At 39.7% G+C, this 144,179-nt stretch overlaps 3 protein-coding genes across 5 annotated transcripts; 1 reads left to right on the top strand and 2 right to left on the bottom strand.

The window, feature by feature from the left end:
• The first annotated feature begins 28,595 nt into the window (after positions 1-28,595).
• LOC121526057 (single-stranded DNA-binding protein 3-like) lies at positions 28,596-92,909 on the top strand. 3 transcript variants are annotated; one of them, XM_041812344.1, is made up of 18 exons: positions 28,596-28,832; positions 47,370-47,442; positions 48,092-48,153; positions 53,880-53,964; positions 71,579-71,668; positions 75,956-76,039; positions 79,920-79,979; positions 81,783-81,849; positions 82,146-82,210; positions 82,404-82,465; positions 82,631-82,676; positions 84,093-84,128; positions 84,244-84,295; positions 84,502-84,572; positions 85,173-85,251; positions 85,363-85,391; positions 85,982-86,083; positions 88,778-92,909. In XM_041812344.1, exons 1-18 carry the CDS (start codon positions 28,777-28,779, stop codon positions 88,805-88,807), a joined length of 1,149 nt encoding a protein of 382 aa, XP_041668278.1. In that variant the 5' UTR covers positions 28,596-28,776; the 3' UTR covers positions 88,808-92,909. The 3 variants fall into 3 exon arrangements, with proteins under 3 accessions (XP_041668278.1, XP_041668277.1, XP_041668279.1); XM_041812343.1 differs by having other exon boundaries at positions 84,244-84,298; XM_041812345.1 differs by lacking the exon at positions 75,956-76,039 and having other exon boundaries at positions 84,244-84,298.
• Positions 92,910-97,078: 4,169 nt separating this feature from the next.
• On the bottom strand, positions 97,079-105,457 carry LOC121526564 (C-X-C chemokine receptor type 2-like). The gene is made up of 2 exons (XM_041813212.1): positions 104,499-105,457; positions 97,079-98,057 (listed from the first exon to the last, which is right to left on the bottom strand). The coding sequence occupies exons 1-2, from the start codon at positions 105,455-105,457 to the stop codon at positions 97,079-97,081; spliced, it is 1,938 nt and encodes a 645-aa protein (XP_041669146.1).
• Positions 105,458-118,928: 13,471 nt separating this feature from the next.
• LOC121526656 (B2 bradykinin receptor-like) lies at positions 118,929-131,899 on the bottom strand. Its single transcript, XM_041813325.1, has 2 exons — positions 131,796-131,899; positions 118,929-121,000 (listed from the first exon to the last, which is right to left on the bottom strand). The coding sequence occupies exons 1-2, from the start codon at positions 131,813-131,815 to the stop codon at positions 119,941-119,943; spliced, it is 1,080 nt and encodes a 359-aa protein (XP_041669259.1). The 5' UTR covers positions 131,816-131,899; the 3' UTR covers positions 118,929-119,940.
• Positions 131,900-144,179: the final 12,280 nt, after the last annotated feature.

The following is a 144,179-nucleotide window of genomic DNA, read 5'->3' as shown; positions in this document are numbered from 1 at the left end:
ATAGACATAGTTTTCAAATCAGTTCCACCATCTTGGGTTTTCAACCTCTTCTTAAGCTGTTGCTTCAAATGAGAAAGGCAGCATTTTTATGGCACTGCCTGCCACTAATCTTTTCATCAGAACCTACTGCTCATCTGATCTAAAACTGATGTTACCAGCTTGTCTTCATCCTTGAGGCCCTTTACCACCACTTTATCTGCAGATAAAGTCACAGATCACAGTTATAGCTGCTGTAGACCTATATATTTTAATGAGTTTCTTTGCTTTACATAGCAACACATGTAAAGTAATGATAGTTCCACTGACAGTCTAAGGTAACAGTAAAAGATGAGATCTTTTTCCTTGACTGATGCTGACAAAGAACCAGATGATTGACTTGAGATTTTACCTTCAGTGCTGTTACTTAAAGTCAATCATTTTGTGTGCTACAATAGAAGAACATTTACATAACGATGTAGTTCATGCAGACACCTAGAGCTGATTATTATCCAATCAGCTGGCAAACATCCCACCAATTGGTGGATCTATTAAAGCTGCAAGATTTCTTCTCTCTCCCTCTGCATCAGAACTGCACTCTTGTGTTCAACCAACCCAGCACCTACCTGTAAGCTCCAACAGGGGCGTTAAGATACTATCTCATCACTCCTGAAATTCTGCATGTAAAATAAATCTGTGAGCTTGGAGACATGCCAAGTAATTGTCTAACCAAACTTGGTTTTATTGCACCCCAAGGTTAAAGATTAAATATTTTAGATAGTAATATTATGCTTGTATAATGGCTTAAAGAATCTAATCTCATCTCTACATACATCTTGCATGCTTTTTTAGTTGCATGTAGCTAGAGGCAGATAACTACCAGCTGCAGCCAAAGAATGATAGCACCATCAGCATCAGTAATGACGTGAAATGTTTGATAAGTACTTTGTGGTATAAGGATGGCTAGATCTCTCTAGAGAAAGTGTAGAATTACAATCACTGCTAAGCAACCCTTAGTGCAAAACACAGCTGAAATGGTGACAATCATTCCGATCAATTTCCTCTCCCAGCATACATGCAGACTGATGAGGCATCATTTAATCTCTGTGGAGTAGCCATAGCATTGTGATGACCACAAAGACACTGATTGGACGGACCCTAAACCTGACCCTGACTCTCACCCCTGTCATGAGCCTTCATTTCTCTTTCATGTGAGGCATACAAATGAAATAAAAAGCAAGAAATGGCTGACCTGTGGGATTTTCCTGGTTGCAAGGGGACCTATATTGTGGGGGTGCTAGGACTGAAAGGACAACTGAAGAGAGACAGGAAACATCGAGGGAGAAAATGAAGGAAGACTTTCACAACACATGCAGACTAAGAGTCAATCCCATGACCAGTGCATTGAGGAGTATAGCCTCAGTTTATGAGTGCCTGCTCTACCAACTGAGCTAAACTGGCACCCACAAAGCCATTTCTAAGGCTTTGGGACTTCAGCCAACCATGATGAGCGCCATTGTCCACAAATGTAGAAAACTTGGAACAGAGGTGAACCTTCCCAAGAGCAGCCAGCCTACCAAAATATCTCCAGGAGCACATCGACGACTCATCCATGAGATCAAGAACCCAGAACAACATCTGAAGTCCTGCAGGCCTCACTTTACTCAGTGAAGGTCAGTGAGAGCCATTATCCACAAATGGAGAAATCTTGGAACAGTGGTGAGCCATCCCAGGAGTGCCTGGCCTACCAAAATTACTCCAAGAGCACACTGATGACTCTGATGAGGTCACAGAACAACTCAAAACAACATCTAAAGACCAGTAGGCTACACTTGACTCAGTTAAGGTGTGTGTTTGTAAAGAGCAGGTATCATACGATAACTACATATAATAACTGCAGCATCAGGTCCTTAAGAACTTTAACAGACTAACTTCCCTCTGTTCTCATTCAGTCCTAATGGCAGTTTTTCACTTCCACATTTCTTTTTTCTTGCATATTGGTCACACTTAAATGTTTCAGATCATCAAACATATTTAATATTTCATTAATTAAGGGAAATAAAGCCATCCAAACCCACCTGCCCCTATGGAAAAGTAATCCCTCCTCTTGTTCTATCATGAATTAACTGTGATTAACCAAATGTTTTGGAAAGCTGAGTTCAATTTCACTTCCTAACCCAGGCCTGATTACTGCCAGAACTGTTGAATCGAGAAATCCCTTAAATAGAACCTGTCTGACAGAGTGAAGTAGGCTAAAAGATCTTTCAACACGTCATGGCACCATCTAAAGAAACACAAAAACAGATGAAAAAAAGTAATTGACATCTGTTACTCTGGAAAGCCATTTCAAAAGATTAGGATTCCAGCGGACCACTGTGAGAGCCATTATCCACAAATGTAGAAAACTTGGAACAATGGTGAACCTTCCTAGGAGTTCCCGGCCTACGACAACTCATCCAGGAGGTCACAAAAGAACCAAGATCAACATCTAAAGACCTGTAGGCTCCACTTGACAGAGTTAAGGTCAGTGTTCATGATTCAACAATAAGAAAGAGCAAAAATGGCATCCGTGGGAGAGTTCCAAGGCCAAAACCACTGCTGAACAAAAAGAACACAAAGGCTCATCTCACATTTGCCAAAACATCTTGCTGATTTCCAAGACTTTTGGGAAAATTTTTTGTGGACTGATGAGAAAAGTGGAACGTCTAGGAAGATGTGTGTACTGTTAAATCTGGTGTAAAACCAACACATCATCTTCATAAAAAGAACATCATACCGACAGTCAAACATGGTGGTGGTAGTGTGATGTCTGGGGCTGCTTTGCTGCTTCAGGACCTGGACGACTTGCTGTAACTGTTAGAACCATGAACTCTGCTCTCTACCAGAAAATCCTGACGGAGGATCTCCATCCATCAGGTCATGACCTCAATCTCAATCACATTTCAGTCGGGCCAAATTTGTCAAGAAACACATGATTTGCAGTTATGAATATTTATTTTTTAGCAGTTATTAATCAGCAATGATGATGTTATTTATATCTGGCGATGTGGCTGTCCTGGGATCCCTATGCCCTTCCACAATCCTATGTGGAAAGCATTAAGCAGGAACAGCAGATGTTCCTGTTGTCATTAAGGCAGGCATCAATAGCTGCATTTCCATTACCCTTAGAAATACGCAAAATCTAAATAAAAAACTGGTAATGGAAACACCTGAATTTCAAAAAAACTCTTGAATATCGCTAAGAAGTTTATATGCTCACAGGAGGTCGTTTTTCAGAAGTTTCGATATAGTATGTCAGAAGCAAAACAAAAGAGGATGGTTTTGAAAGCAGCTTGCAGAGAGAGCGGCAGAGCATAGTCAGGCAAGAGATGTTTAAATAAGTGGCATGAGAGCCATTAGCAAATAACATGCTTAGAGAAGGGTAGTAGTGTGATCTTCTGGGCATGCTTGGACGACTTGCCGTAATTGCTGGAACCATGAATTCTGCTCTCTAGCACAAAATCCTTCAGGAGGATATTCGGCTATCAGTTCATGACCTCAAGCTCTAGCACACTTAGGTTGTAGAGCAAGACAATGATCCCAGACTCACCAGCAAGTCCACCTCTGAATGGCCTGAAGAAGAAAAAAACAAAATGAAGGTTTTGGGGTGGCCTAGTCAAAGTCGAGGCTTAAATCCCATTGAGATACTGTGGCATGACCTTAAAAAGGCTGTTCATTCTTGAAAACCCCCAATGTAGCTGAATTAAAACAATTCCGCAAAGAAGAGTGGGTCGAAATTCCACCACAGTGGATGATGCCAAGGATGGAACAACTAGTGTTTAAGTTTAGGGGCAATTACTTTTCCACACAGGGCCAGGTAGAATTGGATGGCTTTTCCCCTTAATAAATGAAATCATCATTTTAAGAACTAGATTTTGTATTCACTCAGGTTATCTTTGACTAATCTTAAAATATGTTTGATGAGCTGAAACATTTAACTGTGACAAATGTGCAAACAGAAAAAAAAATCTGATTATTTTTAGTCCAAATAAACAAAATGACTGTGACAGCCTAAAACTCTCCTTCTTGCTTATGACACATCTGGTTTCCTTGGACACTTGTGGTTGCCTAGGAATGATGTTTTACATGGTGATGACATCACTCTACCCCCTGATACTCAGGGTTAATGCAGCTCGAGAAAAGCAGGTTTAAGTGGCCGGAACACGATCAATTTCGATGTCTGACAAACAGCGTATTGCAATGAAAATGCTTGAAATTTGGTTCATAAACCAGGTCTTACACTGGTCCCTTGTCGGTGGAAAAGCCTCAGGGGTGAAATGAGATCAGGCCCCACAGAACCCCACTGTGTGCGTCTATACCTTCATGTGCACGTGTGTACCTATATATATGTGTTTATTAGCATGAAATTTTTGTGGTGTGGATGTAAGTGCATGTGCCGCGTGTTTTAGTGTGTCTCCTCCCGCCAGCCTTTAATGGGGATCATGTGTGGAGTCAGCAGCACCGACACACAAAAACATGCTTACCCCCACCCCCTATGCACGCTCCGCATTAACAGGCACGCACACACTAAAGCACACGCACATGCACGCAAAAACACACTCACAGTGTGCCTCAGTCAGCGAGTTAAGAACAACTCCTTGGGGAGATAAAGCACCAGTTTGTACGTGCATGTGGGTTTGTGCGTGGCGGAGCACACTCTCTGTTTCAGAAGGATGGGTGTTCAGAGGTTGTGGTGGTGATGGGGGAGGGGGAGGGGAGATAAAGAGAGGGGGGTTAAGAGAGAAAAGAGAGAGATATGGGCAGTGAGCACGGGCAAAAGGATGGAAGGGCTGTGTACATGTGCGTGTGCAAGCAGGGGAGTGAAAGGGAGCGAGCAGAGAAAGAGAGAGAAAGCAGGAGATCGACAGGGAGGATAGAGAGAATGGCTGAGAAAAGAGAAAGAGAGAGGTTGAGGGGCCCGGCGCAGGGAGGGAGAAGAGGCCCTGTAGTTTGAGCCGAGGGGCGAGACAGTCAACAACACATGTATCCAAACCTTCAGACAAACCTCTTCATCTAGGACAAGAGCACAGATCCAGAGTAGAGACTCTCCCCTGCATGCTTGTCATTTATTAACGTCTTTTTTTTTTTCAGTCACAATGCCCTGAGTATTTTGTGTTGACACCTGGAAGACTCTGGAAACACAGTGATTTGATTGAGGGTTTGATAAACGCAAACTATACAAATTAAAGTTGTACGGTATACCAACACTTGAAATTTTTTTGTGATTTTATTCAAAATGGTGTGGCACTGGCGTTCGGTCCCACTTATTCGTCAAATATAGCTGTGGTTCAAGTTAACGTTAGTGTATGAGGCAGACTGGGAGAATTAAAAAGGTTTACATGGATCTCCACAAGATGGCAGTGTGAGCAAAATGTCAACAGTGGAGTAGATCAGTGGTTCAACTTCAGGGTCATGAGACACAGAATAAACAAAATGCCTTAAAAAGAAATAAATAATGATTTTCAATTGTATACCTTACCAGTTTTTTTGAAATATTTTTATTAAACAAGTTAAATGTAAAATTAAAATGTGGGAGCTTCCTTTAAGCAGAGCCTTCTTGGCAAAGTAAAACTGTGTATCTATTTTGCAATAAAATAGTATGACGTATGGTGAAAGTGTTCCTCACTGAAAGAAAACAACCGTGTTGACACCACACAGCTGGGGATTGTTCAGACAGGATACGCTCATTGGGGGGACTGAAAATCCTGTAGTGTGTGGCTAGCCTTACTCACAGAGGCGATGCTTGACCAACAGACTTCTTGAACCTGCATGTTTAAGGTGCTACAAACAGTCATAACAGCACACATAAGATCACCAAGCACCTCAGCATCAGAGGAGTACAAAACATGACAGGTTAGCATAGAAGCTAGCTAGCTAGCCCACTAGTAGGAGAATATAGAACGTTGCTATCGACCCCACCCCGCAATATAAAAAGCCTGACAGGCAAACCGGGAAACGTGAACTCTAGAACAAAAAATTTATGACAGTAAAGTAATGTGGTGTCTTGTTTAGGTGATTTTAAAATGTCTAAATAGCTAAAATGCTTCCAATATTTACCTGAAAAGCATCAGTAATGTGGGGAGACCAGACATCCTAGATCATGCCATCCCTGGAAATGTCCTTGATTTTTACTATGAATTTTAAAAAAAGAGCTTCTTCTTGTTTCGCTACAGACTGACTAAAACTTGATCCACGAGGGGCAGTACTTTCAGGTGTGGTGGAGTCGTGACGTAAGCAAGCAGCCACAAGAGGCTGGTGCAATTGTGGCAGTTTTATCACAACTTGACAACATTTCTTGGTTAAAAGAAGAACAAAGAACAGCACTGAGTTGTTTTCTTTTCAAAAACAACAAAAGTCATGTACTGACATGTCTTCAGTCGCCATGGTTCACGTTATGCAGCTCTGGCGCACCTCGGTAGCGTCTATGTCACATGTTTTGTTGCTCTGATTGGCCCATAAAGATGTGACAGACAGAACGTTCTTCCAATCACCCTCCAAGTTTTTTTTCAAAGGCTCTGCCCTTTCTCAAACACTGTCTATGAGTGGTTTACCAAATGGAAGTGTGAAACAAATCCATCTGGTGTGTCAGGTTAGTCTAATGTTCCTTCAAGATGAAAGTCAACAGCTCTTCAAATCTGTTTAGTGGGAGGCTGCAACTGCAGGAAATGTTCAGTTTTCAGTAGCCAAAACTTGACACAGCGCCATGGCAACGCTTTGTTTGAACAAAATCCAATTAAAATAAAGTAAAAATTCCTGGATCCCAAATTCTGGGGAGGAAGAAAAATACAGAAGTTTAGTGACAAGAGGAAGACTAGAAGACTTATGTTGATAATTAATTATTGGCTCTTTGGCTCCACTATTTTTATTTTTGATGAAATGCTTACACAATACAGCCTCAAAATAAGGCCTCCCACAATTATTTTGTCAAAATACATGACTGTTTAAGTGTCCCCGTTTGGTATATCATCATGACAATAGTTAGTGATTTTCTCACGCCAAATTGAAAATTGTCCTGTTTTAACTTAAATCTGGCCACCTTACAGTAATGATCAATGCAATCTCTATTTAATAAACTTTTTTAATTTTATGGTTTCCTTTTTTTTTAAAGACTTATTTTTGGGCTTTTTCGTGCCTTTGTTAGAGAGAGGACAGTGGATAGAGTCGGAAACAGGGAAGAGAGCGGGGACGGGCCGGATTCGAACCCAGGTTGCCTGCGTACATGGTGCATGCCTTAACCACTCGACTGATGGTTTCTTTTTTAACAGACCTGCAACATGAAGCTGAAGAAACTTTATTTCTCTTAACTGCAAGTTAATAACAAGATTTTTTTTTTTGCAACTAGAGTTTGTTGGAGACAATTCTCTGAAAGGCTTCTTCAGTTCTGAATCCACTTGTGGTCCAGTTTCACCCACTTGGATAACCATGACCTGCATGAACGAGACCCTGTACAGACATTGTTTCTTTTGGGGGCTAATATTGCTGAAGTGAACCAATTTGCTGTTTGACTTATGTTCTACTATTGAACTGAGATTCAACAGATGAACAGGCACAAATCAGGGCTGACATGAAACAAGAGAGTTTACATTGCACGGTAAAAGCAGTTTTTCAGGAAGTTGTTCAGCACTTACCGCTACACTAGACTTAGTGAGAAATTCTCATCCATTCCAGAGGCATATATCGTCTAACAGGGTATAAAAGATGATGATTACTGATGGGTTCCAACATTAACGTGATTTAAGAATCTCTAGTTTGTGTTCAAAGAAAATATTTCTATAATTACAGCCAGTAGTAAGTACCTCTCCAGTTGCTGCAGCAGTGATTGCTGTTGTTCTGACCTTATCATTTCTATTTCATTTTTGTATTCTTTACTGAAGCGGCACATTCTTACTTGTACTTGTTCAGTGGCTTGTGCATCATAAATCATCACTCCACACAGTACCTGTTGAGTGTTCTCTGTTCTGTAAATTTCAGTTTCCCCCCTTAAACAGTATGACATTTAATGCTTTTTTGATTTTCAGGGTGGAGAAATGGGAGTGTGGCGCTTTGTGTTGCAAGTTTTTGACAGCAGTGAGCCAAATAGGTTTGCCTCCATGTAAGCACAAATTTAAACATGGATATGGATATCATTAATACATATCTATCTCCACTTTGTAAAACAAGGTCTGCTAAGTGAGAAAAAAAAGATAATCTAAAAACATTCCTTTTGGACATACTCAGAAATTAATCACTCTCCCTCATTCCTCTATCCTTGCATCTGTAGGACTACTGAAAACTGTTTGCCTCCTTCCTGATTTTGTATTGTTTTGCATAGTTGTGACAGCTGAATGTTTCAGATCATCCAACAAATTTTAATAATAGACAAATAATGGGAAGCCATCTTTCTAAAAGTTGAAATTTTGTTCCATCAGTCCACAGTTTTTTCCCCAAAAGTCTTGAGGATCATGAAGACACTTTTTTTTTTTTTTTTTTTTTTTTTTTTTGTAAATGTGAGACAAACCTTTGTGATGTTCTTGGTCAGCTGTGGTTTTGGTCTTGGAACCCACCCATGGATGCCATTTTCCCCCAGTCCCTTTCTCAAAGTTGAATCATGAACACTGACCTCGAGTAAGTCAAGTGAGTCCCGCAGGCCTTCAGATGTTGTTCTGGGTTCTTTTGTGGACTCCTGGATGAGTCATTGATGCACTCTTTGAATAATTCTGGTAGGCTGGCTACTCCTTGAAAGGATCGCCACTGTTCCAAGTTTTCTTCATTTGTGGATAATGGCTCTCACTGACCTTCACTGAGTCAAGTGAGTCCTGCAGGTCTTTAGATGTTCTGGGTTCTTTTGTGACCTCATGCATGAGACGGCGATGCACTGTTTGAATAATACTGGTAGGCCGGCCACTTTTGGGAAGTTTCACCAACTGATCTCCAAGTTTTATCCATTTGTGGATAATGGCTCTCACTGTGGAATCCCAAAGCCTTTAAAATCAACTAAATCAGGCCTTATTTTGAGACACCCCTAGGTCATACTGATTAAATTCTTCTGGCTTCCAAGTTCAAAATGCTTCAACAAGGAGTGGGATGGTTCTCCACCTCTATTTGTAACAGATTTCGGATTTTACTTGTTTGAAAAAATATGTATTTCTAACCTTTGACTAAAGAAATTGACAAAGCAGTTATAATCTAATAAACACCCACATTTGCTGTTTGGACAGTTATTAACAAGTCTGCAGGCCGTGGTCATGACAGAACACCCTGTACTCAATCTTAAAAGGTGACAGCAACACAGCATCTGAAATTACTCTAGGAGTTAAAAGAAAAATAACATCTGTAGCCTGTCTGTGCAGCACATTATACCACCACACACTCATGTTTGTGTCTCTGATAAAAGAAATAAAAGAAGGTCTTGTAACTGTTCAAACGTTTTCAAGAAAACTGGCAATCTGGATTCAATTTGACATCCCAGTCAACATATGTGTCTGTCGTGAGCTTGCAGGTCAAACGTAAATAAAAGGCTGTGAGCTCTTTATGTTGTGAATCTCTGACAAAAAAAAAAAGGAAAAGAGGAGAGGAAATTGCCACAAAACTGAATCCATACCAAATGTTGTACTTGTGCTTATGCGGTGTAAAGAATGAAGTGTAGCCATCACGATGGGGGGAAAGGCACATTTTACTTGCTCTGTTTTTACAATTGAAAACAGTTGTTGATACCTGTTTGCTTGGTGGACGGATCCAGGAGTTTGGTAGAACTCAGATACTCTCAGAGTAAACCCTTTAGCTTTAGTGAGTTCTTTAGAAATGCATGTGTCAAGTAAAAGTTAACAACATAGCACACTAGAAGTAAAAGAAAAAAAAAACACCATCAAGAATTGGAAGGAATATAATAATAACAATAATAACTTTATTTGTATAGCACCTTTAAAAACAGAGGTTTGCAAAGTGCTTTGACAATAAGCAGAAACACAAATAAAACAGAGCATCATCATAGCACAAGCAAAGAACATAACAAGACAAAACCACATCAACAGGGGAACCCATGAAAGATAAAGCCAGCAATGTAACACCATAATCATCCTAGTAGACCCATTACAGAGTCTGAAAACATGACAAGTTGGAAATACACTATGAATCCCCGATATACAAAACTCCAGAGTAAACTCAAAGACCAAGAACAAAAACAAAACTAAAAACTAAAAACCCAGAATAACCTAGATGAATCACACATCAGGCTGTCCTCACAGACTGAGTGACCATGCAGGAAGGAAACTAGTGAGAGAGGCCACCAAGACACCTATGACTACTCTGAAGGAGTTACAAGCTTCAGCTGCTGAGATGGGAGAGACTCTGCATATAATAGCTGTTGCCCAGGTTCTTCATCAGTCAAAGCTTTATGAGAGAGTGGCAAAGAGAAAGCCACTGTTCAAGAAAACTCATATATCTGGACTAGAGTTCACCTAAAGGCATGTGGGAGACTCCATGGTCAAGTGGAAGAAAGGTCTGTGGTCTGATGAGGCAAGACAAGACATTACATTTGGCACAACCACACCATCCCCACGGTGAAGCATGGTGGTGGTGGTGGCAGCAACATGCTGAGGGGATGCCTTTCGGCAGCCAACCCTGGTAGGCTTGTAAAGGAAGAGGGTAGAATGAATGTGTAAAATCCTGGAAGACAATCTTATTCAGTCTGTGAGAGCTACAGCTTGGGAGAAAATGTATTTTTCAGAATGACAATGACCCGAAGCATACAGCGAAAGCTGCACAGAAATGGTTTAAAGATAACAACGTGAATGTTCTTTAAAACACAGACCTCAATCTTATAGGGAATTTGTGTCTGGACTTGAAAAGGGCTGTTCACACCTCATTCCTGTGCAATCTGACAGAGCTTGAGCAGTTTTGCACAGAAGAATGGAGCAAAATTGAGACCTATCCACACACCAGAGGACTGTAGAGCTGTAGGAGCCTGTTCTGTGGAGTGATGAATCTGTTTGGTAGTCGCATGGTCAAGTCTGGGTATGGCAGATGCCAAAAGAATGTTACCTTAATGACTGCACGGTGCCAACTGTAAAGTTTGGTGTGGAAGGGATAATGGTATGGGGATGTTTTCAGGGTTAGGTCAATGCTTCAGCATACCAAGACTTTTTGGACAATGCTATGCTTCCAACTTTGTGGCAACAGTTTGGGGAAGGCCCTTTTCTATTCCAACGTGACTGTGCCCCACAGCACAAAGCAAGAACTATAAAGACGTGGTTTGATGTGGAAGAACTTTACTAGCCCACACAGAGTCCTGACCTCAACTCCATCGAGCACCTTTGGGATGAACTGGAATGGAAATTGCAAGCCAGGCCTTTTCGTCCGGCATCAGTGCCTGACCTCATTAATGCGCTACAGAATGAATGGGCACAAATTCCCTCAAAAACACTCAATAATTTGTAGAGAGCCTTCCAAGAAGAGTGGAGGCTGTCATAGCTGTAAAAGAGAGGCAACTCCGTATTAAAGTAGATGTATTTGAATGCAATGCCACGACAGTCCCTGTTGGTCAGATGGCCAAATCCTTCAAAATGTAGTCCACACATAGTCCACACACTTAAACTCTATAGGATGAGTAGTGAGTCTCTAAAAGGCTGAATAAGGTAACAGACAGGACCATGTCAGATGCTTCCATAGTGTGCGTGTGAATCTTTTTCGCCGTGTGTGTTTATACGTGTCACTCCCTGAAGGCATGTCGCTGTCAACCCCGGGAACTTGTGTGTCTGACTGTAAGTTCACAGTCCTGCCCTGTCAGAAATAGGCCGGGTTAGGTTAGAAAGTGTTTCATAAGCTTAGACTGACCTCTTTCCTCTCTGCTTCTCTCTCTCCCTCTTTCTCCACCTCCCCCACTCCCTCTTCTCCCCCTCTCTTTCTCTTGGTGTCGCTGTCTCGCTCTCACCCAAACATTTAAACAGTCGATACACAAATCCTATTCTTTCATGACAACACTCTTGCTGATACCTAGATCCTATACTTTTCCTGTTGTTTTCTTTTCACTGCGGCTAACTTTTACCCAATTTTTAGATTTTTTAATCTTAAGTCTCATTTCTCATAAATTTGTCCTGTTTTCTGATTGCTTTGGGCTCCAGGAGTACCTTCTAACTGGCTGAGGAGGCGACTGAAACACTTGAATGTAAATAACATGAAAATGTGTAAAAATACATACATTTGCATGAGGTATTCATGTGTGTAATTCCTTGTCTGCAAATGCAAGTGTGCATTTGTCTGAGCGTGAGTGTTTGAGCATTTAATTGCATGCATGTGTCTCCGTGTTTGTCTCTGTCTTCCATTTGACTGCCATCTGAATCAGTGGCACGTACAGCAGAGCTACTAAACAGCAGATAGACAGACAGGAGGTGGCAAAGAGAGAGAGAGAGGGAGAGAGAGGAGGGTCGAGAGAGAGAGTAAAGAAGTAGCGAAGAGAACAAGTTGAGGAGGAGGAAGAGGAGGAGGATGAGGGAAGAGGGGGAGAGATGAGGACAGAGAACAGAGGAGGAGAGACAGGCAGAGAGACGGTGAGCATGGGAGAGTTAGACAAATAGAGATACGGAAAGAGAGAGAGAGACGGGCTCGGGGAAGGAGGGGGGTGGGGGTGGAGGTGGAGGGGGGGATCAGCATACAGAGGGAGGCAGTCTGTGGTCTTCCAAGCAGCAGCAGCAACAGCAGCAGTAAAAATAGGGGAGAAGAAAAACAACGATGGCTTGAAAGATTAAATTCCTGTCGGAATAGGAAGTGCAGCGGGAGGGAAGGGCCGAATGAGAGGGAGGTGATGGGAGTACTGGGTGCTGCCCGGGCAAAGGTCCTGGGTCTGGTGCTTATTGTTTAAAGGAAAAATACACTGAAATGATCCAGTGAAGAGTGTAGAAATGATGAAGGATGCGTACCTGGCTGGATTGATGCGGTTGATTTACTTCAGATATGTTGAGATACACTGTGTGGACGAAAGTATTCAGATGCCTTACAATCACACCAGCAGGGACTGTCATGACATTGTAGTCAAATACTTTAATATAGGGTTGGTCCCCTTTATGCAGCTATAACAGCCTCCAATCTTCTTGGAAGGAATATTTTGGAGTTGTTTTGAGGGAATTTGTCCCCATTCATTCTGTAGTGCATTTATGAGGTCAGGCACTGATGTTGGATGAGAAGGCCTGGCTTCCAGTTCATCAAACCATGTCTCTATAGTCCTTGCTTTCTGCACTGGGGCACAGTCATGTTGGAGGAAAGGTCCTTCCCTTAACTGTTGCCACAAAGTTGGAAGCATAGCATTGTCCACAATGTCTTGGTATGCTGAAGCATTTGGATTGGCCTTCACTGGAGATAAGGGGCCCAGCCCTAACCCTGAAAAACAACCCCATACCATTATCCATCCTCCACTAAACTTTATAGTCAGGCAGGTAACATTCTCCTGGCATCCGCCATACCCAGACTTGGCAAAATGACTGCCAAACAGGCTTGATTTGGACTCCACAGAACACATTTCCACCGCTCCACAGTAGGGATGAATATTGAAACCTGGTATCAACATCTGATACCTACCGGACCGAATTACAACACAGATTTCAATGCTTCATTTTGGTCCCCTGCCACCCCAACACGACCACCGGCCACTCTTTGTTTAAGCCCTTACATAAAGAAGTTAGACCCCTTTCCTTTTCCTATCTCCACTGGCTCTTTTGAAGATATTTCTCAAAACCATTTACAATAACAAGACACCTTTTATTCTTTTGTCAACTTTTTTTAAGATTATTTTTTGGGCTTTTTGCCTTTAATTGGATGGAGAGACAGGAAACACAGGGAGCAAGTGTATGGGAAGACATGCATCAAACAGCACCAAGATGGGGAATCAATGGTGTGACCAGTCTTGCTGAGGACTTTAGCCTTTGCATTTGGGGCTTGTGCTCTACCCACTGAGCCAAACCGGCACCCTTTTCCCGCCAACTTTTAACACACTAAAAAATATTGATTCAGGCACTGTTTAAAAAGTATAGATTCAGAACTGGTATCAGAATAAAAACAGACTATACCCAACCCTACTCCACAGTCCAGTGTTGGTGTGCTTTACTGCACTTTAGCAGTCGATACACCCATTCAGCAATTTTACTCAGTTTTCTACTTCGTGGATGAGTTGCTGTTATTCCTGAACACTTCCGCTTTCTAAAAACTTCACTTACAGTTGACTGTGGGATAGCCAGCAGGGATGAAATTTCTCTCCCTCCTGAACATCTTTCCACTCTCCCTGATTACATCCTGCATTCACCTGTCATCTTCTGTCTACTGCTAGGCTTTTAAAACCCTGTTATTCTGACACATACCTTATAAAAAACTGATCTCACACCCTGTCGAAATGTGCCTTAAATATGCTGTCCCTCAGCACAATGGGCATGATGGATCCCTGTCAACCCAACATTTTAGGTTCTGGGGGATAGAACACTAAGGGTCACCCTTTACAGGAAGTTGACCTGACTGTCCTCCATACTCCATATGTCCCTCCAACTCACCTGCTCTTGTTCTTAATTTTCTATCACTGGAAAAAGAGGGGAAAGAAATATTTTCTTGGATGATGGATTTTTCAATGAAAACTGTGGCTTCATGTGAAGGATCAGACACTGCTTATGTAATCAGTGTTTAGAGATAATATTTGACACTTACGCAGATGACATTCTAATGATGAAATATGCAGATTCATTACTGACCCTGTCAGCCTCAGTAGTATGTCCTTATATAGTGGCAGAACATATGTAAGTTGTGTTTTAGTATAGGAGGCTCAACCTCAACTGGAAAAACTTGTTCTCTTGCTCCTACTATAAGACAGTGATGCCTTTAGATGCAGTGTTTTTGACAAGTTACAGCACATTACCTACAATTTGGCCAAGGAACTCTGGGAAACATAGGTATTCACTACATGGAGTACAAACTGGTTTCCAACTCATCACAGCTTGCAGATAGATATTAATATGGAACACATTACAAGGTTAGAATACATGTCAAATACAACCCCAACTCCAAAAAAGTTGGGACACGGTGTAAAATGTAATTAAAACAGAATGTAAAATTGAAAAATTTCAAATGTAAGCTCATTTTGAATTTAATGGCAGCAGCATCTCTCAAGTAGGGACAGGGCCATGTTTACCATTGTAAACCCCCTCTTCTTTTAAAAGCAGTCTATAAACATCTGGGAAGTGAGGGGACCTGGAGATTTTGGAGAGGAATGTTGTCCCATTCTTGTCTGATGTGGGATTCTAGCTGCTCAACAGTCCTGGGTCGTCTTTGCTGGATTTTTTTTTTTTATTTTATGATGCTCCAAATGTTTTCTATTGGTGAAAGGTCTGGACTTCAGGCAGCCCTACTTGGTTGGATGTGCGTGTAAGACCTTTCTCCCACTGGACTTCAAGCAGGCCAGTTCAGCACCCGGACTCTTCTACAGTGAAGCCATGCTGTCGTGATGGATGCGGTATGTGGTTTAATATAGTCTTGCTGAAATGTGCAAGGCCTTCCCTGAAAAAGACGTTGTCTGGATGGGAGCATATGTTGCTCCAAAATCTCCATCTACTTGTCAGCCTTTCCAGATGTGTAAGCTGCCCATGCCATAAGCACTAATATAACCCCATACCATCAGAGATGCAGGCTGAACTGTGCCCTGATGGTCCCTCTCCTCCTTTCTCCAAAAATAATTTCAAATTTGGATTCATGTGACCACAGAACAGTTTTCCATTTTGCCTCAGTCTTTGCATGATACAGCTTTAACTTGTATTTGTGGATGACCAAGGCCGCCCAAGGGCCTAAAAATCATAAGAATCCAATATTGACCTTCAGTCTTGTCCCTTGCACACAGAGAATCCTGCAGATTCTTTAAATCTTTTGATGATATTGTAGATAGTTGGACATTCAACGTCTTGAGAGATTTTACGTTCAGGAACATTTTTCTGAAATTGTTCGATGGTTTTTAGATACAGTTTTTCACAGATTGGTGAACATGCTCCTTTTATACCCAATCATGTTACTGCCCTGTTGCCAATCAACCCAATAAGTTGCAAAAATGCTCCTCCAGCCATTTGTTGCCCCGCTCCTACTTTTTTGAGATGCACTGCTGCCATCAAAATCAAAACGAGCTAATATTTTTCATGAAATAGAAAAATGTCTCAGTTTCAACATCTGATATGTCGTTTATGTTCTATTGTGAATAAAATATGGGTTTGTGAGATTTGCAAATCATTGCATTGTTTTTATCGACATTTTAATGGTGCCCCACACCTTTTTTGGTATTGAGGTTGTAAGTTTTTCTGGAACTACACATCAGTTATAGTAGTCTATATCATCTACCTCTCTGCTGACCGCTCTCGCTGTGACTCATTTTTCTGCAAAGAAAGCAACTCAGTGCTCCATGCAATTATTATGTCTTTAGCCATCAAACTTCATTAACAGCCCAGGCTTTTATTTATGTCACTCTATGAAAATACCCTGCCTCTACGTAGGGACAGGTGTCAACTTGAGATAGGCCTATTTTCCAACAAATGTAATTCACAACAAACATAGGAAGGGCTGTAAAACTGTATATTTCTACCAGAAAGTATATATTTAAGAGACTGGCTCACAACACCATGCTAAGGGAACAGACTTTTGGGTGATTTACACCAGGCGATCTGTACCCAACCCAAGCACATTTGATCCCAAAATCCAGTTCAGTTCATTCCAGGAGTGCTTCAGTTTGCTGCTTACACTGAGAGACAGGAAGACCCACCGTCACCAAACACATGAGAGTGGGCAGGTAGGATTCAGTATCTAAAGGCTTGTCTGCTCTGTTTGAAAAGCACTTTGAAAAAACAACTTAATTACTCAGTATTATATGAATGTAGAAGACCTGTACAGGGAGGTCAGTAGTAGTACCAGGACCCAGTGGCAATAACACACAAGGTGCCAGTGAGCTGTTGTCCCAATGTGTGAACATTTGCACATAATCAAGTTTCTAAAAGTGCCCTTTGATGCTTCTTGAATATCTCAATCATAGGAAATTTGTATGATGAATATACTTAATCCAATAATTCCAGTGAAAGGTTGTGGACTAAAGTGGGCTGGTCTTAGAAGGCTGCCCATAAGGGGGTAAAGGGGAGAGCTTACTGGGACCCAACCAAACAGGGGGCCCATGGAGGTCAGCAAAATCCTGGTCAACTGTAAAGTTCACCTTTGGTTACCATATCTTATCTTAACCTTAATAATATCCACTCTTATCTGAGCAACAAAACGTGTTTTTATTATCATTATTATTATTATTATTATTATTATTATTATTATTATTATTACTGTTGTACAGCATTGTCTTTTTCAAAATGTAAACCCCCATTATTAAAACAGAACTACCATTTTATTAGTAATGTTCACAATGTGGATGGATGCGCTGAACTGTTAGGAAAGTAATGTCAGACTTCATAGCTAGGCCATGATGTGCAAAAATGTCAGGATGCCAGAAAACAAAAAAGGAAGAAACTGAGACAACTGTATAGTGAATAATTAAATAATTGTGAAAAGAGCCAAAAATGGCTTAAAAGTTCAAAAATGGAAATGAGAAAATAAGTGGTAAAATAGCATAACAGAATAAAAGTGGGAGAAATTGGCCAAAAAACAGCAAAAATGGCAACAACGGGCAAAAAATGGCAAAATGCATCAAAAGTAGGCAAAAAGATGTTGCAGAAATGGGCAAAAAAATGACAAAAGGCAATGCAAGGAGGCAAAAAGATACAAAAGGATGTCACAGAAATGGGCAAAAAGTGGCAAAAAATGGGCAGAAAATGTGTAAATAAGGGTATAAACATAGTTAAAAAATGGCAGAAATTGGTGAAAAAGCTCAATAATATAAGTGGCAAATATGGGCAAAAAGCAGCAAAAATGGAAATGAGAAAATAAGTGGAAAATAGGGGGAAAAAATAGGCAAAAAACTGCAAAAATGGCAACAACAAACAAAAAAAAGGGCAAATGGCATCAAAAGGTGTATGTTGAAAACAGATGTTGTGGAAATGGGCAAAAAAGTTTAAAAACAAAAAGGTGGCAAAAAGGGCAAAAATAGACAAAAAGTGTCAAAAACTGACAAAAGGCAGCTCATGAAGGCAAAAGGTACCAAAAGATGTTGCAGAAATATGCAAAAATTGGCAAAAATAAATAGGCAAGAAATGTGCAAATATGGGCATAAAGTGGTAAATAAAGTAGCAGAAGTTGGTGAAAAAGCTCAAGAATGCAATGTAATGGCAAAATGGGAGAAAAGCAGCAAAAATGGCAATAACAGACAGTAAAATGACAAATGGCAGCAAGAGTAGGCAAAAAAGTGCAAAAACATGTTGCAGAAATGGGCAAAAAGGGTAAAAGCGGCAACAAAACAGGTGTTGCGTAAACATGGTATAGACATGGTTAAAAAAGTGGCAGAAATGGGTGAAAAAGCTCAACGATATAAGTAGCAAATATGGGCCAAAAGCAGCAAAAAGGGGCAAAAATGGAAATAAGAAAATAAGTGGCAAAAATGAGTAAAAAGCAGCAAAAAAAAAAAAAAAAAAAGAGGCAATAACTGGCAAAAATGGCAATTGGCAGCAAAAGCAGGCAAAAAGTTGCAAAAAGATGTCGCAAAAATGGGCAAAAGGGGCAAAAAAAGGGGCCAAAAATGGCAATTGGCAGTGCAAGGAGGCAAAAAGATACCAAAAGATGTTGCAAAAATGGTCAAAAAGAGGCAAAAATTGTGCAAATATGGGCATAAAGTGGTTAAATAAAGTGGCAGAAATTGATGAAAAAGCTTAATAATGGGATATAAGTGGCAAATTGGGCAAAAAGTAGCAAAATTGGTCAAGAATGGCAAGAATGCAAAAAGATGTGGCAATTATGCATTGGAAAAAAGTGATGAAAGTAGTTAAAAAGTACGACAAATACATCATTCCAACATCAGAATCCAGTAATAGCTTGACACACTTTTCAGCTCCAAACAAAGTAACTGTTAGCCAGGATGCTAGCACCAATGCTACTGATTCAACACACATGCATAAATATCATCAATAAATCAAAACCAGGGAGGCCCCGTTCTCTGGGATTTTTCAGGGGCCCAGACGACTCTGTGGGCGGGTCTGGGTCTGAGCTGTGACACTCCAGGGCTGAAAATGAGTCCCATTCCAGCCCTGGAGATGACACATATAAGAAAGGTAACCATGCTCAGGCCTGCTTGGTCTTAGATAAATGTGAGTGTAGGCCAAAGGGAGCAGGGAGGAAGCACAATTATGCTTGGCACAATATGGGGCAACTGGGCCGTATTAGTTTGAACTGACTTTTATTTGAAGATTTATGATTATTCACTTTGTGATGGATAATGAAATCCCCAAATGTCAGTGCTGTTTCTACATCTCATTTTCAGAAACAATGCTTTTGGAATCCAGATTTACGTGATAGGACATTGAGTAAATATTTTTTTAATTTCAATTTTATTACCTCTTACTCAGAGAGGGAAAGCCTGTTAGAATGCAGAGGGGGGCAGAAGGAAGGAAGTGATTGCCGAGTGCTGGAACGGGTCCCACATCTCTCTAAGAAGCCAACGAGCTCTGATAGAGAAACTCCAACAAACTGACTGATTGGCACTGCAAAGGATGCCATTCAATTAGAAATGAACATGTGAATGGAAAAGCTTCTGAGAGGGATCTGGAGTGATGAAAAATACAGGTTTGGCATGATTGAGCTCAAACCTGTTTGAGGGATTGCTCATGTGTGTATTTGTGAATGTGTATGCGTGTGCCTGCGCGCACGCTCTCCCTGATAGGATGGGGCTTCGTTAGGGTAATTACAGCTTTGCTATGTAAATAAGCCTGTCATGGAGGAGAGAGACACACCCACCTCTTTTTCAGACCCAATTAACCTAACTCCCCTGGAATTTTCATACCTAACAATCTCCAATGCACACAGACGCGCACAAAATCAATTCAAGCACTACTGCGTGCACTTTTAAACACTTTGTGCAAATATGCGTGCAGGCACCAAACTTTATCTTTCCCCCTGAGAGCGTGCATGTGTCCCTTTGTGTCCAAGTTAAGGTGCAAACTACAGCTAGCCAGGTGACATCTGAATGCATAAGGCATCACTGCAGGCTAACTGGCTGCTGGGGCTGTGGTAAGCAGCATCTATCATCTGAGCTGCTGATGAATGTCTGTCCTGAGTGGCTCTGTGGCGTAGTAAGGGGAGCACAGAGTGCACAGAATGACTCATGGTGATGGTGGAAGGAGAAATAAGGAAAAGGGAGGAGGAGGATTGAGAGAAGGGGGGCTGGAAAGAAAAGGGAGGGCACAAGGGAGAGAGAAAAGGGATGGAGGAAGCTGCAGAAGAGGATGATGAAGAACGAGAAGATAAAGATGGAGCTGGAGTTAGAATATTCAAGAAGGCTGCGTAGGTACGGAAGGATGGAGATCCATGGGGGAAGACAAGTGGAGGAAACGTGGGGGCACACAAGAAGAAGGTTTCAAGGAGGAGTGAGGTGTAGGAGAAGAAGGAGGAATATGAAGATGGAGGAGAGGGATCCGAAATGGAGGGGGGAGGAGGAAGAGGAGGAAGGGATACAGAGACAGAGATGAGGGATGTGGGAGCAGGGGGGAGAACAGAGGGAGATAGTAGCAGGAAAGTGGGTCAGAGGAGAGGATGAGGATGTTGGAAGAGGAGGAAGAAGAGAGTGATGAGGCAAGATGAGAAGGGGGTGAAAGTTTGGTAGGAGGGACCATCAGGTGAAGAAACAAACAAAAAAAAACTATCTTGAAGAAATCACACCTTTCAGGTCAGTTATTGTCATTTTCATGCAAGCTTCAACAAACTCATATTTGTTGATATAAATCATGAAAATCTGTGCGGACTCTATGTATAAAGGCAAATGTGTTACAGGTTTGGCATTAATGGATCAGAGACCATATCTAATCAACAGTTAGACACTCAAACAATATTTAACCAAGGTTTAGAGATACACTAATATGGACAAAAGTATTCGGCTGCCTGTCCATAATGCCAACAGCACCTTTGTTGGCCTTCTATTGCAGCTTTAACAGCCTCCACTCTTCTTGGAAGGGATTCCACAAGATTTTTTAATGTGTCTCTGTGGGAACTCCTCAGTCCATGTGTTTATAGTTGTTGTGCAGAGAGGCACAGATATTTTTGAATAGAAAAAGGCCTTCCCCAAACTGTTGCAAAGAAGTTGGAAGCATAGCATTGTCCAAAATGTCTTGGTATACTGAAGCAATCAGACTGGCCTTCAATGGAGATAAGGGGCCAAGCCCAAATCCTGAAAAACATCCCCGCACCATTATACCTCCTCGACCAGACTTAACAGCTGGCACAGTGCAGTCAGACAGGTAACGTTCTCCCAGCATCTGAAAAATCAAGACTCACCCATCGGACAACCAATCAGGAAAGAGTTATTTAGTCAACTCCATGACTACTGAGTAGTCATCAGGGAAATTCTGTTACTGTTAAGAGGTCATTAGGGAAACTCTGTGAATGCTGAGTGGTCATCAGGGAAACTCTGTGACTGTTAAGAGGTCATTAGGGAAACTCTGTGAATGCTGAGTGGTCATCAGGGAAACTCTGTGACTGTTAAGAGGTCATCAGGGAAACTGACTGCTGAGTGGTCATCAAGGAAACTCTGTTACTGTTAAGTGGTCATCAGGGAAACTCTGTGAATGCTGAATGGTCATCAGGGAAACTCTGTGACTGCTGAGTGGTCATCAGGGAAACTCTGTGACTGTTAAGTGGTCATCAGGGAAACTCTGTTACTGTTAAGAGGTCATCAGGGAAACTGTGACTGCTGAGTGGTCATCAGGGAAACTCTGTTACTGTTAAGAGGTCATCAGGGAAACTGTGACTGCTGAGTGGTCATCAGGGAAATTCTGTGACTGCTGAGTAGTCATCAGGGAAACTCTGTGACTGTTGAGTGGTCATCAGGGAAATTCTGTGACTGCTGAGTAGTCATCAGGGAAACTCTGTTACTGTTAAGTGGTCATCAGGGAAACTCTGTGACTGCTGAGTGGTCATTAGGGAAACTGTGACTGCTGAGTGGTCATCAGGGAAACTCTGTTACTGTTAAGAGGTCATCAGGGAAACTCTGTTACTGCTGAGTGGTCATTAGGGAAACTGTGACTGCTGAGTGGTCATTAGGGAAACTCTGTTACCGTTGAGAGGTCATCAGGGAAACTCAGTGACTGTTAAGTGATGATCACAGTAACTCCATGTTTGTATTGTGGTCATCAGGGCAACTTGGGCAGGCAAGCCTGAGCAGGCCCTCGCTACTGGTATCAAGTGCCTGGACCATCAGTGGCTAGAGGGGAGTTTGACCTTTGACATGCTGCCAGTGTTCTAGGGGCGGTACTTTAGGCCTGTCGTATGATGGTAGAGGTTGCTCCGGTGCCAGTGTGTTTTGGATTTAAGGGCTAAACTTTTACAGTATCTTTTTATTTGGATTAAAGCATTATCTGTAACAACAAGTTGAAGTTTATAGTGTCAGTCTAGTTTAAGTAGACAAATACTCAAAAACATCTTAAGTTTTAGTCTATAAAAAGTTCTAACATTTTGTCATTACTTTAAGTCAGAACATCTGTTCTCTTTATACTAACTCTATTTGCCAAACTGAAAAATAAATATAAATGTAAAAACAGTAAAAATAGGACCAAAGTGACCTAACAGTAGCAAACATGGGTAGTTGGGATAAAAGTGCAAAAAAGAAAAGTGGCAAAAATGGCTTCAAGTGGTAACACAGTGACAAAAATGGGCAAAAAAAGTGTTACAAATGTATACATAGTGGCAGAAAAGAGCAAAAAAGCAGCAAAAATGGTTAAAAGTGGCACAAAAAATTGTAAAAACAAACAAACAACAAAGAAAAAATTGTAAAAAAATAGGCCAAAATGGACATAATGTGGCAAACAATCATAAACATGGACAAAAAACTGCAATCATGGGATAAACTGCCAAAAAGGAATGGTAAAAATAAAGTTAGGTGGCAAGACATTGGGAAGAAAGGGCAAAAAGTAGTAAACATAGGTATGTAGTGCCAGAAAAAGGGCAAAAACAGTAACAATGGCAAAAAAAAATTAAAAAGCATTTAAAACAGCAAAAATTGGCCTAAAGTTACTGGAAAAATGGAAAAAAATTGCCAAAACATGGACAAAAGTGTTAACAAGAAGAGGGGGAAATATCACGGTAAGTGGCAAAACAGTGGCAAAAAACAACCTGGTGAAAAGCAGGAAAAATGGGCATTCGGAGGGCACAAAAATTGTTGAAACAAAAACAAAGGGTGAAAAAACAGCAAATATGGGTTATAAGTGGCAAACAGTTGCAATAAAAGTAAGGAAAAATACCTACATTTGCTTCAAAGTGGGAAAAAAAGGTACAAAGAGCAAAAAAGGATTAAAAGTGGCTCAAAAGTTGTCAGGAGAAAAAGGGTTAGAAACAGCAAAAACTGGCCCGGAGTGGCAAAAAAGTTGCAAGTAATTGTAAAAGATACCAAAATATGCTTCAAAGTGGCAAAACAGTGGTAAAAAAAGGTTGAAAACCATCAAAAATGGGGTAAAAGTGGCAAGGAAGGCTGACAAGAAGTGGCAAAAATTGTCTGAATATGTGTTAAATAGGGGTGTAAAAGTAGCACAAATAAATAATTCCAGCTTTAGAACCCAGTTATATTTTGACACACTTTTCAGGTCAAAAATGAGGTAACTATTAGCCAGAACAGCAGCACTGAAGCTACATTAATTGGGATGGGCCCATTCTCTGGGTTTACAGAGGCTCAGCCAATTCTGTGGGTAGCCCTGGTGGCAGATGCCAGTTTCCCACCCTGATTTTTACCAATTATTCATCAGTAGAAAAATATCATTAATTTTGAATGTATAAAAGTCCACTAACATTTTAGTCTAACTCGAGGTTCCCTGATGAAAACTATAATTTCTTTATGTCAGAGTTTTTGTCATCAAAGATCTATTTTTATCTATTTTCATCTTCCTCATGGAAAAAAGGAAAAAAGGAAAAACATTTTTAGTCACAGTTTCAGTCCATGTAATTAATACTGGATGTATGTCCTCTTAAGGCTTCCACACACACCGAATAATACCAAAAGAAAGAAGACTCAGTTTATCTGAATCCGTGTTTCCTTGGGTTTGCAAATTCAATGTCATGCATTATTTACATAAATAATAACGGTGACTTTACGTAACACACATGTGACCACCTAAATAAAATTCTTGCTGTTTGTAGAGATAATGCTTTCGTCTTACTCCATTATTCCTGGATTCTTTCATAAGTCTGCTCATCATGCGGTGTTTGTATTCTCATGTAAAAAAAAACACAAGCTCAACCACACTCATGCACAAATATATTCTCTCTCTCTCTCTCTCTCTCGCTCACACACACATGCGTGCGTTGCCTCCACACTTCCATCCACTGGCGTGCGCACAAACACACAGACAGTCAGCTGTGCCCTTCCCACAGCTAGTAGCACGAAAACAGAACACACTGCCTGTCCCTGCCTCACACACATGTGCACACACTCACACACTCTGCAACTGCTCCCTACATACTCTTAAAGGGACATGACGCACATTTCAACATCACCACGAAGAGCAAACAGCACATCTGTACACCCCATAAACATTAAGATTATCCTCAGTGTCATAAAGTCAGACAGTATGACTGAATGCTGTATAATCATGAACATTATACTGGATAATTATCAAAGGGTAAATATGAACATTGTGTCATTTGTTTGACTTGTTTGGGAGTGGCTGTTATGTCAGGAATTAAAAAACTATTAAAGTAAATTGATGTTTGTTTAACTGATGTTATAAAACAATAACCAACATCAGGCTTATGTAACACTCAGAACAATTTTTAGTACTAGTAGTGATGATTCATAGCAGTATGTCCTTATTATTATTTTCTTTGTAGTATCACATTAGATGTTAAGAGATCTAATTAAATGTCAACTAATGCATTTAAGGACAAAATTATATGGAGTGCTAAAATGTCCCTGACCGGTAACTAGGCTGTATGTAAAACGCCACATCTCAATTAAATTTCAGCACAGACATTATGAAAACTGCGAGATCACATTTGTATCTGGTATACATGCAAAGTATATCAAGATTGACTGAGTTTAACTGAACTACTGTCTGTGTCGAGTCCACATACTAAAAGGTACGATACCATACCATATGGTATGGTATGACACGGCACTACATGATAGAATATGATACGAGACAATACAATACAATACATAATGATGTGAAATGATATGATACGATTCAACATGGTGTAGTACATTATACTACAATATGGTAAGATTTTAACCTGACACGCCAGATGGATTTGTTTCACATATCCATCTGGAAAACCTCCCATAGACGGTGTCTGGGAAAGGGCAGTGCCTTTGAAAAAAAGCTTGGAGTGTGATTGGATGAATGTTCTGTCTGCCACATCTCTACGGGCCAATCAGAGCACCAAAACATGTGACGATTAGACCCTTGCTGAAACTCATGCTGGCAAACTCATCGCTACCACAAAGAAAAGAACTTAGTGTTGTTCTTTATTCTTCCTTTAATAAAGAAATGTTGTCAAGTTCTAATAAAACTGACGCTATAGCAGCATCCGTGCTAATCTCTTCCGCCATAATTGCACTGGCCTCTGGCCGATGCTTGCTTATGTCAGGACTCCTCTGCTCCAGGAAGTACTGACTCTTACTCTTGATTGGTCCTGTCACTTTCTTACACGCCCCAGTCTCGTTAGACGGGAAGTCCGCAAGACATGCGTGCATGCGTCTTTCAAATTCTATAAACTCCAAAAATTTGAATAGAAACACACCCAAAATGCTGCTGGGATTGAAGTTACTCATGTGCGCCATCTCTTGGTGTAAAGTGGTAACAGTGCAGACCTGCGCCATTAGCCCTATCTCCCAAAAGTACAGAATCCTTTAAAAATTCCTGGATCCAGACGGTGATCCGGATCACTCCGAAAATCTAATCAGTTCTTCCTTTTGCCATTTCTGACATTTCCTGAAAATGTCATCAAGATCTGTCCTCAACTTTTTGAGTTATGTTGCTAACAAACGAACAAACTAACAAACCCACCCGATCACAGAACCTCCTTGGCAGAGGTAAAAATGCAATAAAATGCAATACAATGCGATGCGATATTATACGATTATACGATATGATGCAATACAATGCGATACAATGCGATACACCAGGATTCAATGCGATATGATGCAATACAATGTTATACTGTACAATGCGATATGATGTGATGCGATACAACACAATAAGACACAATAAATGTGATATGGTATAATTTGATATGATATGATACAATACAATACTATGCAATACGATACGATATAATAAGATGCAATACAATACAGGCAGATAAGAAACAGTAGAAATTGATACGGTAAGATAAGATACCACACGGTATGCTATGGTACTGTACTCTACCATACTATACAATACAATATGATATGTTGCAATATAATAGGATATAATAACATAGTATACAACACAATACGATACAATACAATACAGTATGGTCAATATGATATGATATGATATGATATGACGTAATTCCATTTGATACAATACAGTGCAATACAACATTATAGATACAATACAGTTTGATACAATACAATGCAATGGGATACAACACAAAAAGATTTGATACAATATGATGAAATACTATACATTACAATAAGATAGGATACAATACAATGCAATATGATATGATATGATATGATACCATTCAATACGATATGGAACAGTAAGTATGATACAGTACAATACAATGAAAAATAATACAATACGAACAATATGATTTGATATGATACGGTATGATACAATACAACATGATGTGACAGAATATAATACGATAAGATACAATAAGATAGAGTATGGTAGTCTACTGTGAAAATGCCTTTGTCTCCAAGTGCAGCACAGTAATACATTAGAACAAGAAGTAACAACAATCCACATGAAAACGTAGCAACAATACATAGAGTAGCAGCACATACCAATAAAGAAACACATACCAACAAAAAACACAAATTACACATATTGTGCTCATATCTAACAAAAAATATGCCTAAAAAGTTGAAAATAATAATAATAAAACAATAATTATAAACCACTGATTCACTGATGGAGTATGCCTCCTTTCTGTCACTGTAGAGCTTATTGATGTTGATTTTGCTAACTGGTTAGCAAGCAGCTAATGCTTGTATGTTGAATTGTGAAAACATGGATAATCTTTACAGTTTGGTGTACTCTCCACTTTACTTCCTGAACAAATGCAATTCACATTGTCCATTTAGCTCAGTGGTATCCGACTTCTGATTTTCTTAGCATGTATGCTCATCGACTTCCTGTCTAGTACAGAAACTGTGGAGCAAAAACAGAATGCCTCATCTAGTTTAGGTCTGATAGAGGCATATACATGCACATGTAAACCAGTCTGCAGCTGCTTTATGTTGATGTGTTTGAAAAAATCATTTTGGCATGTTACAGTCACACTAAAATGTTAACATGGGTTTTAAAAGTCCAGTTTTGGTTGAACTTACTCAATAATTCACCTTTTTCTGATGGCATGTAAACACACAGAATGAATACTGCCCTAGGTCTGCTCTAAGATAGGGAGGAATTTTATAAACAATGGCAAACCTTAAACTTATATGGCAGCTTTAACATTATTTTAAAAGGACTTGAGTCGGTTTGATTATATTGTTTGCCTGCTGGGTTCTGCTCAAATCTCGTCATCCTCTTCTCCGAGATTAGTCAGGCTCAGACATGTGGTTAGATTGAATTATGTGCTTTAAACAGCTGACTTTTCAAATAAAACAGCTGGAAAAAAAACAAGGCAATTCCACAATATCAAAACAAAAGGTGTCCCTAAAAAATGGACCCTCTCCACCTTAGTGACGACCCTCAAGTTCTGAAGGCCTGTGTTTGGGCACCAATGGCCTATAATTGCATGAAAAACCAATAAAGCTACTTACAGCCTCCTATTTAGAATTATATAATCAGGTCACTAATTACCTCAAGCAGTTGTGTGCCCAGACTTTCCAAAGGTCAGGGGTGAAAGTTAATGTGAGGCGCTTCTTCTTTGTGTGGAGCAAGGGTCAACGTTTATAGTTGTCCCAAGGTCCCCTGCTGCAGGACAGGCACCTGCACTGAATACAGGGGCACTTCAGGGGGGCACACAGGCTGATTCTAGATGACATTTGCACCGCTGAGGACAAAAAAAAGTACATCAAGGTGCGCCATGAGGATATGGCTATATTTTTTGGTCATAAATTAGAGTTATGAGCAATTTTCAGTGTTTATTTGGCTCTGCACATGAACACAAATGCAATGTAAGGCCCAAACTTAGAGGCATCTACAAGAGAACTTGAACTTGAGCGAAGTCGACTCAAAACTTAGACACTGTACCTTTAAGAAGCCCCCACCGTCGCACAACAGGGGGGGCGTGAGCTGAATCCAGGAACAGCGATTGAAAAAAAAAAAGCTCCACCAGTGGACTGTTTCAAGTTCCCCCCGGCTGAAACCCTGCCTGATTTGTGGGCAATGTTGGGGATGTAGAAAAAAAGGAAACCGGAGCAAAGAGAGCGCAAGGGAGAAATAGGGAGACAACACTAACTGGGTAGCTATGGAGATAGTAGGTTTTCCTGGTAGCTTTCTTTGACAGATGTCGAGTGGGATAAAATAAAGTATCAGAACAGCCTCCAAGATGTACGGCAAGGGTAAAGGAGCTGTGGTGCCCTCCGATAGCCAAGCAAGAGAAAAGTAAGTAAATTATTGCACTGTCACAACACAGAGAGCGAGCCAAGAAGTGTGTGCTAGGTAGCTAAATTTGCTAACTGATGTGAGGCTTCAACTTCAACAGGAGCACGCAGCTTTCAGGGAGATGTTTCTGTGAACATGCAAGCTACAAAAGTGATGCTGTTAGAGTTTAAATGTTGTGTCTGACACTTCGTGTGCCTTGTTCTCTCTTTATCCTCCCAACTACACAGGCATGGTTAGCTAAGTTAGCCCAAGCTGCTAGCTCCACTGCCACTTCTGTTCCACTTCTTTCTCTTTTAATGCAAAACAGAGCGGCAGTTTAAAGTTGCAGCACTACTACAAGGAGGTAGCACGTGTTTCCTGTGATAATGCATTAAAAACGCGCACTCAGAGCGGGGTTGTCTGTGGTGAGCATACATGGGGATCCCACTTGAGTTCCATCTCTCTTCCCCTCTGTTGGGAACAATGCATTTGGAGTGACGCTGTGCATTGTAGCTAGCTGGCTTTGTGTCGCCCCGCTGAAGCAGCGTGTAAAAATAGGATACAGCTGTTTTGGGGCTTTGTCACAGAATAGCACAGGAACGTGTTGGAGAATTGCTCCACGTTCCAGAGTGATACTGTTTCGCCGCACGCGCTGGCTGCATTGTACCCGTGCGTGTGCGCTCGAGCAGCGGAGAGCAGCAGCTACCAGCTCCGCGCTGCGCTTCACAACTTTTGTGGCCCGTACAGATTTGACAAAGTCACCCCGAGTGGACTGAATGTGCTCCGGGTTTAAAGAACCTGCGTGTTACGCTAATGCGTGCAATAGTGGACGTTATACTGGGTTTCTAGCGCATTTATTCTATCAGAAGCTTAGATGGTGTTAGCTTGGGGAGCTGTAGCCCATCAATCCCTTTGTCTGCATGCCTCCGTCTCGCAGCCTGTTGTTCGCTTGGGAGATAACATACCGCACGTTTGCCACCACTTAAATTATCTACAGGGGATTTAAACTAAACTCGAATGGTAATTTAACAAACCACCATACATGAGTCATGAAATAGAAGCAGCTCTCTGCTGCCTTTGCTGCAACCAAAACCTGTGCAGTCTTCTTTAACCTTTTAGAGGTGCTTTGTTTGAAGCTTCTGCTAAACTTCAACTGAATACCCCTTTCCTCACACTGGATGGGCTTTAAACACAAGCATTGCTCCCTGCCTGCATGGGCCAGTCATCACATTGGGGTTGCTGAAGTGGGACAGAGTTGTCAGACACATGTGTATGTTTGCGTTAACATCAGCATGCGCCTCATTACCTCCAACCCTACATCTCCTTGTGCTCTTGTTGTGACGATCACATATTCCTCACCCCTTCTTTATGCATTGCTCCTCTAATGCCTTTCTTCATCTGCCTCCTAACTCTCACTTCCCATCCTCTCCCAGCCGCTCCTCCAAGTCCTCATCCCTCGCTTCGCTGTTGAATTATTGAGACAGACTGAAGCAGCTGCTCTCAGCTTTGCGTCAGAGTTGAGAGAGACAGAAGAGGAAAGAAAGAGACAAGAAGAGAGAGATGGTGGGCAGACTCATCCATGTTTAAAGACGGGGGGTTTTGTCGGGCAGCCTCGGGCGGAATGTCAGGTGTGCTGGTGGTATAGATGAGGGAGATATGGGAGCAAATGTATGCACGCACTGATGTCCCATCTCGGAATAAAAGAGGGTAAGAAGCAGAGGGAGGTCAGGAGGTTACCTCACATGGTGTTTTAGAAGAGAAATGTAGCTTCTGAGGAGTTAAAGAAGGGAAAGTTCATAAACATTAGTGCCACCAGGCTGTATAACCTTCCTTATGAGTTAGATTTCATATTCTAAACACAGCTGCCCTCTTCTCCTCCCTATCATGCCTTAATAGCTCCTGTAATTGGTACCGCCTACTTGTTGTGCTAAAAAATGGGACATGCACCCCCTTACATTCCCATCCAAACACATTTCCATCCCTTCATTTTTCTCCTCTGTCCTGTAGCTTTACTCACTCCTCCTTCTCTAAATTTTCCTTTTTTTCTGTGAGCAAGCTTCGGAGCTTTAATAATGCAATAGGCCAGGTGCACACACACGCAGCCCCTTTCGCAACCCACACAAAAAGACACACCACACATTAAAATTTCATTGGAAGCCTCTTGGGGGGGTGGAGGGGGTGTTCTGCAGTGTGATCCTCCTATCATCCCCAGACATAAGACCAAGTCCTTAACCATTCCCTCCCAGTAAAACTCCTATAAGGGCTGTATAAACAAGCAAGTGATGTCTTCAGTTTCTCCCTCTTAATCCTGTTTTGTAGGCTTTTACAACTCTTAATATCTGAAAACATGCAAAGAAAGTTAATGTTAAAGTGCAGACTTGTGTGTGCCGTGCAGGTGTGTGTGGCCCAATACTAGCGTGACCTGCGAGTGGCAGTGACTTACACTCTACACCAGCGGTCACAGAGAGCTTTGTGACCTACAAATTGGTAGGAGCCTCTGAAAGTGGTCAGATTCCTCTGGCTAAAGTGGTCAAGTGTGTCACAGCAGCCCTGCTGTCTTTAGTCTTTTAGGAGCATCGGCTACTCGTACAACAACTGAGCCGTCCCTGTGGTGAGGTTGCAGTAAGCATGTGGATGCAGTCAGGATGTTTTCTTGTTGTTAGCAGTGTAACTGTTGTGCAGTTTGGTAAATAAGGAGCTTGGCAGTGTTAGCAGGTGTAAATGACTCAAGGAAGTGTTGAATTCAGATGCATTCCTGCTTTGTTTACTTGTTCTTGAAGACGTCTGCCTGCTCACGTATGTTTTCTTATCTTGGTGGCTATCTGTAAGAGGGGAACACCCTTAGTTATTTATTGCCCTCTGAGCAGGATGGCCTGCTGTAGAGGGACACATGCACTGTTCACTAAAAAATAACCACTGTTATTCAGGTCCTGCACATATACTAAATGCATCTTCAAGCTGTGATTGGCCAGTTTATAGCATAAGACTTGTGTGATACCATAAGTTTGTGGTCAGACTCTACTTTGTCCTGCAAGACTGTCTGCAGCTGAGCTTCAGCGCCTGTTACAAATCAGCTAAAAACTGACAAGTAGTGCAGCAGGATTTGGTAATAATGTGTGATTGCAATTATACTGAACACTATTGCAATTTGCAACGGTGATATAATTCATGATGGGAGCATGTGATCTACTCGCTACTTGGTTATCAAGGAAAATGCAGATTATAATAATAATTTTGAAGTATTTCTCAATTCAAAACATGCACATATTAAGTAGTGCAAAAATGACCAAACCTGAAGTTTTTACACAAATAACTTAAAAAAATAAAAGTGTTTCCTTTTTTTGGAAGTTAAGATGCTTCTACAAAGTGCAATAGTGGCACTATTGTAAACTTAAAGGCCTTTCTGGGGGAAACTTTAAAAACCTTTGTGTACTATTTATTGCAAAAATTATTGCAGCCTTTTTATGTGATAATGTAATTTCACAGCCTGACATTGAAATTAGATTAATTGTGCAGCACTACTTGACAGTAGAGCTTTATGACATCGACAGAAACTGGCATTGCAATATGTTTAATTTCTGCAATGCACAGTAAATATTTTTTAGATATAGCAATTTGAAAAGTGCAGAAACTCAAGCTTATGCAGTGTGATTTAAAGGTTGCATAATATTAGAAAATTATGAACTATGTAAATACCATTAAATCCAGTGACTAAGACACAAATTTAGAACGCATTTTTGCCTTTACAAAGTTGTCTGCAATCTATATACCTACATAAAGTGCTGAGACATGCTGCAAGTGCAGCCACCGCCATCACACTTCGGCTAATGTTATTGAGAATTTGCTACATGTTAGGGGTAAACTGATTATCAGCATCGCCGATTATTGAGGCCAATATTTGTCTTTTTGCAAATCATTTGCACCAGGATTTTATTTTACCAATAATTTATAAATGTATGAATAAAAAGTTGTTCTCTTATGACTCCACTAAAAGGGGTCTCTTCCTCTCTGGCTCTGTTTTTCTTTACATTCTAAACTAATATCCCTCCCACAACACCATCTGATTGGCTAGATGTCACACCACAGCCAGCCAGTGGACCTTGAGGCCTGCGTGGCACCGACACTGATCTCTTTGATCACTTTTTAAAATCATGCATTTTTTCTTCTTCACACATCTGTTGAAGATAGTGTTATCGGCACTAATAATCATGAACTACTATTGATATCGGTTGACCTGTACTCCATACATTTTGTAGTCAAGCGTCTTTACGGCTCACAGCATGCTTTACATGCATATAGGTGCAGATCAGGCTGATGGTGTTTGGGGCCACTTTTTACCAACTTTTCTCACTCATTAGGTCATGATACTGCATGTGAAGGAAACCACGGTGATACGAATAAGTATGTAAGCTTTGTGGAGTGCCGGTTTGATTGATGACTCCTCAGTAACAGACAAGTGTCAGGCAGAGGTGGGATTGGTAACTTGTGGACTTTTAATCTCTCAACTCCATAACTGTCACCACAGTCTGAGAGCTCCAGTTAGCAGAGGTTCAAATTCTTGATGGCAACACGGATGGTGCAAAAAGAGCTGCACAGGAACTGCATGCTGCGGACTCGGCTGAACTCAGAAACCTTTTTTTTTCAGGGAGAGGCCAAAAAAACAGACTGCAGCTTACATACTGGTGTGACCCATGGCTGGGATTTTATGGTACTTTGTTCACTATTTTGATTACTCTTTGATAACTTTAATGGATGCCCATACCAATTTTTTCTTTTAGTTTTATTAAGTATTGTTAGTTGTTTTCCAATTAATATCAAGAAATTTGGACGTATGTGAAGTGTTGATGCTAATGAAGATAATGCGATGATGATGCTATTGTGATTTAATATGCAGCCCTAAAATAACTGTAAAAATGTACCCAATTATGGACCTGTTGATTTATCAGAATTTTAAACTTTGATATGAATTAAAAAAAAAAAAAACTAATGTGGCCAATTTCAGCACTTTGACAACAAAAAATAGACCCTACTAGTCATCAAAATGTCTTCTTTCAATCAGCAGTAATTGCAAGCAAACTCCTACACTTTATAAACTGCACAAATATGCCAGCCACATTTTGATACTAAATTAGATTGAATTAATTCCTGAGCATTTGTCTCATGAAGTAGACGGAGCTTTTTAATGTTTTTTTTTTTTTACTTTTCAGTGCCATAATTCATGAAAATAACAGTATTATGTTAAAAAAAAGACTTGGTATCAAACAAATCATTACTGATAATTGTGACAGCTTTATTTTCAACAAGTTGTGGAATCAAAGTGATCCTTCAGTGGAGTTGTCCTGATACAGATTTCAGTATCAACCCCCAAAAACTGACCTGTTTACACCCCGAAGTCCATTCTTCTTGCAGCTTCAAAACAGTAAAAAATAAAAACGAACACCCAGCATTGCTCTGCCACTGTGGGTGAATTATGGCTGCCACTGGTAACTACCTTTCTAAGCTGAGAAAAGCAACTCAACCTGGTAATTTTTCTCGGGGGCGATAGTAAACAACAACACTGGGGTGCTTGTGGATGAGTGGTGGTTTTAGCTCAATCAAGCCAACTTACTCCCTGAAACCTAAGCCATTTTTTAACCTTTTTATCTCATCTTCCTACCTTAGGAAGCCTATAAAACATAACCCCTCTGGTAGAGCTGGGTGATATGACATAAAATTGATATCCCGATATAGTTTTTCTATATCACAATACACTATATTTATCGCGATATTTTGAAATGTCCTCTTAGCGGCTGTATAATGTTTAATTCCGTCCTAATTGACACCAGTTTGGTGATAAAAATACATTTGGTGATACAAATACATTATTGGATTTTTAATAAAATTGTTTGCAGAAAGGGTAAAAATCAATATAAAGTCAAATTTAGCAGTTTTATTTTTAAAAGACTTCATTCAATCTTTTACTAATAAATTGAAAATACATAAATAGTGAAATACTCAGTATTTTACAGTGTATGGGAAGTCCTGAAGTCTTTTCTGTGTTATGTTTACTGTTGCTGATTATAAAATGATTATTTTCCTCATTAAGGGTGAAGCAAACCTACACAAAACTCAGCAATCCTGCATGCAGCCAGAGGCCAAAACCCTGCAGCCTAGTCCACCGTTCAGGCTCACAGCTGTGATTATATTAGTCCATTATCTGTGCTGATGAACGCTGGAGCAGTTTCTAACAGGTTCATAACATGAGAGCGTCTTTAGCTCTTTTTAAGAAACTGTCCTGTGTGATCATGGGGGAAAGGCTCGTTTGGAGGCAGAAACATTTTAACTCCACGTTGTCGGTGTTTTAACTGTTAGGCTGAGATAAGGCTGCTGGGCCAGCTTCTCTCTGACTCTGGCAGGGAGTTTTCAGCAAAATGTTCGCGCCCAGGCAAATCATGCATTCTGGATTAAGTGTCTTTATGAGTTTTTTAAATCCTGGCTTTTCAACAACACTGGGCTCATCTCTCGCAACCTGTTGTGTTACTGCCGCCATTGTCTCTGGGTCATGTGGCGTATTTTAACGAATACCGCGTGAGTTCGACCTCTTCCTTTTCAAAGTTGAACACAGTCTGTACACAGCTAACTCTCCGTTAACTCACCGCTCTGCTCTGTTTACTTCCTCTCCCTTGCTTCTCTCGCCGCTGATACAAAAACGCGCATGTGTGGAGGAGTTTTCTGGATGGGCGGGGGAGAAAGAGCTCTCTGCTGTGAGAGATGCGTTCAGGGACAATGGGAGAAGCGAAACTCCAGCGAGAAGTTCATGCTGATGGCTCAAAACTTCCACATAATTTATACTCGATGTTCGCAATATAGTAATTTTAAACATCGTGGGTGGCAAAAGCCGCTACATCGAGTATACTCGATATATCACCCAGCCCTACCCTGTGGTGCACAGTCAAGCTCTTAACGTCCTTTTTCATAGGAAACCCAGGGCTTTGAGAATATGTGTTTGCAGTAATGCCACTTGAATTCCAAAGGAAAACCTAAACCAAAAGTAAAACGCAAAGATTTTGATGTGTGACAAACAGTAAACAATAATGACTAATACATCATTTTGCAAGAACTTCTCCAAACACGTTGGGACCAAAAAGTGACCAAATAATAATTCTGACAAAAAGAAAATCTTCACAAATTTCCAAAAAAAGTCCTTGCACTTCTTAAATTGGCTGGCTTATGTGCCATTAATCAAAGCAGTTCTTGTCTGCAGAGACACAGAGGGACACATCACAGGCTCTCTGTGTCTTTTTCTCTTTTCTTTTTTTAATAAGCTATCCAGGCTGTCTCCTCCAGGTTCTGAATGTACAGAAATGTTTGGCAAAGCATGACATGATGACAGCACAGCCTGCTATTGGTTGTCACAGCCCATGTGACAAGACAATATGGCGGCTAATGCTAAACTAGTGACAGAAACGATCGAAAATTGATTAAAGAGTGGATCAAAAGATGTTCAATATCGGAGTTACTAGTGTGGATTTGTTCTTTAAAGATCCTGGAAAGTCACCAAAGTTCCAGGCTTGCTGGAAAAGCCTCCATAGGGGCTGCAAAGGCATGGACGTCATTAGAATGCCTCAATGGAGGGTTTCCAGAGAGAAGAAAAAGGAAGTAACTACGATTTGTGGTACTACAATCCTTGTACGCTTTTACAAGCACAGGGGTTTGGGGGAAATATGACTGACTCTGTCATGCTCTATGTGCCCTTTATCAGCCAGTGACTATTGGACTTTTTCCCAGTTGTATATTGAATGACAACTTTACAACATTAAACACACACTCTGTGGTTTGTATATTGAATGCAGTATACAAAGCTATGCATTTATGCTGTTAGACTTCCGGATCAAACCCCGACATGGAAACTGGAGCATGTGCAGAACATCTAGACCAGTTTGGGTTGCACTGAGGTGTGTACATACATGCAACATTCATTGATACAACACCGATGTCACATCAGGGCTAGGCTGAGCATATAGCTGCTTTTTAAGACTATTGCACCATTATCCAATCAGTATTTGGGATCAGCTTGTTTAAAAAGACAGGTGTCAGGGCTGATATTTAGGGAGCAAAAAATAACTAAGCATTTTTATATTCAAAGATCAATTACTGCATTGATCGTGCTGCCTGTGTCAGACTATAAGGGGTAAAAAGTGTAGGCCCACAATGATGAGTCTAGGACGCCCCTTTTATAGCTTGATTTGTTTGGGATTTGCCAATGTGGTGAACAGCCTTGAAAGTTTATCTGAAGTTGTGTCTGAATATCAGCATACATTATCTTAGGCACAAAAAACATCCAGCATCAGTGACAACATGTGAAGAACTTTGACATCGGAGCAGATCCGTTCACATCTCACTGCACAGAAACTTTAGCTTCAAATCTTATGCCGTGTTGAAAACAAGTTGCATCATAAATGTCTGAAGGCACATGTATTAAAATTTGCCAGCTGTCACCCCTTCTGCTGTGAAGATGTTAAAAACTAACTCATGACTGTGTTGTGTCTACGTGAAGAACAAGGTGTTATCATGTAGTGACCATCGTCTCCAACCTTCTGTTATCATCCATTTGCCTAATCATTCCTCTTACAGACTACATTTGCATACTAACAATGCATATTTTAGGCCTTTGCACTGCATTAGTAGTAAGAAGAGGTCAGGCACGGATAGTATCTGCATCATAGCACTACACAGCCTTTTCTGATGCTCCTATATGCAGCCGGATTCAAAGCAGTCAGCAGAAATAGAAACTAAATGAGTGAATTACAGTATTGACCCTCACACTAGAGTGAGCAATGCCTTATTATCTCACGTGTGAACATTTATTTACACACTTTGGTTCACAGTAGTAGCTTAATAGACCTGTGCTAAGTATTGTAGCAAATTAAAAGTGTAAGTGCTTTGCAACAGTTAATGTAAGTCTGTGTTTATAAAAAAATAACAGGACAATAAAGATTAAAAACAGTCATCTTTATTTCTAGCTGAATGGTGATGCAAAATATATCTAGCAGGGTGCAAAGTATTATTAGCAGATATAAGCTATAAAGGTAAACTATCAGTATCAGCAGATTTGAACATTTCTACCAATATTTGCAAACAAAATTTTGGCTTTGAAAACTGCCTTTATCAGCTGTACGAACAAATAAGCCACAGGCCGGACTTAAACCGGACCCCCTGCATGCTTGGGGCGGGCTTTGACCAATAGGCCATATGCACCCCTACACCAACACTTGTAATAACGGCCCACTGCATGATGGCAACACGCACATGAAAAACTCATAAAATAGATATTCCTAACTTAGTCTAAACACTTCAAATATCATGTACTCATTAAGTATGTTACAGTTTGTGGTTCTTACTATGTATGTTTTCAGTTAGCTGGTTAAATGGTTTCATTTGGATATCTAAACAGTTGGCACTCGTGTTCCCAGTTCATAGGGCTACCATTCGATTCGTAATCGATTATTGATGCATTTTGCTGCTCTTGGTTTTTTTTTAATGTTTCTGTTGCTGTCACTGTGTCAAACATAATAAAAACATTACATTTGTATTAGAAAAATAGAGATAAATTAAATGTCCACTATTCTCTAATGGAAGACGTGTGTAAACTGGAAATTTACAATTGCACTGAACCAAAGGTAGCAGCACCCTTTCCTTGTAACATTTCTGAAATTACAGACATAAAAATGTCCTTTTTCACAGGTGAGCAACTAGTATTCTAAATCTTTCTTTTATGCACTGCGTGTCATAGTTCCACCCTTTTGTTCCTGCTATTCCACAGTATTAAATATTTACATTACAATTGATTATTGATTATTGGACATTTTTAAATCGATTCAGAATTTCACCTCCACATCTTGATGCATGTAAGAATCGATTATTTCTCCCACCTCTACTAATATCATAGCTAACCATGGAAAGTTGATGAAACTTAGACATTACACAGGAGGATAGTTGAGCTTAATGTGATGATAGGTTTTTTTGTGTAGGATTTCTTAGCAATTACTGTAATTTACGTTAAAAATGGAGGAACAATATTTGGAAGAAAGCTATTTAGGGGTTTAAAATGTTGTTTATGTTAAGACTTATGCCCATTTCATCTAGTGAGCCCTATATGTAGGAAAAAAGTCTTGTGATTTCCACCCGTTCTATTCCAGGGATTAAAGTTAGAATTTCCAAGTATTTTAATGAGTGCCCTTAAAAGGGTTAAACTACATGGGGCCTGAGCACCAACCTAGGGTCGGCAAGGAACTTATTGTATCTATTCATAATTTTTCAGTCAGAGAAATGGTTAATTTATGGGCCTTTAACATGCGCTGGGGTGCGAGGGCCTTCAGTGCTGCGTGCAGCCCTAGCTCTTCTTTGTTTTTACCAGTTCAGGCACACAACCCTGAAAAAACGCTCTACCTAAGCTTCATTGCAGCTCTTCGTCACTAGAAGCCTCCGCAGGTGTCCTCAATGACTACTGCCTTGCTGCTGCAATTCAATGTAAACTACAGCTAACTGATAGCATTGATAGGGTCTTGTGCTAACTGCACAATTAAGCACTTTTCTGATTTAGAAAAAGGGGGTCCAGGGGCCATGCCAAGTTATTCCCACATATAACCAGAGCAATGAGTGACGATATTCAGCACAGGAATGGGGACGTCAGCCCTCAAAGAAGAGGGAGGCTGGTGGGCGTTAGCGCTGCTAATGTTAGCCACATTCTTCAAACCAACTCCACACCGTGGCAGAATGTGTTTACTTGACTTCCAACTAGTCGGCTTAAAGAAATTATAGTTTGCATTTGATGCGTTGGGAATTTTTTCCAAGGAACATCTTTAGTTCTCAGTCTTGTTACCTAGGCCTAGCATCTGTTTCTTCATATCTCTTCTCTGCATTTTATTACACTGAAATTCAAGAAAGGCTGATGGTTAAAAAACACTAAAATATACAGAAGGGAAAATCCTCCAAATAGACACCTAATTATAGGTTTTTGTGTAGTAGAACAGTCTTAGTAGTGTTTGGTATTAGCCTGCTAAATGGCTGTATTTGTATTATAAACTAAATGCCACTGGAATCCCAGTCAAATGCTCTCTGAAAACTGTAATGAAATCTCCCAACACTTGTAGCTGCTGTAGCTTCAGTTAATGCCGCTGCCTTCCTGTCAGAGCTTCCTGCACTTCTCCGGATGTAAACATGGGAAGCTTAGCGGTTAGCATGTCGTACAACACGGTATGGCGTTCTGAACTAGAAAATGTAAATAAAGTTGTATGTAGGCTGTTGAGGGTTATACTGTAACAACTCAACCAAAGTGACAGATAACCACATTAAGCATGATACTAATCTGCCAGCAGGAACAAAGGCTGTCAGAGCCAGCTGCTAACTTTAGCCACACTCTGATCGACACAGTAGCCTCACATCATATATCCACTGACACAACGACCCTGTGATGAATCTGTTTTCTGAGCATTTTCTCTTTTCTAGACTAGAAAAGATTACGATACGCCTTTGGCTGGATAGAGAAATAACAGACTGGGAACATCCTTTTTTGGTATCATTTACATATCAGCTTTTTAAAGAAATAAGTCACTCTTTTTCTCAAGGATTAGAAATCAGTGGTGGAAAAACAAGACTACAGCGTCCTTCTTGAGCAGACAGTTGCCTTCATTAAAAAAGTTATTTTTTATTTAGTTTGTGAAAAGGAGTAAATTGTACATGACATTAACTATGAATGTGTTTAGTTGACTAAACGGTCAAACATTTCTAGTGGCACCAGAAATTCAGTTTAAATGAATTGCGTACATTTTCATTTTATGGCACTCGATTCTGGTTATGCTCAAACTCCGCTGAGTCACCTAACACCTGTTGGGGCTGCAGGCATAGACTGGCTTCACCTCTGGCCAGTGGGCTCTACTCCCCAGATGTAAACAAACACAGTGAACACAGTATAGCACGCCATATGAATGGTGCTGTTTGGAATTATTATAACCTAGAAGACTGAAATAAAAATGCATGAAGATGCCACCTGCAAAGAGGACTGAGGCTGGTGATGCTAACCACATTTGCCACACTGTGAAAACCAGTTTGACATCTCTCACCAGTTTTATTTGAAGTTAGATCATAAGTAGTTGTCTGATAGTTGGAATTAGAGTTGAGTTCTGCCATGTTTATTGCTCATCTTTGAATTCACATGCAGTTTTTCCAAAGAAGTTCTGTTGCTCTACCCTAGCCTGAGGCTTCAGTAGGTGGCTATAAATGAAAGCAGCATGACAAGACAGAAATGTTTTTTAAGAAGAATTCTTACTGGTAAATTCAGAGAAGCTTTTAGAACTGACTTCTCTGGAAACAGTGATGTTTTCAGTTATTAGACTTCCCATACATATTTTTATAATCAAGGCGTAATTTTCCTCCTTAGAGTGTGAAACAGACACCACAGTCATCCCAACAGACAGCATTGGAACAGCCAGTGAGCTGTTTGTGGTTTAAAAAAACAAACTGCACATCAGCCTTATTATCCAAAAACCATGTTTCATTGATCAGTTCATTGACTAATGATGGGGATGATGACACTGAGCTACTGTCCCTCTCATTAGGACCTTATTGGCCTGTCAGAGGACTGTCTGCTCTGGGCACACGGGCCACTGTCATATCCAGCCGGTCGATTGATGGTCCATTAACAGCCTATTAAACACGACTAAGTGAAGGCGTTAGAGTACAATGTTAGGCTAGTGGGGGTTTCCCGCTCCACAGCATGGATCTTGTGTGTGGTAATAGACCCTAGTGGATTGCTGTTATCAAGTATAATAGTAGTGATTTGATAAAAGCCTGATTAGAGCTTTTAAAATACCGTAGGAATAAATGGAGAACCCATCTGTATGAAGACCTGTTTCAGTCTGTATCAGATTTTTTATTGAGGTAGTTTGTAGATGGTTTTTTAACCTTCTGGTAGGGTAAAGGACTTTGAATGCATGGCCAAGTGGAAGAACTGCACAGGTCACCTACATGAGCTCAAACTACACTTTTCAATCACAGGAATCCAAAAACCCTTAAAGCTTTGATTGCATTTCACAGACAGACAGAAACCATAACAAACATGGGCCCTGATTTCCATAAAGTCCCAGATGTGAGGTTGAATTTCAGTACCTATGAGTTCGTAACAATGTGAAGGTAGCAACACATTAAAACCAACATTTTCCTCTATTTACTACTTGATTTAATCAAACTTGTATACTTTTTAATGTCACTTTTGTCCCCTCTGCTTGTCTCTTTCCAATAATCCATTCAAACATCTTCGTAACTCTAACTTAAAATGCTTTGGCTGTTTTATTTGGAGTGACACCTTCATGATTTCTTTCTTTGACACCTCGTCTTCACCTTTGTTTTGTTTTAAATTTGGTAAAAACTCAAAGAAGAGGAGTTGTAGTCCTTGGAGTAGTTCTTCACAACAACCTCTAAGCTCATATTGAGTCACAGTATTTCATGGTACCATTTTTAGCCATGTAAAATTAGCCAAGATTTTATTTACCTTAAAGCAAAACAGGGCATTCAAAAATCAAGAAATACTGGGCCCACATCGACTAGTGATGCTGATGGTTAGAAGGTCTCATTTCTGCCACTGCTAGAAATAAGAATAGGCACGTTTTAAACACCAGAAGTGTCACTACCCGTATATTCACATGCATCTATACTTAGGGTCGATGTTTGAATATTTATTCACTAAAGCAGTAGCTTCCAAATTTTTTCAGCCTGGCCTCCTTTTGGCAGGTGGAAGTATTTTCAACCCCCCTACCCCCTCACCATACACATCAACTTCACCAAGAGGTCCACTTTAATTATATTTTCCCCATCAAAGGGTAAAAGTTTAAGAAATTGTACAACACTCTTAATAAAAAGGTTGAAATTGCTCATAATAAAAATATGGATTCAAGCTTCCTCTTCAGTGCAATGGGCAGAATATTTACACATTTTTAAGGTATACTTACATTTTTAGTTTTTCTAATGCATTTAATATTTTGATACAGAAACAATTCACTTACTCATTTCTTGCAAAAAAAGAGACAAACACTGATGATTTCAAAGTTATTATTATGAAAAAAATTCCAATTTTCATTTTTTATGGAAGATTTTTGTCAGGTTTTCTTCATGTTTACAATTTCTTTAAAATCTTAAAATGTCTTGAGGGCCGCTTTGAGTAAGGTAGGGTCCAGATGTGGCCCTCGGGCTGCTAATTGCCCGTCTCTGACACAAGGGATGCAAAATACTGGATTTTTACTGAAATCTGATATGTTGATCATTACAAATTTTTTTGCAGATATTAATACCAATATTTTAATGTGGTTCAGACCTTAAACTTCAGTTCTTAAAACACATGATTCAAAGTCTTAGGATGAACAAATTAATACATTTTAGTCCATGAAACACTTTTGTAAGGAATGAAGATAATAAAAGAAAAAGGCATAAGCTGCCAAAGCAGCTCTGTTGGTCCAACATAAAACTCCACAGCTGTATTTGTTCATACAGCCAATATTTACAGCTGATAAAGGTAGATATATAACTGAAATATTAGCAGTATGTATTGTCAGATATTAAAATGTTTGATATTTCACTTTTAAGCTAATATCTGCCAGTTACGAGTGGTTTTTTACACTTTTATTGCCCGAGGCACACCTAAGATCAAGCTGAAATCTCAGGGCACACCATATTCATCATATCCATGCATAGATGGCTTCTTTAACACCTGTCAGAGTCCCTTTAGTTGACATATGGTTGTACAAATTCCCATTGCACACCTAAACTTGCCCCAAGCTTGCCACATCAGTTGAGAAACACTGATATAGTGCATCTCAACCTGATGCACATGAACATTAATACAAACAGTATATTCGTGTAAGAAAACCTCATCTCAGGCAGGTAGGTTGTCGCAGTCAGGAAGGAAGAATTCTGGCTCTGTCTTTGATACCCATCATTGTCCAGGGGAAGCTGAGGTGGAGACATGACCTCATTGTTGTGTTTTGCTAGTCTGGCTTCTACTACTCAATACTTCCCCCATGATTACTAGTGGTATTTATTTGGTGTGTCTGCATGAGCTTTCAGAAAATGCACAGATAAAGACACAAAATGAACACTGTATGGAAAGAAAGCTCTGTTCATGTCGGTATGAGATGTTGTGCATTAAGAGCAACAAAGTTTGCAACCACAGGTTTGCAACAGCTGAGAACTCCTGATGGGGGGCAAGTAGGGATTTCTGCATAGTGAAATGCATTAAAAAAAGCATTCATAGTGCAAAAATAAAAATATTCTAAATTCTTGAGCTAATTTTTAGTCCTAAAAGTAGTGAAATATTCAGGCAAATCGGTTTTTAAAAAAATGGCATGAATGTAAAAGAAAAGGCTCCATTTAGTGGTGTTACACAACGCCTGTGTGTGGTCCACATAGTGGTCCGGTTTAGTCCACTACAGTTTGTCATGGTTTAGCTCATTAAACTCTGATCTCGTCCGTATTTCCTGAGCTGATGTCTGCCCAGTCTCACTCTTTCTGGCGGGAAATTCTCTCTTTTAGGAGATCCAGATAATTTGGCTCAACTCAGTAGAGCTTGTAGTTTGGCCCCCTAAAGAGCTCTTCATTTTGTCACAGCTTGGCTTTTTAAATGTGGGTTAAATAATGATAAAGGATGGAGGAAAGGAAACTGGCACTCAAACGGGAGCTGGCTACAGTGGCTCAAGTTAGTAACCAATGTTTATCAGTTGTGTTGGATCACGAATTGCCTCTTGTTCACCTTAATTACTTAATTATTATTTCAATAAAGAGATTTTCTCATTGGGAAGAGGAAGTCACCTGCAGGACAAACTCTGATCTGTTTTAAGTGTAGAGAAAGTATTAGTGTGGGAGTATTACTCCAAAACAGACTGAGGGAACAATTTATGTATTACAGTATTGCAGTTTTTTATGATGCATGCCTGGTTTTCTCAAGCCTTGAGTCTTTCAGGTTATAAATATAGCTACACCTTGAGTCATCCCCTATTGGTCTCTCTGACTGAACTGGTGAATTAGTGAATAAACTGTCCCATCCTAACAGAAAGAGAAAAACCTGTGGCAGCTTCTTGTTAAGCAAAGACATGAAAACATCAGTGATCTCAGTGTTTAGATCCACTGAAGCACAGGTATTTGTTTCAGGTTAGTGAAGTAATAAAGGTGCTGAGATGATCATTGATTAATGTCATCTCACCATGCAGTAAGCTTGTTGTTCTGTTTATCTTGAGTGAAATCAATAGCATGTTGGTACTTGAAAGACAACTACTTTGTCTCTTTCAGTGTTAGGTGTGTTTTTTTTCTGCAGTTAAGCCTCTGTGTGTGAAACATCTCAGCCTATATGCACTCGATGGGGTGGGGGTGACAGAGAAAGTTAATTTGTGGCAACACCTAGATGTGTTTGATGGATAGTAAGAAAAACACATGAAAGCGCAAAGTCTGGCATGATGCAAAATATTTGAGGAATTATCAATGCATGATACTCTGTCTTCTATTGTGTAATCTGAAGTTTGTTTCAGTTTAAAAAGGAAAAGAAAGTCCCTACAATCAGTAGTATTGCATCATTATAGAATGACTATTCTTCATGATTACAGTACACAGGTGCATCTTGAAAAATCAGAATATCATGGAAAACATTTTTTTTCTTGTGATTTTGTTTAATAAGTGAAATTTTTATATGTTCTAGGTTGAATTCATATAAATAGAAATAGCTTTTTTTGTTTTAATCTTGATGATAATGACACAATGCACCATCCCAAAATATTGGAACATCACAAAATATCAGTCCAAAACAGGATTTATAAAACACAGATGCTGACCTTCTGGAAAGTAATGCTCAGATATGCTCTCAGTGATTGGTTGGAGCTTCTTTTGCACACTTTACTGCATCTACGCAACGTGCCATGGAGCTAACCAGTCTGTAGCACTGCTGGGGTGTTATGAAGCCCAGGTAGCTCAGATAGCAGCCTTTAGCTTGACTATATTGTGAGTCTCTCATCTCTCTCTTGACAATAGCCCAGAGATTCTCTATGGGGTTCAGGTCAGACCAGTTGGCTGGCCAATCAAACACAGTAACACCATAGTCAGCAAACCAGTTTCTGGTCGTTTTGGCTTCACTGTGGGCAGGTGCAAAGTCAATATCTCCATGAAGCTCCTCAGCAGATGGGAGCATGAGGTGCTCTAAAGTAGTGCTCTAAGTTTGTCAGGAACTATTCAAAATAAAAGCATTCTGTACAAGTAAAGGAAGTTTCTCCATAGAAATGCTAAACCGGGCTTTTACTTTGAAAAGCACAAACCAGAAAAGCATTCATATGGTGTTTATCTTTCCTGTGACATATTCTACCAGTGTGGAGACAGAAAGTTTCACTAATAGTAGATCTTTAGAGAACAACTTTATAAAATAGGCACATTTAAGCTTGTGGCCTTTGTCAGGGTTATCAAGAAACACACTGTAAACATATTCTATGTGCATATTTGCCACAGCAATGTAAATATGGCTCTCCATTTATCATTTTCCTGTCTAATATGGTCCACAGACACAATAAAAGACTATTAAACAGTGTTTTAACGTCATCTAAGTTGCACATGTCCACATTTGTGTTCATGTACAGTATATATCCTGTGTATATCAATGTTCTTATTTCATTTATCGGCCAATATATCAGTTATCGGCTGATATATCGGATATCAGCTTTTTTTAGCCCCCAGTATCGGTATCTGCATCAGCCCGAAAAATCCCATATCAGTCAGGCTCTACTCTAAAATCTCCTGGTAGATCACTGACAGCGTTGACCCTGGACTTGATAAAGACTGGTAGATCAACTGCAGCAGATGACATGGCACCCCAAACTCTGGGAGCGTGATTTCCAAGTGAAATTCAAAATTTACTTCGGACTGAGACCAGGACTTTGGACCACTGAGTAGCAGTCCAGTTCTTTTTCTCCTTAGCCCAGGTGAGACGCTTATGATGTTGTCTGCTGTTCTGGATTGGCTTGACACAAGGAATGCGACACTTTTAGCGCATTTTCTAGACCTGTCTGTGTGTGGTGGCTCAATCCACTGACTCCAGTCACAGTCCACTCCTTGTGAAGCTCTCTTAAGTTCTTGAATCTGCTTTGTTTGACAGTCCTCTGAAGGCTGAGCTCATCCCTGTTGCTTGTACTTCTTTTCTTACCACACTTTTCCCTTCATGTCAGCTTTCCATGAATATGCTTTGATACAACCTCTGAGAACAGCCTGCCCTTTCAGCAGTGACCTTCTGTGTCAGCAGTTTTCCCCATGATTGTGTTTGTGTGTACTGAACCATGGTGAAAATGAAGGCTTAGGAAACCTTTGCAAATTGGACTTTTCCACAATATTCTAACATTTTGAGATGGTGGATTTTTTATTTTCATGAGCTGTAAGCTGTAATCATCAGAATTAAAACAAAAAGAGTCAGGAAAAAGGCAAAACATCCATTTATAAGTAAATAGATTCACAAGCGGTAGGAGATTTGATCACTAAAAATTGTTTTCCTCTTTGTTTCAGGTTAGCGTTATATGTGTATGAGTACCTGCTACATGTGGGAGCACAGAAGTCCGCACAGACCTTCCTGTCTGAGGTAAGAAGTTCAAATGTGACTCCAACCAGTTTGCTGTTTTTTAGATCAGAAAAGAGGTAAATAATTCCTGAATATCTCGAGCAGTAATCCAGACATACTTTGTATAGGCTTGAGTGTATGACAATAAAACTGTCTACTATAACCTGGGTATACAGCGGTGGGTGTCCACAACAACTTGTATCGTCAGTGCAAACATGCTGAACATGATGACACAGTGTAAGGTGCTGCATCAATTTTTCAAAAGGAAATCCGGTAGAGTTACAGCTGATCGTGCTCACTGTCTGCCATGGAGAATCTGTAGAGTAAAAACAACTGATGCAGCATGTAAACACAACATTGTTACACCAATACGTCTAAAATTCTCTTTACAGCTTGTTTGGTTTCAGACAGGCTAATAATAGAGTAAGAACGAGCTATACCCGAGGTTCAAACACACACATAAAAAAGAAAAAGTGACAGGAATATTACACAAGGATGCGAGTCAGGAAGATGGAGATTGACAGAGCCGGAAAGATGCCTATCTTCACATCCGGGGCCATTGACAGTTTGAGACAGACTGATTATATGTTCTTAACCTCTGGACCTGCAGACATAATCCTCTCTCTCGAGTGGCTACAAGTGACTTTCCTTCCTCTCTGGTCTCCTTCAGATTCGATGGGAGAAGAATATTACATTAGGGGAGCCTCCCGGATTCCTGCATTCGTGGTGGTGGTGAGTGTCCCTTTCACTTTTCTCCTCCATGAAAAAATCCTGTTTTGGCTCGTTTGTTTTTGTTTTACAAGTCTTAAGGTCTTTTATTTGCCTTGGTGTTAAAAACTTTTTTACAGTGCTTGTTCTCATTACAGTCATTCAGAAATTACCTTATGACAGCTTGGTCTAAAAAGCTTAAATTTAAAAATAGACTCTTTGTAGAGTAACAGGGCTGTAATTAGATTATTTAGTTATATATGTTTAACAATTGTTTTCAGTAATCAGATGTACTCTGTCCTCTTTCATTAATGTTTAAAATGACCTCTGTAGATGGGACGGTGAGTCCCAGCATTGGGTTTGACCAGACTCAGAGGGCGTGACCCCTCCCCTCCCCATCTTCTCCCCTCTCCCCTCCTCCATCCTTCACCCCTATGTTCCTGAAACAATAGATCCAGATGGTTAGGGAATGGACTCCCACCCTTCCCTCTGTGCCCCCCTCCCCCTCCTCACCCTCTCGTCACCCTTTGTGTGCCCCCCACCTCCCGCTTTTCTCCTTTGTTCATGTGGAAGAGGGATTCTTAGCAGATTAACCCTTTGCATTCCATCTTCCTTTGTGCCACCTCTCCATCCGCCGTCTTCCTCCTCCCCCTCCTGCTCCTGTCATTTTTGCCCCTGGCTAAGATTTGACCTCTAGGGTCATCACCCTAAACCCAGATCAGAGGTTTCACTTGTTTTAATTGGAGTGACTGTTGTGTTTTACTGTAATGTCCAACATTAGTGGACACTGATCAGTTCTTTGCCCGGATGACTTTATAGTCTAAGAAAGAATATACTGGGACACCTGTGTAGTAAGAACTTGAATCTCCCATTAAAATGTGTTAAAATAGAAGTGAAATAAAGAGAAAACACTTAACTTACCTCCTTCCTTATTCACTGAGCTGCCTGTATTGTCACTGTAACTCATCTTTTGCTCACCAGGAGGTTTTCTTGACTGCAGGACTTATTTTTTTCTGTCTGACAATCAAAAAGACCAAAAATGCAGCAAACCTCTTCTTAAACCTTCAACCTCCCTCTACAGTCTGAACTTTGCCCCTAAAGCTTATAGTCCTCATACTGAAGATGCAAGTTATCATTATTTTTAAGGGTAATGTAATATTGCTAAACATTAAGGCCTTGTTGTATCCCAAAATCAGAAGTTCTAAAATGGATTATTAACTAATGACCATTTACAGCTGCAGGAATCTGTTTGAATGATCATTTATTGATCAACTTTAACTATAAGGTATAAATCCCATATTGTTCCCATGAACCATAGGTCAGACCAGTGGATGGACAGGGTGGCTTTAAAACAAAACAAAACCCAATTTTAATCATTTTAAATGATGTATTTTACCTGTAATTACTAAATGTATATTTATGCTAAGAAAAGTTATGTGTAAAAACGCCATCACATAGAAACAGAATTTACCCTTTATTTTGTTATTTTGATAGTTATATTTAGTTAGTTATTCTTTAGAATTTATTTTTATTTCAGATTTTTTAAACAGAATATTTTAAACTGCAGTGTACTGTAAAAATAACAGCATTAATTTAAACAACCAACAGCAGCACAGGGCTAAAACAGCAAACTGAATATCTAAAATAAAAGTATATTACTACGCAAAAGCAAGTATGTAGAAATCCACATCTACACAAATAAAAGAAAAAACTCTTCAAATAAGTAAAAAAAATGATTCAACTAAACAGGATAAATCTAGGATCTATTGCAGCAGGTGGCATTAAACGTGAAACACTTGAAGAAAACTGCAGACTTTTATTGTGAAGGATTTGTCAGAAGAACCAGGTTTATCATTGATACAGCCTAGATTTAGCACCGTGTTTACAGTCAGCCTTGCTGTCACTTTATAAAGTGGCTATGTTAAACACCACAGCCTGCTTCTTTGACTCTTGACGGACTTAAAACAAGTGAGTCAGGAGTTAAAATCACCTTATAAACCATTCTTTAAGCTATTGTGATACAACTCGCTGCAGCGCATCTTAAAGCCACAGACAGGCTGAAAGAGACCATCGCTTCACGTTGCTGTTAATACAGAAGTTGAACACAGAGGAAAGAACACATCTTTTACCTTCTTACTGTGCTTCACGTTCATGATAAGGACACAAATACGTGATGTTTGAGTTGTTATCTGATTGCTCTTTTTAATTGGACACTCTGCTGCATGAGCGGCCCAGCGAAAATGGTGGATTTTGTTCCATTGACATGGTCCAGCACCATCAGTTCAACCTCTGATATAAAACAATGTAAATATCAGTCCTGATAACAATTTTGGATCAGATCTCTATCCCCAGATTGGAGCTTGATGACCAGGAGACATTGTTTTTTTTCTCTCCTCTGCTCTGTATCTGTCTGTAACAAACACTAATGTGTATACTTTAATCTGATGATAAAGGGACTTAATACAACATTCTCTGACTGGTGAGTGAAAAAGGTCACAGGAGTTGATTCTCTGACGTAGGGCAGCAGAGACACTCACAGCGTTACTTCAGTTCAAACATCCTACATCTTTGTGCCAAGTTTAAGATATGGTTAAAATAATTTACAGCGTAACTGCTGTGAAACAGTCAGAATAACACATCTCTCTACTTGGACTGTCCAGCGCAGCATTGCTCCTCTACGTCTCCTGATGCTCATCTCTCATTCACTCAGCTGCACACTCCTGCCATTTCTACTTTGGTGCTGTTCTTGTGTTAGTGTTGTGTTGTGCTGGGAAAGGCCTCTATTAGTGAATGTGCACAGTGTGAAAATCTTTAACCACCTCAAGGAACGGAGGGGCTCCCCAGTCACTGGTTAAGTTATTTTGGGGAATGTGGGCTGACAGTTGTGGGATCTCCGGTTTGGACAACAATGAATGATCATGGGACAGAGGAATATAACATCAGGCTGTTTAATCTATGGATGATTTGTTTTGGTCTTTCTTGGGGAATGTTAATAAGAAGATAACAAGCCTTATTATTCTGGTCTTTGTAATTAAAAAGTCTTTCAGAACTTTGTGAAATTACATTTAGTTGCACCTAGAATACTTACAGTAACTGTAATGACAGTTCCCTTGAAGCCTTTTAACTTGCTCCCTCTTCAGCACTGCTACAAAAGCGTGCCACTGGATTCATAACAGATTCACTGAGTTGCTGAAGGACACTGTACTGAATTTAGTTCTGTACATATTCCAAAGGAACACACATTTAAAATGTGTGTAAAATTACAGACTTGTAAATATACCCTTAAATGCTCTTAAAAAGTACAATATCTAGTGTAACTTTTCACCTCAGGGGCTGGTTCTGCTGAGTCAGAGGAACGAGCGTCAGGCCGGGAAAGCGGCATCAGCAATATTGGACCAAGGGCATGTTTTAATAAAATGAAAATGAATGAACAGAATAGTAATTTTGGAAGCCAGGGTAAAACTAGAGAGTAAGTTTGATGGGTTGTTCAGTTTTAGCTTAAAACCTAGAGGATTTTCTCTGTACATTTCTGAGATAAAATAAACCTGATGGTTTACTTTAGACTCATTCTAATAGAAGTCTTTTACAACAAAGATATTTTGTTCTCTTATTGAAACAGACTTTTGAGTAGGTTGGCAGACGAGACAGATTTCTAAAGGAGGGAATTAGATCTCCTTATTTTGTTTCTTCTTTTCATTAGCCTTAAAGTGAAATGAAGATTTTTGAGGTTCTTGTTGATCTTTCTTTAACAAAACCATACAAGCATTGTCATGGGAGTGAGGTTGGGAATAGTTGATAATTTTGTCTTGAGAGATTAGCTTATAGTAACATTTGAAGGCAGATGTCGGCGAAACCTCTGCTATGCTGCTCAGTTATGCTCATCTGCTTCTGGTTTAAAGCCCAGCTGGAGTATTATCACAATGCCAGGGCTGGTTTGAGGCTGCTGGGGTGTGGACATGCAAGAGTAAACTGACTCTGCATTATCAGATTTGTTAGTCTGACTGCAAGAAATTTAACTTGGATTTCTCTTACAGGTGCAGGGCTGTACTTTAACTTATTTTGCCCATAACACTGGTGCTACAGAGGTTCATTTGCTTGTAGCACAATACATACGTCTGTTACATCTTCAAAGCCACTCAATAACCTAACAGAATGATTAGTAAGTGCATAAATTTTAAAAAACAGCCTAAGTTACAGCTTTCCATCAGTGGCCACAGCACAAGATGTCCCTGTCCACCACTGGATCGACACTGGAATGACTCTGCAGCAGAGAGGGGAGACGCTGACGGCTCATGTCTCCATTCAGACACAAAACAAGAGCGAACTGCAGGAAGCTGACAAAATTTATGGAGTGGTAGTGCTAGAATGGATGGGACTACGGTAGTACCATATACCTGGGTATTAAAAAATAGCAGTGGTATTGCTTTATTTGAGAGTACATGTCCATTCCCACCGGTAGCACCACTGCCTGTGAGTGAAAATACTTTAAAAGTAATGACAGAACTCCTGCTAATGATGGCGCCAAAGCCTGGCACAGCACTCCGTGGCACCGTGGTACAGTCTTCTTTAAAGTCAAACTGTTAAACGTGCACCACTGGCTGTGCTGTGATCCACAACAACATAAGTTTAAAAGTACTTTTATTCTTCTCTCTGAGTGCAGATCATTGATAAAAATTATAACATCATTAATAACCACACGCTGTATCCTGCAGCAGCAGGAACACCAGGCGCAATTAAAACCATCTGGAAAAAAAGCTTCATGATCCTCTTTTGGGTCTAGACCCACCAGTTGAGAACCTCTGGTCTAGCCTATGAGCCTTGACAGAAACGCTCGGGTTCGTTTGAGGCAGCTCCCTTCTTACATGTGATGCCCACCTGTATAGTGCATGCCTTGAGTTGGCCCCCTATCACCTGATGCAGGTTTGATCGCACTTTATATTTGATTAGTTTTAAGTTCCTCATCTTAAGCCATTTTTCAGACAAACACCGGCAATAAATCATCCTGTCCAACACAGTTTTAGGAAAATGATCTATTGTGATGATTTTGACTTGGATCACAAATTTGATATGAAATGTTGTATTGAAGGGAGGGATAGCTTTTATGCCATTCTCATGTAATAAGAAAAGTGTATAAAATGACACTTGAATGATTGAATGGTATGTAGAGCACAACATCTCTGCTGCAAAAAAGTTTCAAACTGGTCTTAGAAACACATTTCAGGTTAAAGAAAGTTTGCACCTTCTGCATTTTCAAAATTGCAGCAAGCTATATAACAATTTAATCTAAATTTGGATTAATTTTCCAGCCCTATAACAGACTAAACAGAAGCTTGTAATGCAGTAGTTAATATATACAGTATGTGTCAGTCAGGACTGAATAATGAGATGATTCACTCACAGTGAAGCTATTCGCCATCACCTCTACCTTCTCTAAGAGGCCATCTTAAAGCGTGAGAGTGTAGGTTACAACTCTTACAGTGAAGTTTAGGGTTCAGAAATAGAAGCAGTCAATGCACGTATGAATATTTAAGTGTGTGTTTTGAGTGAGTAGAGGTTGATTGAGGGGGGAGTTGTGTCTGCCATTGTGTTCCTCTCATAGTCATGCTCAAGTGTGTAAGAGGCAGTTTAAGAGTGCCGCAGAGATAGCAGGAGTGTGTGAATGGCTTATGAATAGCTGTTGTACATTTGCTTGTATTGCTGTGTTTGGTAACCTTTGACCTCTCCTCTGTCTACCCCCCCCCCCCTTACAGTGTATTCTGGGACTTGTATTGTGCAGCTCCAGACCGAAGGGAGACATGCGAACACTCCAGCGAGGCCAAGGCCTTCCATGACTACGTAAGTGACAGACCTGCTTGTTCTCATATTAAATCGATCTGTCTTTACTCACTGTGGAATCAGGTGTTTATTTTTTAATTTGTTCTCTTGAGACAAACATGTAAACAATGTGGATACTCTGACACAGAGGTCAAGTGTGTATAGAGGAACTTAAAGTGGCTCTCATAGTGGAAAGCAGAGGATAATGTGCAGCACAAGGACATTGGTATAAGCATTATAAGCTACATGTTCTCTAACAAAGCTAAGCTTTTCTCTGTTAGTTAACCTACAAATACAACTTATTTTTCTTTATTCTTTTATTACTTTATGATTAAAATGACAGGAAAATAAAGTTAATTCAATTGAAAATGTATTGAAGAAACAAAAAAGGGATACCAAAGATGTAGGGCTGCTTCTTTCCTAACTTTTAAACAGAAGAAGCAACTTAATCAAAATTTAAGGTTCAGGAAATTTTTAATGAGCACTCTTTATACTCTGAATGACTATTGCTGGATTAAATGAGAAAGTAGGGTTAGATTTTCTTTAAGAATTGCAGAATATCAAACAGCCTTAATGCTAGCCCTCCAAGGCCAAGCATCAAACCTGACTGAAGGTTTGCAGCAGATGGGGGCCAAGAAGTGATTTCTGCACAGAGAAATGCTACCAAAATGCCATGATTGGTGTTCTGTACGATTATGTCAAGCATTCAAAGTGTAAAAATAAGAACATTATTAATTCTTAAGCTGGTTGTGTGTCCTGAAAGTGGTGAAATACTAATGCAAGAAAATGAAAAAACTTTAAAAAGCTCATGAAGGTAGGCAGGAATATGAAAAGCCTCTGTCTAAAGCCTGGGCATGAAGTGTCACACAACACTCAAGTATGGGGCGTTTGCACAAAGTGGTCCAGTTTGCTTCAGTACCGTTTGTAACGGTTTAGCAAATTAATCTCCACCCATGTTTCCTCAGTGGACGTCCGTCCAGCCTTGCTTGTTGTGACGAGAAAGCGGTCTTTTAAGAGATCCAGTAAGGCATTGATAAGGGAACGGTTAAAATTAAATGTAAATGATTTCGATGGCTTGGACCATTTGGAACTGATTCTCAACTGGAACCGGTTCTCGATTCCCATCCCTACCCACAAGGTTAATTTGGTTGGTAGTACATCACAGTTTCAATTAATTGCATGTTCATTTTGGGGTTTGCAAGCTGAGAAACCCTGGACTAGATGCTGGAAGGTCTGCAGGACTGAGTAATTACCTCCGCCAAGGAGGTTATGTGATCAGCAGGGTTTGTTAGTTAGTTTGTTTGTTAGTTTGTTTGTTAGCAACATCACTCAAAAAGTTGTGGATGGACTTAGATGAAATTTTCAGAAAATGTCAGAAATGGCATAAGGAAGAACTGATTAGATTTTGGGAGTGATCCGGATCACCGTCTGAATCCAGGAATTTTTTAAAGGATTCTTTACTATTGGGAGATAGGGCTAATGGCGGACATCTGCGCTCTCCAAGTGCTTTTCCAGTTATTGTGCTGATCATATCCATGCCAGATAAATCAGTTATACTGTGGAAAAAAGCCATTTTTTTAAGTAACGTGTAGGGATCATACTCAATGTATGTAGAGATTTTCTGATAATTGCTGCGTAGAGAGATCATTTAGAGCTGTGAAGTTTTAATGTTCCTCCTATTGACTATCCCCCACTTCCTGCCCCTATCAGGATGTCCTGCACAAACAACCTAAATCATGTTTTTGCATACCGACAAAAAGCAGCTTCATAAATGCTGTAATAATCCAGAAATACTCGTATGTAGAAGTAAACAGATTTAAGCTGTTTTCTCAACAGCATTAGCGTCACAGTTTATGGTTCATGTCATGAAATTTGTCCCTTAGCAATATGCATCATGGGAGTTGTAGTAGCTTACAGGCTTGATTTTTCCTTATCTGATGAGTTATATGCAAAATTTAACCTCTTACCTTGTGCATTGGGGCTTTTCTGTGAGAAATGTTTTTGGGATTATTGATGAAGATGAGGTTTGCTCAAGAGAAATTTGTAGGATTTGTAGCTTTGGTTTTTTGTGAACTTGAAAATGTTTTGATGCTTTTCGCTATCGAAGAAGAAATGTCTCCTCTCCGCTGTCTTGCTGCTATCAGTTGTCAGAAGTCAGAGGTTAAGGATCAGCTATGAAGCAGCCTTTTCAGGGTTTGTAGGGATTCGGCATCATAATGGAGGAAGCTGCAGCGAGGCTGCTGCCTGCTGTTGGAGGAGCTCAGGTCCAGGTCTAATAACAGCTCCGGCATACTGCCTAATAACACTGTAAAGAAGTGTTTTTCCTCCTGTAACTGTATCTACTTGTGTTTAAATGCCATGTTGTGATTGACACTGTGCGTCTGTCTTCAGCCTGTCCTCTCTGGCCAAGACAGTGTGGCATTGTGTGTCTGTGTGTGCGCTGTATAGTGTGGGGAGATAATGGAATAGAGTTCTAATCCGGTAATCCCAGCACTGGGCCGAGGCTAAGCCAGGGATTTATGTGTGTGCGCCTGTGTGTGTATATGCGTGCATATTTTTGGACGGGGGGCATCTTTGGCAACCAGCCCGGAGAGAGAGAGGGTGGAGGGGCTCACACCCTGAGTGCCAGAGTGCCAGTTAACCCTGCGTGTGATTGGGTGTTGATATAAATGTAGATGGGTGTGCGCTACATAGTTGCTTGCTGTCAGTGATAAAGCAAAGGAGACGGGACCGGTTTAATTTTGGCTCCAGCCCCCTGAGGCAAATATCTGAGCACAGGTCCTTTCTACCACTTTCAAAAGAAGGAGACGGTGCGAGACATTGGAAGAAATAAAAAAAAAACAAAAAACAATATTTCACCTCACCTCAAAAGATTTTGTCAGTCCTTTGAGGAAGGCAAGATTGCAAGCCACCATTTAGCAGGCATTATCACAGTTTCCTCTGCTGGGTGCAGACCCAGCAAATGTTGATGGTTCAGTCAAGGTGGTTGTTCTCACACCTTGGATTGATTTGGTTTTGGATTTATGGTAATTTTAGCTGTAGATTTAATTTAATTCAAGTATCTAGTTGCTTTAACATTAGGATTCCCCTATGTCAGTGTTTCTCTAATGGTGACTACAACTATACAATAACTTAATTTCAGTCAGGACCACACTGCCAAGAAACACATGATTTTTATAGTTTATCAGTGAAAATATGTACTCATTGGTGTTATTCGTTTGACTGTTCTGGCATAGCCTTGTCCTTCCATGAGCCTGCATGGAAAGCATCAAGCAGGAACACCACATGTTCCTGCCTTTACTGTGTCTTCAAGGAAAGCCTGTGGCAGGGAGAGAAGCAGCAAAAAACCCAGAGAAGAGCAGGCATCAGTGACAGCAGAATGACACTGATACAGTCAGAGGTAGACTAAAGGAGGAGCTGGGGTGGAGGGGGGTTGTAAACAGCAGTTTAAATGAGGCAGCGTGTGTAGAATGAATCAGTTTGCCATCAGCTGATGAGGGCTTGCGTGAGATCAGTTGATCTCATTGATATGGCAGCACTCGACTCCACAGCCTGCCTGAACTAACGCTATATGCTCAATTTACTGTAACATGTAAGAGGTTTTTTTTGTTTATGTAGATTTGGTTTGGTGTGCTGTGAAATTTTTGCTTGTTCTTAGGTGGACGTTGGGCAAATAAGATTGAAAGCTTAGCTAACAATGCTAAACACAATACTTCCGTCAAGCTGTTCAAAATAAAAGTCCGCGGCTGTTATTATTCTGAAATGCCTTCACTAGGAAACGTGTTTGAGTCATTAGCAGCTTAACACATCTCATCAGGATAGAGATGAAATGCGAAACTTGGAGTGCAGTTAGACAGAAGTAAACCTAGAGACTTAAAAAAATATAACATGTTTTCTGTGTTCCTATACTTACAGATAAATTGAGTATACCATCAAAGGCTTGTCTTAAGAGGAGAAGGGGGTTAATAACACTTCTCTTTTTTATTTTGTAATACCGTGATATAATACCGTTACTGTCAAAGGCAAGAAAACTACCGTGATATGATTTTTAGGCCTTATCGCCCAGGCCTAGTTCACGTCTTCATGTTAGCTCCACTGATTTTAAATAGCATTAATGCATTTGACACTGCTTTAACAGACACTATTATGGTTTTATTACAGTATGAAAAAGTTGTATATGAATCATTTTACAGTTGTAATGAATTGGTTTTAACATTGAAAACACTCATAAATTCCATCCAGTCTAGAGGGTAGCGCCATATCGAAATCACTCAGTCCACTCTTTCTAGTACAAATTGAAAAGCTGGGTAACTCTTATTTCCCAAGCTGGAACAAATGGACCTAAAGGATAATGCGATGATTTACAGAATACTTTACAATCTGAAAATAGACATAATCCATGCATATTTTTCAGGGCTTTAAATCTGAATTTAAATCAGTTTTCTTGGTTTCCTTAATGGCTAAGATAATTAAAAAGTAATAAATGAAGTTTCAATCCAGATTTCTGGGTGCGGGTTTTGTTTAGTTTTGTTAGTTTTTGTCATCGTCAGGAACCAAACAGCCTGTGGTGCTAATGCTGAAGTTAGATGTAATAAATCTGTCAAGAAGAAAAGGATCCAACAAAAGGATGCAGTGGTAGAGTAGCAGACTAAGTGTTTACAGATTGTGGTGTTTAATCATTCAAATTAGGGCTGTAATTAATACACTGATTGATCTGTCCTTTCAAGATGAATCCATTCATTAACTTTTAAAAATAAGAAATTAAGATAAAAAAGTTTTCCAGAGCCCAGAAGACATCTTCATACTGCATATTATTTCTATTCAACTGGAGATGTTCCAATAGCATTTTTTCTTCCCCATACTGATTCTGAACCAGAGCGTTGTGATGATACCGAGCACTAATCCGAACTCTCATTGGAGCAAAGCACAGGTTTTGCAGAGGAGCCAGTGTGCGTTCCCAGGGCAACCATCAACCGATGCGGATGTTCACTGATGCATTTGTGCATCCTTACTTTAAAATTACATACGTTTTTAAACAATACTTTCTTGGTTATTTTAATCGATCCTAAGATGACAAAGGAAATGACAGGTGCTTACAAGATGAATAAATTGCAGGTCAACACTTACACATGATCCAAATCGCACAAATACATTGGCCATGTCTCAGTATCAAAATGTAAACAATGTATTGGTGCAATTTAGACATTGTATGAAAATTTGCATGCCATTTAAACCTCAGGATCAGTCTGTATAAGGGGGCTCAGGGCTTTTGTTTTTGGCGCTGTGGTAAAGGAACAAATACTCATAATGTTTGCTTTTTTAGTCATAACGTACTACACTTTAAAACACAGGTATAGTGACAACTGTAGACTGACTAATGGCAGCAGCTGTACTTTTTCTACCTGCCCTGTTGCTCCTCACTTATTCTTAACACTTCTGCCCACGTTTCTCACTTCTCTCACACTCCTTTCCCACTCTTCCTTCTCCACTTCTCCTGTCTGTTCACATGTTTTCTCTCCACATGTGCTTTCTCTCCCACCTATGCTTCTTTCCTCCCCTTTTTTACCTCCCACCTGCTTTATTATATCTCTTACCCTCTCCTCTGCCCAGCATGCCCTTTCTCTCCACTCACTCCTTATCTCTTTCTTTCTGTAACTCCCCTCCTCTTTTCCTCTCACTCTTTCCCCTAACGCCCTCACCACCGTTACTACCTCTGCTCCTGAGACAAGATTGATTGGCTAATCTAGCTGTTTACCCACAATGCTTAGTAGTGCCAAGAAGGAGAGGGCAATGAAGATACAACCAGGAGACAGCTGAGGCATGTGAAAATGGAGCTGAGGGAATGAATATAAAAATGTTGTAGGAAAATATGAGAATTTCACATCAGATGCTGGTGTTAGCAAACAGAATCGGTTTCTTATCTCATGAAGCTACCATCAGTAAAGAGGGTAGCACTGATTTTACATCCTATCATCTAAAATAAACGAAAACCAGCATAATGAACATGTATTTTGTTTCCCTCTCCACTACATTGTTATCATATTTTTATAAACAGCAGTGTTTGTGTGCCTTGATATCATTTGGTATCGTGTCGACTTCAAACAGCGTCTGTGCACTGTAATGGAAAAAGTGTAAAATGGCTGTTAAACTTGATAATTATCTGGGTAATAAAGTTAGAAAAATGGTGTTGCCTGATTTGTAAACATGTGTAAAAGTGTTAGTCTTTTTAGAAACAGATGGAGCCTGGGAGCTCTCGGTAGAACTGATGGAGGAAGAGTAGCTCCACAGTGAAAACAAAATAAAACTAATTGAACTAAGTGACTACAATATGTGCACAGTTCTCAGTTTGTAAAGCTTAGTAAATCATTCATGGTAACCACACAGTACTTAAATGTTAAAAAGTTGTAAGAAATAGCAATCATCAGGGAGGTGTACTATGAAACAAGATCAGAGGGTGAAGTGAGTCTGCTGAGCCTGAAGTCAGAGTTTTTGGTGTCATGACTGTCTCTTGCAAGGAGTGTTATATTAAGTTTTATTTTCATTGATTATACCTGGGAATGTTATTCTTGGACACTATAGATCTTGAGCTGAAGGACTGGTTCAGGGAAACCAATAAAATTAGAGATACACAATATTAGATTTTGCAGGTATCGGATTTGACGATATCTACAAATTGGTATTAGCCAGTACTGATATCAGTACTGATATGTAAGGCTCCGTCCACATGGAGACGAATTCAGGAGTATACACAAAACTTTTTTTGTCATGTCGGCATCTTATCCACACACAAAAAGCGCTTTGGGAGGCTGTAAACGCAACTTTTTTAACCGAGCAAATCGGTACATGCCTACCGTTTCATCTCCGTGTGGACAGCCAACCACATCTTTATTGAAATGTGTGCGTCATACTTAGCGTAGCCCACTTAAGCCCCGTGTGCGGGTCCAGCCAAAACAACAACTGCAGGTTACCAGGTTGTGTTCATGCTGCAGAAGCTACTGAGCTTATTATGGCTTTTACAGCACAATCTGATGCTCCTTTACCACCCCACATTCTTAAATCCACCTCAGAGTTATTACATTATAATAGATTATACGGGTGCATTTCCGTGGCAGCGTTACTGTACCATTTACAGGCTTAACATATACACTACTGCATTTTCAGTGGTTCTGGGCTTACACAGACATTTCCTGAAATGATCTCATTTTTGCAGAAAACTTTTTCAAAACGAAACGGAAATCTTTTTCGTCTCTGTGGTGACGAGGCCTAAATGTAGATCAGACCTAAGACTTTGGCCCTTAAAACACTCAATTTAAAGTTCAGGGGTGAATGAATTAACAAATGTCAGTCCTTAAGCACACTTTAAGGTGTAAGGAACAACGTAGTTCTGTTGGTCCAGTCTAAAACTCCTCTAATTCATTGTTGCATACAGCCAGTATTTACAGCTGACATATGCAGATTTTAAAGCAGAAATTTTCATATCTGCTGATAAAGGTGATTATCTTTATAAGCAAATGGCCAATGCCAACACCGGTATCATGCTGATGATATGTTGCATCTCTAAATAGATCATGCAGTTTTGATTATAATACCACAAAACAAAGCTGTGCAGTTACTGTGACACATACTGCACATCTGCAGTATAAGTCAAGTATTGCCTTAAATATATCGGCGAAATGTAAGAATTTACCTTCAAGTATGGGTGGTTGCCTTGGGCGCCTACTTTCCAGCATCTCTTTCAGCTGTGCTCCACTCAGCCTCTCTTTGCACTGGAGACACCTGGTGTTTGTTACATTAAAAAAGGTGTGTATAGGGTGCAAGTTTAGTTCAGTTGGTAGGGCAGGTGCCCATATACAGAGGGTACAGTCCTTGACGCACTGGTTGTGGGATCAATTCACGGTCTCAGCCCTGTTTGGTGCATGTCTTCCCCTCAGTCTCTCTCCTAATATTTCCTCTCTTTTCAGCTGTCTTGTCCAAATAAAGGCAAAAGCCCCCCCCCCCCCCAAAAAAAAAATTATGGTGCATATATCGGTATCAGTTAAAATTAGGGATGAGTACCAAATTCAGTACTTTGATTTATACCATCTGAATTCTGTCGGTACTACAGAGTATTGGTTTTACCTAAAATCAAACGGTACCAAGTTGGGGATGAAATTTACTGTTTTCTGGCACAAATCTCTCTGTTATGACACTTTTAAAGACCCGTAGGCCACCGTGGCTGATACACCAAAAACACAGCATGGAGCTGGCTGTTAACTTTCAGTGAAGGCAGCAGACTGTACTGAGATGTACTGCTCTGTGATTTTATATAATTGTAGGCTGCTATTTTTGCCCTGCTAAAGTAAAACCAAGCCAGGAAAGTGGTGAAAAAATGTTCTAACGGTCTAAATCAAAAATCCAGTCACCCATAGATCTCAGTGTTTTGAAGTTTACAGAAACCTTACTACAACATATCTAGTGTGTTAAGACACAAAGTTTGGATTTCACTTTGCAGGGACTTTATTTAATCATCCTCCAACTTTAAATTTTGTGTTTTTCGGACTGAAGTTTTAGGTCTGAACGCGGTTAAATAACCATATTTATGTTGGTATTCGCTGAAATTATAATGTAATCATCAGCATATCAGATATCAGCAAAAGTCCAGTATTGCACATCCCTAGTTCTGTATCATTTTAGAGCAAAATAATAACTTGCAAAGAATGTTATAAGATACATGTGTTGATAAGGTTGCATGTCACTCTAACATTAGTTGGTATCAAATGCTGATAGTTACTACAGTATTGTACTAGTACTGATATGAAAACATCCCAGATAGAGGCATCTCCCAAAAGTCTGACCTTTAACATTGAAACAGGAGCAGAGGCAGAAAGTAGAGGTCCAGATTTAGGGCCCTGAATGTGACTGACCCCTGACCGTAAACCACCTGCTTTAATCTACATGAATACATGCACAAGAAGAAGACATTAGCATCTACACCTAAGTGTTAATTGAGCTGATGTTCTCCTCATCTTCTCTTTCATCCCTTCTCCGTTCTCTCGGGATGGTTGGCTAAGTGGATGTTGTGTCTGCAGCATGTATTAGTGTTGTCATCCAGAGTGTGTGTTAGCGTGTGCACCAATCTGTCTGTCTGGTTCAGAACTGCTACCTTGGCAGCAGCTTTAGGGGAAGCGTGTATGTTTGTTGTGCCAGTTTTGAGGACCAGCTGGGCTTTCAGAGACTCTGTGTGTGTGTGTGTGTGTGTGTGTGTGTGTTTTGTGTGTTTCATTTGTTTGTCAGACGTGTCGGTAAGAGTTGCAGCCGTATCCTGTTGCTCTAGAGCGAAACACAGTGTTTTGACGGGGCCGATAAATTAGCGAGATCACCCAGTCAGCTATTTTTTCTCCCGTGCCATCTCCACCCCCCTACCCCCCCTCTCTCCGCGCGCTAAGGACAGCAGGTCAAGGAGACAGTGATGAGGTACATATCAGTGTGAACCAGAATGTAGATTAGTAGCCTCTCCAGGCATGGACACACATAAATACAGGCACGCACACGCAGATACATTCCCTGTCTTTCCTTACCTCTCACCTCTCTCCACCCACTGTTTATGTCTCTGTCTTTATCCCTGTGAAAGGTATCAGGCGGAGGTCAATAATGTGTTGAGCACTATTGATCTGTCCGGTAGGCCCTATGGGTGAGGCAGAGGGAGAAGGAAATGGAGAGGGAGGGATCAATGCTATTCTGTAGAGCACATCTACGTACTGTACCCTACCGGCCAATCAGATCATTAGTCTTTTGTTCTCTGATAGATTATTCATCAACATGGTGGGTTTGTACTAAGGAGGAAAAGCAAAAACAACATTGTGTTCTCACAGGGAGCAGCCTAGGATCAAGTCTTAGGAGTTAAAAAAAAATCCTGCAAAGACGTAACAGTAGTGCCTGAGTGAGGGGGAGGAAGTGGAGATATGTGGGTGGAGGAAAGAAAATTCACAACAGTTATAATAATTGAGGATCTGGTTGATTTGCAGTAATGGTCCCTAGACAGATTTGTAATCTTTTACCAAAAACTGCCAGGAAGGTAAAAAAAAAAAAAAAAAAAAAAGCATTAAAAATGAAACGGATGGGCTTTATTTTGGTAAAGTATGAGCATTTTTTCCTGTCATATTTCACCAGCATAACCACAATCTGCTGCATCTTAATAATGTTTTTCAAGGGTTTTTATCGAAATATATTACGCTTTGATTATTGATGCACCAGTGCATCAGCCTGTTTTCGGCATCAGCCAATGGTCATCCTGTTAACGGTCCTCGGTCCATCAGCAAATAATGTGACATGCAACAATCGCTGCAGTTAAAGTGCAAAATGTGGAAAATAGACAAATCTAAATTGTAGGGTGGGAAATCTTTTAGTTTCTCATGATTCGATTCTATTCCAATTCCTGGGGTCAGGATTTGATTCAGAATCGATTTTTGATTCAACCTGATTCAAAATTCACAACACATTCCCTATTTTTTATAAAGAGGTGATATTTGTGTCTGCTTTAGTCTGCTGTGCTTTAAGGAGATTTGAATTATAGGGATGTATAGAGAAGAAAATACTTAGAAAACAATCTAATTCATCACAGGGTCATCATGTTAGCAGGTGTGATGTGAGCCTCATATACTGTGTAGAGCATAACTAACATTAGCAGCTAGCGCCGCAAGCCGTCGTTCCTCTTTGCAGATAAATATCATGCTTTTCACTTTAGTTGAGTAGTTACATGTGAGTTCAATCCTCAACAGTCTACATACCACTTTATTTCTATTTACTACTGTGCTGCCGCACTGTTCCTACTACACACTAACTGCTAAGTTTCTCATATTTACGTCCAGTGAAGTGCTGTGGGAAAGCTAAGACAGGAAGGCAGCTATAAACTGAAGCTACAGTGGCTTCTAGTGGCGGGAGGTTCATTGCTGGTTAAAAGAACATTACGGACGGATTCCAAGCCCATATTTATACAAAAAAATAGGAAATTAGTTCAACCCACTCATAAATCTCACACAGACTAATTTGATAAATGGAATTAGCTGTTTAACCACGCACATCCCTACTAAATTATTATTTGATATTGTGAAGATGTTTGAGAAAATGCATTTTTGCCTGTTTGCAGTGATGCAGCATTTAAAATTGTCCTCCAGGATTTTCTGTTTTTTTTGTCACATTCATTTCACCCTCTACCTTTACAAGCCTTCCTGGGCCAGCTGCCGAGAAGCATCTCCATGACATGATGGTGCCACCCCCATGCTTCACAGTGGAGATAGTGTGTTTTTGGTGATGTGCAGTTTTTTTAAGCCTCGTCTGATGGCCAGAAAGCACCATTTTGGTCTCATCAGACCAAAGAACTTTCCACTTGAACATGGAGTCTCCCACATGCCTTTTGGTAAACTCAAGTCCAGATTGAATGAGTTTTCTCTAGCAGTGGCTTTCTCTTTTCCACTCCCCCATAAAGGTTTGACTGGTGAAGAGCCTGGGCAACAGTTGTTGTATGCAGAGTCTCTCCCGTCTCAGCCAATGAAGCTTGTAAGCAGGGGTGTCTTGGTGGCCTCTCTCACTAGTCTCCTCTTTGCCTGGTCACTCAGCTTGTGAGGACGGTCTGATCTAGGCAGACTTACACATGTGCCATATTCCTTCCATTTCTTGTTGATGGATGTCACTGAACCTCAGAGGATGTTCAATACATTGGAATTTTATTGTTTCCATCCCCTGACTTAAACTTTTCAACAACCTTTTTGCTTGGAGTGTTCTTTTGTCTTCATGGTGTAATGGTTGCCAGGAATACTGATTCCTATTGAACTAATTGTGAGACTAATGCAACGATTGGCTGGACCTCTGTTGTATTAGATTTGTCACTTTTAAGGGTGTGAATATTTAAGTAGTTATTTTACCTTACATATTTTGTATTTATTACTTTGTAGAAATCTGTTTTTACTTTAACATTAAAGGTTTTTTTCTTTTTTCAAAATAGCCATATCAGCTCTTTCACTCAGAAAATGTACCAGGCAGTCAGCAGCAAATGGCCCGGGTAAAGTTAGAGTGAGAAATCCTCAGAATTTAAGCAGGGTTTAAGGAATTTTGTGCATGTAAGTAGGGTAGCTTTACCTATAGGATGTATTTGTTTAAACTGGTTTGATTTTTTACAGTAGGTAAATATCTTCACAGTGTTATATCTCACCTCCGAAATGCTAAAGTTAGCAGTTCTCCATCCAAAACCACTAAAGCCACAAGCATGAGCTGCAGTCCAGATCTCTAGTCCAAATACTTCATTATTTACAACCAGGTTAGACAAAAACTTCCTCATATTCTTTCTGCCTAGATGTGGCTCTGAGACGCTTTAACACTGTGTTTGTGAGACTCTGCCGAGGAGGGCCATTAAAATATAGTTCACAGTTTAAACAGTGTAAATATTCCCAGACATTTGAGAAAGTGTCCCGTGGGTTTCGTTGAACTTTCAGCCCGCTTCAATGAAAGAAACGCATTCTTCTCCTTCCTGCTGCATGTCAGGCATTAAAGCGCTTTCAAGTTCTGCTGCCACCCAGAGCTTCTTTTGCACACTCCCTCATTTCCCTTTCCATACATTCAGGCTGGAAATGAATAATTCAGCACAACTAGCAAAACACATGTTCATTATATCAACTAATTAGTTCAGCGGTAAATGTCTGCTGTGGATTGTTCAAGGTACCCATACTCTTACCTGCGTTTTCTGCAGCCACTGTTTACCTGCACCAAGGTAGACACATTTCTTAGATGTGATTCAAGGAGGCAGTCTTTCCTGACAGTCCTCCACTTCTGAACAGCAGGTGAAAATGGAAAGATGGATAAATGTGACTATGTGGGCACCGATAAAAACTAGACCAGCTCTGTTGGATCCCTTTTGTTTCCCCAGGCCGCTTGGTTTTAATAAAGACCCACTGAATACTAAATCTACCTGTGATGGTGGCAAATTCACTCCCTTTTAACTTGCTTTCAGTTTCAGTCAGCAGATTGTGTAAGCGGATAGTAGATCATTAACAGTCTAGAACAATAATGTGAGCAAGTGATTGATTGTGAGCAGAAATCTCCCTCTTGGAACCATTTTCCTCTTAGTTTATTTTTCTCCTCTCCTGCCTCACTCTTATATCTTCTAACTCTCTCTCTCCATCTCGCTCGCTCACTCGCTTGCTCTGTGCTCCTGGAGCGGGGGATGCCAGGGGGACAGAGTGCAGATAGGACCTGTCTCCATGGCAACAGCTTCTGCAAGCTGCTGACATCCTACTGGGGGGGGGGGGGGTGGGGGGTGTTGTGATGGGAAGAAATAGTACAGGGGTTGGGGCACAGGGAAGGTAGATAAAATAAGTGAGGGGGGTCACGAAGAGGAGAAAGGACGGGGAGAAGAGTGAGCAAAAAGAGGAGAAGAAGTGAGGATGGAGGAAGAGGAGGAGGAGAGAAAGAGGCAGCCGACCCTGCTCCTTCCCCAGGGACTCAGTGGCCTGCTCATGTTCACTCGCAGAATTAGCATAAGGATGGGGGGAGGTGTTTGTGTCATTTTTAAAGGAGAAGAAGGGCAGCGGCTGCGTTTGTGTACATGTGTGTAATTGGCAGAATGCGTCGTTGTCCAAGCATACAGTATTTGTCACACGGATGTTGTATGTTATCCTGTGTGTGCGCTGGTGGAACTATTTGTGAGAACCCTTCCCTCCCCTGGGTCTTAACCTCCCCCCCCATACCCCCTCCTCTGTTCTGGTCCTGTAGGCTGTGGTTCTCTCCTGTCTGCCTCTCTGTACTGAAGGGCTGCACTTTATGAGCCTGTGATGCAACTCTTTGTGTGTCCCTGTTTGTGTTTGTGAGAGATGTTTGCGCGTTGGTGTGCTTGCGTGTATGTGTGCGTTTGTTCCGGCGTGCTTATGTAAGCACTCTGAACACACGTCTCCATCTATGTGTGTTGACAAGAATACAGTTATATCATATTTAACTCCCGGGCTGAATCATTCAGCCCCTCTCCTCTAGCCTACATTCTACTTTTGTTTTTCCATATTGTCTCTCAGACAAAGGAGGAAGCAGGAAACAGCCAGGTTTATAGTAAATAAGGGATGATAAATATAATAAATATCTAGGATATACAGAAGTCCTATAGGCCAGTGGTTCTCAGCTGATCGGGCACCAGGACCAACCACGACTTCCTTAAGAGAAAGTGCAACCGAAATGTTTGAAAATGTTCATCCACTCAAATTTATTTTATGAAACATTATTTGGTCATAAATGGAAAAAAATCCATAATGAACAAAGAGACGGGACAAAACAAATGTTCAAAAAGAACATAATTGCAGAAAGACTCCTTTCTCCCCAAGACAGCATGGAAATTTGTTTTTTCTTGAGGAATTTCCTTGTTATCTTGGGAAAACCTGCTGTTATCTAAAGAAAGGGAGATACATAAGTGTAATGCTCAAGATAGATATTGAAATCATAGGAAAACCTAAAAAATACATGTATGATTGAACTGTATACACATGTACAAATTCTATGGTTTAGGGATTCCCCCTTAAACCCGCAATAATAAAAAAAAAGTCTTGTACTTTGCACTACTTCCCTTTCCTGTCCTGTCTTTCTCATTTCTGTTTTCCTTACTTTGTTTGCTGTTATATTGTCTTTTATCATTACCTGTTGTAATGATTAATACATGACATGGTGAGATTTAATTATAAGCCCTTGTCGGGTCTTGTGTATTTTCCTTGTGAAAGCTCTGCCTATCAATTTTAATTTCTCATGTGCAAACACAGACAAATAAACAAAGTATATCCACTTAGGGCTTCCGTATAGAGATTTTTTGCTGCATTTATTTTCCTGACAAACATTATCAACCCACTGAAATGAGCTTCGCAATCCACTTTAAGGTCCTGACCCACCAGTTGAGTACCACTGCTACAGGCAGGCGTGAGGACAAGGAGTAAACTCTGGTTTTTCTTGAGCGCTTGACTTAAGTATCCTGTTATCTTGGATGGAAATGTCTTAAAGACATTTAGTTTTCCATGTAGTGTCTTAAAGGGATACTTCAACATTTTGGCAAATTCGTCCATTGCCATAATCCCTATAGTCTTAGTAATAGGTTCGTTACCTTCAGTTGTCGGTGCAAGCTGTTTGTAGATCGCCGCTGCCGAGTTCGGACCTGCTGTGCCAAGTTAATGTAAGCAGACGGTATTCCGGCTTTCCCTCATCAAACTCATCAAATACACAATCCAACAACTCCAAAACGCTCTCATGGACAAGTTGTGACCTGCACATTCACCATGCTATGAAATAATCATGGAACATTACGAGACGGAGATGCTTTAAAGCTAAATGCAAAGCCGGAACTACACTCCAGACATGGCTGCTGCACTGTGTCACTCCGCCCAGTGGTTTACTCAAGAAATAGTTCAGAGTATTTGCTTCATGCGTCGTAATATTACATAATGTTGGCATAGCAGGTCTGAACTCGGCAGCGGCGATGTAGAAACAGCTTGCACCGACAACTGAAGGTAACGAACCTTGATTTTAAAGAAATTTTGGTCTCAGTTTCAGGTTACAGAGGCAGTGGTTGGTCCTATTGCTGGACCAGTTTAGAACCACTGCCTTAAAGTCTGTTTTAAGGATTGTAAATTGTTAATTTGATCATCCTAAAACTTTAACTTGTGTGTTTCAAGGGCATTATGACCAGAAAATGTCTTTGCATTAAACCATTTGACATTTCATAAACAATACAATAAATCAGAAAACTCATCACAGGTCTGGTGTACCGAGAAATCTCACATCTTTCAATTTTGACCATTTGCTGCTTTAAAATGGAATTAATTTTTCTCAATCTAAGTCTTAAAAAGGTCTTAAAAAGTCTGTTATATTTATAAGTAAAGTTAATGTCAAAGTATTTTTTATCTTCAGTAGCCTTGTACAAGAGTAACATACAACATCTTAATTGTTAACAATTATTACAAGGGATGTAACAGCATTAAGATCTTAAGTCCACGGCACAGTGTTTATTGCAGTATTAAAAAAATGAATACTAAAAGAAAAGGTAAGACATTTATGACAATGGGAGACATGGGCTATAAAAAGTTAACTGTTGGATAGCCACTTTCTTCTTTTCCCTCTTCAAACCCTCTGTTTTGCCTTTCTAGTGATGCTATCCATGCCTTAGTCGGCCTTACGGAGGCATTTTTTGTGAGCCTGGAACTTATGTGTCCACACCAGTTACTCAGATATCGAACATCTTTTAATCCATTTTTTAAATCAATTTAAAGCAGCTAATGCTGTCCGCCATATTGTCTGTTTGTATCCCACAATGCATTGTGACTGAGCTGTGACGAACAATGGTAGGCTGTTCTTTTGTCACGTCATATTTTTTCTAGGGATGCATGATACTGGATTTTTGCCAATATCCAACTCGCATTATTTACAGTTTCATTTTAGCTGATAGCGATATCAGTACTGATACTGATATTTAAATTTGCTTTTCAGACAAGAAATTTCAGTCCTTTCTGACACACTTCCAGGTTTGAGGATGACCAAGTACACAAACTTAAGTCCTTAAAAACCACTTTAAAGTTTAAAGAATGAGGATAAATAAAGAATAAGACCTCAACTGACATAGGTCTGTTAGTTCAGCCTTGAATTTAATTAATTTATTAGTATATATGGACAAAATTTACAGTTGATATATGCTTAAATACAAAGGCAAAATATCAGATAAATACTGGCAGAAATTTTGATATCTGCCGATACTGATACCACACTGTTAATATTGGGCATCCGTAAATTTTCAGAAGATTTTTTTTGTCAGAGAATGGTCCAAAAATTCAAGTGACATTACTGCTAAGGCAGAGAAAGGGGATGTTTAGAGCTTGACTGTGCACCCCAGGGTTGATGTTTAACAGGCTTTTGAAGACAGTAAGTCCAGGTGAGAAAAAAAAGGTTACAAATAGCTCAGGGCTCAAAGGGTTAAATATATGATATGTTGGAATGTTATTTGAATAAACCTGTTTGGTTTGTAGTACCATGTAACATCTTCCACCAGCTTCTTTTGTTACTTCCATTAAGTTTAACTTTTTGAAATTGAGAGAAAAACATTAACGGTTTTGTTTGTTTCTGGTATGCATCAGTGCTGCTAAACAGCCATGAAGACGGACATCACATTTGCATTGATTTGCATACAATAACGCAGAGTAGGTTTTGTGAAAACAGGTGAAATGTCATGGCAAGGCCTTTAGTCTGTTTTATATATGAGATAAACTTTAGTAACACTTAAATTGGGAGTCCTTGTACATTAATAAGCTTTAGATTGAAAGAAACAGGTCATAACAGTCAGTAAAGTGTGTTAAATGTTTCTGTAGAGATCAGACTCTTAAAAATGAGAACAAAATCTCCCCCTGATATTCATAATAAATGCTGGTGGGCCTTCATCTCTCTTAGAGTTGAGTGAACATTTTAAAGTTTGTAATGAAGACACTCCTCTGAATTAACCATTAAACTTTACAAGAGAAGGGGGGGTGGGAGTTTGCTGGGGTTTCAAGAGCAGACACTGCCCCCTGTAGTAATTAAGCAGCCAGTGCATGATGTACATGCATATTTGCTTGATGATCAGTGCCTTAATCATCATTTTTGTGTATTTCAGAGCGCAGCGGCAGCACCCAGCCCGGTGATGGGCAACATGCCCCCCAATGACGCCATGCCAGGTGGTCCCATGCCTCCAGGCTTCTTCCAGGTATGATTTACACCCCTGTCATTGACCAGGTCTCTTCACCAAGAACTCCAAAAGTATGCTTTCTGTCCCATATCTTCATCAGTTATCCATAACTGGGATCAAACAGTTTAAACTAAAGGCGATAACTCTTATATCTGGTGATGCTTTCACTAGAAATTTGCAACCAGTCATTTCAAACTGCCAAATTTACAGTAAGATATTTCTCATGTCACAGTACTGCGTGACATCAGGCATTTACTGTGATTTAAACTGCACTGTTCAACTTTAAAATGATTCCAGTGGTTAGTCAAACATCTCTGTATTGCAAAGTAAATATTATATATAATCAGTAGATGATAAATATGAGGTTTTGATAACTCTTATCAGCCTTATATATCCACCATTAGTAGATTCCACACAATTATGTTAAGTTTGTTCAGATGACACCACGATTCCAACTCTCCCACTTGTTCGTCCTTCTTCCCACATTTTTCAAAACATCATTTATTCTGCTCTTGATATTTACACCCACCAGAGCCTCTGATGCTCATGTCGTTCATTCATCTGTGGCTCGCCCTCACCAGGCTGCTGTTTGTCCGATTCATGATTCAGCCGTCCCCCTGTTTTCATCCTCTCCCTCCGCTCCTCCGTCTTCCATCTCTGTCTCTGTCTCTGACCCATCTCGGCTCTGTGAAGGGAAAGGTTTTAGTGTGGGAGATGGCTGTCTGAAGAGTGAATAGAAGGAGACCCACAAACACGCACGCAGGCAGTCGCAAAACGCACACATTGTCAGCGAGGCAGTGGTGTGATGGACAGCACTGGCATTTGGCAGGAGGCACGATAAGGTGGTGGAGGAGAGCGGGAGGGAGAATAAGTGAGTTACAGGATGGAGGAGAGGGAAATGTGAAAGATCAGTGCCACTAGGATTGTGGCTTGGTATTTGTTTCTGTGGCGACCTAATGCTTCATTGTTTGCTTGCTGAGAACGAGTTGATGTGCTGGGGATTGGAGGGGTAAGAGTACGACTGTGTTTAAGGAAGGGAAAGGGATGGAGAGAGGGTGAGGAGATGCATCAAAGTGCTTTTTATAACATAGGTGGGGGAGTGAGATTGGGTGAGGGTTTGCATCTGTGTTTGTGTGATGTGTCTATGGACCCTATTAGAACTGTAAGCTTTCTGCAACTCCAGTTTGTGCTCAGTCTGGTCTTTGTCTGGTTGTTATCAAGACTATTCCTCTTAAGATGCAAAGTTTCAGATCTGTTTGAGAACCTTACCAATTCTTGTGGGATATTTCAGAAGTGTAAACCTGTTATGCTAAATAGCTTGTCTTCGATTATCAAGTAAAAGCAGCCTCTATTGGTGAAATATTCTGCCATAGTCATCAAAACAGCAACTTTTTCTGAATGCAATAGCTTCTTTGCAGATGACGCCACGCAGCAGAAGTCCAGATGGAGGGCAAGTAGTGATTTTTGCATCGAGAAACCCTGTCATGTTTTGTGCTGTTTACAACTATACACAGTGCAAAAATGAAAATTGTCTTAGTTCTTAAGCAGCTTTTTTTTGTCCTGAAAATAGTAAAATATTCAGGTAAAACTGGAGCAGGCAGGAATTAAAAAACCCTCCGTCTAAAGCCTGCCTAGCACATTTAACTCTGATCTTACCTGTGTTTCCTCAGCTGATGTCTGTCCAGTATCACTCGTTGTGACGGGAAATCAGTTTCTTTTCAGAGATCCTGATCATTTGGCTCAGCTCAGTAGAGCTGCTTGTTCTGCTCCCAAACGGCTCATTATTTGATTCCAGTTTGTCTTTTTAACTGTGGATCAATAAAACGACAACAGATGGAGGAAAAGAAACTGGCACTCAGACACGAGCTAGTTATCGTGGCTCAAGTTAAAAAGCTGTTTTGTTGAACAGGCTCATTTGTGAACAGCACATCATTACTTGATCTCTTACCCTACAAGGTTCCTTCAATTGATAGTATATCACTGTTTCAATTATAATCATGTTTGTGACAAAATTAAGATGATTTTAGATGTGAAACAGGCTCAGCTAGCCTTTTAGCTCAGTACAAGCCTCCTCAAGCCTCTTGTGTGGTAAAAGGACCACTTTCTCCCATCATTCAAGCTCTGTCCCTCCCACCAGAACAGCTCTTGGTTACATTTAAGTGATGAGCAGAGGGATTAACAGAGAAAGCTAAGGAAGGCAAATGACAAAAAAGGTTAAAGGTAAAGCCCCAGTCATAAAGGAGTCAGGCTTGGTTGAATGCAAAACAACTTGCAGAATTTGCTAGATGATTGTGTATCTCAATATCAGTCAAAATAAGAGTAGTTATCATAAAAGTCAGTGTGTAAGCTTCACTTGTAATATCTTATTTGTCATCTAAAAAGTTGGCTCCAGCTTAGGTATAGTATTATAAAGTGCTGAGACACGCTACATCATTCAGGCAAGTGGGTGCAGCTGCCGCTGTCACACATTGTACAAGAGCATGATTGAAAATGAACCCCATTCAGTGAACTGCAAGTGCTGGTTTTTCCACTGAGAGCATACTGGGACACATGATGAGCAAGTCGTACTGCTTTTTAACCGTTTTTCTTACTGGTTGGATCATAAATGTGCATTTACAGAAAATGGGGAGTACAAAATCAAGTACATGACCCTTGTGGTGCACTGGTCTGACTGAAAAGACTCCTTAGTAAGGACAAGGAGGTGAGCAGAGCGGCTCGTGGACTGAGTCTTTCTCACAACAGTCACAGCAGACGGGGTTTAACAACTGTATCATACCTTGAAGATGCACAAATTTCAAATGTCAAAAATGGATGGTACTAAATGAGCGACACAGCTGCACAGAAACTGCATATTGAAGACTCTGATGAATGCATGAAAATCTCCATGCTGGGGAACAGTTTTAATCTTTTTTCCTCTGTGGCTCATGTACTGGGGCAACTTATATTCCAGGTTTTACTGCATGACTTTTGCTTTATACCAGCAGCCCGACAACAAATGCATCACAATTTAATGATTAATTCATGCTTTATAAAATATAAGTTAAAAGAATGTTTTTGAAACTCTTGTATCTGCAATGACGAGTAAGGAAACAGACTTTTCTTAACATTTGAGGTGAAACTATTGGATCTGGAGTCAGTCTGAAATGTTCATTTTAAGAGCTGGACTGGGTTGTCCTCTTGTATTGGGTTTTCTGATTTTCTGAGTCAAACATTCTTTGTTTTAGCACCACAGCCAATCCATGGTGACATTTAAACTTCTACTGCTGAACTAGTGAGTTCTTCTCCATTTTTGGTTTTTAAAGCTCCAGAGAGTTCTGTAAGCAAGCTAGTAGCAGGTTACAGACGATCCTGAGCTGAGGTAGTTGGAGATAAAAAGGGTGATGCAAAATATTTTTTTTTTAAATTCATAAGACTAGAAAACAATCATTAGTCATAGCTCAAGGCTAGATATTGAATAACACTTAGTGCTAATTGATAGTTTTCAATGCTCTGTGCTCACATCTTGCAGATGTTCGACACCTACCCAGCATCTTTTAATGTCATACGCGTATCTGTCATTTATGGAGCTCAAACGAAACACATGCTTGCTCTGTCTGACATCATGTTATCAGTAAAACTCCCAAGGCAAGACCGACCAACTACAAAGGGTGCATGGAAAAAGAAACTACTGTTGCAGAGTTATTTATTAGGGGTCACTCACCTCTTGTCTTGGGGTGAAATGTCAGCAGTAACACAGCAGAGTATGACGGGAGTCAGGGCTGCTTTCACACACTGCCACACTTAAAGCACGCTCACCAAAGCATAGAAAACTCTGAACTTTCACTTGTTTTTGAGATTTTAAGATGCCGTTAGTGCCTGTCCTGCTGCTGCTGCTGCTTCTGCTTCTGCTTGTCCTGTTGCAGCAATTCTTTGGCAACACTGCCACCAAGTGGCTGACAGGAAAACTACAGCAAGGGTCCTGAGAGTCATCTTTTATTTTAGTCACTCACACGTTGAACCATCCTGCAGAATAACACTTAAAAATGAAATTTTATGGCTTTTTTGAGTTCAGAAACAAACTATTTCCTGTTGTGCCTCAGCTTCTAATTCTGTGCTTCGTCTTAATGAGTTAACAGTTAGATTTGATAGGATTCCCCCAGCTTTATCCATCACCTTGCTTCTCTTGATCTTCTTCTTAAGACCCCCCTAAAGGTCCCACCCCTGTCCTCCTCCTGTCATGATTTTGATCGAGTAACCTCTCCAGGTAAAACACCCCCTCCCCTCTTTGGCCCCTCCCCTCTCTGATATCGCTCTTCTTTCTTAAAGGGACCACCCGGCTCTCAGCAGTCCCCCCACGCACAGCCCCCCCCACACAACCCCAGCAACCCCATGATGGGACCCCACGGCCAGGTAAGATGCAAACACTTTCTCTCAAACACCCCTCTCTCTTTCATTACCCCCCTCCCGACCCCCTGCGCCCACACACAGCCTCTCTTTCCTTTCCATTCACCACTCACACACTTCCTCCTTTGCTTCACCTACTTCCCTCGAGCTCTGTTGGCTCGTGTTTTGCTCTACCTAACTCCTCCTAGACCCCTCCAGTCGCCAGCTCCTTTTTTTTTTATTGTGAAAGCAGAGCATCCAGAGGCAGACGGGCCTCCTTCTCGCCGAGGCCCAGCGTCAGCTGTCCCCATGTGGGATGAATAATTCACTCCTCGCCACGCCCCCGGAGCAGCTTGTGGGGGGATGCACTCTTATCTGCTCCTCCACTCTTAATTCACACATGCGCAAACGAGCACGCTCCCCTCCACTCTGCCTGCTTACTTCTTCTTCTGCTTTATAAATAAAACAGGGGACAGGCACTATGGATACCTCAAATATACGTACGATATACAGTACATGGCCATCGGAGAAGAGGGAATTACATAAGAGTAAGGCTGAGCAGAGACATTTAGATGGCCATCTCCTTTTTTTAAAATTTCAGAAGGTGCAATATTATTTAACACTGAATGTGTCAAAATGCCAATTTAATAAATATGAATATTTCCTTTCTTGGTAAAGGAGGGATGTTATGCTCACATTATCACTCAAATATTTAAGGGTCAATATTTTTAGAATATTTTGAAAAAAAATCCCATGTTCTTGTTTTTTGTACGTTTTTCTTAAAATGAATATTGGTTTTAAAAAAACTCCAGGGCTGCTTTATTATGGCAACATCTATTATCGGCATCATTTTGAAAAATGTTGAAAACATTATAGGCGTGGACGATATGGGAAAAATATACAGTGGTTTTGCATGGCCAGATCACAGTCTCGTTTTTTCCATCCTGATTTTAATGCTTATTTTTGAGTTACTAACCAGAACAACCAAACTCATTTCCCATTTAGTTTTTTAAAATGCACAAATTCTGTGTTTACAAGTCAAGCTCATTATTATGATTAATTTCTTCTTCAACAACCTGATGGTCTGCATTATGTTTTTAAATATTTGACATTAACTGTTTCCGGGATCAGGTAAGGTGCGTTGAGGGGTTTTCTCTGAGAATATTCGAAGCACCAAACATTTCTTTCCTACATTCTGATCTATAATATGGAGCTAATTTGTGCATTCTTCACCACTTTAAAGTTATAATGAGCATTTCCTTTTTGTTTTATTAAATCTGTTTAGTATTTATCAGGCATGTTTATGCACAGTGATATTTTAAAACATGTAGACTTAAAGCAGAATTTATACATCTGCAGCTTTAAACATGTAGCCTGTGTTTATAAAATAGATTTATGTCCGACTCAGAATCAGCTTTATTGGTTAAGTATGCTTACGCAACAAGAAATTTGACTCTGGTTGGCTTTGCTCTCAGTGTGCAGGAATTAAACATTGAATAAGAAAAGTGTAAAAAACATTAATATGTAACTATGTACAACCTCTTCTAATTGTTATTTGTAGAATAAAAAAGTCTGTGAGCATTGATAGTATGGTTGCAAGATGTGCAAAGGGTGCAAGGACACTGACTAGATGTGACCAGAGTATAGAACATGTAAGGATGTGGGCAGGTTTATATGAGGTAGGTAAGATAATGTAGGATAGTTGATTAGTGTGATGTGCCTATGAGGTGAGGCATTTACCACAGAGAGCCTTCTTACAGCATTTGAGTTGCAGTGAATAGATAAATGAGACATTTTTGGTCTGGTAAAAATGGATAAAAATGAGCCAATTAAAACCCAGAATGAGAATAATTTCTTTGACTCATAGACCTGCAGTGAAGGAGTTACCTTTTTGTATTTTGATGTTATCTTGATTTGTACTTATAGAGAGGTTGGGAAAACATTTATTTAAGAACACATAGTGGTAATGCTACACTTTCACCTGCCTGCTGCACATTGAGATAAATAAATGTAATGAACGCACTTATTACAGTGTGTAGAACATTTTTTGATAAGGATCAAGGTCTGGAAATCAGTGATATCATTTTCTCCCTCTGTAAAAAACTCCAAAAAACTCTGGTATCAAAGATTCACTCATTATTGCGTTATCTAAAAGGTAATTTTTGTGTTAAGGGATGAAGAGGCTAATTAATAGCAATTATAAAAACACGAAAAGAGCAGAATAATATGTATTGTAACTATAATAACAAAAGGATTAGATCTGCCTCTGCCACACTCGCCTCTGCTGACAGCACTGTGACCGATATCTTCTATGCTCCACTCTCAACACACTGTGAATGGTATTGTCTCTCAATATCATCCAAAAGTTTGCAAACTTTGCGCAGATTGTGCAAGCAGATGTTTTATTTTGCACCCCCACAGTTTAGAAAACACGGTTACTCATTGATTTTACAATAACTACTGTGCATATATTTATCAAACTTTAATTTGCGTAACACTTTGAAAAACAAGCATTTACTGAATATAAATAAGTGAAGAACATAAGTTTGTTAAACAATGATAAACAATGTGAATTAAAAAAAACAAAACGAATTACTGTCATGGTCCAAATATCACAACAAACACTGAAACATTTACCAAATGACAAAACCTATCGACAGAACAAGTGCAACGCAGCATGTGGCACAGTAATCTTGTAATCATGATTATCTTATTTCCATCATCATGGGAAGCCACAGTTGTAATTGATATCAGAACTCAGTTAATAGCCCAGCACTACTTTGATATACCCAAAAGTGGTAAAGGCAGATATTCGTCTTTATTTCCTGCACTTCAGTACTGACCGTAGATCAGTATGCTTTATTTTTTCTTTTTTTTCATTTATGAAGACTTTCTACTAATATTCACAGACAGCAATTAAAAAGTGCAATCCACATTTGTATATCATATTACTTCCAATGATTTGGCTTGAAATATTGAAAAATAGAGAGGTAAAACCGCTGACTTGTACTTGAGGTTGTGTGATTTGTTGGTGACTTTCATATCGATGTTTACACTACACTTTTATGGTGTGATGATTGCTTACAAGGCTGTAAGTTAGATGAATCAGTCAACTTTACTGTGATTGAAGTAGATCAATAGAGATATGTCATATTGATTCATGCGTCGTCTGATTTCATCCTTACATTTAGGTCTGGCCTATGGGAAAGAACAGCTTATGTTTAATCTATCTAATGCTTTGTTGGTTATCATCCAGAATGATATATTTCTTAGGGAGAAAGAAATGCAATTTGATTATTTTCCCAAATCATTCAGCCCTTGGTAAGAGATTGTTTATTGGCTCGTTGACAGTCTCGGCGTGTGTTTAACACTTAGAATGACACGTTGGAGGAAAACCCCCCTGCCCATCAGCAGTGGCTGCCCAGCCTTTTATTCTTGTGGTTTCTTGTTTCCGTCCGGTGTGAGAGAGTGTGGACATGCTTCCTCTAAGGCTTTGGACATCATTGTTGGCTGGAGGTGTCTCTAACTACGCCAGGCAGACCACAAGCCGAATCAGCTTACACCGCAGTGAGAGCAGGCAGGGAGCTTTTTAAGCGCTGCCGCACAAAATCACAAATCCGTGCTTTGATTGTGTGTTTAGGAAGGTTTTGTTTCCATCAATCAAGCTTAGGCTCACTCTTTAGTGTACTCATTTTTTTTCCAGTCTAAAGTATTGTTGAATTTCCTTCAGTGTCATCCATTCTTCAACCCAACTGCATCCATCTAGGTTTCCTCATTGCTGCTTCTTTTCCAGTACTTTAGGATGCATCAATAATAATCTTTTTGTCTCTCTTTCCTTCCTGCTGCTTCACCCTCAACCCCCCTTTCAATCCCTTTTTCTCTTTCTTTTCCCCTTTACTCTCTGCAGCCCTTCATGTCACCGCGGTATCCAGGCGGACCCCGCCCCTCACTTCGAATGCCAAATCAGGTACTGGACCTTTTATTCAAAAGTATATACAGTCAATTCAGAAAGTATTCAGACCCCTTAACTTTTTCAGTTTTGTTATGTTGCGGCCTGATGCTACAGTTGATTAAATTCATTTTTATTCTCATCCTTCTACACTCAGTTCGCCACAATAACAAAGTGAGTTTTTGAAAATGTATAAAAAAAGAAATAACTGAAATGTCATATTGTATTCACACCCTTTTCTCAGTACTCAGTACAATTACAATCTCAAGTCTTTTTGAATATGGTGCAACAAGCTTCACACACTTGGATTGAGGTCAGTTTGGATGTGGACTATCGATGGACAGCCACTTTCAGGTCTCTCCAGAGATGTTTGACTGGGTTCAAGTCAGGGCTCCAGCTGGGCCACTCTTTGACATTCACAGAGTTGTCCCTAAGTGTTGTCTTGGCTGTGTGCTTAGTATCATTGTCATGTTGGAAGGTGAACCTGCTGCTCAGTCTGAGGTCCTGAGTGCTGTAGAACAGATTTCACTGAGGATATCTCTGTACTTTGCCCCATTCAGCTTTCCCTCAACGCTGACCAGTCTCGTAACCTGGCACGCCAAATGGATTTGTTTCACACATCCATCTGGTACACCACTCATACACAGCATTTGGGAAAGGGCAGAGCCTTTGAAGAAAAACTTGGAGTGTGATTGGATGAACCTTCTGTCTGTCACATCTTTACATGCCAATCAGAGCAACAAAACAAGTGATGTAGCCGCTATCGAGCTACTCCCCTACCAAGGACTAAACTCCACAGGGAACTGCATAACACAAACCATGGTGACTGTGGACATGTCAGTACACGACTTTTGTCGTTTTTGAAAAGAAAACAACTCACTGCTGTTCTTTGTTCTTCTTTTAACGAAGAAATTTCGTCAAGTTCTGATAAAACTGGCGGTTTAGCAGCATCCATGCCAACATCTTCTGCCACTATTGCACCGGTCTCGTGTTGCTGCTTGCTTACGTATGACTCCGCCGCACCAGAAAGTACTGCCCCTCGTCGCTGATTGGTCCTGTCACTTTCTAACTGGGCCCTTAGGTTCAGACGGGAACTTTGCAAGATGTATTCACTAGTGAGAAACAAGGAAACAGGCATATCCATCTGCTATGCAAGGTTACCAGTCTCTCAGTCCCCATTGCTGAAAAGCACCCCCACAGCATGATGCTGCCACCACCATGCTTCACTGTTGGGACGGTATTGGGTGGGTTTCCTGCAGACGTAATGTTAGAAGGCCAAACAGTTCAATCTTGGTTTTGTCAGACCAGAGGATCTTGTTTCTCTGAGAGTCCTTCAGGTGCTTTTTTGGAAACTCAAAGTGGGCTTTCATGTGTTTTGCACTGAAGAGAGACTTCTACATTGCTGCCCCCTCCCTCTGGAATTCACTCCCTAAACATATCCATGACTGTACGGACTCATCCACATTGAATCAATACTCAAACTCACCTTTTTAAACTGGCTGTAATGTCTGATTCTGTTTTTGTCTTGTCACTTTGCTGCTTGATTATCTACTTGTTTGGCTGTTGTGTTGTCTTTTTTCTTTTTTGTATGTAATGCCTTTTAACTATTGTATAGTGTGTTTGAGTTTTCCAAAAGCACTTCATAGATAAAATGCATTATTATTATTATTATTATTTTTTTTTTTATCTGGACAGAATACTTTCTGAATGGACTTTATTTTAATTCACTTGTAAATAGATTTTTTTGCATGTTAGAGTATGTGTGTGTGTCCAAAGGAGAGACAGTATTTTAACCTGTTTCCATGCATCGTCTCCTCTCAGCCTCCAGGGGGAATCCCTGGATCTCAGCCTCTCCTGCCAAACAGTTTAGACCCGACAAGACCGCAAGGTAAGACCTTTGACAGAACGTTATGTGGTTGTTTACTAAGGATTTATTTTGCTTGATTTAACTGTAGAATTTTTTTGTGTGTGAAATTATTACTCTTTCAGTCTAAAATATCAGGGTATCGATTAAGGATGCATGCAATTAGCTGGCCAACTTTGATAATGGAACTGCAAATAAATGTGTAACTGTGCCATACCAAACTGAACCAGACTGCTTGGTTGAAATGACCTGTTACATAAGGACAAATGTCTCTTGTGCAGTGTGTAAAAGTCAGAGTTTGACACTTGGTGTTCTTTCAGGACATCCTAACATGGGTGGACCAATGAGGATGAATCCTCCTCGAGGAATGGCCATGGGCCCACAGGTATGACCAACATACGCAACATAATTTCGTTTGTCCCACTTACCCCAGTCCAGTGATTTGTGTCTCACATGTATCTAAAGAAAATGTGGCAAAGAAGACCAAAAAGCTCAGGAACTGATCTTCTAGGAACTGATCTTTTATGACCTGATATGCAACATTTCCCTAAAATGCTTTTTCACAATTTGTCTTACAGAACTATGGAGGTATGAGGCCTCCTCCCAACTCCATGGGCGGCCCCATGCCAGGAATGAACATGTAAGATATAAATTCTGAATACTTCAAATGAGGGCCTAACAGTCTTAGTGCATGTTTTTGTACTTTTACTGGAGCATGTACAAGTTTTTGTAACATTTCTTTTACAGCCAGTTTCCTTCTTTGCCGTCATTTCTCTCTTCCTTCTTCCCTTTTTCTTCTCTCCAGGGGTCCTGGAGGAAGAGGGCCTTGGCCAGGACCTAATGCCAACTCTGTGAGTCAGAAACTGTTGACCCTTACAACAAAAAACACATACTATAAGAGTAAAAGAAAAAACTTTTAGTGTCTAGCAATCCTGCAAAGCTTCTAACTATATTATAAAGTTATGCTTTTGATCCAAAGCTTTGGTTAAGCAGCTCAGATGTGTTGGTTCTGTTCTGTCAGCATTGTGGACATTTAGATTTGAAGTGTTCAAACGTACAGTACTGTGCAGATCTTTGAGGCATGTTTGGGACAAATATTGAGGCTGATATAAGGTGGAGGTGCAGTGAGTAAGCCACCTAAAGGCACCATGGTCTGGATGTCCTTGCAATTTACCAGGGGAAAATAATCTGTTGAGAAAATAACTAAGTCCACTGTTAGAGGTGGATGTGTTGAGTAAGCATGGTCTAAATCAAGGGTCATCAACTTCATTTGCAGAAGGGCCATATTTTTCTTAAAAGACACTGTGGGTCCAGACATTGAAAATTACTACAATAAAATTAATATTTTGTTCTGATTAACATATTCTTGTAAAATATTAGTTCCTTTGACAGAACTTTTAGCCTTCTGACATCAGCCCCTATCACCTATACTGCAGCCAGCCACAAGGGGGAAATTGAAATATTTAACTACATATTTTTGGACCCCTCATGATGTCCATATTAGTTTGATACTAATATGATATGTCATAATTGGCCAAAAATACATAAAAGAAGACCTTAAGTGTAGATTCTCTGAAAGGAAAACTGCACCCACAAAGAGACTTGAGTGGAAAATTGATGATAAAAAAAACCACACCTTTAATTAAGATAAGGCTGTTAAGTGTATGTTTACCATGCCACCTACAGCCCTCCTCTATCAATAAGGGCATAAAAAGCCCAAAAGTATATCTTTATAAATATTGCATTCTATTCCTCTTAGATTTTCTGAATTTAATAATTTTTCAAGGGCCATATGGAGAGTTGTTGGTGGCCTGATGTGGCCCCCGGGCCGCCAGTTGATGATCACTGGTCTAGGTACTGTCCATGTGGGTAGTAGAGTTGCCAAAAGCCCCTGGTCATGCTGTTAATGTCCCAGTGGTCCAAAAACCACTGGTGGTCTCTGGGCGTATTACCAGGGTTGAAAAAGATGCCGGATGCCGGATGCTGGACGAGAGATGCCGTTGAGCTTGACCTTGGCTGCTGACTCTGGCCGTCCCCTCCAGCCCCGGGTTGTGACACTATGGCCCTTGTTATGAATCCTTAGTGCCCTACATGCCTAAAACTTTGCATATGACTTTATATCAAGATAGCTATCAAGACATTTGTTGTCTGAGTGTTTATATGCCATGTGGGATTTTGACCTTCAGATGCCCCTCTTATTTTCACCCCCCTGTATAGACCACATTCCTCTGACTCTAACCTAATTTGTTTTTTTCTACCCCCTGCAGATAGCTTACTCCTCCTCATCTCCAGGAAACTACGTGGTGAGTTCAAACCCATCGACATTACACATGCTCTTCTGCATTCCTCCAAATAATTTCATATATTAAAGTACTGACGATTGAAATTTAAATCCAAAATTATTTATTATTATCTCAGGGTCCTCCAGGTGGAGGAGGTCCACCTGGAACTCCCATCATGCCCAGCCCAGGTGGTGCGTCACCTTACTATATTCCCAATACTAACACTTTAGTGTTAAACAGCTCCCATCTCTCCTCACCTAACAAGCATGAATGTGTCCCCATACCACCCAAACAATGTTATTCTATTAATGCTTCCATTTTTCACAATCTCAGTCGTGTTTTAACAGCAACTCTCTTAAAATGATGTCACTAATATTTTTCATTTTTATTTCAGACTCAACTAACTCCAGTGAAAACATCTACACAATGATGAACCCCATAGGACCAGGAGGCAACAGGCCCAATGTGAGTCGCCAATAGGATTCAAGGCATCGGAATAAATCTACAAAAATAAAATTTAAAAAAGAAAAACACTTATGTTTATTAAGAAGCTTTGACTTTAATGCTTGTATCTGGTTCAGACTCTGTTAGAGGAACTTTGTCCACTTACAGCCAATAGAAAGGCACATTTTTGTCCACGAAATTCAGTCCAGCTAAAACAGGCCCTTCAAACTACATCACTAGGCCTCTGTATAACTCAGCATGGGAGAAACATAATGCCGTGGCTGCCCTCGGGTTGATAAGGGTTAGGGGTTGAGGGAAAAGCAGAAAGAGGGACAAGAGAAACAACAAAACAAATGCATGACACATTTATAGCTGTCATAGCCATAAACTAATCTCTCATTCTGTAGGGTATGGCTGTAACGCCAAAAATACCGGCATCAATATGTCAAGAATTAGCAATAATTATTAGAGCAGTGAAAGTTGAATTGCTCTTGGATTGAATTAGCAGATAGACAGGCCAAGAACCAGTAGAAATAACTAACAATCTCCCCCTCATCCTGTGCAGAGAAGAAAATAATTTCTAGAGTCATTTTTAAAGTCTGCTCTGCATCTTTGTTCCAGTTCCCTATGGGACCTGGGCCTGATGGGCCAATGGGAGCTATGGGAGCCATGGAGCCACACCACATGAATGGATCACTAGGTGGGTTTTCACCACAGTGTGTGGTTTCGTCACTGTAAAAGTAAAATATCTCTTTTTATTTATTTTTTTTTTTTTTGGGAAAAAACAAAACACCTCTCTTTATCTCCTCAGGGTCTGGGGATATGGACGGGTTGCCAAAGGTGAGTAAAAATCAGTTTGACATTTCAGGAATCACTTACTGAAGGTTTTTGTTGAAGAAACAGAAAAAAATAGTATATACTTAACAAAACTATCAAGTTTCTGTTCATAATTGTGTCTGTCATCATGAAGCTTAGTGTTAGTTCTTGCAGGACAGACTAGTAATACGCCCAGCCGTAGGATCAGCTGATGGCCAGCTGATCTTAATTATCGCCTCTCAGCTCCCACAGCCAGTCACAGCTCTTTCTCTCAACACAGCGGTGTATTTAAATGTGTACTTCTCACTAATCCCTGCTTGCATTAATGCGTACGCAGCATGTTGCTGGCATAGCTTCACCTTCTCCACCCCTGCCACCTCCTTTATAGCATAAAGCATAATACCAGTGTGCATTTTTGTAAATGTGTCTATCCATATGGGGGTTTCTAGCTACGCACTCCTGTAAAGTCAAAGCATGTTGCTTGACTATCCCAGGGGGCATCTTTTCAGCAGAGCCTTCTCTGCCAAGTGAAACTGTTTATCCTTGCAATAAAATGGTGAAATGTATGACAAGAGTCTTCCTGACTGAATTGTTTTTTCCTTTTTTCCCTGCAGAGTTCCCCAAATAACATGGGGGGCATGAACAACCCTCCTGGAACGCCGAGAGATGACGGTGAAATGGGCGGAAACTTCTTGAACCCATTCCAAAGCGAAAGTGTAAGTATTGCCTAGGTTTGACATCTCACGACCCTTAACAGTTATCCTTGATGTCCTTACATAAACCAGTGGATAAATGCAAGCAGAGGGTTGATAATTAAGGTTTTAGGAAACTGTTTGCAGTAGAGCTTCTCGCATGATGACAAATTTGTCTCATCACCTTTGCTTAACACTTTTGTAACGGTAGAGTTAGTGTAGAGCTTCAGATGCATTTTATTTTTCAAATAATTTTTTATCTGATGCCCTTTAAGGTTTGAACTCCCAATTCTATCTTTTTAGACATGTCATTCAAGGAAAAAGGGTCTCATGTTTACAGAACAAAAATACCTCCACCTGACTTTCAGTCTGTTAGCTTCTTTGTTGTAAAACACTTGGTAGTGTGTGAAGTTCTGCTTGCATTGTAGCCGCTTACTAATCATTAAAAGTTCATTTTTTTTCCCTCTGTATCAGTGATTCATCTGTAGACACAAAATAATTTGAATTCTGTTATTTCATCTGGTCTAAATTGATGGGGAAATGTTGATATTTTGGCCTAAAAAATCATGTTTGGATATCTTTAGTTGAATTTAATAGTAAATACTCATGGTGGTTGGGGATCTGTTTCTTGTACTGTGTGTGTAATAACCGCTTCTTAACCTTGACTTGGAGAGTCACTGAGTGCACAGACAGAAGTTTAAATTATACAGATTTAACTTGGCAGTAGGGCTGAGTGTAGATGAAGATTTTACTACAAAGAGCCAATCTCCAGTTTTTGCTTTTAAAGAAAATCAGTAAAGCAAATGGTGTGTTTCCACCAAGCAGTCTGGTTTGGTTCAGTACAGTCTGAATTTGTTGTAATTGATATCTAGTGTATCACTGTTTCATTTAAAATCATGTTAATGAGAAAATGAGGGAGAGTGCAGCATGTTTCATGAGGTGCATGAGGATTAATGATTGATTTGACCAATCAACAGACTGCATTGAGTCTAGTTCCTCCTTTTAGGGTATGTAGATGCACTCAGCAGCCTTGCAGAGGGGTGCGAAAAAGGCAAGGTTCAGTTATTTTGCACCTTCCCTTTTGAAAGTGGAAACACAAATAATTGCAAACTGTACTGAAGTGAAGTTAACCTGATCGCCTGGTGGAAATTCAGCTCAAGTGTTTTGACTAAATCATCTCAGTTGAAGTGGAAACTAGGGGTGTGGAGAGACCTGATGCAACGAGATCTCGCTAGAGGGCCACTAGAAACGTCACACGTTTTCTTGCTGCAGTGAGAACTGTCTCCTGAGATCAATATGCAACAGTGACGCAGAGCAGCAGCTGCCATGACAGAAAAAAATACCAAACTAGAAGTTAGAAATGTCACAAAGATGCTCCTGAACTTTGAAAAACCTTTTTGTGGTAGCTAGTGAAGAAATGGAGCTAATCCGTTACCTGTTCAGATTTAGTCTTCTTGTATTTAGTGGTATTTTGCCTTAACCCTTACCCTAAAAATGACTTGAAAATAAATCAGGAAGGTGTCACTTTAATTAAGAACTTACCTGGGAATTATCAAGCATTTTTTATAGAAAATTATTGTCTTATTTTAAATAAATTACTTGGTAAAATAGTGCCTAATTGCCAGAGAATTGCTACAATATTACGAAGGTTAGGGTAAAATACCATCTAATTACTAGAGGATTGCCATGATACTATAATGGTTAGGGTAAGAGTAAAATACAGTCTAATTGCTAAAGAATAGCCATGATATTACGAGGGTTACGGTAGTGTAAAATACGACCTATTACCAGAGATTTGCCACAATAGTACGAGGGTTAGGGTAAGTTAAAATACTGCCTAATAACCAGAGATTTGCCACAATATTATGGGTGTTAGGGTAAGTATAAAATGCGGCTTAAATTCCAGGGAATTGCCACAATATTACAAGGGTTAGGGTTAGGGTAAAATACCACCTAATTACCAGAGAACTGCCCCAGTATAACTAGTGTTAGGGTAGGGGAAGGAGAAGGGTTAGGTGGTTAGAGTTAGGTTTGTAAAGTACTGCCTAATTACCAGAGAACTGCCACAATGATACAAGGAATTACTTGACAATTTAAACATTATTACCAGGTAAATACTTCCTTAATATTACTGGCTTATTACTTTGTAAAATGCCAGCTTATTGCAAGGTAATTACCAGATTATTGTTGATAAATTATTGTTACCATTAAATTATTAGCCAATTAGGGCCCACTAAAATAAAGTGCTAGCTAAGCAGTAACACTTAAATTAGTTAAATTAGTTAGTTTAAACAATGGACCTGCATTGCTTTGCATTTGTGACTTTCAGTTAAAAAAAAGACTAATTTTCCACTTGTGTATTTTGTTACCAGAATTAAAAGTAGTGTAAAATCTTATCTGATCTCGTGCTTGTCTCATCACACCCCTAGTGGAAAATGTAGAATAAAAACAGGCACTTAAATCTCTTATTTAGGATTTAACAAGGCTTCAAATTATGATGATATTAAGACATCAACTTATTGTGTAGTTCCATCTCTATTGACATTTTACACCCAGTCCTCATCATGATCATGTGATTACTAAAGAGCCTTTGCTGGTACCTGTCTGTCCCCAGTAGCTCTGCAAGGCAGGGTGTGGATGCCCTCTGGTGTTTAAACATGGTCAGTGACATATCCACTCATCTGTGCCCTCATCCCCTTTCCCTCTCTCTCTTTTCAGTATTCACCCAACATGACGATGAGTGTGTGATTTTATTCTCCTCTTTTTTTGTACTTTTATTTCCCCTTCCCTATTTTTGACTCTATACACCTGATCTTTTTTTGTTCGATTCAATCCTGATTTCACCTTGGATTTGACCGCCTCCCCTCCTCTCACACACACACACACATCCTCTGCCCTCTAAATCCTCCACACGGGATCCGCCTCGTCCCCCTCCCTCTTTTTGCACCCTCTCATTCGGGACCCTGCGGCCACGCAGCCCTCTGGGACGGCCCTTGAGCATGCTGGGACTCTAATTAAAACGGGCCCTCCTGGGGCGTGCAAGATGGCCGCTGCTCTGAACAGGAAGCAGTCACAGAGCAACAGGAAGGGCCTCCTCTCTGACTCCAGCCCTGGGCTCCCTGGCTTCCTGTCAGGTTCTAGACAATGAGCGAGGGACGGAGGACAAAACGGGGAGAAAGGTGTTGAGGAGACTGATATCACAGCCCTCCCTTGTGCTGGATCTTTTAAAGCAGCTGCCTGGAAGCTTCATAACCACAACTTTGGACTTTTTACTAAGTATTTTTGTCATTTTTTTGTTCCCTGATGGATTCAGTTGTGGGTCGGAAAGACAACTCCTTTCCCCTCCATGTTGTTCTCTTTGCGTGTACATTTTTTTGAACAGAGGTGTTGTGATGATCAGTGAACTTTTATTATTTTTTCCATTTTTTGTGTATGTATTGTATCATTGCTATTTTTATTATTGTATTATTGTTATTAATGAAATGACCATTTAAGTTTAGGTTCTAATTTGTGTTGTTTTAAGGGCACATTGTAATGATGAAGACAGAGTATGTGCAGACAAAACTAGCTGTCATTTGACCCCATGTGACCACACTGCCCCCTGCTGGTGACCCATCATGGTACTAACTGAGGTCGTTTATCTTTTCACGGTTTTCAACCAGTTTAAATTTAAATCTTCCAAACTAGAAACAAAGAAGCAGCTCTGCTTTCGTAGCTCCTCTGCAGTGGTATGCACAGCTCTATTTATTTATGTACTTTAAATTTGTTTAAAGACACATTGTTCTCATTGTTACTGTTTTTTATGTTTTCCCTGTTTTTTTTAAATGGCAGAACCAGTAGCAAGTGTGTAAATATGCAGATCCAGTCAGCAGCACCTCCTCCTCCTTTTGACCCCACCTTATGCTGCTTCAACCACGGCCGCCCTCTTAGTTCACTCCGATGTGTAGTTAGACGATGTTTACAATCTCTGCTGACCTTAAATGAACTCTTGGATTGTCTTTAAGAAGTCCTCAACACACTGTGATGTATGTCTGTGCTTTATGGAAACTTTTCTTTCACACACCAGTCAGTTCAGCTTCCAGACTTTCCTGCAGCGGTTGCTTCTAGAGATGGACTTCAGGCTCTCTTCGGAGCAGGACAGGAAGTGGTGTGGTGTTGCTCTGTTGACTGTGACCTCCCTCTCTACTCACCATCAAGAAGCCCTTCATTTTCTTGCCTCTCAGACAGGCCGGGATCTAATCACACAACCCTCACTGATTATTTTTTTTTCTTTTGTACAAGCATCCATCTTTTGATTTTCTTTTGTAAATACTGTAAAATGCATTTTGATATCATTGACATGTTTTGATATTTTCAGATCACAACAACAGTTGATCAGAAAGTGTGCAGATTTGGGGAAACTGTGAGTAACTGTGCAGAAATGGTGTGTCTTTAACTCAGAAATGATATAAATGATGAAAAACGCATACTGGAGCTACTATAGATTATAATTACGCTTTTCTTCTCATCAAAAAGAAAGAGGGTGGGGGGCTTAATTGTGTAAAGAAGAGGATGAGGCAGGGATAAGTGTTTTTGAAAGTGTTTTAGCTAACTCGCTGTCACATATTTCCTTAAATTCATATACTGTAAAATCTGGAGTATAGGACACACTGGTATATATGCCACAGTTGCTGCCAGGAGGTTGCAGTGTCTTCCTGTGTGATGATTTCTATTGTCTGTTTGTTGCTCATTTAGTACCATCTGTTTTTGCACCTAAGGGGCTTTCACATTAGAGTCCCGGCCCCGTATCAAAGTACATTGAGCCCAAAGTTGGGTTAGTTTTGGTCGGTGTGAATGCAAACAAACCACGCTCAGGAACAGGGCCCGGAGCCAGTTCTCAGGCAGTCTCAGGCTCGATTCAAGTGGACTCAGTTTGATTGAGACCTGAATGCAATCGTGCCCAAATACAGGATCAAGGCTACGTTCACTCTGCAGGTAAAAGTGACCCAAATCTGATTCTTTTCTGACAGTGTGAGCAGTACAAGTCACATGGAATCTGATGTCTTCGAATCAGATCCAGACCACTTTGGCTACATTCACACTGCAGGCCTTAACGCTCATTTCTGATCTTTTCGCAGATTTTTTTTTTTTTGTTTGGCTGCTCACACTGAGGTTAAATTAAAAAAGATCAGATATGTATCTGATTTAGAACCACATGTGAAGGTGGCCTGAATCTGATATGAAAAGATCAGATTCATTGTGACTGTGTGCTGTTCCCACTGCTAGAAAGAAATCAGATATTGGTAACTTTTCACTGCAGTGTGAACATAGCATTTCATATGTGGCTCTAAATCAAATATGTTTCTGATCTTTTGGAATTTGACTGCAGATCAAATGTTTAGATACGAAGAGAGACTTAACTGACACCTAGAAAAATGATTCTAAAAACATTCATTATCTTCCTTGGTGGATTTGCAAACCAGCCACATGCATACCACCACCCGCTGTATCAGAATGACTGCATAGGCAAGTGGTCCCGGGCACAGATCAAACTTGTTAATGTAAAAGCAAGCCAGTGGGAATGGAGGGAAGTGGTAGGAACCGGGCCAAATGTGAAAGCACCCAGCAAGTCGCTCTACCCACCTCCGCTGGTCACTTATCTTTAACTGAGAAGTTTTTAAAATCAAACCATGACTCCACAAGGTTTATTTCAATAACGGAATACCTCTTTTTACTCTACATGCAGGATTATGGCCTAATGAGGGAGAAAACATGAATAAATAGCACCAACCTCATCAGCTTAGTCATTGCTTTATATTACAGCATGCTGTGGGCCGTGAAGCAGCTGCTTGCAATATTCAATGAAAGGGGGCAAATTTTCACTGCATCAGGTGGTATGCAGTGTGCAACAGTGGCTGCACTTGAGGCATGTCTCAGCACTAGTTTATCAGTTGCAGGAAAATTTTGGGTGAAAAGACAGGCATTTAAAGTGCATCTTATACTCCGGATTTTACTGTAAATTGAACAGGATTCTTGACAGGGAGCCTCCCTCCTCTCTGGGATCCTGACTAATTTTGAGTAAGGTGGCCCGAAGGCTTAAAAAAAAAAAAAAACTCTGACACATTTCTGCTCCCTCCGCTCCATGGTCAACAAGCAGGGCAGTCTCTCAATCTGACACACCAGGGACCAGAGAACATACTTTACTATGAAGGATTTTTTAACTATTTAAAACCGGTGGGAGAAAAGTTTTTGAGGAAGAAAAGATTAAAAAATGATAACAGATTTGTTCTTATTGCGGTAGAGAGTGCAGGGACAGGCGTTTCTTTCCTTTTATTTGAACAACTGTTGTATAAAATGCAGTCGAACTTCTCTCTATCTTTCTGTCCTGTAAGTACAGCCGTCACGACGTTGATCATTTCTGTATTTCTATCGTGCTGATGTATAATACTGTAACATTCAGGGGAAGGGAGGGTAAAGAGGAATCTTTTTGAGGGAAGTCGAGAGTTTTTCTGTTCAGTCCCTCACTTTTCCTCTTGATGACAAAGCAGTATTGAATATGAGGCAGTGTCCTTGGGGGGTTGCTTTGTATCTCATGTTAGGGTAGTTTCAGATCCTAAATGTCTCGTGTAGTTAAAAAAAGAAAAAAAAAAGAGGTTCCTTTGTATGTTTCTTTATATTGTAAAGTTTCTTTAGACGAAAAATGTTGCTTATTGGAAAAGGTGGGAAAATTGCATTGATAATGTAATTTTTAAAATTTATTTTGGTTTTCTTTGAATTTTCATCAAGTTGTCAGTCGTTTTTGCCTGTGTCCCCCTTGTTGTAGATACATATTAAAAACAATTAAAATGACTTCACACCTTTTGCCATGAAACGTGATGTTTTTTCACTGGAATTTGCCTCTGAAAATGTTCAGTTTCCTAGCTTGTCTGCAGTGTTAGGGGTTTCATAGACCGAATCTTGGATGTCACCACAATGTGCAACTGAAACGGTATGGGTGAAGTTCCTTGTGAGTGCTAGATTTTGCCACAGGGGGGCACCAGATCATATCTATGGATCAGGCTGAAGAACAGTTCAGATGCAGAGAGGACGACAAAGCATTTTTAATGCACAAAAATATTTAGAGTGTCAAATAATAACTGATTTTGGTCATAACCGAAATTTACAGTGCCTACAAAAACTATTCCCCCCTTGATTGTTTACCTTGTTACTGATTTTATAAATCAATCATTGTCAAAATAATTTGGCTTTTTTGACAAAAAATTAAGTATTTAAAGTTGATAAAGATTTCTAAAAATTATTGCAAAAAAAAAAAAAAAAGTGTTATGTAAACTAAGTAAACGCTTAGATATTCAACGCCTTTAACATGGCTGGCCTAATTCAACAGAGGTTCAGCCAATTGGTCCTGACAGTCTCACAATACGAGAAATGAGGATCACCTGAATACAGTGAATGTGTCTCAAGGGATTGTAGTATAAATACGTGTCTGAAAAGTCTGGTCAATCAGTATTCCTGGCTACCATTACATCAGGAAGACAAGAGAACACAAGAACAAGAGGTTATTGAAAAGAATTAAGTCAGGGGATGGGTAAAAAAAAATCCTGGGCACTGAACATCCCTTAGAGTTTAGTTAAATCATCATCAAGAAATGGAAGGAATATGTCACGTTTCAATCTGCCTAGATCAGTCCATCCTCACAAACTGAGTGTGAGTGCCCACTGTCATTTCAAATCTAGGGAGGAAATGTGGATTTTTTTTTTGTTAGACACTTCTGAATCATGAGTAAAGTTGTTCATTAAGTTAGTATTGTATTGTTCATCAACAGCAGTATCTCTCTTTGAGTCAGTCTCTTAATTGTTGGCTTTTATTCCATCAAGAGGTCCCACACTGGTGTATATGTGAGTATGAGGAGACATATTTTTAAACAGGGGTGTCTACTTTTTTCCTCTAGTGAGTCTTCATCAAGACTTACAATTTTGACCATGGACTCTTTTAGCTAATAATTTGGCGAGTCTTTTTTTTTTTTTTTTTTGTATTATTTAATAGTCGGTTAAACAGATACTCTAATTCAGACTCACCGCCTGAAAAAAAAAAAAGTCAGATCGGTTTGACAAGTTGGGTTGACATTAGTTGGGCTAGCACAGCCATGTTTCAGCCTGTGGCCTTCATCAGGGATTCTGATGAAATTCATCAGTGTGATAGATTTGTTATGTAAACTACAACTTTTGCTGGAGCTTTCTGTTGTTTTCTAGATGTTTTTAATCTTCCATAGCCCTTGATAGCTGGTGAAATTGTGCCAGAAATACTTCCTTTGGCAGCACTGCCAGCCTTTGGTGCTACTTGAAGGCTGACACCCACAAGCCTGAGCTTGTGGCCATGTCTGCTCCTGTAAATGTACCAGCTTTTCTGACAATCTGCTTACATTTTTATCTCAAACCTCCAGATCAAAATACTCCCAAACCGTGTTTCACACATCCATCTGGGAAAGCTTCAATAGGAAATGTTTGAGAAAAGGCAGAGGCTTTGAAAAATCCTCGGAGTATGACTGGGTCAATGGCTGTCTGTCACATCTCTACGGGCCAATTAGAGCAACAAAGCACGTGACGTAGCCGCTAGCAAGCTGCGATTGCGCAGCTACTGAGGAATAACGTGAAACATGGCGACTATAGACATGTAAGTACTCGACTTTTGTCGTTTTTGAAAAGAAAACAACTCACTGCTGTTCTTTGTTCTTCTTTTAACGAAGAAATGTGGTCAAGTTCTGATAAAACTGGCTCTTTAGCAGCATCCACGCTAATCTCTTCCTCCATAACTGCACCAGCTCTTGCAGCTGCTTGTTTACGTCATGACTCTGCTGCGCCTGAAAGTACTGCTCCTCGAAGCTGATTGCACTTTCCAACTGGCCTAAACAGTTCAGATGGGAGCTTTGCAAGATGGATTCACCAGTGAAAAACAAGGAAACAGGCGTATCCATCTGCTTTGCGAGGCTATCCAAACCGCACTGCTCGTATGATATGCTTTACTCATGCATTATGTTTAAACCTGAGCTGCAGAGCCAAAAGAGCAGGCCTAATAACGAGAGCTGCAGCTGGTCTGACAACAGGCCAGACTGTTGAGTAGTTTGAGCATAACATTTGTCTGAAATAAACTGTCAGCATATACAAATATTAATGTATGTTAAACCACTACCAAGGTTGATGACATCAAGTTCACCCATGAGGGTGGATAAAAAGCTGTGATTATCATATTTCATTTTTAACCTGATTAATAACCACTCTCATCAATGCAACAAAAAATTAATTTTATTTATTCATGTTATAGTAAAATGTACAAATGTAAACCGCATTTCTTAAAACAGAATTAAATTTTTAATGGTATTGTAAACAATGTAGATGGGTACACTGAACTAAATGATAAGGAAAGTAATGTCAGACTTCAAAGCTAAGCCAAAATGTGTACAGTTGTCAGGATGCCAGGAAATACAGCGGAAGAAAACAGAGGGAGAAAGGGCAAAAAATGGCACCAGTGGGTTGAAAGCGGCAACAGGCAACAAGTTGCAAAAAGCAGTACGAATGGGTTAAAAGTTGCACAAATTGAAAAAAATTGGCAAAAGTGTAAAAAAAATAAAAAATAAAAAGTGGCTAAATCAAGCAAAAAAGCCTCACAATTGGGGCAAAGTGAAAAAAAGGTGAAAAGTGGCAAAAAAATGGGTTAATAGTGTCAAAAATGGACAAGAAGTGTCAAAAATATGTCTAAAAGTGCAAAAACATTGCTACAAACATCAAAAAATGGATTTAAAATAACAAGAAAGGCAGAACAAATGGGTTAAAGTTTCAAAAAGTAGAAAAAAAAATGACAAAAAGATTAAAAAGTAGGTAAAAGTATTAAGTGAATTGCCAAAATTGGTTAACATTGGGGAAAAAGGGTGAAAAGTGTCAAAAACTGGATAAAAGAGGCAAAAATGGGTAAAAAGGTGCAGAAATGACAAAGCTGAAAATGATCTTCAAAACTGGGTGATGAGCGGTAAAAAATTTTTTAAAGTGGCCACAAGAAGTGAAAAAAGGGTGAGAAGAAGAAAAACAGTAAAAATTGGTTAAAACGTACACAATTGGGACAAAAGGGTAAAAGTTAGTGGCAAAAATGGGTGAAAAGCTGCAAAAATAGGATAAAGGTGGGAAAAATGTGTCAAGAAGTCACAAAAATTGGTGAAGTATAAAATTAATTGGCAAAAAGTTAGTTTAAAGTGGCCAAAATGGTAAAAACCTACAAAATTGGGTAAAAAGTGTAAAAGTTAGAGGCAAAAATAGACTGAATTGGGTTAAAAGTGGCAAAATGGGCGAAAAATCGCAAAACTGGGTTAACAGTTGAAAAACAGGCAAAGAGCTGCAAAAGTAGTATGAAAGTGGCAGAAATAAAAAACAACTGAACAAAAACAGGTAAAAAAAATAGAAACCAATTTGTAAAATGGGTTAAAAGTGGCAGAAATAGTAAAAACCTACAAAATTGGGTGAAAGTGTAAAAGTCAGAGGCAAAAATGGACAAAATCTGTTTAAAGTGAAATAAAAGGTGAAAAGCAGCAAAAGGGAGAAAATTGGCAAAAAAATGGGCAAGAAGTGGCAGAAATAGGCAAAAGACAAAAATGATCAAAAGAGGAAAAAAGAGGCTAAAAGAGGTAAAAAGCAGCAAAAACGGATTAAAAGGTCAATAAAAAAGTGACACAAATGGGTGGAAAGAGGTGCAACAGGTTAAAAAGAAGCTTCGATAAATAATTTCATCAGAACCCAATAATGGTTTGACACACTTCTCAGCTTCACAATGAGGTTACTGTTAGTCAGGATGCTAACATCAATGCTGCTGATCCAACACACATGCATTGATATCATCAATAAATCACAACTGCAGAGGGCTCATTTTCTTGTCTTTTTTCAGGGTCCCAGCTGATTCTATGGCAGGGCAGGCCTGGATGACATAAAGCCGCTCTGTCCACTAAAGAATCACAGTCTTTACTAAGAAGTTAAAAACTCTAAATGAACGTGACCCAGCCTATACCACACTTTCATCTTTGCTTCTTTTCTTTACCTGAAAAAGGAGAACAACCTGATTTACATTTTCCTTCCCCGTTCTCGTAATAAAGCAATAAAGTAGAGGGTCTGAAATGCAGTTAAGGCTTGACATAGCTTGGCTGATCTTGTACGGGTAGAGGAGCAGTGCTACAGTCTTGCAGTCATCCACGATTGTGCGAACAAGCATCATGATGTGAATTGGTCCGAAGGACAACAAAAGGCAGAGCAGAACAACTGTTAGCAGCTTTGCAATCTGTTTACGTTCTTTTTCCTCTGTGGCCTGGTTGGATTTCAATGCCTTAAAGGTTCCTCTGGTGGAAAACACAACCAGGAAAACGGGAAAAATGAAGCCAAGGAGGAAGCGTGCAATATTAGCTCTGACCATGGTCTCTGACATCGGGAGGAATATGTCAAAGCACACTGAAAACTTGCTGCTTTCATAGTACGAGTCCTCCCAGGTGATGGTTGCAGCATTGAAACAAACCACCAGCACCCAAATGGCAGCACTGACCACTGCTGCAGTGTCGACTTTCCTCAAGAACCTGTACTTTAAAGGGTGAACCACTGCCAGGTAGCGGTCAAAAGCAATGCAGCAGAGGAAGGCATCGCTGGTGTAGAAGTTAGTGAAGAGGAAGTAAATAGACAGCACACAAACATGGCCTCCATGTGCCCACACTCCCCTCCACAGGAAGTCCAGCCACAGAGAAAGGCCAATAGAGAATGTTAGGTCACTCAGAGCCAGGTTGAATAGATAGACGCCGAGCTCGTTCTTCTGTCTAATGTGCTGCAAGGACACATAAAGGGAGAAGGCGTTGGTGGGGATGGCAGCCATGATGGTAGCCATGTAGAACACCATGAATGGCTTCCTCCTGAAGCTGTCATCGTCTAAGAAACAATCTGAGAGGTTGGTGGCCAAGGTTAGGTTTTCCATTGCAGACGTGGTTTTCATCAGCTCATACCTTGTGGAGAAATAAGAAAGGAAATTAGAAAGAATACCACAAAAACAACTGAACTTTCAAGTTATTCACTGCAACAATAGAGAGAATTATTAAACAAAATTAGCTCTGAAATCTGTTCTGTAATTTCATCTCTGGCTTTGTATGCAGCATTTTGGTGTCTTAGATCTAACACATGATGACTTTAAAGTTATTTTTACTCAAGAGAAAACTTCAAAGAAAGCTAGAGTCACCTTGGGGTGTTTGGTTTAAAGTCTTAGGTCACTGCTTGGTGCAAATTTCTAGTCATGTAGCAAAAGTGTCTTTCCTTTTCAGTCTGATCCTACCAGTGTGTCTGTAGATTTTAAAATGAATATGAAGTGGCAAAAAGCTGCAAAAATGGATGAAAAATGTAAAATTTATTAACATAAATGGGGGAAAGCTGTGACAACAGGCACAAATGGGATTAAAGGGGGAAAAATGGGCAAGAAGACACAAAAATGGGAAAAATTGGAAAGAAGAAGTGGCAAAACTGGGTGACAAGCTACGAAAAAGTGTCAAGAAACGGGAAAAAATGGGCAAAAGGACACAAAAATTGGTAAAAAAAAAAAAAGTAGAAAGAAGAGGTGGGAAAACAGGGAAAAGTGACAAAAATGGGATGAATATGGCAAAATGGGCAAGAAGTGGCAAAAATGGGTAAGAAGTGCAAGAAAAAGTGGCAAAACTGGGTGAAAAGTGGTAAAGATAGGATAAAAGTGGCTGAAAATGTAACAAAAATTTGCATAAAGCCACAAAAATGGCGAAAAAGTGTGGAAAAATATGTGGCAAAAATGGGTGAAAGCTGCAAAATGTGGTTAAACATGGAAAAAAGGGGTGAAAGGTGGCAAAAATAGGCAGAGTGTCAAAAAGGGTTAAAAGGAGAAATAGATGGTGGCAAAAATAGGCAAAAACATACAACAATGGGTAAAAGGTTTAAAATCAAGCAGCAAAGATGGGGTAAAAGCTGAACAAACAAGTTAAAAGTGGAATAAAATGGTTGAAAAGCAGCAAATGGGATTAAAGTCACAAATGTTGGTGAAGAAGTGGCAAAATTATGCAAGAATGGGCTAAAAGAAGAGACAAAAACAGTCAAGAAGGGACAACAATTGTTAGCAACAAGATGTGGCAGAAATGAGCAAAAGGACGAGTCAAAACTGGATGCTAAGTGGCAAAAATAGGTTAAAAGTGGCAACAAGAAAGATCGAAAATGGATGGAATGCGGGGAAATGGGTTAATAATAGCACAAATAAATACCTTCATCAGAACCCAATGACAATTTGACACATTTCCAGCTCCAAAATAAGGTAACTGTTAGCCAAGATGCTTTCCTTTCTGTCCAATCCTGCCAGTGTGTAGATATTATTATTAATATGTTTATGCTTTAGTGCCTCTTGCTGAAATATTCAGTTATTTTGGTCCTTTCTGATATTGTGGGAATACTTCATCGGCAAAGTAATAGGAGACAAGTTCAAGGAGCTAGCTGGAGTTATTATGACTTTTGTCAGTTTAAAGTTATTTCAGTGACCATTTTGAATTTTTTTTTCTTACATGGAAGAGTTCCAACATTTTTGTCCATGTGTATATACATGCAAATGTTAGCATTTTGCGCTGTCTTAAACTAAGGGTAGTTGACTTTCTGTTTGAATATAGACCTGCTTTTATTTTGAAAGAAAATAAGGTATAAAGGTCACAACAGTGACTTAACCACAGAAAAGGAAACTCCTCATAGAGTGAAAAGGAAATAAAGGAACAGTAAAATATATTTGATGCAAGTTGTTTAGAGCTGAACTTTATTGAAGCAATTTAATTTTGTTACGATGTTCCAAAACAGAATGTAGCACGTTTAAGATATACTTAGTACACTTAAAATAATACTTTTTCTACCTTGGTATACTTCTTTCCTTTAAGCATGAACCCTAAACAAGTTGAACCTGTGCATTTAACAAAGAGTAATGAAAATGAAACTTCCCCTCTGGATCGACTCAGCTGGACTAATATAAACGTCTACTTACACTCCCTCCAGTCTGAATCCTTCTTCTTAATCTGTCCACAAAACAAGTCATTATTGGGAATAAAAAAGTCAAACTGAAGCATGGAGACTTCATCCACTAGTCTAGACTTTTGCTGCTTCGTTAGCTTGTTAAAAGGAACAGGAAGAGTCGAGGCTGTCTCTCTCTCCTCACAGACTACTGCAAGTCATTTACTGGGTGACAAGCCACGGTAGAACAAACTTCCTGTGACACAAGGCCGTACAGCCAATTTAATTTAAGGACTGTTTCTAAATGAGACTGTAAATCTTTGTTTGGTGAGTCAACAAAGACAGGCTCTGACATAGGTCATGCTAATTTTCTCTGATAAAGGCATACATGTCTGCTTGACTGTTTCCATACAGGTATGTTGTTATGGCGGCTTGTTCTCTTGGTTAGGCCTCAGCTTTGTTCTCCTATAGAGCAAACACAGAGAAATTTCAAGTCTAACTAATAAAAGGAATCAGAAAGAATGCAGAAATCAGAATGAAGTTATTTGCATTTCCACTGTCAAAAATTGGGAAAATAACAGATCTGCTCTGTCCTACTATGTGGCACTGTTCTTTTAGGCACCAAGCACTTATATGTCCCTACAGGATGTAGAATAAGACTTACTGCAATCTGTTCATTGGTTAGAAGAATTGTCAATACCTTTGCTGTAGCAAACACAAGCTAGGCCATGTTATATTAAGTTGAAAACTTTTCTCCCTCATTTTGTCATAAACACACCTTTGAAAGGAAACCAGAATCTCACAGAAGGCGAAATACTTTGCATCAGGTGCAGTTGACTTTCAGGGTGAAGGGGAGCGACATTTTTAGGTTAACCTCCTGAGACTGGAGCTTTTGTTTAGAAGGCATTTTTAGTGTCTCCCAAATACGTATTTGGGATAAAAAGGACTGAATTAGCTCAGAATAGTCTTTGAACAGAATTTAGTTTTTACCAAAATTATTACTGTAAATCTCTTGAAGGTCCTATTTCTGCAGAAAATCCAGCACTGGATTGTTTTTTTGGGCATATCGCTAACATAAGACCAAAACCTTGTATCTCCATTTTTCATGATTTCGCTATTTATTTTAGCGATGGATGTTTAGGCCAAACAAAAATGTCCAGACAACTTCTCTTAAATTGAAAAGAAATAACTTCAGATTTCTGTGAAAATTCTGGAAGAAATCCCAAAAAAGTACTCCCAAATTTCTTCAAATATTCCCCAAATAGATCAGTGAAAGTTGATAACGAAGCCTTACCATTTCAATAGAAATTCTCCTCCAAAATTCTATCTAAAGAATTAGTGAAAATTTCCAGGCAATTTTTAATGTTTTTACTTTAATTTACATAAATATGCCTACAAATTTCCGAACTAATATTCCAAAACATCTAAATGTCCAAAATTCACATAAAAATGGTTGAAAAAAAATAAAGGGGGGGGGGGGGGTTAAGGCAAATTTCTTCTGAAACTTTGAATGAAACTCTCCAAAACACATTAAAAATAACCAAAAATTTCTATGAAAACTGCCAAGCCAATTCCCCAAAATATCAAAATGAATTCTCATGGATTTCCATGACAAATTCCTGAAAATTCCAGGCAAAAGCCCCCCAAAAAGTTTAAAGCAAACTCCAAACAATTTAAAAATACATTTCCTCAATTCCCTAAAAATGATGGAAAATTCTCCCAAACATCCAAACAAATATCCTGAAATTTCTATGAAAATTTCAAAGGACACATGCAACCCAAATTTGGAATTAAATTCCTAAAAATTACAAACACATTTCCCAAATTTACATCAAAATGCCAAAAAAAAAAAAATCCAAGCAAATGCCCCCAGACATCCAACCAAATTTTTACCAATTTCACATGAAATGGTAAGAAAAAAAAAAAATCAAGGCAATTTTTTTCCCAAAACTTTAAATAAAACTCTCCAAAATGTAATGAATGCAATGTCCTCATATGTACATGCAGGGTCTTAGGAGGTCAATGACAGGAGCCTGTTTTCCAGTTTTCCATTGCTGTTGTTTAATATACATTAAAAAAAAAAAAAAAATCTAAGTGGAGTGTCTCTTATTACTCGGCTAAGCCAAATGATCATGTTCAGTAAAAACAGCAGGAATTCTCATCAGGAGTCGAGTAACATCAAGCTCCAGTGGAGATTTTGTTTGCTTTGAAATGTCCTCTTCTCCACACAAGCAGCAGAGACATTTTCGGTGTAGGGGCAGAAACCTCAGTCATTTTTTTGGTAAAAGTTCATTAAAAGTTCAACAAATGTAAAACAACAGCCAAATATAGAGCTTACAGTGTAACAGTGTCACAATCTTTTTGCATGACATTGCTCATTTGCTTCACCGCCCCACTGTAGCAACCAAACACCATCTATGGTGACAGAAAAGAGGGAGGTATTGCTGACATAAAAGAACAATAGCACTGCTAAAAATGTCTTACATTATGCAAAATACAGAAAAAAGAGAGACGGGGGGGAATAAAATGCATGATATTTATTGTTAAAAATAAAAAAAAATCAGGGTAGTTGGTAGCCTATAGCTGTAGATTTCACCTTGTGTATGTGTATACTATGCTAACTAAAAATGTGGTAACACCTTACAATGTTATTATTTTAATTCTAAGATCAAAACTTTAAAGTAACATCTTTAATCAGCTGTAAATTTTACTCAAACATACTGATATGGATTTAATGAAAAACTTAATGTTTACAAATGAAAGTTAAGAAATTACAGGGTTAATTGTACACCCATGCCCAACCTTATTTTCATTAATTTAAGTAAAAAAAGCCTTCTGAAACAGAATGTACGGTGTATTTAAAAAGAATTCACCCCCTTAGATGTTTGACCCTTTTATTTGATTTGTAAATAAATCATGGCAAATATAATTGACTTTTTTCCCCCAAAAATGTCAAAGTAAAAACACATTTCTCCAGAAGTCCAGCCAGTAACTGCCTCGTAGTCTCACAATTAGTGAAATGGGGATCAGCTGAGAGCAGTGCATGCATCTCCAGTGATTGCAGTAAAAAGACACCTGTGTATGGGAGGTCCAGTCACTGGTTTATCAGTAATCCTGGCTACCATTACACAATGAAGACAAAAGAACACTTTAATCAACTCAGAGAAAATGTTATTGAAAAGTATAAGTCCGGGGATGGACACAAAAAAATTCCAAAGCACTGAACACCCCTGGAAGAAGAAATATGGCACATGTGTAAATCTGCTTAGATTAGGCCATCCTCACAAACTGAGTGACTGTGCAAGAAGAAGACTAGTGAGAAAGGCCATAAAGACACCTATGACTACTCTGGGAAGCCAATGCGGAAGTGCAAAAAATTGCAATACAGCGAATGTCCACTTGAGGCTGGCTGCAGGAACACTGGAAGTCATGTACACAGCATATGTTAAAAAGCTGTTATTACACTAGAAGTAAACTGGTTTACGGCCTGGTATAAAAAACAAAACCTGTCTCATTAGCTAATGTCTTCATGAGCACAAACTGTAAGGGGGGTGGATGTTTTTGTACCACAATGGTTTCGATTATATTGAGGAAAAATTTCACTGCACACTGATTGGTGAGTCTCATTTGATTGACAGGCAGACGCTTCCTTTCTGTCAACCAGAAGGCTAGCTTTAGAGATAGCTTACCGGACAGGAAGTCAGGCTCAGTGGGCGGGCTCCTGTCTGCCGTTAGGTTGATCCAAACTTTGGTTGAGACAGTGATTTCAATATGGAGGCCGCCATGGATTGGCTTCAAGAGCTGTTTGAGTCCGCCTATTGTATTCAGAGAGCTGACGTCACACAGGCTTTGTCCACTTCTTTTACAGTCTATATACCTATCCCTATCAGGGTTGCGGGGGCCGGGAGCCAATCCTAGCTGTCATTGAATGAGGGTCAGGGAACACCCTGGACTGGTTGGCAGTCAGTCACAAAACTGACAAATAAAGACAGGCGTGTTCACATTCACACCTACGGGCAATTTAGCAACACAAAATAGTCTAATGAACACATCTGAGTAAGGGAAGGAGCCAGAGACTTGGGATTTAAATCAGGAACCTTTAACCAGCCCCCCAGTTTCTGAGTTTGACTGTCCTATCAGAATAAAAGCCTAGAAAATAAAGATGAAAAAGGATTAAATCACATTTTGCCGGCATATACAAGTAAATACTTTAAAATCAACACCTAAAACAATGAAACTGACTAAAAATGTCAATATGAAGTTGTACAAGTTTGGTCCTAGAGTTAAAAAAATAAAACAGAGCCAAAGCTACATAAATTATTATTTTCATTTAAGAATTTAAACTGACTGTACACATTTGGATCGATATATTGCAAGTAAAAGGCAGTAATATGATAATACAAATGGGACAGTTATGGAAATAGTTAATAATTGGTTAGGACACTGACTGAATTCCAGAGAAGCTCTCAAACAACTTGCTCTTCTTCAAAACCCCTCTCCCCTTCTCTATGACCTTCCTGATCTCTCTTTTAGCACTCTCACTAATCAAACAATAGATAATGGGATCCAGAGTACTGTTAATAGTTGTCGTGGCAACAGTGACCAGGTACGGATTTCTGAGCCTTGCCGCCCAGACACAGGCCCCTGGCTCCAACACAGCCCTGAGCAGCATGACTGTCTGGAATGGCAGAAAGGCCACGATGTAGGTCAGCAGAAGAAACAAGAGCAGCACTCCCACTTTTCTGCGCTCCTCTTCCAGGATGGAGGAGCTCTGACGGAGGGACTGCATGATCTGCTGGAAACAGAAGGTCATGATGAAGACGGGCACCAGGAAGCCCAGGGTGACTCTTGTTAGGGAGACGTTTGCTTCTTGTGCTGTCATCGGCACTTGATCCGTACAGGATCTTGAGGAGAAAGCTCGCAGTGCCCCTGTGTGGTCAAGTAAGATAACATGCATAGAAATTTCCAAAGTCCAAACAGCAATGCTCACATAGGCTGCTGTCCTCACCTCCCGGACCCAGTGGAAGTGGAGAGGATAAACCACAGCTAGAAAGCGATCAACAGAGATGCAGCAGAGGAGACCTGAACCGACGTAAAAGCTGTTGTACATGATCACAGTCACCAAACTGCACAGGGTCTTGTCCACGTATTTCCTCAGGGCCAGCTCGATCCAGACAGGCAGAGAGATAGCGTAGAGCAGGTCAGAGATGGACAGATTGAATAGGTAGACTGCTATGCTGTTTCCACTCCTTATTAGCATCCAGGCCACGTACAGAGACAAGCAGTTAGCGGGAAATCCCACGATAAAAAATAAAGAATAGGCAGTTGGATACATGCTCCTCTCCACTGAGGAGTCCACAGTGCAGGAGGCAGACACATTTGTGTTTGTCTTGTTGAGTAAAGCCATATCCATTGGAAGGGCTGGTGTCCAAACCTGAATGTACCATGTAAATGGAAAGCTCTCTCTTTTGTTGAACAGAGATAAGATCAGCTATGCAAATACTTTCCAGTAAAATGCGGTCAGCACTGCTTATAATGAAAATAGTGTCCAGTGCTGTCACTGGGCCTGTTGTTTCTGTGGACATAGTTTAAGGTCAACACAGGATCAACTCTGAGAGGAAACAGTATTTAATTAAAAAAAAGAAAGAAATTGGAAGTATTTTTTATTTTTATTTTTATAAAACTTTTTTATGTATTTAAGAGCATGTAGAGGAAGTAACGGGAAAATTTCAACAAGTTTGAAACAGTTGGAGTACACTAAAGCATTCCTATCTTATCCACCTTTTTTCTCAGGACTCTCCTGTTGAAATGATTATAGGTGGAACTTCAGTGATATAGCAGACAGAAATTTTCGTTTCTCCCAATGGCATACGACGAACGGCAGCTATTTTAAAAGCAATTTACCCTCGATTTTGCAAATACTACTTCTTTTTAACACCAGACAGCCAGCTAAATTTTATTATAAAGGTGTAGTTATATTTACTGAAATGTCCAAGTTCTGGTACTCTCTTTGGCCCTCATTTATCAAATAGCATAGGAACCAGTGCAGATTTAGGTGTAGAAATCGTACAACAAGGTCCACGTGGGATTTAGGAAACCTGTATCTGGCCAATAGGGATGAGTATCGAAATCTGGTACCAATATGGTACCTCCTACTAGACTGAATTACAGCACAGATATCGATGCTTAATTTTAATACCCTGCCACCCCAAATAAAAGGCAAGAAATATGGAATTTCAGTGAAAAATGTATTAAGTTACACTTGTTTGCCTTTGTTATCCAATGACATCTTATAAAGATATTTTTGCGAATCATTCACTGCAATAGTCAGATTTCATTCTTCCACTGACTCTCAACACACTTTTTCCTCTCAAAGAAATGATTTACACTGTAAAAAGCAACATCCATTTTACTCATAAACACTGAGTTGAAATTACTCAGTTCTTCTTAACCTGTTCTAAATACTTATTATAAACAAGTTAATTGTACTTCTTGGCCATAACAGCAAAAGGGCTTGATTTACTTAAGTTTACTTAGTTTAAAAAAATTAAATAAAAAGGGGGTATAATTAAGTTGTGTTAACTTAAAAATCCAAAACAGCGATTTGAACTCTATGTTTATGAGCTGATAGAACTCATTTCAGTTTTAAGTGAACAGTACTCAAACAATTTAAATATTTTTTGTTATAACTCATATTATTTGAGTTGTGGCCAATCTGCAGTTTTCCCAGAATGCCTTTGGGCACTAAACCTTTATGCACTCTGTTTGCTGCAGCTGTCTTTGCCAGGACACTTTTGAAAAAGAGATTTTTAATCTCAATGAGGTTTTCTCCAGGTTAAAAAAAGGTGAAATAAGATAAATAAATAAAATGCACCACGAGTGAAGTTGCTGTCTCAATTAAAGATGTCCCACCCATAGGGAATAATGATACTGTTATCGGCCTTAGTGAAATTTGTATGGCTCACTGTCATCGATGAAGTGGTTCACTAATATCCATTGTTGCAAATGGTGGCACAAGATAGTCCACCTTAGGTGAAACAATGACTTACAAATCTTTTGTACTAGCTGATATTCTAAGGTAATCAGTTATCGAAGATATTTTGAGTGCTATAAACTTATCAGTGTTTACAATGCACTAAAAATGTTAAGTATTACACACTCAAAGTAGATGATTTAGGCTAAGTCCTGCAAACTTAAAATAATTGATTTTAAACTAGTAGTGAATACTTAAGTAGTTCAAGTAGAACAAGTACTGCACACTACTATCAAACAAGTTTTTTTAACTCACAAAAGTCAAGTGTAGTTTACTTGTTATTTTTGAGGCAACGACTTTCGCGATACATTTCTATACCAAAACGTCTGAAAAAACACCTCTTAAGAACGTAAAATTTTTTTTTAGGAATAGTTGAGAAGTTTTTCGAAATTCAGGTGTTTCCATTATCAGTTTTTTATTGCACCACTTAGATTTAGCACATTTCTAAGGGTGATAGAAATGCAGTTACTGTCTAGTTGACAGAATTTGCACTTACATGTGGTCTCCTGCTGCTCTATCCTGTCTACTTCAAGGTCCTTCATTCAGAGGTGCTCTTCTGCATACCATACAAGTGGTTGTCTAAGTTATCGTTGCCTTTTTTCAGCTGAATTAAGTCTGCTTAGTCTCCTCTGACCCCTGCTATCAAGCCCTTTCTGGCCAGAAAACTGACAATTACTGAATATTTTCTCTTTTCAGACCATTCTTTATAACATTACATTAACAGTAACATTCGCCAAGCCACCAAGTGGTTGTAGGGAAACTGACAGCCCCCCGTGCTACTATACTAGGTTTTCCTTTGGGAACAAGAGGGTTGCTAATGCACAGCTGCAAGTTGCAGAGTAATAGGTTGTTTCCACTGAGCAGTCCGGTCAAGTTTAGTACGGTATCAAAAGTTGGAAAGGGTGCCAAATAACCGACCTGTGTCATCCTGCTGTTTTGTGGCACCCTTCCATAGGGTTGTTCCCAGCACCCCGTGTGTACGGCACACATGGACCAAAGTGACATATCCAAAGTGACATAGATCTGACAGGTAGACCGATGTTCCAGGAGTTAAGGACCTTGCCCAAGGGCCAAAGCTGGATATTGACCATGTCAGCTGGGATTCCAACCATTGATCTTCCATACCAGAGTCAGCAATGTGACCCACTAAGCTATCCAGTTCCCATACCAAACCATACTCAATCAAACTGGACGACCTGGTGGGAAACACAGCTTAAGTGGTGTATTTGTGATGTGTTATTTTTAATTTTATCCCCCTTACCTGAACATTTAGGGCACAGGTGCCTAACCCCACCCCTCTTTGGGTTTTCCTTAGTTTGTGTTGTGTTAAATCGCAATTTATCCTCCTCAATAAATTCATAAAAATCTGCTGTTGTGAAAAAATTTACATTTACCATAACCTCTTACAGCCAGTAGAAAATATATGTCTTTTGGTACATCATTCTGGCTCCGGCTTGGATAATGTACGTCACTTCCTGACCTATGGTCGAGGTCGCCTCATTGTAGAGGTCTGCACCTGAATGCACTGCCATAGAGGTCTGCAGCCAGATCCTCTTTGAGGATTTTGACCCTCACACAGGTAATGATGGAGAAACTTTATGAGGTGGCATACAGGAATGGACCGCCCGATCTGAACCTGAGAGGTGTTCTGTTATTAGACCTCTATGCTGGTTGTTGATTGCCTGTAACAAACCCCATGTTTGACCATAGGGATGTCCTTATGTACCTGATACCAGAACACCGTAGTTTAAAGATGATGATAGACTTTGTGGTTGTCTCATCAGATCCACTGCTATATGTGAAGATGAGAGAAGGGTTGTTAGTTGATCAACACATGGGAGTTGAATCAGATGGTGAGAAAGCTGTTGGACAGACTTGGTAAACCTAAATGAGTAGTGAGGGTGAACTGAAGGACCATGCCCAAAGGTTTTTATACTCCCATCTCTGTAAGAATTTTTTTCTGCAACTCAGAGTCTAAGTAGGCCACGTTCAAAGGCTGCAAAGGGTTGTATCGAGAAGCTCGCTGAGGCCTGCCATAGTGGACGCAGAAGAATCCAGACCTTTTGTGTGTAGCTTGCTCTGAGGTCTCTGATGGCAGCAGACAGGATGTAGAAAAGAAAGCCATAGTGTGGGAGAAATTTGAATAGGAAGACTTTTAGCGGCCCTGATGATGTTTGAGAAAACTACCATATCATGAGGGAAAAGAAGGGATCAGCTCTCAGCGGGAGGGAAGAACTGCTGGCTTGGGCTGTTGACTCAGACATCGTATGGAAGAACTTCTTAATCCCACTGAGGAAGCACACCAATAACCCCCCTTTTGGGACTTGGGGAGATGGGTTCTGCGGACTATCCGGTCCCTTTGCAGCCAAAGTTGGAGTTGTATCTGCATTCTTGACACAAAATCAGACAAGTTCCCAGCGTTGTTGCTGTCAGATGTTTTTGTCATGTGGAATCTTAACCCTAACCATGTGGAGTGATATAACCAGGGTGATCTTTCCCAGCATGATGCCAGAAAAAAATCACCAAAAAAAAAAAAAATTAAAAAAAAGTATATATTACATACAGTAGTATATTATATAACTTTAAATGTTTTATGGTTCTCTTCTGTTGGCACACAAATGTGGGCTAAACATACAGAGAAACTCGCTTAAAAGCAGACAGATTTACAGCTACAACAAAGAATAGGACACAACGAGGACATGGCTGAAGCTGGTTACTGATGCCTTGGCAAAAGCTTCCTGCACTTTGTGCTGTCTGGAGTTTTCAACACACTTTGGAGGTTAGACCAAACACATCCTGCAGGTAAGAAGGCCACGATAGCAAAAGTTGCCAGCAGTATTGATTTGTTTATTTAATTTGAATCACCATTAGCTAACTTTTAGAGCACAGCTTGTCTTCTTGGCGTCAAGTGGTTCTCAAAGTGTGTGTGTGTGTTGGTGTGTGTGTGTGGGTGGGGGGAGACCCATTTTTATGAAAATATATGCATAAAGGAAGGAGGAAAATATTATGTTTTTTCAAAAATATGACTTTTTACTGATCATATCTTGATTTTTGTAAACTCTGTTGCACACAGTTTTGTCAATAACTCCAAATGAATGTCAAGTTTCCAGTTATCTAATACTTTTATTCAGTCATAATATTCAGTCATAAAATGTACCATGTTCACTTTTTCCACTCTTCTGAAGTATCTCATCTCTAAATTGCAGGATTTTCTACCTTTATCTTTAATATTAACCATATTCAACTCATTTTTGATATTTTTATTGCATATATAGTATTTAAAGAAACAAGCAGAATATAAAATGAACAAAACCATCATCAGATGGAGTTGACAATGAGGATATAAAGTTATAGCTTAAGCTAACTTTTTAACCCAAATAATAATCTTAATTGATTATAGATAGGGAAAATAAAGAATATTTATCAGAGCTTACAGAATGCTTGGTTTCACCTTTTCTTTTCATCATAGGGTTCTCAAAAGATGGAAATTTTTGATTGCAGTTAATTTCAAGATTTTCTGTTGTTAATTGCTATTAATCACATCCATTTTCATCCCATTTTAAAATGACATCTTTCTTCTTTCCAACTGTCTTTACCTTGGGGCAACTGACTTCCTGCTTGATTACAGACCTGCTTTTCTAGCGAGATCAAAGATTTTAACATGAACTTTACCACAGAAAAAGGAATTTGTTTGGATTGTAAAGAAAATCCAAGGCACAGATGACTTTTGACTTGTCCACTTAACTGTCTGTGAGATTTTAAAGTGAAATGAGACATTACGGAGGCGGACTTATTCTACACTTCTGTAGCTGCAGGGAGACGCTGACACGACTTAACCAAAGTGTGCTAAAAGGCCCAATAAAGCATGAAATTAATAGTGATTAGAAAAAACAGTGCACTATTTGTGGGCCTTGATTAATTGAGATTAATGCCATTAATCTTGACAGCCATCATTATTTAAATTTATAAATGACTGGATTCTTAAATTGTAAGATTTCTTACTCACACATGCGTCTATCACTACACTCATAGCCCCAAGGTTCGGATTGTGGCTCTTGCAAAGGTATGGTGACTCATGCCACTCTGTTGCATTTAAAGTATTTTCTTATTATCATGAGGCTCCAAGCTGTAGTTTATCTTTTGTTTACTTGAGCGGTTCTCAAAGTGGAGTCCAGGAACTGTCAGAGGTCAATAAAGGATTCTGCAGAACTTTTGGGTTTAGTTTGGTTTGGTTTGAAGCTGAGGCAAGGTGCAGATGTGGGGAGTGAGCCCGTCTCAGGGGCCTGAAACGTAACTGGTCTCCAGGCTTATCACCACAGGTCAAAAAGTTCAGAGAATGGAAATGCTCTTGCACTTGACCACAGCTACTGACTGACAAAAGTGAATAAACATGTGTCAAACTTGACCAGGGCTGTCCTCCCCTGTCTCTCCAGTCCTGGGTTTGTGACACAACAGGACCCATGATGAGTCCTTAGGGACCTACATGCCTCAAACTTCTGCACGACTATGTATCTAAAATTATTCTCACACTGAAGTCAGAGCAGAGGCTTTTTTGGGGAAAAAGAGTGGTTTGTTATGAAACATATAGGCCAGTTTTTATAAAACCACAAATCAAATACACAGTAGTCACTTTAACAGTATGGTCATACATCATACACACCACTGACACAGGAAGCTAAAAACAATACAGCTACATCTCAAAAAATTAGACTATCATGAAAAGTTCGATATTTTTTGCACCTATTTCAGAAAGTGAAACCCATATATTACATAGACTTGTTGCACATAGAGTGAAATATTTCAAGCCTTTATTTTTTGAAATGTTGATAATTATGGCTTACAGATAATGCAAACCCAAAATTTAGTGTCTCGGTAAAATTAGAATTTTGTAAATAAGTTCAATATTGGAAAGTCATGGTGTCACACCCTAATCAGCAGATTAACTCAAAACACCTGCAAAGGTTTCCTGAGCCTTTAAATGGTCTCTCAGTCTGGGCCAGTAGGCTACACAATCATGGGGAAGACTGCAGACTTGACAGATGTCCAGAAGACAGTCATTGACACCCTCCACAAGGAGGGTAAGACACAAAAGGTCATTGCTAAAAAAAAGCTGGTTGTTCACAGAGTGCTGTATCCAAGCATAATCATAGAAAGTTGAGTGGAAGAAAAAAGTGTGGTATGAAAAGGTGCACCAGCATAAGGGAGAACCACAGCCTTGAGAGGATTGTCAAGAAAAAGCCATTCAAGAATTTGGAGGAGCTTCACAAGGAGTGGACTGAGGCTGGAGTCAGCGCATCAAGAGCCCCTACGCACAGACCAATCCTAGGCATGTCAAGCCACTCCTGAACCAGAGACAATGTCAGAGACATTTTACCTGGGCTGTGGAGAAAAAGAACTGGACTGTTGCTCAGTAGTCCAAAGTCCTCTTTTCAGATGAAAGTAAATTTTGCACCTCATTTGAAAATGAAGGTCCCAGAGTCTGGAGGAAGGGTGGAGAGATACAGAATCCACGCTGCTTGTAGTCCAGTGTGAAGTTTCCACAGTCAGTGATGATTTGGGCTGCCATGGCATCTGCTGGTGTTGGTCCACTGTGTTTTCTGAGGTCCACAGTCAACGCAGCCATCTACCAGGACATTTTAGAGCACTTCATGCTTCCTTCTGTTGACAAGCTTTATGGAGATGCTGATTTCATTTTCCAGCAGGACTTGGCACCTGCACACACTGCCGAAGGTACCAAAAGCTGGTCCAATGACCATGGTGTTACTGTGCTTGATTGGCCAGCAAACTGGCCTGACCTGAACCCCATAGAGAATCTATGGGGTATTGTCGAGAGGAAGATAAGAGACACCAGAACCAACAATGCAGATGACCTAAAGGCCGCTATCAAAGCAACCTGGGCTTCCATTACACCTGAGCAGTGCCACAGGCTGATCGCCTCCATGCCACGCCACATTGATGCAGTAATTCATGCAAAAGGAGGCCCAACCGAGTATTGAAGGCATAGAAATGAAGATACTTTACAGAAACCTGATATTTCTGTTTAAACCATCCTTTTTTATTGATCTTATGTAATAGTCTAATTTACTGAGACGCTGAATTTTGGGTTTTCATTATCTGTAAGCCATAATCATCAGAATTTCAAGAAGTAAAGGCTTGAAATATTTCATTTGATGTGTAATTAATCTATATAATATATGAGTTTCACTTTCTGAAATGAGTGACGAAAAATATTGATCTTTTTCATAATATTCTAATTTTTCGAGGTGTACCTGTATACAGTGTCTGTTTTTTTGCACTGAAAAAGCTGGCACCCCCTAACAGCACAGTGTGGGTTGTTTACAAAAGAGGAAAACTATTTCCATTTGTAGAACTATCAACAGAGGTGTTGTGTATCACTGAATGTGAAAACTTATTTTTACTCTTGTACTTAAACAGATTTACGGGCCTGTACTTTCTTACTTTTACTTGAGCAAAGGAGTTGAATCAGTGCTTTTATTTTTACCAGTCTTTTTTAACACAAGTATCAGTAGCAGTGGCAGATTTAGCAGTTTTGGGGCCCAAGGTGAACATATGCATGGGGCTCTCCGCATCCAATTTAAAAGACTGCAAATGGCATCCCTAAACTGAAATGTATGCTGTCCATGAACTGCTGTGACTACAAACTAAACCCTGACCATTCCTGAAAGGGAAGGATCTGAAATTTCACCTCCAGAATGACTGTAACTCTACCTGACACTGAGTTTTACTAGCTCAGAGAAATTTCAATTTAGTTCTTGCCCAAAAAGTTAAATAGTTTTTTTTCAAATTGTAAATTATCTTGTTATGGCTGTGATAATCTAGCTTAGAAACTTAATGGAGCCATGGTCACATGCCAAGGTTATGATAGTTTTGGGGTTTTTATTAGTTTTAGCTTTTGTTTCTTTTTTACCTTCTGTTTTACATTTAGTTTTAATTAATTTTTGCTGCTAGGTTGCTAGTTGGCTGTACTTTTTCTTTTTGTTTTAGTTTAGTTTTTATTTGTTTAAGTGGTAGTTTTACTTTTTACGGCAATATCGAGAACCTGTTGGGGCGAGGCCCAAAAAGGCATGGGCATGTCGGTTGAATGAGCTGGAGCCACGCTTCCATGAGAAATACCATCCGCTCAGATTTAAAACAATAATACAACCTGAATGGAGGAAAGCACTCACACAATTTGCCTGCCCCTTGACCTTATATTGACCTTACGATCAGAGCGCAGCTGCCTGGCTCCTTGCCAGAGCAGACAAAGGCTGTGTCGATACATAAACTGAGCTAGTGCCCAATATAGTGAATACACCATTTTTTAGTGGTGTCCGAATTCTGAGTGAGCATTGTTATTCACTATATAGTGCACTAATTCTGTCCCACAATGCATTGTGAAAAGTAGTGAACAGCTGATGGTCACTAGCCCAGCAATATTTACCATCATGCATTGTGGTTGCTGCTCTCAAACATAATGGACGAACGAGAGGAGCACAGAGACACACTTAAAAACTTTTTTAAAGCTTTTTTTTTTGTTTGTTCGTTTTAACCAAAGTATTTAATCTGTGCGAAAATGTTAAGGATTCAAAACAGAGTAACGTTTCCCCCTGTGAGGATAACAAGATATTAGATATCATCTTTACGCATAAAGAAGTGATAATATGCACAAAAGTGTACACAATTTAACCACAAAAGACACAATTTTTTTTTAAAATCTATTAGTATTTTTATTTTTTGTGAAAATAGATAACGTTCAGCATCAGTTTTCAGTGATATTCTGCTGATAATCTTCGGATTGTTAATCGGAGTAGAGTCTGAAATCATTTTCGTGTTTTACAGTTAAGTCCACTATATATAAAAACCAACCAAAAACATCTGTTTAGTGATGTTTTGCATAGGAACATCCAGGCAGATTTCAAAATGCCTATTAGGACACTCTAAATAGGACATCTGGCAAAAAAATGACAAATTACAAACTTTTCAGTAAAAAATAAGAAATGAATTTTTACTCAAAGGAAATAATCTATCTATCAAAAATGGCAATTTACATTGGTAATATGTTTGAATCATATTTATTGTAACATAAATTTTTCAACAAATTATTAGTTTTTGATGTTGTAAATAAAAAAGGAATAAAGAAGATATCATAATTTCCACAATTATGTAAATTAATTTCACATTTTATTATTTATGGCTGGCTACTAAGGACTGTAGCTCATTTGGCTGCACTCTTTTTGTTTCACACTCTTTTTCTCACTTGCAGGGAGGTTTATTGAGGTAAAACTTCAGAGGAATGACAGCAGGGAGACAAAGCCAACATGCAGCCAAACGCTGCTGCTGCGTAACAACGGTGAGGAGCGCGATGGCTAAGTGACGTCACAGAACCAGCGTGGACCAAAAAACAGCCTCCTGGTGAGCTTATAAGCTCAAATTTACTCAAAATGTAGATATCAAGGATTTCTAGTGAGTTTTCCCTGCCCAAATCTAATAAAATTGACATCTTTTACTGAGAAGAGGAAGTTGGAGGATGAAAAACAACAAATAGATGTATTTTACTGCCGGGAAATTCTGTGTCCATGCAAATATCCTGACCCTGAGAGAGCTGGAGCTTTATTCATCATGGGAAGATTTGCCGTTACTCTTTGATGCTGATGGAAAAATAAACTCTTTTAAGTTTGTGTTTATGAAGACACAAAGGTACAAGTTTATTTTTGTGGGTCAGCAGCTTTGCTTCCCGTAATATTACATTTGAATAGTGATGCAAATCCTTCACAGAGTTCATCAACAGTCTCATGTTCCACGGGAGAACAGGATGAATGTGAGGCACTTCTCTTCAGGTGAATATGACTTCACTACTACATCCGGTTTAAACATGTTAAACATGCAGGTTAACATATGCTCAGCTGTATTTTGGTTTTGACATTTAAATATCACAAGACAAACAGTGATACAAGTGCAATTAAAATACAGTTTACAGACAAAGATACACAGTGAAACATTTAGAGTCATTAAGACTGTACAGCTTTCTGGTTCAATAAACACATTAAGACTCTTTACAAAGCCTTAGTACATTACTTCCATTATAACAACTTCTGGCTTTTACTTCCACAAGGAAAAGCGCAATTATTGAGTGATGATTAATAATGTAGTGCTATCATTGTGCATTTCTGATGGAGCAACAATGTGAAAGTTAAAGTAGCAGATCCAGGAAGAAGAGGCTTAAATCTCTACCCATGGTGGTACAAAATGTTGACAGGATATTGGAGTAAAGAATTACTAAGAGGTCCCTTATTCTCCCACTAGAAAAAAAATATAAATGATGAAAAAGGTTATGAACAGATAACAGCCACAGGAATGATAAAAAGGTATTCATAAAAGAGTGAAAGTTGAGGTTTTTGGCTTCCTGCTAATATTTTGGAACTTTGTTTTGTCGCGGTGTAACCTTGACTTAGTAGTTAAAGTGTTGCCCGTATATGTACAATGTGCAGATTTTTGCCCTGCAATATCAAAAATAACTAAACGAGGACTAAAAATATATGTTATAGTTGAGAACACAACTCAAACACAGTGCATTCAGAACGTTTTCAGACCCCTTTCACTTTTCTCAGTTTTGTTATGTTGCAGTCAATGCTACAGTTAAAAAAAAATCTTTTTTTGTCACTAATCTAAACTCAGTACCTCAATACTGTCTGAAACGTTCCTAAACATCGACTGTGGTCCAGATCACATGGACATCACCACTTTCCCTCCATAAAAACTCAAAAGCAGGGGTGGAAAGTAACTGATCACATCAACTTTCTGTCAGTGAGTAGTTTTTGTGTACTTGTACTTTTTTGGATATATTTTGAAATCAGTAAATTAACCTCTACTTAAATCAGTTTGAACCAGAGTAACGGTACTTTTACTTGAGTGCAATACTTTATTTCATTTTCATTTTCCTCTGTTGATCAAAGAGTAGCACATAGCAAGAGAATGATTCCACATCATATCCCAGAACAGCTGGTGTACAGGGCAAACACTGGAGTGAACTCTGAGTGAAGTTATCCACTAAGTTAGAGTTTACTAAACAGATTTCAAGAGCTTCTAAAGTGCACGACGTAACGTACGGTGTCACATGACCTGTTCACTCCAAGACAACGTGGCGTGGTACGTGTGGACAGAAGAAGAGACCGAGACTCTTAACATCATACTTTTACCCTTACATGTGGCCTTTGCCATACATGCGGGCTTTGCCTCTGAACTATCATCCGCTGCCTTCGTCTTTTGTTCAAAATTATCAAGGCACCTGCTGTAGATGTAATCATAATCGTACCAACACGCAACTGGTTTTTAGCGTCCATATTTCTTCAGTGAAGTCTCACAAGATGAGATTTTATGAGAATTACGAGGCTCATTCCCAAAATACACTTCAGTGGAAAAACATTCAAAGTGCAATTATACTTAGCAGAAACTTCTGAAATATCGCTGTTATTTTGTGAAAGCCTGTGATGGAAACGAAGCTTATAATAATTCGCAAAAAAAAAAATCCTTCTTTCCTTGTTTACGTATGTTTATCTTACAAAAAGTGAGAAGGATATAAAACCACTTTCCCTTCAAAACAACATTTCATACCAAATACGCAATAAGTCAAAATACATGAATATAAGAAATAAAGAAAAGATTACATTTTACTGAACAACTCAACAACTCCTTAGCAATTACTCAGTACTTAAATGAAACTTTAAATACTTTCTAATTTTACTTTCGTAAAGACCATTAATTTTACTTCTTCATAAGTCAATTTGAACCATAGTTACTGTACTTTTACTTGAGTACAATAGTTGTATACGGTTTCCACCTCTGCTTAAAAGTGATTTGTATTGAAAAGTTTCCCTCGGGTGTCGGTTTAGAGCGGTTTCCCCTGTACAAAGGCTGTAGGCCTCAGTGCACTGCCACGGGATCTAGTACTGGTTGCTTGTTTGGTGCATGGGTTTCCCACGTCTCCCTGTATTCCTCTCTCCAGCTCTCCTATCACGTACAGGCAAAATGCCCAAAAATAATTAAGGAAAAAAAAAAGGTTTCACTCCTGATGTGTTGTCCTGACAGTTTAAGCCTTGTGCATAGAGGTGGAGATGCTTGTTAATAACTTTGTAAAACAATGAAAGAGCACTATATTATTGGCAGTATTATTTTTTACACACAATCTATCACTGGCTCTCCATCTGTCTGTCTTCTATGGAATGTGCAAACACAGAAGTGTATTTGTTATAATTAAACAACAGAGCCCACATTATTGATAGGGAGTGATGTCATAAAAAAAAAAATTTTTTATAGACCCTCTGAGACCTAAGCTATTTTTTAATCAGCATGTCTTGTCTGGACTTTTTATCCTAAAAAGGTTGTAAAACATGAACCCTGTGGTTCACAGTCAAAATCTAACCGTCTGTTTTTTTTCTTTATGGCAACCTGGGCTTTAAGAATATTTGTGCTGCAGTACGGTCACCTGAATTTTGAAAAAGGTATGGGCCTATAAATACAAAAGAAAAGAACTGAACAGAAATTAAAACTCATTTATATTTAAACAAAAAAACCCTAATATTTTTATATATTATTATTTTTATATGATTGATATTTTTATATATTAAACACAGTAAACATTGATGACTAAGGTTTTATTTTGTACAAACTCCCTCTCCTATCCATTTGGGACCACCAAAGATAATAATCTTGTTCCCCAATAATCATTCTGTGACAAAAAGTCTTCAAAATATTTACATTGCGGGGAGCAGGTGGCCTAGTGGTTAAAGGCACTCCCCATGTACGCAGGCAGCCTGGGTTTGAATCCGGCCTGAGGCCCTTTACCGCATGTTTCTCCCCCACTCTTGACCCTGTTTCCGACTCTATCCACTGTCCCCCTCTCTACTAAATGCCCAAAAATAAAAATCTAAAAAGAATATATATATATATATATATTTACATTGCTACAAAAACTGTCCATACACTCCTGGGAATTTGAGTCATTTAATACTGTTTCTGTCTGCAGTGACTCACAGCTCCTCTGTGTCTTTTTTCTCTCATCGTGAGTCATCCAGGCTCTCTCCTCTCATTTTAACGGCTGTGCACATGGGCTGCTCGGCAAAACGTGACGTGATGACCAGACAGCCTGCCATTGGTTGTCACAGCCCAGTCACAATGCATTCTGGGATACAAACAGACAATATGAAGCCAAGCTAACCTGCTAGCTGCAGGAATGATCGAAAAATTGATTTTAAATGGATTAAAAGACGTCCAATATCGAAGTTACTTGTGTGGATTAAATTTTTAAAGACACCAGAAAGTCAGCCAAGTACCAGGGTCACTGGAAAAATTTCCGTAACTGCTACGAAGGCATGGATAGTGTCATTAGAATGGCACAAGGGAGGGATTTTTAGAGGACAAAACAAGTAAGTGGCTATGATCTGCGGTTCAAAAGTTATTTACCTTTGAATAAGAAATGTCTCCTCTTGTCATGACATGTCATGACAACACCGGTCTAAGAGGTTAAAAATTACAGCAGATGCTGACTTATTACTCCTCTATTTCCCAAAAGAGTTCCTCCTGTTATTTCATCTGCTGTAACTGTGAAAGGCTGTGTGCATGAAGTAGGGGAAAGAACAGTAAAGTGGGGGAAACTGGAAATAATGACAGTATACTGTGTGTGACATTAATACAGGGCTTTTGAAAGGAAAAGTACTCCTCTTGAACCTTCAGTATCTCAGGCGATCAGCTCCATCATGTGTGCACTGTGTGCAATGCTTCAGATGTGGTGGGTTACAGGTGATGTGAGGGAATGACACGTGGCTGTTACTGGCAGTGCAACAGAATTAAATGAATCCAAGTCAAGCCCCCAAGCCCTCAGTCTTTGCGCGGCTTAAGCGTGACTCCCTTTCGAGTCTAATACTCGTATGCATCGTTCTGGATATGATGGTGGAGTTCATTCTCTTGTGCCATTGGTTGAACATTTCCCTGACTTTCCTCCGGAAATTCTGTCCTACGACGACATACAGGCCAGGGTTGAGAACACTGTTGAAGAAGGCTAAGTTGATGCAGATCTGCCTCCAGGTGTCTAAAACACACAGGCCATAGTACCCAGTGCCTCCATATCTCTCAAGTAAGCCCATAATCCTAACCACATGGAATGGCACCCAGCAGATCAGGAACGCCACCAGGACTGTGAACATCAGAGTGCTGGCCTTCAGTTCTTTTTTCTTGGCGCTTATCCGTTTATTCAGAACTCGAACTATCATGGCGGTGCAGAAGGAGATAATAGAAACGGGGATGATAAAGTTGAGCATGGTCAGGAACACTTCATACACTTTCAATGCGTTTTCGTCTGGGAAGACAACAGAGCACAGTGTTTTATTTGAACTGCTTATATATTCAATCTTTCTGTACATTTGAGGCACACTCATCAGCAAACCAATGCACCACATCAGCACACAGCAAAGTTTAGCATATCTTGGCCTGCGCATTTTTGTATCTGATAGTGGGTGCACCAGAGCCAAATAGCGATCTATGCTGATCATGACAAGGAAGTTTATGCTACAGAGGGCATTCATGCTGATGGAGAGGTTGACCAGTATACACAGGGGAGCAGAGAAAGGCCAACCAAAGCGGTTGGCTGTGTAGACTGCCCAGAAGGGCAAAAGAGCAACTACAACAAGGTCAGCCACAGCAAGGTTGCTTAAGTAGATCTCAGCCACAGTGCAGGCCTTCCTGTGGAGGCAGAAAACCGCCAGGACAAACACATTCATCACAATCCCAAAGACTGAGATGAGCACGATGTAGACAGGAAACACAGTGAAAATCCATTCCCCCATTTTTTCAGGAAGACACTGGCTGCCATTCCTGGTATTTTGGTCTTCATATCCAGCTGTGGTGCTGAAGTTGATGGGGGAGCTGTGGAGAGAAAAGAAGAGAATACTGTTAAAGATTGAGGTCAGGCAGCCAACTCACATCTGTAATTCTCAGACTTCATCACTCCTCAGATTTACCGAACATGCGGAAATCAAGGATTGACCAGATAACATCTTAACACTCTCTCCCTGGAGATGTTGGGGTGGAGTACAGTTGAAAGCCAGAGCGCAGTGCCGATGCAGAGCAGAGGTGGAGACTGGAAATATTGCAGCTTCAATAGACCGTCGAGTTAGGAGGTTGTGTATTGTGATTTGGTTATGATGCATGAATTAGCTCACAGGCATCGCTCAGTTTTTTTTAATTTAACTCTTTCCAGTTTTGGTAATCGAAACATATTAACCCTTGTGTTGTCTTACTTTTCTGTGTTAAAGGGCAAAAAAATTGTCTTCATTAAACTCCTAACATACAGCAGCTCTATAAAGTTTAAACCATTTAAAATGCTACACATGAAGAACTAAGCTCTTAGTCATCACAAACTATGTTAATATCTGTGTTTTTCCCTCTTTCTAGCCATGAAACTGCTGTCAATCAGTAGGCACTGCTTGGTGTGATTAAAACACACCAATATAATATAGAGAAAAAAGAACGCAGAATCGTCTATATAGATGCCGCTGAATACATTCAATCCTGCAATAGCCTGAGGGACAACCAATCAGTCTCTTTTACTTTATTTGTTTTTTTTAATTTCTATTACGTGTAAATATTTGATGCATTTTTATTTTTTACAGTGCTTTGCCAGTAACTTATCTGTTCATGCCAATAAAGCAAACTGAAATTGAAATTAAGAAGTGTTTTAATAATTGTTTTCTTTACTATATTGAAGGTTTTACCCATTTTGACCACTTTTTCCCAATTGTTGCCACCTTTTTTTGCCATTTTTTGCTAATTTTGCCACTTGTCACAATTTTCTACCCCTTCTTTTTGCTGTTTTTAAGGATTTTTGCCACTTTTGTCAATTTTTTTTCATTTTCTGCCACTTCATTGCCGTTATTTGCCACTTTTCCTGTTTTATCCACTTTGTTTTGCACCTATTAGAGCAGAATATCTTTATCGTCATTGTACAAGTACAACAAAATTAAAAAGTGCCATCCTTTGGTGTTTCATTCTTTCAATCAATCAATCAAGCAAATCAAAGGACAGAATAAATAGACTGAAGAAAAGCACACAACATATTCATGTTCATCTTCCCTTAGCACCATTAAGTGTGTTTACTGCAGTGGGATAGGAGCTGTTATTGAGCCTGTTTGTCCTAGTTTTTAGACTTCTGGACCATCTGCCTGATGGCAGCAGTTCAAACTGGCTGTGACCAAGATGTGATGTGTCTTTGAGAATGCCCTGTGCCCTTTTGAGGCAGCAGGAACTGTGCAGTTGCTCCTGTGTGGGGAGAGGGCAGCCGATTATATTCTGAACCAAGTTGATGACCCTCTGGAGGTCCCTCCTCTGGGCCACTGTGCTGCTGCTGAGTCACACACAAATACAATAAATACGTATGCTCTCAATGGAGCAATGATAAAAGGACACCAGCAGTCTCTCTGTGATAAAGACTCTCAGGAAGTGCAGCCTCTACAGGGCCTTTTTGACCAGCACAGAGGTGTTCACGCCCCAGGTCAGGTCCTGCTCGATATGGACTTCAAGGAAGTAGAAGTCCGCCACCCTCTCCACACAGTCCCCGCCAATGATAAGTGGTCACATGTCAGTTTTCTTCTGCCTGTTGTCAATAATGAGCTCCTTAGTCTTTGATGTGTTTAGGAACCATTCTTGCCACTTTTGCCCAACTGTGCAACTTCTTTTTACTACTTCGAACCCATTTTTGCTGTCTTTTTTGCCTTATTGGACCACTTTAGGGTCATTTTTTTTTTAACCAAATTTTTGCCACTGTTCACTCATTCTTGACACTTCTTTCAGCTGCTTTTAATGATTCAACAACTTTTTGTTAAGTTTTTCCATATTCTGCCACTTTAGTGTCTTAATTTTCAACTTTGTTGACACTTAATTCAAAATTTTCCATTTTGTTTTGCCCTTATTAACCCAGTGTTGCCACTTTTAACCCAATTTTTCTGCTTTTGCCTTATTTGCCCACATTTTTAGCATATTTTTTGCCACTGTTCACCTATTCTCGACACGTCCTGCTGCTTCAACAATTTTTATCTCTTTTTACCCAGTTTTTCTATATTTATCCACTTATTGCTCGTATTCATCACAACCTATGTTAATATCACTGTTTTCCCCTCATTCTTGCACAGACAGACTGCTGTTAATCAGTGGACACTGCCTGGTTTGATTAGAACATACCTATAATAAGTGATTTAATATGTGTTTTCTTTACTAAACTGAAGGTTTATTATTGCCACCATGGTCATTAAACTAATGCATCCTTGGAATGTATCTTGATTTTTGTTTGCATAGCCTGAAAATGTAGCAAAATTGATCTTTAAATGCATGTTGATCAATTAAAGAATGGTGCTTATTTGATTTACAGTCAAGAATACAACTGCAAACACTGCATCCTCCCTTTTTGACTATCACTTCCTCACACACTGAGTATAAATAACATTAAATCACAATATAACAAAATAACAGATGCATATAAAGGCATATCAAACACTAAGACTAGGGTTACTCGTTTATCACCTGAAGACAACACAGTGGTTAAGATTAAAATTGGGACTGTCAAACGATTAGATTTTTGAATTGCAATTATCCTCAGAATTTCTGTAGTTAATTGCAATAAACCTAACCTTATAGACTTTAACTGTAACGATCATTTTAATCTTGGTTGGTCTTAAACAGTCATATGGAAACCTTCTGTATTGTTATATGTGTGTCTTTGAATATTTATACTGTTTATGTTATTTGGTCCCTTCTTGTCTGGTTTTATGTCCACTGAGAAGAGAAGCATGTGAACCCTTTTGAAATGGGTCATAGCGCCCTCCAGAGTGCATTTCAAGTGGTAAATGAGCCATAAAGTGACCTTGTGTGCCATCTAGTGGTCAAAATAGATCATGTGCCCTCAGCTGGTCTAGCCATAGGCCCTACCAGTACCTCCTTAATGTGAAATGCCAACCATGTTTTCCAGACGTTTTCAAGCACTAACATTGATTCAATGAAAAATGTTTGAGTTTGGACCCTAGAAAGAACAAAACATAAGTGAGGGTGAGGGTGTCACAACTAGATTTGTACATATTAGGTAAAGTCATGATAAAACACTTAATAGACAGTTTGTACAATGCCATTTGTGTCATGTGCGCAGGTGCGATGTATCGCGTACAAACCAATAGGTTGTCGGAATGGTATTATGTTTATACTTCTCATCCAACCACAATCAAATTCACTCTATCTGGATGGCGCAATTAATCTGGATAGTTTTTTTAAATAATTTTGGGGGGGGGGGGGGGGTGGGGGGGTGGAGATGTTGAACGATGACAAACCAGAAATAAAACAAGCTGAAATGAAATAGGAGTAACATTATTGTCATTATTGTCATTATTGTCTGATGAAGTTAAGAATCAATTTAATCCGTCCCTGTCATCTGGAGTTCTTCCCCTGGCTTGGAAAACTACACATGGGTGGAGATAAATCAGTCAAATAAATCAAATCAAGTCAAATAATTCCTCTCCAGCAATCACCACCAAGTCTCTATTAATCTGTGTTTGGAGCTAATCATAGTGCTATCATACATGCTGTCACATTTATTACCTCTGCCAAGGAGGTTATGTGATCGGCAGGGTTTGTTAGTTTGTTTGTTAGCAACATAACGAAATAATGAAATTTTCAGGAAATGTCAGAAATGGCATAAGGAAGAACTGATTAGATTTTGGGAGTGATCCAGATCACCATATGGATCCAGGAATTTTTTTAAAGGATTCTTTACTACTGGGAGATAGGGCTAATGGTGGAGGTCTGTGCCCTCAGAGTGCTTTTCTCATTACTAATGATATGATTTGTGCTGTGGACAAAGGGAAAAACTGTCTGTAGTTTTAAGGAAAGCTTCTGAGACTGTTGACTGCACTTTGCTCATTTGTAGGCTAAGTGAGGTTTCTGTATCCTGTAAACAGTTCAGGATTGTCCACCACAGAGACAGCAGTCTGTAGTTTTAGGAAAAGAGCATCCAATGTTTCTACCATTGTAAAATGGAGTTCCACAAGGTTCAATACTGGGTCCTGTTCTATTTACATTATATATCAATATTACATCTGCTTCGGTAGAGAAACTACCAAAAGGTAATATTTGGGGCTGTTTATGGGCTGTTTACTATGACAAGTGTTCATTTTAAAAGCCTTTGTCTGAAACCTGAACAAGGGGTATCACACAATGTTCATATGTGGCCCATTTCCACAAAGCAGTCCAGGTTGGTTCAATATGTCTTTTCCTTGGTTTGAGCTCATTAAACTCAGATCTTGCCTGCAGCCTATTTCCTCAGCTGATGTCTGTCCAGTCTCGCTCGTTGTGATGGGAAATCTGTCTCTTTGGTTTAGCTCAGAAGAGCTAGCTGTTTGGCTACCAAGTGGCTCTTAATTTTTTTTTTTTTTTTTAACACTTTTGCTCTCTAAATGTGAATAAGATACAATGTTACAATGCCATTTAGCAGGTGACTTACATCTGACAGGTAGACAGGTGTTCTAGAAGTTAAGGACCTTGCTCAAGGTCCCAAACTGGATATTGCTTATGCATTGACTGTTACACGGACCACTGATCTCCCATGCCAGTCAGCGATGTAACCCACTGAGCTATCCAGCCTCCACAAAATAACCACATACAATGGAGGAAAGAAACAGGAGCTAGCTACTGTGGCTCACATTAAAGAGCCACTTTGTAGAAGTTGCTCGTCTGTAAACGGTGATGAATAAATATTTAATAACCACTCCAAGAACTGAGGTGAGAGAAAGACACGAGAGACAAGATGACTTAAGTTGAGCTGTTTACTTAGTCTCGGCCGGGGAGAAACAGTGACATCAACACAGTGAGAGGTTGAAGCCTGATTTCCAACGAAGCCCAAAGTAGTTCACGTTTTTATTCTTCATGGTAAACCTTGATCCTGATCATAACTCAAGATATGATCCACAGCCTCTGCCATACTGGAGCCAGACTGTCTCCATCTAAAGGTCACCAACACACGAAACTATGACGAAACACTACAGGGACGAACAGCATTGTATCTACTCAAGGATGTGAGTTTAGACTATCAACCAAAGAGAAGAGGAGAGACGCCAGAGTCTCCATTCCTGACTGTACAGTGTGACCTGGGACCTTGGATAAGCTTAACAGAACATTTATGAATCATTAGAAATATAAGGAATATTGGATTTTTCCTTATCAAACGGCACATCTTTACTCTGTCACTTACCCCATAAGGTTTATTCTATTGTCATACATCACTGTTTCAATTAAAAGCATATTTGTGACTAAATCTTTTACATGTTAAAGGGGCACAGCTAGCCTCTTAGCTCAATCCAAAATTCCTCAAGACTCCTGTGTCCCTTCATCTGGCTAGACAATTCAATATGCTAGAAGGTCATATCCTATACAGAGCTGTAAAGTTCTAACTTTCCTCCATGCATATCATTCCTAACACACACACACACACACATCAGGCACTGCTTTGCCAGCACTGCTCATTCTGCCATTAAGATTCCCCATAATTTAGCCCTTTGTTTAATTTAAAACTGAACCTTAACACAAACAAACCTAGTTACATGTCATTGTTCAGAATCCGAAACCTTGCAGTTCGTTTTCATAGTTTACATATCACCACTTTGACAGGACACAGGCCCCATTGTATTCGGAGACTCTTTCACAGGGAAGTATGGAGGTGTGCAATTTTTAGTCTTGAATAACTATTGTCTACTGATTTTCCATCATCTTTGAACAGAGTGAATGGTTTGTGATTTTAAATTGCGTCATTAGCTCATACTGTAGATAATGGAACTAAGAGGGGTGTGTGTAAATGGCCTTTTGACAGACTCCCTAACCACATCCTCAGGTTCACCATGAGAGTGTGTCCTTTCCCCACCTACTTTGCATCATGTTATGATACTTGCATGGAAAGGCTGATTTTATCTCCTGGAGCAACCATAACTTTGTAGATTTAAACAGATTATTCAGAAAGCATTCATATGCCCTGATGCTACAATTATTAAATTCATTTTCTCTCTTATTTAATCTACACTCAGTTCTTCATTATGACAAACTTAAAACAGAAATTTAGGAATTTTTGCAAATTTATAAAAAAAGAAAACTGAAATATCACATTGATGTAAGCATTCAGACCCTTTCTGGCAATATGTGAAACCTACCCCAGGTTCCTCCCATTTCTCTAGAATTTTCTGACATGTTAAGAGACCTTGACTGGAGGCTACCTGTAGTCAATTTAAGTGATTGGACAGGATTTGGAAAGGCCTACACCTCTCTATAGAAGGCCTCACAGCTGGCAATGCATATCAGAGCAAAAACCAAGCCATGAGCAGGATTGTTGGCAGGCACATATCTGAGGAAAGATACAAAAAATGGTCTGGTGCATTGAAAGTTCCCAAGATCACACTGGCCTCCATAATTCTCAAATGAAAGAAGTTTGCCCAGCCAAACTGAGCAATCAGGGAAAAGGGTCTTAGTAAGACCAGGAACACGATGGTCACTCTGACCGCTCCAGAGATCCTGTGTGGAGATGGAGCGAAGATACAGAAGGACATCCGTCACTGCAGCCCTCCACTGATCTGGGATTTATGGCAGAGTGGCTGGATGGAAGCTTCTCCTCTCAGACTGTGAGAAACAAGATTATCTAGTCTGACAAAATCAAGATTGAACTGCTTGGCCTGAATTCCAAACATTTTGTCTGGAGTAAACCAGGCACTGCTCATCACCTACCAAATACCATCCCAACTGTGAAGCGCTGGAGTTGGCAGCATCATGCTATGGGGTTGTTTTTCAGCAGCAGGAACTGGGAGACTGGTCAGGGTTGCGAGAAAGCTGATTGGAGCACAGTACAGAGATATCCTCTATAAGAACCTCGAGGAGGACCTCAAACTGGGCCGAAGGTTCCCCTTCCAACCTGACAGTGACCCTCAGCACACAGCCAAGACAGCACAGGAGTAGCTTGGGGACAGAGCCCTGACTTGAACCCTATCAAACATCTCTGAAGAGACCTGAAAATGGCCGTCAACCGAAGGCCTCCATCCAACCTGACTGGGCTTGAGAGGATTTGCAAAGAAGAATGGCAGAAAATTCCTAAATCCAGGAGAGCAAAGTTTGAAGCATCACATTCAAAAAGACTTTTCAAAAAAATCCAGTTTTACGTTTGTCATTATGAGGTCCTGAGTGTAGATTAATGAGAGAAAAATGAATTTAACCGATTGAAGCATCAGGCTGCAGCATGATAAATATAAGAATACAAAAAATGTCTCAACACCAATGCATGACAAAGACATCAGGGTCCTATAAATTGAAACAAGAGAGAGGAGTCTAAGATTAACAACTAAAACAGATCATCCCATTATGAGACTGATGGTCGGCATTGGCTCTGTTTGTCCTGAATATCTGTGATCTTTATTTGTGGCCTAAGGGGAGCAGGTCTGTATTGTCTAAGGCCTTCTGTTGTAGATGCTGATTAGGGGTTCCTGCTTCTGTCCAACCATTTTACTGCTTATTCTGATGATTTTGTGTGTTTGTGTTCAATGGAAGACAAGGAAGCTGTTATGTTGAAAGCTGCAGTGAAACATTTACAAAATACTGTCAGGGCTGAGTGGTGGACTTGAGTTTTCTAAATCAGATGAAGTTTAACAATCAGTTTAAAACACTCTAGAAAAATTCATGAAGACTAGTGTGATGGTGTAAAAACAAAGAGGTAATAAAAGAATTTTCATCAGCATTACAGCACATTGACAGCCTATGGAGGAAAGGACAAAGCTCCGTATAATGAGGATGTTAATGCCAAAGGGGCTAGTCATTATTACAGCTGGGTTGGTTCTTTTTGGCATCTGGACAGTCAATAACACATTTCCAGAGGGAAAGGACAGAGTGTTCAGCCAGGAAAGGATTTAAACAGAGAGCAGAATACACTAGACAGCTGGCCGCAGCAGATCAGATCAGACCTGGTCCTGGGGCTTTATTAGGTTTCATCCTTTTAAACATCCACCTGCTGCAGCTCCAGGTTTGCAAGAAAGAGAGTTAGTGGAGCGAGTTTGCAATGCATGATATGAAATGGAAAGTTTATTTAATTGTCTTGGCAAATTAACTTTGCAAACTTTGAAACTGAGAAAATTTAGATGCTGAAATAAATTCAGCCTGCAAGTTCTGCAAGTTACAACAGGAAATAAAATCCTCGTTTCATACCAACTACCTCAGAGCAGATCTCAACAAGCCTGTTTACACTTCGTCTGTCCTGTTTCTTGTGTAGGCCATAAATCAAAACAAACAAGGATCACCTAAAAAACTGAAAAAAGAGGATTACCAAACTAAATAAGGAGGAATTAATCTTCCATCTCTGTTACCTTCTCTTGATGATAGCCTTGGTGTTCTTATCAAGTTTAAGTTGACTATCCAATTAAGCCTTGCACAAAAAGTGAGTAAATTTGTGTTTGGTAGATTTTTTCTGTTAGCTTCTTGCCAATAAATCCCGTATCGTTGGAAAGCCTCTCTATTTCCCTTTCAAATGGTGCCACATTTGTAAGGAACATGCATTTGTGGGATGAGCAGCAGAGCTGAGTATGTGGATTCTGCCCATGAAAAATCTGCCCAATCTCTTCTGCTAATTTTAAGCTAATTTTGCTGTTGCCACTGACTCTTGTTTTGAGGTTTCCCAACCCTATCAGAGGTTAGGAAATGTAGGCTGTCTTCTACAAATTTGCAGTCAAGGTTTGCAGGACAATATGTCTGATAGCTCCCTGCCTGGACATTCTGGAACAGACTGCTTGCAGCCAAATACTGTTCTAATAAGGATACCTGCCCCCTGAGTCTGGCAGTGCCTGGTGGTGGCTAGCTGTTGCTGGAGCCTAAGCTTGGCCTGATGGTGGCAAGCTACTGCTTACTGTTGTGCTGGTGTTGGCAAGTCTACCAACTTTATGACCAGAATCAAGCAGACCTACTCACTTATTGACGGAAGGACCCTGTCCTACTTCTCCCTGTGTCAGAGATGTTTTCAATGTTTACAGTCAGTATACTGAAATGGTTTGACTCATTATAATATGAGTAGTGCTGCAACTGGTCTACCTGCTATAGGTGTCTTTAAACTGATTTGTCGCTCGCTTTAATTCCAAAATAGTTAAACCAGGTATGACATTGCAGGAGTCATGCAAAAAAAATTTGATTTCTATGGTCTGACACTCATAATTAAACATCCTACACCCATCCATGCATAATTTAACCTGACACACCAGATGGATGTGTTTCACACATCCATCTGGGAAAGCTTCAATAGGAAACGTTTGAGAAAAGGCAGAGGCTTTGAAAAAAACTCGGAGTGTGATTGGGTGAATGTTCTGTCACATCTCTACTGGCCAATCAAAGCAACAAAACACGTGACGTAGCAGCTACTGAGCTGCGCGTGCACAGCTACTGGGGAATAACGTGAAACATGGCAACTATAGACATGTAAGAACTCGACTTGTCGTTTTTGAAAAGAAAACAACTCACTGTTGTTCTTTGTTCTTCTTTTAACGAAGAAATGTTGCCAAGTTCTGATAAAACTGGCGCTTTAGCAGCATCCACGCTAATGTCTTCTGCCATAACTGCACTAGCCTCTTGTTGCTGCTTGTTTACGTCATGACTCTGCTGCGGCTGAAAGTACTGCCCCTCGTCGCTAATTGGTCCTGTCACTTTCTAACCAGGCCCAAACACTTCAGATGGGAGTGAAGCTTTGCCAGTGACAAACAACGAAACAGGCATATCCATCTGCTTTGCAAGGTTACTGCAAAGCTGGATTATATTAAAACAAGTACACCAAACCACTTAAAAACATTAAAAATGTGACTGCGAGGAGACGGTTTAAAATGTTGAATATTTTGGTTTATCACATAGTTTAGCTCTTATATTGCAACAGTGATTTATTAAAAGTGCATGTGTTATTTTCAGAAATGCACTCTTAATAAATCAACGTTGCAATATAAGAGCTAAACCATGTGATAAACATGCACAAATGCTCATATCTTAATATTTTCTAGACCATTCAATGACTCATGGAGGAAAAATGGCTGATCTGTGTAAGATTAGACTGAGGCTTTTTCCATGAAATCGTCAACATATGACTACTTTGAGCTTCCTCTAATAATATATTTTGCACGCTAGAAAAACATTAACAGGCTTTTACTGGAAGACTAATGTAATCTATAAAGGCACAGTTTATCCTTTGAAAAGCATGCATGCATGAAGTCTTGTATTTGTAACCTGTCATTTAACATTCTAGTATGGAGTATTATGGTGAAAAAAATGTGATACTCTTCTTGAACTCAATGTGGCTGGAAAAACATCCAGCTCTACATCTGTTGGCAATTTGACAGCAGACTTGCGGTCTAGTGATGTAAATGTTGGAACTATTTCCCAAGTCTGAATATCACCTCTTTTTATTTCTTCCACTAAAAACAGTCAGCCATGACATGAAATAATGTTACATTAACTCCAACTAATAGAGTTTCTTAAAAACCTTTAATCGATGCAGTGCGATAAAGCATATTCCATCATTATGATGAAAAACAGTGAGAATTCCTGAGTTATCCAAAGCCCCTGGTTTATTCTTCGTCTTTAGTATAATTACTAAATCCAGCAAAATAAGGTACAAATTATGGCTTACCTTGTTTGCAGCAGGCTCATTTTACAGGAAGAATTCCAGACTGCTCTCAATCCAGATGCACAGCACGGATCAAATGGTGTCTGCACTCCTCTGTGTCTCAGTTGATTCTAAGAGGGAGACTCATTTGAACTGAAGTCACACCACTTCTTAGAAGTGCCAAGCCCAGTGGGTGTGTTCTTCCCTCCCTTCTTCTCATTCTGTTCAACTTCTGTTCTTCATAAACATTTTCGCACTCTCTTTAAGATAGTTGAGTGCAAAGGCAAAGAAAGGAGCACACAAAACAATTCTGCCTTTTAAAGGTGCATGACCAAAAAACCCATAAGCAAAAACAGAAAGGAGCACATAAAACAATTCTACCTTGTAAGTGTGTGACCAAAAACAGGCGCACAAGAAAACAAAAGTCTGCACTCAGATATGTGTTGTTTTACTGGCAGTGCCACAGTGAGCATGTTTTGACACGCAGGTCTATGGAAGACCAGGTGTTTTGGTTCTTCTTTTGTTCTTAATTGTCATTATCAATAATAATAATAATAATAATAACAACAATAACTTTATTTGTATAGCACCTTTAAAAACAGAGGTTTGCAAAGTGCTTTGACAATAAGCAGAAACACAAATAAAACAAAGTATCATAACACAAGCAAAGAACATAACAAGACAAAGCGCATCAACAGGTGAACCCATGAAAAATAAAGCCAGCAATGTAAGTCCAACAAAATAATCAGCCTAGTAGACCCATTACAGAGCCTGAAAACATGTCAAGTTAGAAATATATTATGAAACCTTGATATATAAAATTCCAGAATAACATTAGGGACCAAGAATAAAAATAAAACTAACTATTACTCTAGTGGTTACTACATGTTTGAAGCAGTCCAAGGAGACCAGAACACCAGGATAATTGCCAAGGACTGCCAAATTAGGATTGTTGTGTGGACACTGTAGCTATGCAATTGTAAATATTGATTAAGAAATTAAGAATAGAGAGACTGTTAGCTCTGTAAAGTGAATGTTACACATTCATTTAATAGCATTTGTCCTGTGGTAGTTTCATGTCGCATCACTTTATGACCTCTTTAGAACATCTGTTATTGGCCTCTTTCTGATCACTTTCTGTCCAGTTATTGACTGATTACTTATTGATCTCTTTTTGACCAATTTCTGACCACTTTTTGCCCACTGATTGAATGCTTACATACTGACGTCTTCTTGACCAATTTCTGATTACTTTTGACCACTCTTAGACCCCGTTTCCTGTTCAATTATTGATCACTTATTCATTGACAACTGGTGGACCACTTCTTGATCACTTTTGATAACTTGTTGACCACTAATTGGTTGCTGATTCACTGACCAATCATTGAACAATTCTGATCACTTATTGATCACTCATTGACCAGTTTCTGACCACTTGTTGATTGCTGAAATATTGAAAACTTACTGACCAATTTCTGATTACTTTTGACCACTCTTTAACCCCTTTCATACTCCTTTCTGTCTTTTTATTGAGCACTTACTCATTAACCACTTGTTGACTACATTCTGATCACTTTTGACCACTCATTGCCCAATTTCTGATCACCTACTGTATTGATCACTTGTGGCACAGTTTTTTACCACTTACTGATGCTCACTCATTGCCCAATTTCTGACCACTTTTGACCACTTTCTTATCACTTATTGATTGCTAATTTATTGACCACTTGTCAACCAATTTCTGACAACTTGTTGACCAACTATTGAAGAAAGTGATGCTGATTTCAACATCCTCATTTCTGAGTGTGGTGATTCTTTTTTCACCCCACAGTTTCCCAGTAATGGACCACTTTGTGACCACTCATTGACCATATGTTAACCATTTATTGATATTTTAATTGATTTTATTTTTGAGTGGTTTCTTTCTTTCAAATTGCCCACCACATGTTTCTTAGTTAACACTTGCTAACCAAGTATTGACCACCTGCTGACCAATTTCTTTCCACTTTCAACCCCGCCCTGACCACTTCTGGACACTTTTTCCTGTCCATTTATTGATCCCTTACACGTCAACAACTTGTTGACCACTTTCTGATCACTTAAACACTAGAAGACCATTTCCTGATCACTTTCTGACAACTTGTTGACCATTTTCTGACCATTTGTGAGCACTTGTTGATCACTTTATTATTGACAACTTTCAGTTGAATTGAATTTATTTAATAGATAAGGGCGATACAGTTTAACATAGTTTCATTACAGAGTTTGAAGCTAATCTGATGCACAGATTTTATAGCGATGCTTATTTCAAACTTGTTGAACAGTTTCTGTCCACTTATTGATCCCTTACTCATTGACTCCTTGTTTACCAATTTCTGATCAATCATTGATTACTGTAGGTGAAAATGAGGCAGGAGCAGAGTAAGATAAGTGTTGATTATGTGAGTGCAAGATCATGAAGGCTGGATTAATCATTTACTTGAAAACAAAGGGCAGTATTTTTCTATCACTTTCTCATTAACCAATTGTTGACCACTCTCTATCCACCTGTTGACTCCTTACTTTTTGTCAACTTGTTAATCACTTTTGACCACTTATTGACAAACTTTTGACCACTTTCTAATTGACCACTTGTTGACCATTTTTGACCACTTGTTTACCACACATTGACCACTTTATGACAACTTCCCAGCTACTCATTAACCATTTGTTTACCACTTCTGTACACTTACTGACCAGTGATTGGTCACTCTTTACACCTTGTTAATGGTATAAAAATACTGCACTTTGTTTTCAAATAGATTAATATGCTGGCCTTGTTGGTCTTGTGCTCATATAATGAAGACTTGTCTCACTCTGCTCCTTTCATAAAACTTTTTCCCAGTTAGATAGACAGGTGGACTTGAAGATGGGGAGGTGAAGTTTCGACAGAGCCTCCCATGCTACAAAGAATGTAAACTCGTGAACTGCACTGCAAGCTTGATGTAATTTGTGTTTTGTGTAAATACTGTTGCATCTCTGTGATCTGGGAGCTTTTCTCCCACAAACCTGTTATGTGCACAGCATGAGAAAATGATGCTGACCTTTTAACCCCCTTAATTTGCCAGTAATTGACCAGTTTTTGGCCATGTATTGATCAGATGTTGGCTACTTATTGATAATTTTATTAAATTGTTTATTGATCTTTCTTTTCAGTTGTTTCTTAGTTAGCACTTGCTTACCAAGTACTGACCACTTGACTTCTGATTGACCACTTATCGACCACTTGTTGATGACTTGTCTGCCAGGTATTGACCTCTTTCTGAACACTAATTAACCATCTATTGCCCAATTTCTGACCACTTATTGACCACTTATTGATTGCTTTCCTTCTGACCACCTGTTGACCAATTTCTGTCCACTTTTGTCCACTCTCTGACCCCTCTTTATCCATTTATTGATCACTTACACATTAACAACTTGTTGACCACTGTCTGATCACTTGACCACTTGTTTACCTTTTCCTGATCACTTTCTGACAACTTAACTATTTTCTGACACTTTGACCACTTATTGATGGCTTTCTTATTGACCACTTTCACTTGAATTGAATTTGTTAAAATGGATAGGGACGATGCAGTTTAACATACAGTAGTTTTATTTCAGAGCATGAAGCTAATGTGCTGCACAGAGAGTTTATAGTGATTGCTAATTTTCAACTTGTTGACCAATTTCTGGCCACTTTTTACCATTTATGGACCTCATTCTGTCATTCTGAGTCATTCTGTCTCATTCAATTAATTACTGACTCACTGACCACTTTTTGCCCACATTCTGACTTACTGGTTGCTAACTGGGTGAAAAAGAATCACCACACTTTCAGCAAAATACAGATTCTCCTCAGCATGCATTATGTTTGGAAGGCAACCAGTAAGTTATATTCTTTATAGCATGGTAAAGGCTCTCTGCTGAAACTTCACCTCCTTATCTTCAAGGCCATCTTCCGATGGTACTGAGTATAAAGAATTTACAGGAGCAGAGTCAGATAAGTGTTCATTGTGTTAGCACAAGTTCACGAAGGCCAGAATAATTATTCACTTGAAAACAAAGGGCAGTATTTTTCAATCAGTTGCTCATTAACCACTTGTTGACCACTTTCTGACCTCGTTCCAACCAGCCATACCACTTGTGATTGATTGGTTATTCATTGACCACTCTCTGACCCCTTTCTGACTACTTTCTGTCCATTGATTGATCACTTACTCACTGACAACTTGTTGACCAATTCCTGATCACTTTTTGACTGTTGACCACGTGTTGATTGCTTACTCATTGACCATTTAATGAACAATTTCTGCCCACCTTTGACCACTCTTTGACCCCTTTCTGTCCAGTTATTGAACGCTTACTAGTTGACAACTTTTTGACCACTTTCTGATCCTCTTCGACTACTCTCTGACCCCTACTTGCCCACTTTTTGTCCATTGATTGATCACTTTCTCGTGGACTACTTGCTGACCATTTTCTGATCACATTCTGACAACTAGTTGACCATTTTGACCATCTTTGACCGCTTATTAATTGCTTTCTCATTGACCACTTTCTTTTTTACCATGTATTGACCACTTGTTGACGACTTGTCCAGGTATGACCTCTTTCTGATCACTTATTGACTACTTTTTGATGGCTTGTTATGCTTGTTCGCCACTAAAATGGGTATACACTGTGTGGTTTCAATCCCACCATACGACAGTCTTGGCAGAACGTCAACTGATACTGTGTGTCCAAATCGCTTACGATGCACGACCATGGCGCACGATTTATGTTCTTACACTATACAGTCCGATGGTCATGCCTGACCTGAGTGTTCACACTGTACGAGTGAAGTCAGGATGGACTGCGACGGACGGAGTGTTTCTGGTCATATCCTCCTGCTCTCTCTCCCGCTTTCTCTCTCTATCCCACACACACTTAAACAGCATCACCTCCACGTCGGCTACAGGTCAACAGGTAGGAACATTTCCTGCTTGTTTGTCACATTTATCATAGCATGGCTGTGGGGGCATCAGAAAGTCACTCCAGCTGTTGTCATGGTAACTTAGAATGTTATCTGACAGTTTACAGAGGAAAAAATCCCCCCAAGTTGTTAATTCTGCTTGCATTTCTGCTCTGACTGTGAAGTGTCTGGAGTCGTACGATGAAAAGATCAAACATTCAGAAATCCATGCGACAGGTTGGGAGCAGCCCGTGGGCCTGTAGTTGGGTCTTGGTTGGGCGTTGTACCCCCCTGTACACAGCACAACAAATGACGCCCAATCTGACTGAAAGTAAGGCGACTTTAAAGTGAGTCGTGCAACTCAAAATTCGTGGCTGAATTGGATGCAAATTACACGGTGTATGCCAGGCTTTATGGAGCACTTGTTGACTGCTTTTCAACCTCTTTTTAAATTTTTTTACCATGTACTGACCTCTTGTTTACTACTTTTGATAATTTAATGACCTCTGTCTATGAAATTCTTCATCACCATGTCCATACCTTAGTTTAGCATGCTTGCTTGAACTAACTCTTGGCACAGCGAAAGCTATCACATGTTTTAGTTGCACTTCAAAAAGTTACAGAGTCCATAAAATCTTGGTTTTATGAAAACCAACGGAAAAAAATCTAGACATAATAATAAGGCTTCATCATTGTGTGATCATATTAGTACAACCATTTCACAGCAGTCCATCCACTGATTCAATTATTGGTTGGATCGATTGCTCCATTTGTTAGTAATGTAAGTGCTTTCCCAAGATTTAAAGAGGAAATGAGTTTCGTTTAGCCCCTAATGCTTTACTTTAAAGCGTCAACATTATGGATCAAAGAGGGGGAAGGCTAGCCATCCACTGTGTTGGAGGATCTCAACACAGTTTCCTCGTAAAATCTCCACCTTTTTGCAAAAGAGATGACAATCTGAAATGAAATGAGATGTACTCACTATTTTCATCTATGTCAATACCTTCAGCAATGTAATGTAATGTAAATCTGCTTGCTCTATTAACAGATATTTTTGCTTATTAAAAGCTCTGCAGGCTTTCTTTGGGGACTTTAAATTTGTATTAATCAGTATTTTCATGTGAAAGTGCTTAAATGAGTGTAAATAGCAGTTGTGACCCTTAACAGTGGCGTATTCAGTACTTTGTTCATTTCATATGTCACATCTCAGTCATTCTTATGTGATAATGTGAAGCCATACTTTAATAAGGGCAATAAGGACTCGTTTTTAGAAGCCCAGGTGGTAATCTTTGGTTGTTCTCTTTTGCAGCTTAGTCAGATTTAGTGTGGTTGTCTGTTGATCTTTTTCTTTAAAATAAAAATCCCAGCTGCTTAATTCTGACTGGATAAAATGGTGCGTGGTATTCTGAGTTGAGGGACTGGCAAGGAAAAAGAACCCAGATTGTTTTAATAATGCTATATACATATTAATACTATATAATATAGGAAGGACTGCACTACTGATAGATTTTTTGCATAGTTAAACATATAAAGAAGTAACTTTATGTATTTTTAGCTTCCTATTCTTTATTGTACTCTGAGCCACATCACCAACTCGCACTCACCAAAACCACACACTTTGCATCTGGGCTGCTTGCCTCAAGATGCCTTTACACAGTAGCGCAACTTTACAAGCTTTTGAAATGGACTTCCAGTTGAATCGCCTCCATAACCAATTGCTGTCCTATTTGTGCATTCATGCCTTCAGTCATTCAGACTGTTGTGCTATCACTCTTTGAGATTTTTTAACAGTTTTTATTTGTTTCTAATATCTGTATTCTAAACCGCTTGATTTGAACCTGGAATATCTGAAGTTACATGTTTACAAAGTAAAGTTTTGTAGTAATCAGTTTAGACTCTCAGTTTACCCATAGTTTTATCCTGGTGTCATCCCAGGATGACACCAGGATAAAAGCAGTGAGCCATAATAAAGCCTAAGCTCTGGGTGAGAACTAAACTGGTTGAAAATAACATTAGACCAATCCTTGAAAAGACTTTATACTGCTTAAAAAAGCTAAGCTGGGCGTCACACTCACCTTCATTTAAGGCCATCTCTCATTGATGATCTCTCCCTGCCTCCCTCAACTATTATTTAAACAAAAAATAATCCATTCAGACCACTGGAAAGGCATTTCTCCAATAGAGAATCAAAATCATCAGCACCAGGAATACTATTTTCACACTATGATAGCGGCATGCTGTAGCGCACTCTCAAAACCGTAGGCTAAAATAGTTAAGAGAAATATCTTTAAAATATGCCTGTGATAAGAACAAAATACAGCTGTTAATTCTTTTGAGAAAGACTCTCCCAAATTCACGTACTGGCCCTTTGCCAGATGCCAACTCACAAAGATACAAAGAAACAAAGCTGCAGCGTGAGACATCACTCCTTAGCAAAATTAAAAAAGACATTCCTGCTCAGCTGAACCAAAACAAGTGTAGGACTACATGAGTGACGCTAAGTCCAAGGTTTTTGTGCCTACCATTTGGAGTGGTTGGAGGTTGCACTGGAGTGGAATGGTATTGAGATGTGACACAGAAATTTGCTTTGGTTAGGTTCGGTTGTAAACAGACCGGTTCCATGTCGGCACTGGGTTTCATCCCTATCGAAGATACAGTCCTCTGGGACTCCTCCACCTGTCCTCGGCCCTTCTCCAGCTCAATACCAAGTCACCAGTCATGGGCAGAGGTATGGCCTGCAGCAAGAGCAAAAGCCTGGCTATGGCAGCTTCACAGCCTTACCTGGATCTTTCAAACCACTTCTGAACACAGCTCTGTCCGATAAGGCTTCAGCTGCCCCAACTATGCCCCAACATGGGAAGATCACTACCGACCGTTAGACAACTTTTTCCACCCACTATGAGATGTTGTGATCTGATGCTCTGGCAGTGTCCTCCACTGGTCCATCAGGATCACATCCACCAACCAAACAAATTTGGTTCAGTTTTAAATGTTGTCACAACCTGGCTCAAAAGTGCGTGACAAAAAGGGAGACCATACATAATTGCAAAGGTTTAACAAAATACATTTAATGAACTAATGAAATAAGTCACAAAATTATTAAACTATGATTGTCAGTGTGTATGCAGTGTTGGATATGTGTGAGTGTACACAGCAAAAACTGGAGTGTTGGATTCTCAGTGTTAAACATTTCAATGTTGATTTTAACACTCAAATTGTTATTTTAACTCCATTCAGAGTAAATGGTCTTCAGTGTTGGAGTTATTTGACAATGTAAAATCAACCAGTGTTATTCCAACACTGTAGAGAGTCAATTGATCCAAGCCCCACCCACTGCTATTTCAAATCTGGGGGGCAGAGTTTTCCCATCATGCCTTAGTGCAGAGTGTTAAGCTGGGTTCAGATGTTTTTAGATGTGTTTAGATGATTAGCTGTGTTTAGATGTTGCCTTTTGTACAGGGGTCACTGCCGGGATTCACTTGCACATGTTTCTTGAATTATCTTGAGTTCCCAAGTTTTTGATGCATAAACTCTTTTGCACCATGAGTGTATTTGTCTTCTAGGTTGGTCAACTGTTGGCTGTGGTGACTCTTTACTTGTGACTATTGAGGGAGATCAGATTATCATCTCAGAACAGAACAAACTTTGCCTTTGAGTTACCTCAAGACTCTCTGGTCACTGTTGACTACCTCACAATTTGAGGTGGTAGTCAATATTGTCAGGTGTGTCTGACTACCAACACCCATCTTGTGAAACTTACATGTCTTGTTTCTTGTTATTATCAGGTTGGTGGATGAGGGGCAGTTGCTATCTACAGTATATTACACCTGCTGAAATCAACTGTAATACACTCCTTGGTGTTAATTTTTTAACACTGACGCCAGTGTCGAGTACTATCAACACTACTCAGTGTTCACCAGTGTAAATTTTTGACACCATACAGTGTTGTAGTAACACTGGTTCAGTGTAAAAAAAGTAACACTTTGAAAAGTGTTATATTAACACTCAAAAGAGTGGACACATATACACACTTTTCTAGTGTTAGATTTAACACTCTCAGTGTTAATCTAACACTGGCGATTTTGATGTGTATGTGTGTGAGTGAGGAAATCAAAGCTACAAACAAAAGAGCATTCTCAGTCTGCAGGCCAGGGAAAGAGAGTGAGCTCAGTGAACAGGTCTGCTTTATAGGCTTCTGAGCCCAGCCTGCTCAGGTGTGCTGCATTGCTGCATCTGATGGGCACCTCTCCCATTACCTGCAACACAAACCAGACACAGCAAAGAGGAGGCACAAAAAACCAGGATAAGGCCTCCCCCTAGGCCGTAACAATGTAAAAGAAAAACAAAAAAAAAAAACATGTTGTTCTTGGTCCATCACACTGCAGTCCTTCTGATCAAGTTAATGTTCCAGTCTTGATCAGAAAAAGACCCAAAATGGTAATACAAGAGTCCTGCCAGCTGCTTCACTTCGAATGTCACCACTTCAAACGTGGCTAGGATTCTCTTACAGCTTAATGCTACTGCTCCCATTCCTTCCCCTAGAATAATATTTGTGTTTTGGTTTTACAGACTGATCCTGACATTTTAGTCTGAAGTGAAATGTGGCTAAACAAAAGCATTGTAGTCTTTGGCAGGCTATCCTTTGTTTATAGTGGAATGAGCCGGGAGAGTAGAAGTTGATGTAATATCCAGTTTGTCATTGTCTGCTCTGGATTCTGTCACCAAAACCCAAATGTTTGGGACCATTTGAAGCCATCTCTGCTTAAGTAATCATAAGCAATCCGCATATATAGACCCCATCTGCTGATGCACGATGATTCTGAGACGGTTCTTATATTTCATTTTAATTTGTAATGGCTAAACAACACATCAGAACATTAAAAGGAAACTTGCTTTAACCTGCATTTACAGTGCCTGTAAAAAGTATTCACCCCTGTTGATGTTTTACCCTTTTATTGATTTTTTAAATCAATCATGGTCAAAATAATTTGGCTCTTTTGACAAAAACAACTCCCAAATATCAAGTGAAAACAGATTTCTGCAAATTAATGAAAACATGTAATGTAAAATAAATGACTGCATAAATAGTCAACTACTTTAAAGTGACCTAATTCCAGACAATTGGGGATAGTAGTCCCACAGTGAAATGGGGATCGCCTGAGTGCAGTGAATGTGTCTCATGTGATAGTAGTGTAAAGACACCTTTGTCTGGAGGGTCTAGTCACTGGTTGATTGGCATTCCTGGCTACCATTACACCATGAAGACAAAAGAACACTCCAAGCTACTCAAAGAAAATGTTGTTGAAAAGTATAAGTCAGGGGATGGGTCTAAAAAAATCCAAGGCACTAAACATTCCCCAGAGTTCAGTTAAAGCCATGATCAAGAAATGGAAGTAATAAGGCACATGTGTAAATCTGCCTAGATCAGACCGTCCTCAAAAACTGAGCAACCATGCAAGAGACTAGTGAGAGAGGCCAACAAGACACCTATGACTACTCTGAAGGAGTTACAAGCTTCAGCAGCTGAGGTGGGAGACACTCTGAACCTGGGCAACAACTGTTGAACAGGTTCTTCACCAGTCAGAGCTCTATGGGAGCGTGGCACAGAGACAGCCACTGTTGAAGAAAACTCTAAATTAAATCTGGAGTAGAGTTCACCAAAAGGTATGTGAGGGACTCCATGGTTAAGTGGTGGAAGAAAGTTCTTTGGTCTGGTGAGACCAAAACCGTTCTTTATGGCTATCAGACAAGATGCTATGTTTGGCGACATGCTTACACACTAAAAAATGATGGGTTAGAAATAACCCAATTTGGTTTGTTTTATAACCCAACCGCTGGGTCAAAATAGCACCAGCCCAGCATTAGTTAATTTGACCTTTCAAGATGGGTTGTTCCATTTTAACCCAACAGGTGAGTTAAATATTCCACCCAAATGCTGGGTCAAATTAACTCAAAATCTGGGTAAATTCAACCACATATATTAGTTATATACTCTACCAAAATACTGGGTCAAATTAATTACATTTCTGGTTTCTTTCTACTAAATATTTGTTTTATTCTTTACCCAAATGTTTGGTCAAATTAATTACAATTCTGGGTTGTTTCAACTACATATTTGTTACACTCTACTGAATGCTGAGTCAGACTAACTACAGTTCTGGGTTCATTCAATTTTACATTTGTTCATTAATTCTAACATTACACTACAAGCTGTAAGAACACAAATTGCAATAGACTACCCATAGCTATAAAACTGTTAAACTACAAACCTATAACAAATAAGGTCTTATCTGGTTAAATAAAGGTCAAATAAAAAATAAAATAAATGAAATTACTACGTAGATTCTTTTTTTTTTTTTTTTACAAAAACATCAACAATAACAAAACTACTCCCCCTTTAATGAACTGGGTGAACATTCTTGGAATGTGGATGTAAAATGCTGTAGTACCCCTACTTGCAAGTGAGTATTCTGCTTTCCAGAAACTGTGCTAGTCTGGACTCCCCTCCTGGCATTTTATAAATAACCGTCTGTAATGTGTACATTGCTTCGGGTATTGAATATTGAACACAAAGAAATGCCTTGAAGCAAACATTAATGGCCTGAAGCAGTGTGTCCTGTTCCAATGCCTGTCCATCAATGATCACAAAGGCCTGAGATGCATGGTGATGCTCATTGCCCACTGTCAGGACATAGGGGTATGGTGTAGATAACTTGGCCTCATGGAGGTACTCCACCATGTTTGTTCCAGCCTAAAAATGAAACAGAGAAAGAATGTAAGAGATCAAGTGAGAGTGTGAGTGAGTAAGTACCAAATGTCTACCAACTAGTATAGTAGAATTAAAAAACAGATATTGTGAGGACCATTTTCCCGGTCCTTACCAGAGAAATTGTTTTATGATAAAGTCTAGTTAGGTTTACAATTTGGGAAAGATTCAGTGCATCTCTAATTCAAAAAGTTGAACTTTAATAGTCTACCTTTTATTGCACATAAAGAAATATTCCATACCTTCTTTGTATAAGTCTTAGTGGTTATGGCATACACCTCACATAACAGAAAACACTTTAAAAAAGGATTCAGACCTGAACTGACCTAAGAAGCAACAAATCAATTGATGATTTATCATTACAATAAACATGCTCTGAAAATGTGTGCGGCGCACCCATCTGACCATCTTATATGGCCAATAGGCAGCCAGGTTAGGTGGTCAGATTGGTGGGCTGCAAATGCTTTTTAGATTTAGAAGACGTATTTAGAGTCAACCTTATAGAGTCAGGTCCAAATGGGTTAAAATACAAAAGTGTCAACTTTCTGATAAATGTGTTCATGCTTTCAACTCAATAACATGACCATATGCCCATGGGCATATGAACTACTTTCATTAATTCATTCCCCAAATGGCTGAGACCAAACAGATAAACTGTATCCATGTG

Source organism: Cheilinus undulatus, linkage group 18 (assembly GCF_018320785.1).
Source record: "Cheilinus undulatus linkage group 18, ASM1832078v1, whole genome shotgun sequence".
Lineage (NCBI taxonomy): Eukaryota > Metazoa > Chordata > Actinopteri > Labriformes > Labridae > Cheilinus > Cheilinus undulatus.
The sequence above is the reverse complement of the archived record's forward strand: the minus strand, read 5'-3'. Positions and strand labels throughout refer to the sequence as shown.

Excerpts from the sequence above, each read along its gene's own strand:
- LOC121526656 (XM_041813325.1), bottom strand. The coding sequence starts at position 131,815 with ATGAGCCTGCTGCAAACAAG. Across the intron at positions 121,001-131,795 it reads ATGAGCCTGCTGCAAACAAG|CTCCCCCATCAACTTCAGCA; the intron begins GTAAGCCATAAT and ends TTCTCTCCACAG.
- LOC121526564 (XM_041813212.1), bottom strand. The coding sequence starts at position 105,457 with ATGGCTTTACTCAACAAGACAAACACAAATGTGTCTGCCTCCTGCACT. Across the intron at positions 98,058-104,498 it reads GAGAGCTTCTCTGGAATTCA|GTATGAGCTGATGAAAACCA; the intron begins GTCAGTGTCCTA and ends TTTCTCCACAAG.
- LOC121526057 (XM_041812343.1), top strand. The coding sequence starts at position 28,777 with ATGTACGGCAAGGGTAAAGGAGCTGTGGTGCCCTCCGATAGCCAAGCA. Across the intron at positions 47,443-48,091 it reads CACAGACCTTCCTGTCTGAG|ATTCGATGGGAGAAGAATAT; the intron begins GTAAGAAGTTCA and ends GGTCTCCTTCAG. Across the intron at positions 76,040-79,919 it reads TGATGGGACCCCACGGCCAG|CCCTTCATGTCACCGCGGTA; the intron begins GTAAGATGCAAA and ends TACTCTCTGCAG.